The sequence below is a fragment of the Cyanistes caeruleus genome, chromosome 3 (genome assembly GCF_971803275.1).
Source record: "Cyanistes caeruleus chromosome 3, bCyaCae1.hap1.1, whole genome shotgun sequence".
Classification (NCBI taxonomy): Eukaryota; Metazoa; Chordata; class Aves; order Passeriformes; family Paridae; genus Cyanistes; species Cyanistes caeruleus.
The window spans coordinates 98,738,942-98,871,699 of NC_141703.1; the positions used below are offsets into that span (position 1 = coordinate 98,738,942).

General features: G+C 39.6%; 5 protein-coding genes and 2 long non-coding RNA genes across 36 annotated transcripts; 4 read left to right on the top strand and 3 right to left on the bottom strand.

The window, feature by feature from the left end:
• Positions 1-627: 627 nt before the first annotated feature.
• LOC111943427 (OX-2 membrane glycoprotein-like) lies at positions 628-44,729 on the top strand. Of its 14 annotated transcripts, XR_015285124.1 has the most exons (10): positions 658-1,023; positions 2,218-2,299; positions 2,898-3,233; positions 3,881-4,147; positions 5,913-6,029; positions 13,120-13,784; positions 35,219-35,312; positions 40,100-40,277; positions 40,398-43,101; positions 43,712-44,729. XR_015285124.1 is itself a non-coding variant. In XM_086883341.1 (6 exons), exons 2-5 carry the CDS (start codon positions 2,242-2,244, stop codon positions 6,023-6,025), a joined length of 774 nt encoding a protein of 257 aa, XP_086739467.1. In that variant the 5' UTR covers positions 628-1,023; positions 2,218-2,241; the 3' UTR covers positions 6,026-6,029; positions 13,120-15,758. The 14 variants fall into 14 exon arrangements, 3 of the variants coding, with proteins under 3 accessions (XP_086739467.1, XP_086739468.1, XP_086739469.1); XR_015285126.1 differs by lacking the exon at positions 35,219-35,312 and having other exon boundaries at positions 40,100-40,212; XR_015285122.1 differs by lacking the exon at positions 35,219-35,312 and having other exon boundaries at positions 40,100-43,101.
• Positions 44,730-47,389: 2,660 nt separating this feature from the next.
• Positions 47,390-78,005, bottom strand: LTN1 (listerin E3 ubiquitin protein ligase 1). The gene is made up of 30 exons (XM_086883326.1): positions 77,730-78,005; positions 75,903-76,106; positions 75,491-75,589; positions 74,254-74,484; positions 73,222-73,274; positions 72,619-72,799; positions 71,677-71,850; positions 70,383-70,573; positions 69,053-69,197; positions 67,542-68,327; positions 67,007-67,048; positions 65,642-65,834; positions 63,049-63,288; positions 61,896-62,049; positions 61,498-61,648; positions 60,599-60,800; positions 59,509-59,668; positions 59,233-59,337; positions 58,831-58,973; positions 56,887-57,022; positions 55,660-55,804; positions 54,385-54,598; positions 53,874-54,111; positions 52,991-53,065; positions 51,960-52,146; positions 51,365-51,536; positions 49,840-50,060; positions 49,115-49,309; positions 48,309-48,476; positions 47,390-47,532 (listed from the first exon to the last, which is right to left on the bottom strand). The coding sequence occupies exons 1-30, from the start codon at positions 77,769-77,771 to the stop codon at positions 47,470-47,472; spliced, it is 5,310 nt and encodes a 1,769-aa protein (XP_086739452.1). The 5' UTR covers positions 77,772-78,005; the 3' UTR covers positions 47,390-47,469.
• Positions 78,006-78,124: 119 nt separating this feature from the next.
• On the bottom strand, positions 78,125-82,684 carry RWDD2B (RWD domain containing 2B). Of its 5 annotated transcripts, none has more exons than XM_023943463.2 (5): positions 82,130-82,684; positions 81,601-81,818; positions 81,439-81,506; positions 79,963-80,328; positions 78,125-79,252 (listed from the first exon to the last, which is right to left on the bottom strand). In XM_023943463.2, the coding sequence occupies exons 2-5, from the start codon at positions 81,805-81,807 to the stop codon at positions 79,015-79,017; spliced, it is 879 nt and encodes a 292-aa protein (XP_023799231.2). In that variant the 5' UTR covers positions 81,808-81,818; positions 82,130-82,684; the 3' UTR covers positions 78,125-79,014. The 5 variants fall into 5 exon arrangements, with proteins under 5 accessions (XP_023799231.2, XP_023799226.2, XP_023799234.2 ...); XM_023943458.2 differs by having other exon boundaries at positions 81,941-82,680; XM_023943466.2 differs by having other exon boundaries at positions 81,601-81,809; positions 81,941-82,537.
• Positions 82,474-101,330, top strand: USP16 (ubiquitin specific peptidase 16). 12 transcript variants are annotated; one of them, XM_086883327.1, is made up of 18 exons: positions 82,479-82,672; positions 84,507-84,602; positions 86,216-86,397; positions 87,035-87,138; positions 89,366-89,469; positions 91,212-91,387; positions 92,370-92,462; positions 93,114-93,244; positions 93,628-93,715; positions 94,256-94,334; positions 95,207-95,298; positions 96,036-96,092; positions 96,957-97,124; positions 97,697-98,366; positions 98,627-98,721; positions 99,911-99,997; positions 100,250-100,403; positions 101,014-101,330. In XM_086883327.1, exons 2-18 carry the CDS (start codon positions 84,542-84,544, stop codon positions 101,136-101,138), a joined length of 2,466 nt encoding a protein of 821 aa, XP_086739453.1. In that variant the 5' UTR covers positions 82,479-82,672; positions 84,507-84,541; the 3' UTR covers positions 101,139-101,330. The 12 variants fall into 12 exon arrangements, with proteins under 12 accessions (XP_086739455.1, XP_086739453.1, XP_086739457.1 ...); XM_086883328.1 differs by having other exon boundaries at positions 82,504-82,600; XM_023943480.2 differs by lacking the exon at positions 82,479-82,672 and adding an exon at positions 82,863-83,008.
• A 1,921-nt stretch (positions 101,331-103,251) lies between these two features.
• On the bottom strand, positions 103,252-114,166 carry CCT8 (chaperonin containing TCP1 subunit 8). 2 transcript variants are annotated; one of them, XM_086883337.1, is made up of 16 exons: positions 113,985-114,124; positions 112,109-112,199; positions 111,426-111,505; positions 110,096-110,245; positions 109,663-109,843; positions 108,888-108,949; positions 108,077-108,214; positions 107,457-107,635; positions 107,274-107,340; positions 107,106-107,193; positions 106,883-106,998; positions 105,553-105,624; positions 105,216-105,380; positions 104,699-104,818; positions 104,150-104,248; positions 103,252-103,486 (listed from the first exon to the last, which is right to left on the bottom strand). In XM_086883337.1, exons 1-15 carry the CDS (start codon positions 114,042-114,044, stop codon positions 104,156-104,158), a joined length of 1,662 nt encoding a protein of 553 aa, XP_086739463.1. In that variant the 5' UTR covers positions 114,045-114,124; the 3' UTR covers positions 103,252-103,486; positions 104,150-104,155. The 2 variants fall into 2 exon arrangements, with proteins under 2 accessions (XP_086739463.1, XP_086739464.1); XM_086883338.1 differs by lacking the exon at positions 104,150-104,248 and having other exon boundaries at positions 113,985-114,166.
• A 9-nt stretch (positions 114,167-114,175) lies between these two features.
• Positions 114,176-118,865, top strand: LOC111940697 (uncharacterized). Its single transcript, XR_002869623.2, has 4 exons — positions 114,176-115,793; positions 116,364-117,215; positions 117,925-117,977; positions 118,302-118,865. It is a non-coding gene; the product is annotated as an uncharacterized LOC111940697 (long non-coding RNA).
• Positions 118,866-125,842: 6,977 nt separating this feature from the next.
• Positions 125,843-131,218, top strand: LOC147654388 (uncharacterized). Its single transcript, XR_015285132.1, has 4 exons — positions 125,843-127,074; positions 127,182-127,784; positions 127,885-128,010; positions 129,538-131,218. It is a non-coding gene; the product is annotated as an uncharacterized LOC147654388 (long non-coding RNA).
• Positions 131,219-132,758: the final 1,540 nt, after the last annotated feature.

Here is a 132,758-nt window from a genome sequence, read left to right on the forward strand (position 1 = left end):
AAAAAGACATAGGAAAAGCTATTCTAATATTATACATATAACATTCATCTTAATATTTGCAAAAAGCCAATATCACAATATGTATTTATAACAGAGGTTTAAAATTTGATGTAACATGGTACGGGAAAGAATTTGAGGTGGATAATGTTGGGGGTTAGGTGTCCTTCCTTTTGTTCCTTCTCACCTATAGAATTCTCCCTATTAGTTGGGGGAAACCTGACTGCTACTACTTATTGGGTGTTTGAGAACACAAAGTGTTCATGGCTTAAAACAGGAGATCTTCTAGAGCCTGGCAAGATAAATATTGCAGCTGGTATGAACAGTGTATGAACAGGTGCATGTGAATGAAAGCATCTGAAGAAAGAGCAGGCACCGAATGTCCTGTATTGATCATTAAGAATGCTGTTTCTAATTAATCAGACTGGGAAATGGGTTGTTTCTGCCAAGCCTGCAACAAGGTCTAATAAGTTTTCCCTGCTGTAGTCTTATCAGTGAAGACCCTAATTGAAAAACAGAAAAATGGATTTTTTTTGAGATTGAAAAACATCTTTTTGTTTCACTCCTACTGCCCCTTCTCCTCCCCACCCAACAGAAAGGTAGCAGTGAAACAAAGGACCTATCCCAGTTATATAAGAGAGCCCAAAATAATTTATTACTGGGCTGTTATGAATACTCTTGAGGAAAAGGTTAACACTGGGTGTGTAAAGCACTCGCTGGCACCCCCCAGCTTCCCCTGTGGGACACGGACCGTAACGCGGGCGTGAGAACCTCTCTCCCCGCTTCCGTGTCCTTGGCCATGAGCAGCCATCCCTCTCACCGCCTTCCCCGGACACATTCCCAGGTGTGAGGAGGGTTTCGGGGCTGCCCGTGGGTGCCTGACAGCGCTGCCCGGAGCGGGACCCGCCGGGGACGAGAGCTGGAGCCGCCGCCCGCTGCCCCTCCCGTCTTTCCCGGGCGGGAGCGTCCTCCGGGTGCCGGGCTCGGTCGGCAGCTGCCTTCGGAACCCTGAGTGACTCCAGGAGGGTGAGAGTATCTTTGAAATTAAAGAAGATTCTCATAAAATTGGCGGGGGAGCGGTTTGTCTAGGGAGGGACAATCCAATAAAGGATTTGAGCTTTATTTGCCCCAGTCTTTAGCGACTTTTCTTTTTTCCTTTTATTTTGTTTTTTTCCTTCCTCTTCTGTTTGTTTTGGGTTTTGTTTCCCCACCCGCTGCAGCACCCGTGTTTGGGGTTGTGACTTAAAGGGACTTCTTTCTTTCTGTGCCCGTACAGCTACTGTGTTATAGCTACACGGTATAGCTTTGTTTTTCATTGTGTGAATTCTTGTAGCTACCCCGGGTGTGTGTAGTGGGGTATCAGGGGCTTTAAAGGGTACTAAAGCAGTGAAGCAAAGAATTGTTATTGAAAACTCTGCTTGCCTGCTGGCGTGGTACATCGTCCACTACTTTATAAACAATTCTGGGACTCGACAGTTTGTTTGCTATGCTGGCCCTTGATTTCTGCGTGCTTCTAGAAATATTTATCTGAATTTCTTATAGCCATGCTCCTGACTACATAAACTTTTTTCAGCTGGGCTTGTTGCTGATGGGTTCTTGTTTCCTGATTCTACTCATAACAACTTGGTCTCTGTTTGTTCTTGGTAACTGCAGAGTTGTATCAGGAGTTGTTTCAGCACAGGGTGTTTAAAATTTAAAGACAGGCTACTGGCTGTGGGTGTATGCAGCATGTATGCAAGTTTGCTGGCAATTTGTTTTTAAATATTTTTTTCTTCCTCTTATTTATTTATTTATTTAACAGCCCTCCTTTTTTAACCTGTATAATGCTTTTCAGTTGATTGTCTCTTTTAGTTTTTGCATGTTATCAAATCTTTAAAAGGTTGGGCTTTGCTTCCATTCTTGACAAAAGATGGTCCCCAGATGCTTCAGCTAGTTTTGCAGGCATTTGTTTGTTTGGCAAACAAACTCAGCAGTGGGTTCAGTGTGTTACAGAGGTATTTTTGGCAAAATAATGTTTCCACTTGAATATAACACCAACTTCAGTTCCAGGCAGGTGTACAATTCAGTTGTAGGAAACAGGGCAATAAGACTTGTCAAGTCTTGCTGCGTGACCACAGAACTACATTCTTTTTCACATGAGAAATCTACAGGTAATTTTTGCACCCTGAATGTACAATATCACCACAAGATGATCTATCATGTCTCCTTGTTTTTCTTTAGGTGAAGCAGGTTTTCTCTTCCAAAATGACTTTACAAGTTCTGGTTTTGTGTTTGACATATTCTGGGCTTGGAAAAGCAAATGGTAAGTTGAATTTCCTGCAATCTGGTTGAAATAGTTTGGGAAACTGGTTTCAGCTTTGTGAGGCTTCAACAGAGTAAGAGACAAAATTCTCTTTCAATAGGTGAAATACAGATAGCTGGTGCTGTTTGACTCTGAAACTACAGTTCAGGAAGCCTTTTAAAGGCATTTTGCTGTTTACTTCTCTGATAATGGCTTGGTGTGTCCTTCTCTTACGCATTCAATCTTCCTCTAGCTCTAAGGAAACAAAAATTGAGTATTTGCTGAGACTCGGAAGTCATAAGCTGATTTAGTAAAACTTAATATACTAATTAACTGAATTATATAATTTGTATATATGATATGACTACAGAAATAGGTAAGTCTTTTTGTCTTTTAAGAAGTTTAGAAGAAAGCTACAGCCTCAGCCAATGTAAATCAACTTAACTTCATTCATTTCTAGAAGTATGCTGGAGATGGACTTTTTAGTAGGGAAAAGCCAGAGAACAGTATGTAACTGAAGGAGTTGTGTCTGTGGGTAATCCAGGCCTTAGAATCAACATTAGGCTTCTGAATATGTGTGATGTTTGCCCATCTCATTAACTGTTTACTGTCATTGCAGTGCTCCTACAGGAACACACAAAAGTGAGGATGGGCGACAGTGCGACTCTGAGCTGTGCCCTGACAAAACCCATGGATGTTCTGCAAGTGACATGGCAAAAGGACTCAGAAGATTTCCGTGACAACACGCATGACAATATAGCTACATACAGTACAAGTAACGGATTGAAGATTCACAAGCCCTATGAAGACAGAATGAATTTCACAAGTTTGGAACTCAACAAGACAAGCATAACTTTTTGGGTCACTAGAATGGATGATTCGGGATGTTACAAGTGTGTCTTCAATGCTTTCCCTTTGGGCCCCTTCTCAGCAACCACCTGCCTGACTGTTTTTGGTGAGGTTCTCTGCAGGGATATGTCTCTAGTGAAATAAGAGGTGTTTCCTCACCCACAGTATTTCCTTGAGCTGATTCAAGAACTGCAGTGATAGTGGCACCCCTTGGTGGAACATGATGTAGAAACAGAGCACTACTGCTGTGAGCAAAACTCTGGGGGTCTAGGGGTCAAGCCTATTGTGGTTGTTTTGACTTTTATTTGTTACTCCTTGAAGCAGCAGCTGAAAATCAAGGAGTGGAATATTTTTAAGTCATTGATCAGCTGGAGCTTGGGCAAACCAGCACGGCCCATTGCAGTTTCCTTTTGGTGCAAGCATTTGGCAGTGCTGTGAGCTGCTCTGCCAAACCCTACCATTGATAGGGAATTAGCAGATAGGACCAAGAAATTATTTTACTTAACAGATTATTTTAAAATAATCCATGCTTGGATTTCAGATTGAGTGAAATCTTTGGGGTATATAACTTCAGTATGTGGGCATTGAGGCATGGAGGGCACCTGACCTGTGGAACTCTTCTTGCATTCCTTGCCATTGGGCTCAGTGTGAATTGAGTAAGCTTTGCTCTGATTCATAATGGTTAGAGTGCTTCTACTGCTTATGACCAGGTGCTCACTGTGGTGATCACTTTTCTCATCTGTGTGTTTGAAGGTCTTAATGCATCAGTCCATCACAACATTTCTGAAGGTCATTTGATAGCCATCTGCAATGCTGATGGCTTCCCAGAGCCCACAGTCACCTGGAACAACCTGTTCAATTCTACTCCTACACAGAAGATAGTCAAGCACAAAAATGGGATTGTGTCCATCACGAGTAAACTGGAAATCTACAACATTCAGAGCATCAAGGCACAGGATTTGACCTGCAGAGTAAACAACACAGAAGAAACATTTGAATTGCCTGTGAAAATAGGGGAAGGTAGGTGAGCAGTACAAGCAATTTGTTAGCATTCTCTTGGCCTCCATGTTGTGCAGTAGCATATTTGGATAGGAACCTTCTGGGAAGGGGAGGGAATGAGAAATGCGTATGTCAGGAAATCCTGCTTGCGTTCATTGTTTTCTTTCAGGTAATAAATAATATATTGGAGTCATATCCAAGAGAGGAAAAAAGGCAGACTAATCACCTAGAGAGATATGGGGTTTAGAGGCACCGTGCATTTTGCAGTAAGTTGAACTAAGGTTCCCATGTAGACCTTCCTAATTACTCCTAACAGCCTAAAAATAAATATAGATATGTCATCTGATATCTATGAGTAGAAACTCTATGGGTTGCTTCATGAACTCAGAAATTTTGAAATTCAAAACAAACAGTATCTGAATCAGATGTTTCAGTTCAACTTATTCTATGTTTTGTTTTATTTAACCAGTATATTATGATTTAGTTTCTCTGACTTTTTTGCTAAGGCACATGTCCACTGCACTAATGGTCACAGAGGAATAGTACTTTCAGGGTCAGTTGAAGATTCGAACATTTGATTTATACAGAAATTTTAGATACATTACTGTAACTTATCAGTGTCTTGTAGTGTCAATTTATTTCTTCTTCCAACATTCTGTTCTGCTTATAAGATTTTCACGCTGTTTCTGCAGATGAGGAACAGAAACATTAAAAGCTGAACTACCATTCTTAGTTCATGCAGGAACACTGACTTGGGCAATTTAAACTTCACATGGCTCTGTATCCAGAGCCTTAAATTGAAGACCACTTGTAAATTAGCAAGACAGAAAAAGCAGCTTGTAGCTGTGGGTTAATTCTGAAATTACATGCTCAAGAAGTGATTGTTATTGGAATAGTAGTAAAGAGCAGTATCTGATTTTTAATATCTGCTCTCTGAACATCCAAAAGCAATTAAGTTCTTCATTCTCAATTACAATTCTGAAAAAGCATATTACTTTTTTTGTCCTGTCTCAAATATTTGTTTCACACATTTAAAAACAAAATGTATATCTCAGAAAGCAGAAAACTAAGACTGTTGTTATTTCTTGCTAAGTGGATAAAAAATCAGCTAACAACTTGTTGTTTTGACAGTCTTATATTTTAGAGGACATGAAGTTCAAATAACTAGTTCAATGTGTCTTTATTAAAAGACATAGCAGTTTTAGCTTGAGTCAAATAGATTTCAAGTCATTCAGTTTTCCAGCTAATGTCAGTGAAATGAGCCTTTGTATAACATTTTGATTGATAGCAGTCAAATGAAGTGGCTAATGTCTAACCAGGGAGGAACATTTATATTCCGCTGTTGGGTAGAGCTATTTGTAGGCAGCAAAACATAGCCTGTCTTCTTTTCTTAATGTTGCCTTTTCACCAGTGGTAAGTGTTTAAAAGTAAAAATAATAAAATTCCAAGCAAACAAAAAAACTGTTCTGAAAGTGTTAAGACTTGTGTGAAGTTCTGCTTGTGTACATATGCCAACCACTCTATCAGCTATGGGAATGGCAGTGTTCTTTGCCATGAACACATCTTGTCTTCACATTTTCACATGTGGCCAAGCAGTTTATTTTTGAAGATATACAGGTTTATTCTCTCTTTTGAGCAATTGCTGCTTTCACTTATCTTAGCAATACCTTTAGCCATATCAGAGGAACCACTCTCATTAATCAGACATCCTCTTGGCTCATTTTGCTTCTTTTCTCAATAAGCTAGATTAATTTGCTATGGGTGTTTTATTGTTTTGTTTTCACAGAAAAGGGATCATCATTGCTTTGGCTGGTGATTATTGCGGTGCTTCTAGTAGTCATCACAGTTTTGGTTCTGATTACACTGTTCTGGAGGAAGATACTGTGCAGGAGGAGTTGAAGTGGTGAGTCACCAATGAGTGGAAACGTGGTTTTCCTAGAGCCCATAAGAAGGTCTGATCATCTGAAAGAAGAATGAGACTTTGTTAGGATAACACTAGGGGTATAAGAACGTCATATTAGACAACTTAATAATATTAAATAATAATAGTAATATGTTTATGGTTTTTGGAGGTTGCCTCAGTTGCGTTTAAGTTTAAGAGCTGTTTTCCCCTCTGCCAAGGGACAATCCAAGGCTGAAAACTGTGAGGGAAGAATCCAAGCAGAGCAGAACATGCTGCTCTTGGTTTGCTTTGAAGTAGCAGTCTCAGCTGAGGTAATTCATTTATCTTTCACATCTTCTTGGAAGCCCACAAAGTGTAGCATGCTCAGTTAATTTTTGTCAGATGAAGTAAACATTGGAGAGAAACCCACTCATGCACAGCAATGTCCCCTCAGGGGAAGCATTTCTCCACTGGTCACAGCACTATTTTTGTATTTTTTAAGCCAAACTGGGTAATATGATGAAAAAGTGTGCTCAAATTTGGCACATGAGTGTGCTTCCTAATGATGAATTAAGGAGAAGTTGCATTAGTGTAATGTCTCTGTGTAATAACCTGGTCATGGATCAAGTAAATGATCTGGTCTTAATTAGTATTAATAATGAACAGAAAAAGACCAGGGGGGGTGGGTTGCAGCATGGGACAGGACAGGGGGGACACCATAAGCTTCAGAAATCACAGAAATTTGATGGTCATTGGCAGTTTCACTGTTGTTTAACTAAATCCAAACTCCATGACTGGCTTTAAATTCCACTAATATATTTAGAAACACCAGCACATATTCACCTGGCTATTTTGATACCTGCTTCAGGGCAATAATGCAATACAAACTAAAGAAACATTTCAAGGAGTATTATACCTGTCTATTGTGAACTTAGATCTACAGCATCGACTATGAAGAGGGTTTGACCTAATGAATCTGCTACTGCCAGAGACACAAAAGTCTTCACTGGGAAGAAACAGAAGCGAACAGTCCTTACACCCCACAAACAATATCTTAATTGTAAAATGTATGTGAGACTTCCATTAATCCTATAAACAATTCAGAAGATAATTTTCAGAACAACCTGGAAGTTAAAATGCAAGGAGTCTGTTCTTAAATAATGCCTTTTAAAGCATCAGAAGAAAAAGATGAAATGCTCATGAAAGCTGTATGTTTACTCTACAACAACCATTCCAAACACAAAAGAGCTTGTACTAAGCATTACCTTGAAGGAGAGGCCTTGAGGTGGAGGTGATCTGATAGAGCTTTGGGATCACCCCCTAGAGCAGATCTGAGACTGACCAGGAAAAGAGAGTGACAAAGAGCACAGGTGCTGCCTTGCAGTGTTTTGAAGGCCTTTCATTGCATGGCAGATGAGAACCACGCTGGGATGCTGTGTCTGCACTGGGGCCCAAAGCTGGACCAGTGTCACTTAGTGAGACACTGCTTGACAAGACCAGGTTGTTCATGTTTAGAGCAGGCAGAGGATATTTACGTGTCCTAGCGTGATTCTGGCCTTGGATATGAGCGGTTCCTTGGACAATGCCCTTTTGTGGGTTCAGCGATAGTTTGTAACAGGGCCATCCCCAGCAGGCAGCGACAGCAGGTTTCTTACACCCTACACCACAGGCTAGGAATTGGGCTTGGAACCCCCCAGGCTTTTTCTGTATCCTTGTGCCACGACATGGGTCATGTGAGACATGATTTTCTTCTGCGGAGACACCGCTGTGACGCACAGCAACAGAGCCTACATGTTATTTGGGAAACTGAACAGATTTCAGTTCCTGCCTTTTAAGGAAAGTGCAAGACACAGAAAAGCATTAGTTTCAACTGAAAGCACTGGGGCTCTTTTTCCTTAGCTAAAGGCTCAAAGCTTGAAGTCCCTCTGTGTCTCCAAGAGAAGTGGGGTCTCTTGTCCTGCTGCCTGGGAAGACGTCAAGATTCCTGGCCCCACATTTATGCCAACATGTCACCAGGTCAAGACTTAACGTAAATCCCTGCTCAGTGGGGCAGGGGGTGTAAATCAGATGAGCAGTGTGGTAGTGGGTGTTTGTTGAACCAAAGTTTATCAAGAAAAGCAGGATTTGAATGACACCCATTGTTTGTGTTCCTTCCTATTTTTCATGGGTCTTGATTAACTCTGATGCAAGGATGTGACTTCTGCAGCAAGGCTGTAAGGCATTAAGGGTTTTTTGTTAATGTAGTCTAGTTTTTATCAGCCACAGTCTGTATTTTTTCCAGCTGCTCTTTGGTCTTCAGTTTCAAAAATGTAATGCACTGACCTGGATTGGTTTTGAATAAAGGCAGCATTACTTTAGCCAGAGTAATTTTGACCAGCTGATCATATTCCTTCCTACAGTGACCATCTTAGGGAAGTATGTCTGTCTTCCAAATTTACATCTGTTTCCCTGGAGTCATAATTAAAGATTTGCTCTAAAACTTCAGTGGTAGTGCAGTTTGATCACCCGGTCACTGTCTGATTTTTTTTTTAATTTATTTTTTCATCCCAGGATGCTCTTTTCTGCTGGTGGATAAGGGTTCTTACAGTTCATCTTGTATATGGTTCCATGTATGTGTCACTTTCCTGGACATCCATAGAATACTAAGAATATCTGTGGAGCTACAATAATTTTTAACACTATATTTACAGTATGTTATCATTCCACAAGTTCTATGATGAGGAAATCCCCTAAACTTCTTAGCTTTGGATCCTAGTGTGGTTATGTGGTGACTTGTTTTTTCCTTGATCATCTGTAAAATATGTAAAATATACTGTCTAAAGCATTGGTCATAGCTGGTTCACCCAAAAGGCAGTAATATCTTGCAGAGAGCCCTTTTCTGGTTTATCCTCACTTGTCCTCAGACTGGGTGGAATGAGGAGCAGTGCCTACCCACAGACTTTTGGACGTGCTATTGTAACAGCACAATAGAGAGCTAAAAGCACTGCCTAGAGAATATCAGGATCTGTCTGGGGCTTTACTACTTCTTTTCACTCTGCACTGGATAACAAGCACAGCCTTTCCAGGCTTGTCAAATGCTCAGTTTTTAGAGTGAAACAGTAGTTTTTCATCTGGGTGGCTGGGAAGCCTTCTCTGACAAAATTTCTTCAGAGTGTTTTTGCTTCTAAGAGTATACTTTGGTTTTGCTTTGCTTTTCTGTCACTGTTGGACATGAAATGATTCACACAGCCACAGCTCAATGTGTGATAGGAAAAAGAGAGCAATTTATTCCATGGTTCCAGTATTTATAGATTCTCAACAATGACCAGGGACTGGATAATTAAGTTACCACCTTCTCAACCACACTGGTCATGAGAAATGTCCATCAAAAGTCAAGTCTTTAATGGAATGTATAAACATCTATGTTTATAGTTACTTTCCTGGGAAAGTGGCTAGAAACTATGAAAACAAGATCAGAAGGTTTAATTCTCAGGGTGACACTTTTATTTTTGTTGTTCCCTTCTTTTTTATGGTAGATACTTGGGAATCAGGTATCTGGGGCTGAAAGTTGATGGCCCAGCCTTCAGGCATTTTTGCCTTGTATACCAGTTGCAGAGCATACATACATTTTGGTTCTCCCTGAAAATATTCCAGGTGAAGTGTCTTCACAGCATTTATGGGTAAGTGACTTGTTTGGAATCAAACTGAGCAGCATTTGGGGCAAGTGCTGATGCACAAACTGTGGAAAACTCACGTCTCATCCTCTACCAAGTAGGGAGGCAACCCCAGCTGTGCCTATCCCTCAATGTAAATGCAATGAGCAGGCTGTAAAGAATCACCAGGCATAAATTCTCCCATGCCTGAAGCTTCTTGGTACTGCTCATCTGATAAAAAGTTAAATCCTTTCATTCTGTACTCAGCTAATAGAGCTTAACTGTAGAGTACACTGAATTAAAGCAGTCCAGGTAAGAAGCCAAGTGCCTGGGTAGAAGCCAAATAAAGACTATTAGCCTGGATAAATTCCTGTGACTTACCTGCCATTTATGTGTCCTCACTTGAATGCTTTCCATAGCATCACCTGCTTATTTCATGGCTTGCAGGATACTCATATTTCAGCCTGGCCAATTAAAAAGCTTCATAGTTAATTCTCAGGATGTATCAGTCTGCAGGGGGATAAAATTCCACGCGTACGTTTCTTCTGGGGGCTTGTGGTAACCTGTGAGGAAGGACTCCTTCACAAAGGCATATAAAGGACAGAATTGTTCCTTTGTTTTTAAGAACTGGCATGTTGATCTCTCTTGGGTAGCTTATGCGGGTTTTGCCATATGCAAATCTTCAGAAATATTCAAATAGTATGTTTGTGTTTAAAAATACTATAACGAGACGGAAAAAATGGGGCTTGTAATTAAGTAGATATTATATTGAATAGATAAGAAAGCTGAATAGAATAGGTTAACCTGGAAGAAGAAAACTTGAAGAGTCACAGAAGAAAAAACTAGGCCAGACCAAAAATTCCATTCTGCAGAAAGCACCAGCACAGCAATGTGTTTTTCCTGTTTGGAAATCAAACATTTGGGTTCTCCTTCAAGTGGAGATATTATAGAACTCACATGCAAGCAGCATTGACTTTGCCTCTTAGTGCTATGGTTTACCTGTCAAGGTGGAGTTCAGTCAAAGGTTGGACTTGATGATCTTAGATGTCTTTTCCAACCTCACTCTTTCTACAATTCTGTTTTTCTCAACACAACCAGTTATCTGTATTCCAGAGAAATGCTGAACCTCAGTGTGCTCAATATGTTACACAAGTACTCCAAAATAGGTTCAAAATACCTCTGTGACACAAGCTGGAGATCACTTAATACCCTGAATAGGAGTTTAAGATTCCCTGATTGTTACGTTTTGAATTTGATAGTTGCTACAAATAGCAAGAATCGGGTCTGGTAAGTGTAAAATAGCAGCTTGGCTGATCAGCTATAGTATGTGGGTATGAGAAACCCAAATTTTGGTGGCCAAATATGTCCTGTAAGGCTGGGAAATAAGTACTATGCAGGAATTCCAGGTTTTGGGAATCTTTACAAGAACAAGTACTTGGTTACACTTTTCATTGCTTTGTTTGTAGTAAAGATAGTCATTCTGGAAGAGCCATTAGAGCAGTACTCTCTGTTTATATTCAGTCTGGGGAAAGGCTCTGTTTCTAAGCTCTAGCTTAAAAATTACAACAATTCTTATTTTGTCTTATGACTTGGATTTGCTTTGACATCTGGTTTTCTTAGTAGCAACAGACTCAGTAGTTGAGAAAAATACAGTAGCAGCCTGGTTTTAGGAGAATTTTCACAATAATATTTGCAGAGAAGACCACTAAATACCAGACTTTCGGATTATAAACTTGGGACATAACCTCTTTTTTGAGGCAGATGGATATAACACACTTCCTCTGCTTACAGAGACAAATGGGTTTCTGGCAGTCATGTCCCAGCTGGCAAGGCTCATTTTAGAGTAGTCTTGCTTTCCTCTCAAGTGTGGCTTTAATGGGAGTAGGAGATTATATTGCTCCTATTTTGAATTCCTGCAAAATAGCAAAAAAATATGCCGTGAATATTCAACAGCCTCTTTCCTTTACCCTTCTTAATACTAAACCAAAAAAAAACCCCAAACCCAAGCCAACTAACCAAACAAAAATCCCAAAACCTAAAAATGTCACAATGTAAAAAGAAGTATATAGAAACAGATCTAAACAGAGGTACTGAGGGGCAGAATTAAAAAAACAAACAACAACCTCATGACGAAAATGTCAGTGAAGGGGTAATTCTGCTGTCAGGCTGCCCATCAGGTTTCCTTCAGATATAAATGTTTTACAACTCAAGTGAAGATGTTTTCTGGGTTTAATCACACTGTTTGCAGACAGCTCCTGTTCCCTAGTAATTCCACCTAATTATCTGCTCACTGAAATGTGCCTGGCAGTACCTTCTGCTCTCTGTCATAAATAGAGGGAGGATGGGCACACTTTGCAAGCTTTCCACGCTTAAGTGCTACCTGTTTTCATTGTGAAAAATAGGGACAGCTGGTGTTTTGTTTGTTTTTCCTGATATGTTTTGCTAGAAAAAACATGTTTCTTATATTGTTTTCCATTTAGTACCACCAGGAAAAGGGAGTGGAAGAGGAGGGAAGTTGAAGGTCACATATGTCATATGGGTGATTCTTGGTCTCCTAGGACATGGCTGGGGTTTTTGCCTGGAAGGATGAAATAAATCCTGGTTTGCTACTGACAGGATGAAGGTAGTGCTATAGGAAACATCTTGGAGTTTGTCCTGCACATCTAAAGGGAAGGCATTGAAGTCTATGCTACTAAAGCACAAAGCCCTTTCTTTGCCAACAGGAAGGCTTTCAGTATATGTAACTAGTAAAATTTCTGTCCTGTGCATCATATTTGTGCTCATATTTCATCATGAAGTAATTTTCTGGTCCTTCCTTTTCCTTTTCATTCCAACAATGGGGCTTTATATATAACCAGAAAATAAAATGTCTGGCAGCTGAAAGGGAGAACAAATAGCATTCCTGTAATATGTGAACAGTTTCCTCACTGTTTCAATTCCTCATTCACTTCCTTGCTAAGAATTATTTATATTCATAATTACAAAATACTTTGTCAGAATGCAAGGTTATTAGATAAGGAACCTCTTTCATATTCCTCTACATGAAAAGTAAAGATGCCATATATTTTATTATTGTCTTCAAAGCCATGTAAAGGTAGTGTTGTAAGCTGAATCTCAAACAAATTAAAGACATTATGAAATATCAAATTACTTATATATGCAGTATATGTGTATTAATTAATTATTGGTGTGTTATTACCAGTGAAGAAAGTTGGTTTACTTTTCAGTTTAAAAATCCTTTCAGAGCTTTGTATATTCTTTATGTCATATTCTGAATTCCTCAGTGTGTGATTTCCAGAATTAAAAGAGCAGGTAAATTGTTCACCACAGGGTGGGCTTGTCACTGTTGCTCCCCAGTTTCCCCACTGTGCATTTCACTTCCTCCTGTCCAGCAGCAGCTACACTGCTAAGCAAAGCCTGAGACAGAAACACAAGGGCCACAGCTCATCCTTTCCTGGGGCTGTTTTTGTGTTTTCTAGGATCCTTGAGGATTTCTGTCCATCTAACAGCTCATTAGAAGTCAGCAGCCTGAAGTCAGCATTACACATAGTGACTTGACTCACTGGAAAGAAGCAGCAAAAAGAGAAGACATCATGTACACTGCCCTATCTGGAAGCTGAGTTGATCACTGAAACAACTAACACAATGTTTGTTATCTGGTCTAGGTCCTTAATCTTAAAATGTAGGACTGGACCACATGGTCTGCTGCTCCACAGAGAAGGAGATTTTTGTCAAGCAAAACCTTCTGTGCCCATGCCACTCCTGCTACTGCTGCTGGGAAAAATGTGTCTGTCTTCTTCCAGCTGAGTTTTGAAAATGTCCATGGATAGAAGCTCTGCAGGATTCTCTTCCAGTGCTTAATTTCTCTTGCTCTCTTGAATTAGAGAGGGATTTAATTTTTGCCAACACCTGTCTGCAATTTCACTTGCAGCAACTCAGAGTTCACCACCCTCTTCCTGTCATCTGATTTTCCTTCTCTTATCCAGCTGTTCCAACTCCTTTTTCTGTCTGGAAAGACCTGCTGGACTCAAAATCACAGGACTCAAACTACACCAGATTTGTCAAAATTATTGGGGAAGAGCAATAGGTCTCCAACAGATGACTGAATAAAGGCAGTAGCAGCCACAGTTTGGAAAGAAGAATTGTAAGTAATTTGTATAATATATAAGTAATTTACTTTACTTGATTTTTTCCTAATCCCAGAGTGCTTTCTTCTGTGTTATCTGTGGTTTTTAGGGATGTGTGTGGTGGGGTTAAATATTTAAATGAGGAGGAGATGGTAACAAAGGCCAGTGGTGGAAAGCATTGTCTTCTCCATCTTTCTGTTAATACCCTATCCTATTCCTTGCTGAGCTGCCAAAAAGAATGAATTTCATCAATAGTTTTTGTGCTCACCTTATGCACTGTTTAGAATAGTCTTCCCTGTCTTCATCCATTTTTACTGTGTTTTTTTAAACACAGATAAATGGCTTAGCTGGCCAAAAGTCATTATTCCATGGCTGGAGCGCATTGGGTGGGATGTCACATGCTGAGCTCGCTGTCCTGTGTCCCTACTGTGGCTGCAGTGGTATCAGCTGGCAGGCTTACAGAGGCTGAGCTTACTGACTTGTCATGCCTTTGGTAGCAGATAAAGACACTATTGCACTATTCTTAGGAGTTGGACCTAATTCTACTCCTGTCCCAGGCTGGATTGGAGTTCCTCTCCTGACATCCCAAGTTGCTCATCACTGCCAGCCCAAGCCTGCTGATCCGGCCATTTCCAGGCTTAAAGTTCCAGGTGCTTGGCCCCCTCTTGCTGGGCAGCAGCAGGGTGCTCAGGAGGACCATGCACTCCTGGGCATTGCCCTGCAGCTCCTCTTCTTTGTCAGGGGCTGAAGGCCCCAGGTGCCCTCTGCTTCTGTGCTTGTTTTAGTTAGGACAGAGTTATTATCTTGATACATGTTAGAATGAGGCTACCTTTCCAACTCCTCCCTTCCATCCTGGGCACTGTGTGGTTATTAGTTGCTGGCTGGGGTTAAACCATGACAGCCTCTGAGCACCTCCGCAGGGCTCTGCGCCTGCCCCACAGGGCAAAGACTGCTAAAAGCAAGCCTACCTCTGGGTGTTCCTTCCTAGTGGCACATTTTACTGACACGATAGACAGATGGGAGGACTGCTGGCAGTCCTCTGGTGAATTTTTGTTCAGCTGAAGAATGCTGTTCAGGCTGTCTCTCAGTCTCCCTTCTGTCTGGATGTTTGTCGTTGTATCAGGATCACTAACAGTATGCTCTTTTCTTTTGGCTTTGATGAGCATTTGTTTGTGCATCTGAAACAGTCCATCTTACCAGAGTGTGTAGCATTTTGGATTGTGCCTTTTATGTCATATGTTTATTAAGAGTACAAACTGTCAAGCTGAAAAATCAACAACAGAGATGTAAAATTTAGGACAGTGTTCAGAGTTCAAGTATTTTGCTGGTTCTCAAGCAGTGGCCTCTCCAGAGCCTGGTAAAAAAGCTTCATGTGTCTGTCTGCTTGTGTTGTTGAGGATGTGAGCAGGGCTGTTTGCTCTGCTTTTGAACGTACAATATTATTTAATTTAGAATTATTTAATTCTACATTTCACTTTTTCTAATTACAAAAACAACTGAATCTGTTTCAACCAAAACACCAACTGGTTTGTTTTTTGTTTTTTTTTCTTTTCCCCCTACTTGTTTAAGATACCAGAAATGTGTCACTGCAATTTTGGCTTTTTAATAGTTTTGATTTATACTTCACTTCCTTTCTGAACAGAAAATGGGAGTTCATGGGGCTTTTAAGGTGTTTTGGGGTATTTTTTCCTTTTAAAATAAGGTTTTGAGCAAAACTTTTGAGATAAATTTACAGAAATATTTTTGACCAGAGCAGGTGCAGTTGAGTTCAGATTTGAAAATAACTTCAGTCAATCAAAACAGTGCATTCTGTATTTTTGCTATTATTGTCTGTGTCATGCTTGTTGCTTAATTATTTTTTATCTAAAATTACATGCTCTACTGATAGAGCATGTAATTTTACAATAAGTAATTTTACAATACTGATTGTCTGTCTTGTTTTCTGTATTTCCTGGATGAAAAGAAACCAAATAAAGCAAATTTGAACATAAGGCCACATGATTTTTTTCATTTGTAGCACAGTGCATGTGAGCTTTTATAAATCAATGAGAGAAGTATTACACATGCGCTCTAAGTGTATGAATAATTCCTTTGGGGAAAAGCAGTAGTGACCCAGTGTACTCTTTAATACATGCGGCCTTTTGAGTTTAATTGTGAAACCACAATAATTTTTGTTTCTCATGACATCAACTTGCACTTTTCTTCTTAAAAGATGTGATAATGAGAAACTTGAATATAATTAAAAGGACGTGTCAGTGCTACTGTATCCCTTGAGGAGCCAAGTGTCATGGGATTGTGTCCTAGATATGAAAGGCAACAGTTTATTGCTTGTCTGAGCTATATTTGTTGGTGAAATACAATAGTGATTTCCAGAGGTTTTCCAGAGATTGCAACATAAACTTTTTATTTTCTCAAGGATACAAATGGTTGCTGGTGATGCTTTCTCCTGGATGCTGGCCAAAAGTGAAAGTCTTTATTGCTGCAATGCCTCACTCACCCTGAGGGATGGGAGATTCTAGTTTCTTCTCCTGGGAATTTGTTGCTACAGAACAAGGAATAACAGCTTTAAACTCAGAGAGGGTCAATTTAGATTATGTATAAGGAAGAAGTATTTTACAATGAGAGTGGTAAAACACGGGAGCAGGCTGCCAAGAGATGGTGAATGCCCCATCCCTGGAAACTTCCAAGGTCAGGCTGGATGGGGTCTGAGCAACCTGGTCTAGCACAAGATGCCCCTGCTCATTGCAGGGGGATTGAACTAGATGGCCTTCTGAGCTCCCTTCCAATCCAAACTCTTCTACGATTCTAAGAATCTGACACTCTTATGTTGTAGTTTAAGGGCTTGCGATCTGAAGATTTCGGGATGTAACAGAAAGTTAGCAAACCCCCCTCTCTGTTAGGATAGCAATTAGCCAATAGCACCTAAGTGTGATGTAAGCAGGTGGGAGTAACACAGTGACCCCAGGCTATAAAATGCTAAATTCCTCTGCAATAAATCGCCATATTTGCCATCCATCACACTGATGCTGTGAGATGTGGTCCGAGCAGCTGAGGATAGCCGCCTGTGCTGGAGTTGATCAGGGTGCTTGTCTTGCTTGAAACCCAACACTCTTAGATCAGGGAAAGCAGTGAGCCAGAAATGCTGCTGCCCTGAGCACAGAACAAACTCTGGTTTTCCCTGGAGAAAAAGCAACGTTTGCCATGCACAAGAGCAGAAGGGCTGCTTGCTTGGCCTAGGAGCTCCTGGTACAGCTGGCTCAAGTGCGGCTTAAGCCACCAGTTGTGGGGTGGTTTGGCATTTAAGGAAAGAATTGGGAGTTTTTCTGGGAGGAGCTGCTGGGAGCTTCCTCTGTGTCTGAGATTAGGCCAAGAAAAGAGATACAAGAAAAAAGGAAAAAAAACAGTCCAGGGAATTTGTCTGCCTCAGCAAGCTAAAAACTAACAGCAAAGGAGAGCTCTGTCCCGCTGTCTGTCCGTGCTGCAGACAACACAGTCCAGGAACAGGATGTGGGGCAGTGAGGGCTCTTTCTCAACACGAACAATGCGCTTTTCCTTTCCCGCTTTGCTCTCAGAGCCAGCCTTAAAGGTGCAGAACTTAATATGTAACATAAACAAGGGGATTGGGGATACCAGTATCATAAAGTCACCCCAGGACAAGTTGCAAGGTGGGTTGTGCTGACAGAGCAGGGCAAGAACCAAACAGTGCAGGCTGAGGTGGTTCAGGCTGGGGCTGAGGTATGGTGGCAGTGTTAAGTGGCCTTAGAAAGAGTAGATTGGCCACCCTTAACTTCACAAAATGTTCACATCATTCTTCACAAAACATTTGCAGAACAGCATGTTTCCTCAGGGAAACCACAAGGCTGCTGCAAAATCCATAAAAGGTTGATTTTTTGTCTGTCAGCCTCATCATAGGAACCTGTCAAAATGTTTGCTTTAGTTTTCAAGTCACAGTGCATTGTTTAATTGCTACAGCTGTCTCCTGTCTTTGTGTGCTTTTATCCCAGACGTGCTCAAGGATGTCATTTCTCTGAATTGTCTTGAATTGTGCTGACATAAGGGACAGGAAGGTAAAGTGTCTGTGAGAGATAACAACTTCTACACATGCATCAGTGGGATGCACAGAGGGTTTTCAAACCACCAATACGCAGGGCCTATTTCAGAGGAATACAGGGTTCCGGTGAAAGATGGAATTTGAAAAAATAAATAAACAAAATGATCACTTCTGATCACACTGTGAATTATCCTTTTTTGCCTTCCCTCACCTACCACCCAGCCCAAGGCCAGACAGCTGCTCCAGCTGCTCTGAAGCAATGAATGCATGCTTGTGTTTTTTCCTTTATCCTTTTTTCACTCTTCACCAACCCATTAATTTTGCCTCTGCACATTGTTTCCAGTTTCCAAGTCTGAGAAGTAGGCTTGGGATGCTTCTGCGTGACTTTTACAAATCATATCATTCCCATGTGCCTGCCTGCTTCACTTCTGTGTCTCCCAGGTGCTGCTCTGATAACTAAAATGCTGTTTGCTTTGAAATCATAGTGGCAGCTGCTCTCAAAGGCTGCTGCACAACAAGATGTCAGGGAAGGAAGTTAAGCTAGAAGCTAAGAGGATGTGTGGTGGGGGTTTGCCTGGACTTTTTTTCTTTAAAATGTATTGAAGTTAGGGGCAGAATCAGCACATAACAAGAACTTGCATGTTGATGACCAGTATTTATTCATCCAGAAAGGCTTAAAAGTCTTTCAGTTTCAAGTTGAAAGTAATTAAATTGTTTTTTTAAGACCATATTTAGTGAGCATCCTGGGAGATGGTAATAAAGTGAATTTGGTGCTTTGAGTCACTCTGCCTGCAAGAAGGAAGTGTGGCCACCTGGACAGGCAAAACTGGGAAATAAAGAATAGGACTGTAGCTCCAGCCTTACTAATCGGGGTTTCCTAGAGGAAAAGGAGGAGACAAAGGATTAGTATTAGTAATTGCTAATTTCAGTCTAATAAATTATTTTTGGAAAACAATGTAGCTGAGTGTAGTTGCTGACAAAAGAAAGTTTCCTACTTCTCACTTGAAACAGAGGTTAAGCAGGCTGGTTCCTGCTGATAAAGTATGTATAAGCCAGATTGTCTGTTCTGGCAAGAGTTTGTTAATGCAATTTGATAAAGAAACACACAGTGAGAGAATGATTTATATTTTACTTTATCCATTCCTAAAGTGGTCCTGATTTCAACTTCTTTCCTCCTTATTTTGCCCTTCACTGTTCAGGCTTCCCTGATGTATTGTTCCACTTGGTCCTGGACATGTTCCTTCCTGATCACCTTCGTTCTTTGCAAAGGACTTGACCTGAAGCTATTTTTTTGCTTATGTGGACACACTTTCCATCTGATTTCCCTCTTTCCCTCTCTGGTACTCAAGTGTTCACAACAGCCACTCCATCAGTGAAAGGTGTTTCCATCTTCCTGAGTCACAGTAACCACAAAGGGAAAAAAGCTCCTTGAGGAGGCCAGGGAACTGGCCAGTTCAGAAATCTTGGCTCTCCCCTGGAGAGCTTCTCCCTAGGTGAGACACTTTCATGTCATGCAGAGAAAAAGTGTCACTCCCAGAGGCCCTAGAGTTGAACATGTTAATTTGTTACACCCCATTGGTTTCCCTCCCTTTCAATCCACCCCATACATGTATCCAAGTTTCCCCCGCCCCTCTCCTTCTCTAGAAATACCCCGGTTTCTCCCCTGTTTGAGGAGCTGCTGTTAGTGGCTCCCTTCACTGAGGGCCCTGCTACAATAAAGGCTATTTCTCAGTGGAATGCCATACAGCTCTCTAGTCTCTCGGCGTTGCCTGCACGCTGCCGCTGAGCTGAGATCACTCGCCGGGCAAGGGACGTGCCTGTGCCCCTGGGCAGTCCTTTTCAGGACAGCTTCTTCAGGGTAGTTGTGGCACCCCTGTCATCGACACCGCCGCGGCAGCTCCTGTGAAAGTTTGTCCTTGCTTCCAAACCACGAGGCAGCCCCTCAAGGAACGACAACATGGACACCAGTAGACAGACCTAGGGAAAATGTCCCTGCTCCTGTCTGTCTGCAGGAGCTACACAGAGCCCAGATCCTGGCCACACACTGCCTGGAGCTCATGTGGAGCCCACTGACGTGTTCACCTCCCTTGCTGGGCTGCATGATTGTCCTGTCAAAATGTACAGAAAAATAAAACGTGCAGCTGGGGGCCTGAGTAACATGGTCAATGCCTCAACGTGGAGGAAAAGGAAAGTGTACTCTCATCACTGTTATATGCTTTAAGTTTGATTCCTATTAAGCAGTGCTTATTTCAGCTAACAGACCCTATGTAGGGATGATAATTTTTGGCATTCTCTGGCATCCTTTATCATTTCACAGCCTGGGATAAGACAGCTCAGTTGGTCAGAGCATGGTGCTAATAAAACCAAGGTTAAGGGCTCGATACCCATATGGGCAGTTCATTTGAGAGTTGGATTTGATGACCCTTGTGGGGTGCCTTTCCACAACTCAGAATATTGTGTGATTATGTGATAATTTTGAAATTCACTCCGTAAGTCTTGTTTCTTTTCTGGACTAATTAACCAGGGAGTGAGAACTCTGTGATGATGAGAGCAGCACTAGGAAACCTTATTAGGCTTTGATGGAAGCACAAGAGAATACTTTCTTGGACAGCATGGAAGGCATAATGCCAGGAATGAGGTTAGAAAACTTGGGATGAGAGAAAGCTGGCTTGTTTCCCTGACAGCACTCAGTATCCCAGCATAGAGTGGTTGCACTGATGAGATGAGAGAGAGCTGTGTGTCCTGCTCTGCCTCCAAATGATGTGCCTGGCGTCAAGTAGCTACTTGTGCTGTTGTCTTCATGGAAGAACAGGATTGGAGTTGAGTCAAACCAAGGTAAATGTGTTCTGTTTGACCTGAATTGATGGTAAGATCTCAGATGAATTAATTATTCGGCAATGTTTTTGCACTTAGGTACATAGTGCTTCCTGGGATTGATATTTTAATTTTACAATTTTCAGGGAGTTTGACACAATGTTATTGTCAATAGGATAAGAGTCCTGTTGGCCAGGGTTGTTCTGTAGTGAACAGTTCCCCTCTCTCACTGCCCACAATACTCCCATCTCTTCCTAATTTGCAGCTGAGAGTCCTAGCTTCTAAACTGATTTGGGTACCAGAGAAGCTAAATCTTATTGCAGCATGCAGCAGTAATCATGAGCTGAGATCCTTTTCCCGTTTGCTTCACTGGAAAGAGGATTTGTTACTCTGCCTGCACTTCCCAGACATCTGGCTGCCTGTCAGAACTGCAGTGTTTGTACAGTGGCAGACTGGCTACATGAGCAACTGGAAAACTGAAATTGGAGAAACTTCGTTCCTTAAGTAGGTTGGCTGCTTCCTAGACGAAAGCTGAGTGTTCCCTGGAAGAGCAGAAATCCCAGTGCCAAGGAGGAATAAAGACACAAATTAATGAGGTTTACATAGGAGTTATTTAAATGGTGGTCTACCAAGAATGAGAAGCATTGAGGGGGAATCCCTCCAGTGTGGTCCTGTCCCCTACAAATCAGTAAGGGAGCAGAGCTAGCATGAAGCCCTGTGATGGACATACAGCATCAGGTTATAGAGGTTACTCAGCATGGCCTTGTCTAACTATCAAGGCTGAGGTTTTTGCCGCAGTTTCCCAGCTGGATTTCCTATTAAGTGCTTTTTGGGACTGTTCAGGGTCATGGGAAATCTGGACTCTGTGTCCCCAGACACATTTCTCTTTGTGCTGTGCAGACCAAATTTCTCTGAGAAATATTAATCTGATATTAAATTTGGAAAAGATCAAACTCCACTGTGTGTGGAGTTGTGCCTAACAGTCCATATAAAGAGCTTATTATGCCTTTATTTTTTTGTTACGTAAGTAGCACTTCCATCTATGGGAATAATCTCATTTCCAGTAGGAACTGTGTCTCTGCTGGCAACCCAGATATTTTCCCTCTCCCTTCTGACATCTTCCTTTCCATGTTAATCTAGCCAATAGAAAGAACCTAGGAGTAAAATTAACCCTAGAACACTGTCTGGGCACCCTGGAAAATTGTCATGCTAAGAACAGGGAAGACAGAGCCATTGAGAAAGATCAGATGTGGAAATTGTGTCCTGGGGTGACTTTATGATACGAGTATCCCCAGACACCCAGTTTTTGTTATATATTAAGTTCTGTACCTTTAAGATTAGCTCTGAGAGCTGGGGAAGCTGAAACTGCTGGAGGCGGATGGGAGTTTTTTCTCCTGGCCAATAACTAACCATTTCTGAGAACTGACAGTGGTTTTGACCATTGAAAAGAGAGATAAACTTGTCAACACCACCTTAAGATGTAAGCCTTGGAATTTCTGGCTCTCTTTGGTTTCTGAAGAGGTAACAGGGCTCCGGTTCAGCCTCCTCCCCCCACACCAGGCCGGACAAGGCCGCGGAGGGTGGGGTGGGGAGAAAAGCGGAGCCGGCCGGCCTGACTTGGTTTGCAGTTTCTGCTGCTGAACTGAAACCTGACACCATCAACATCTGCAGCTTTTCTAAGACTTTAACTGTTTTACTACCTGGATGAGACTTGCACATTAATCCTTTTTTCCCAGAGAGAGGGGAAGAGAGAGAGAGGGAGTGAGTAACATGTAAGGAGACACTATAAACTATCTAAGACAGTGAAGAAAGGAATTAAGTTTCAGAGGGGGAAGAGGAATAAGGAGATGCTTTAATAAGCTGAAATATTTTTCTGTTAAAGCTATGGAGATGGGCAGTAGTGTTCTGAAAAAAACTCTTATTAATTCATGACAGTATATTGGGAGGAATGGAGTGTTTCAAAGTGTAGATTTTGAGCAAAAGGTAGAGTAATTGTGATCCTGTGAGATGCTGGAACAGGGGGGGAGAAGTAAAAGTTGAAGATTTGTGGCCTTTAAGAGGCAAAGAGAAAACTTCTGTTTCCAGAGATGTACACAAAAACAGATGAAGAGAACTTTTGCCTTTGAATACCTCATCCTTAAAAATGACGTCCCTAGACTCATAGCCCATAACACACCTCAGAGTGATGTGAAATGGGAGGAGAGAACTGATGGCAGAGTTTCCAGGCAGCTGGCATCAGAGAAATAGAAAGCTATGAAGAAAATAGTTTTCTTGTGAAAAACTCCATAGATTAGCAGAAGAAGACTTCTTTTTCTCTACAAAGACTGATGAAAGGACTATAGCAAGAATTGGGACTGTTTTAACCACCAAAGGTTTCTTTTTTGTCTCTATGTTGTCATGTGAACAAGGGAATGGTTGGGTAGTGGGGGGAAGAAAGGGTTTCTGGAGGTTTTATTCTGGTTTCTTATTCTTGTAGTTTTTGTTAATAAACTTTCTTTGTTCCTTTTAAGTTTTAAGCCTGTTTTGCTCTTGTTCTAATCCATATCTCACAGCAAGAAATAAGTAGGTTTTCTAGTGATTTTTTAGTTACTGCTTTAAAACCATGACAAATTGTAAATGGTTTACAGAAGCAGCTAACTAAATCAACTGGAAGACATTTCTGTTTTCCTAGAAACAATAATCAGGATGTTTTCCCCTTGTGTTTAAAATGAGGTTTCTGCAGGAAGGTCTTCCCTTCTCAAATTTTTCTGTATTAATTGAAAAGTTGGTATTTTAATATAAGTTTCAAAAAAAGTAGGGTTTCATTAGTATTTATGCTAGGAGTCTTCACATTCTAGGAAGAGAAAACTGATGTGACAGAAATAAAGGGCCTGTGTGTATCCCGTTCCCACCTTGCTGTGTGCTTGCTGTGTCCTTGGGTCCTGCTCTCTGGGCGCATTGAGTCCAGGTTGTCCAGGTTACCTTGTCCTCCAGAAAGGAAAATGTCTGATTTTGCATTACATAACAGAAATTTTAATCTTTCCTAGTAGGCATTAGAGAAATACTCAGACCACTGTGTCCACTGGGAGGAAAATATATAAAAAAAAACACAGTACAGTTTTTCTCAGGAAAAAAAAATTCAGGAGAAATATCTGGATCAGCAGCCTTTGTCTGTGTGGGAGATTTCAACTTCCCAGACATCATCTGGAAATACCATACTGATGTGACAAGTCTGGGAAATTCCAGTAGTTTGTTGAAGAGAACTGCTTGACTCAGTGAGCCAACTAGGAAAAGATGCCCTCCTAAACTTATTTGGAACTAAAGAAGGACTCAAGGGGAATGTGGCAATAGGTGACTGTCTGGCCACAGTGATCACAGAATGGTTTCAAATTGCTACAGAAAGTGTTTAAAATTGTCACTATAATGAGAAAAAAGAAGGACATCAGAATTTCTACCCTGGACTTCAGGCGAGCAAACTTTAAGCTATTCAGGAGTTATTTAGCAGAGTCCCCTGGGAATCTGCTTTAGGGGACTTGGGGGTCCACAACTGCTGATCAGTTTTCAACAGCTGCCTTTTAGAGGCACAGGACCAGACAAATCCACTGTGCTGTAAGTCAAATAAGCGGGGAAGGAGACCAGCTTGGCTGAACATGGAACTCTGTCGGAAAAAGAAATGGCACAATCTTTGGAAGCAAGGTCAGGCTTCATAGGAAGATTACAGAACTCTAGTTTGCACATGCAGAGAGAAGACATGTAAGGCCAAAGCTGAACTAGAATTGAAACTGGCCAGTGTTAGGTCAGATGACAAAATAGGCTTTTTTAAAGTATGTTAGTAGAACAAGTAAGTCTCAGGAAAACATTGAACCACTACTTGCTGAAGATAAATAGGGATGAAGGAAAAGGGAAGGTGTTCAATGGGGATTTTTGCCTCAGTCCCTTGCATTGCCTGGTCCCCTGAGTCAGAGGACTATGGCTGTAGGAACAATGACTTTTCATTTGTGGACGCTGAAATTGCAAGGAGTCGGTTGCATAAGCTGAATATTCATAAACCCATGGGGCTTGATGGAAGTCATCCCAGAGTTTTGAAGAAGATGAGTATGTTATGACAGGACCCCTCTAGATTATCTCCCAGAGATCTCAGGAGTCTGGGCAGATGGCTTCTGACTGGAAGCTAGACAGTGTTATTCCAATTTAAAAGAAGGATGTGAGGGAAGACTTAGGAAAGTACAGTCCTGTCTGTACCTGGAAAAATGATGGAGAAGACCATACTGCATACTATTGAAAGTCATTTAAAGAACAATGCAATAATCAGGCACAGTCACCATGGGTTCACAAAGGGAAAGTCCTGTTGAACTGATTTGATATCTTTCTGTGAGGTTACATACCTAGTGGATAAAACAAAGGCAATGGAGGTAGTTTTTGTAGATTTTAGGTTTTTGATACTATCCCTCATGGCATCCTTTTGGACAAGCTGTCCAGCTGTAGGATGAGCAGGTGTTGGGTGAAGATCTGGCTCAGCAAGGTTCAAAGGGCTGTAGTGAATGGTACATCTGGCTGGTGACCAGTCACAGCAGTGTTCCTCAAGACTCAGTTCTAGGGCCAATTCTCTTTATTGCATTTATCCGTGATCTGGATTCTTTATTGTACTTATCGATGGTCTGGATGCAGGAGTTGAATGAACCAATAGCGGCTCTGCTGGTGATACAAAACTGCAAAATGCCATTAACTCACTCAAGGAAGAAGAGGCATTACAGAGGATCTAGACAGATTGGAGCATTGGGCAATGATTAATGGGATGAAATTTAACAATTCCAAATACCAGATTCTGCACCTGGAATGGAGTAACACCAGGTGCCAGTGTAAGTGGGGAGAGGGATGGCTGGAGGGCAGCCCTGCAGAAGATCTGGGGTGCTGGTTTGCAGCCAGCTCACTATGAGCCACCATTGTGCCCAGGCAGCCAAGAGAGCAAACCCCACCCTTGGGTGCATCAAACACAATCAGTAAAAAAATGGATTATCCCACTGTATTCACCATTGGTGCAGCCTCACCTGGAGTTCTGTGTGCAGTTCTGGTCCCCACACTTTAAGAAGGGTGTTTGGCTACTTGAATGCATCTAGAGGAGGCAACAAAACTGGTGGAAGGGATGTAAAGTACATCCTATGAGGAGCAGCTAATTTTTGTCTAGCTTGGAGGAAAGGAGGATGAGAGGGGACCTCGTAGCTCTCTCTACACCTCCCAGAGGAGAGGAAGGGGAGAGAGAGGTGCTGATCTCTTCTCCTTTATATCCAGTCAGAGGACAGTGGTTGAAAGCTGCTCCAGAGAAGATGTAGACAGGACATCAGGAAGTATCTCTTTATTGAGGAAGAGGTCAGATTCTGCAACAGGTTCCCTAGACTGGCGATCGATGCCCCAAACCTGGCAGTGTTTGAGGCATTTGGGGAAATGTCCTTAACACCATGCTTTTATTTTCAATGAGCCCTGAATTGGTCGGGCAGTTGGACTAGATGATCATTGTAGATCCTTTCCAGCTGAACTATACTGTTCTACTATTTTCTGTGCAGAAAGTTGTTCTACATCCATATTCCCAATGGACTTCAGCATCTAATTTGGGAAGTTACGTTCAGTTCTCCAGCAAAAGTAAAGGAAAAATGACAGCTTCAATAAATCTGGAGCTGCTATTATTAAACGAATCTTTCAAGAAAGATTGTCAAATTGATAGATTACAGGAAACTCCAAAGAAAGTCTGCATTTAAGTAGGTCCCAAGGAGGAGGCAAATCCGTGAATACCAGTGTTTTGCCAAAGTTAGCTACAAGCGTGTACCTGTCTCTGCAACTAGTAACCATCTTCCCATTACTGTACATTGTCATCAAGTATTTATTTAAACAAAATATAAACAACTTATTTCTATTTACATAGCTGTCAAACCAGCAGCCTTCCATTTCCAGGAATGGAAGAGGGACCAGTCCATGTTTGGAGTCCCTTGTACCCTTCACACAGTCTGCTGGAGGGCTGGTGAAGCAGAATATTAATTGGAGAGAGATCTGACATTGCAAATGTAAACCCTGGTGTCTTTGGCTTGCAGCAGATTAGCAATAGAGTGCCAGGGTCCCCAGACTGACTAGATTTGTTATTGTCCCCTCCTTATCAGCTACAGCATAGAAGAAGAGGCAGAGGGCATTGCTTCTCTTGCTGAAAGATGTTATCTTACCCTCTAGACCACCCATAGCTCCTATAAGAGCACATGCACTACATGTATTGCCTATTAACATCTTAGCTCAAGGGATAAAGGCTTGTGATGAGGATTCAAGCCTCAGCCCTCTTGATAGGGTATTTCATGTAGAGCCTGTGGTTGCAGGGCACAAAGTCTCCTTTTCTTATTCGGTGAGAATTCTGAGACCTTTGATGTGGAGTAAATTTTTCTGCTGTGAATTATGCTCATTAATTACTGGCATGTGAAACAGCTGCATGTATAAAACCACCATTTTGTGGTTTTACCTTACCTGGATCTATTGTTCAGCTCATACAAAGATGGGTGGAAGGCACTGATGGGTGTTACACTGTAGTATTGCAGAATAGGTGTGCAGTATGGTTTGCACCAGGTTTCAAAGGTACTAAGTGGACCCTACATGACTGCATTCATTAATTTTCCCAATATAAATAATTTTTGAAGACTTTGGCTCTTAGCTGTAATCCTGGAGGAACTCCAGCTGAAGATATAATCTCTCACAAGCAAATAAATAATGCAAAACCTTGAACAGCTTGAAGCAAACATTGCAATAGCAGTTCTTCCACCTGAAGGCTGAAATTCCAACATACCATGAAGGTAAGTGAATTAATTTTAAATTACAGGATTTGTATATAGTCTTGGCTTATATAGATAGTATATATTTATACACAGACACACACAAGATAGATATATATATAGTGTATGTATTTGTGTATATAGTCTTGAATTTAAAATTGAGCAGCCAACTAGTTGGAGCCTCAAGCAGTACATAACACTTACAGAGCCTTTACTCACTCTTTTAGCAAACTGGAAATTCTTAAGAAGCTTGCATGGAAAAAAATGTGCATGTGCTAGCTGAGACAGAGCAATAGCTCCTTCTAAATGAAAAGATGTAGGTAAGACAGAACTATGTGGCTCTGCCATCCAGAGGGGACTGGACAAGCTTGAGAAGTTGCCCATGAGAACCTCATAAGGTTTAACAAGAGCAAGTGCAAGGTGCTACACCTGTGTTGGGGCAACCCCTGGTATTGAAACAGGGCATAAACAGATGGAGAGCAACTCTGCCAAGAAGGACTTGGGGATGTTGGTGGATGAGAGGTTGGATATGAGCTGGCAATGAGCACTTGGCAGCCCAGAAAGCCAGACATGTCCTGAGCTGCATCCAAAGCAGCATGGCCAGCAGGGTGAGGGAGGTGATTCTGCCCCTCTGCCTCGCTCTGCTCAGACCCCACCTGCAATGCATCCAGCCCTGGGGTCCCAGCACAGGAACATGTGCAACATGAGCAAGTCCAGAGAAGGGACACAAATATGATTAAAGGGATGGAGTACCTCTCCTATGAGGAAAGGCTGAGAGAATTTGGCTTGTTCAGCCTGGAGAAGAGGTGGCTCTAGGAAAATCTTACTGTGGCCTTTCAATACCTGCATGTGAACCCTCAAGAAAGATGGAGAGGGCCCTTTTACAAGGGCAGGTAGTGATAACACAAGGGATATAGGCTCCAAACTGTAAGAGGGTAGGTTTAGATTAGATATTAGGAAGAAATTCTTTACTGTGAGGGCAATAGTTGTGGATGCCCCATCCCAGGAAGTGTTCAAGGCCAGATTGGATAGGGCCCTGGGCAACCTGGTCTCTGGTGGAAGGTGTCCCTGCCCATGGCAGAGGGGTTGGAACAATATTATCTATAAGGCCCCTTCCAACTCAAGCTGTTCTATGATTTCTTTGCCCTTGCTTCAACTCAGCTACCCAGGAGAATTTTCTCACCTATTAGCTAGAAATATGTTGACCTGAGAGATTTAAGTTATTGAAATATTTTGTGATGTTAGGATAAGATTGGTGATATGTTCCATCTTGAAGAGCCACAAACAATGTCTTTCTTTTTATGAGAATGCATACTTGGGCTGCCAAATGTGTAACCTGCCATTCTGACATGATAAGAGGACATCCAATCTTACAGATGTCAGGGCCAGTAAAAATAACCAACAAAGTATGTGGAACTGAAATATAATGCTCTTCATGAAAATAGAAAAGCTTCACTAAAACAAAACAAAATTTATGTATCAAAACTTTCTGAAATGTTCTGCAAGCCTTTATATCCTTTTCCTTGCTGAATTAGTAAAGTCCAGGATAAATTCTTCATTTCTATTTACATTAACATGTTTAGCAAAACCTCTGCTAGCTCTCCCCAGCTCCTCCTAGTTTGCTAGCTGGCATCTATTTAAGGCCAAAAATAATTCATTATATGGGTAGCATTTCTGGACTGACCCAGTCTGAAGCTGAGTGAAATCAGCAAAGAGATACCCACTTCTATACCCTATTTAAAGCAGTCAGTGTTTTAAAGACAAAACTCCCCTGTATTCCCAAAAATGTGTAAGTAGCTTAATTGTCTGGGAACTGGGGACTTCCTCAAAATCGTGCTCAGAATATCCAAGTCTGGGTGTTAGGTAGCAAGCAAATGCATTTACTTTCGGCTGCAACTTCCTTAGTTTCCTGGACTTGCTCGGACCAGAATTTGTCCAGTGATGCCACAAAATACTCTGTGAGGCCGAAAATATGATTTGGGGAGCTGAAGTGGAAGTCTGCTGTCCTCATGGTGCTGTTACAAAGTAGTTCATGGAGGGCAACAGGAAAGGCAATGTTTTTTCTAAGTGGATGAACCATAATTTTGGTTTCTTTATTGGTAAGCCTAACGGGAATAGGCAACAAGGAACGGACAGCAAGCAAAACACAGGAAAAGAGTGTGGGAATTCCTCTTCTACACTGACTGTTTGAAGCATGAAGAATGGAAAAGACACATACCCTTGAATCAAGAAGAGGAAAGAAGATCCTAAAAGAAATGTGTTGCCCAGATAACAGGATAAGTAACAGGGACACCAGCATTATCCCCTTGTTTAAATGGAAAGTATGAAATTGTAAAATGAAAAGTTTATGCACGTAATTTGAATTTGGCCTTCTTGGGTGGACTGAATGAGCATAGCCTCAACCTACATTTTTCCATGGGGCTCTCCCACATCTGATGACTGGACAGCACTCATTTCAGTGGCTTTCACTGCTCTAAGTGTTCTATGTCAGTAGTTCAGTGGTCCATCACTTCCTGTGACCTTCTCCTCTCTCCTGAAGAAGAGGAGGGCATGGATATGCAGAGTCCTCAGGAGTTTCATGGGAGCCTGGGGGTGGTGGGCATTGGGCCTTGGCAGAGGGTCAGGAAATGAATAACCTGCAAGTGGGTTGTAAGAGCTTCCCACCTTTGTCTTCTCTTTCTTTAAGGAATATGAATCATCATGGAGTCAGACAATGATTTTACAGTGATGGCAGAATAATGATGGCAGATATCTTTGCCTATCAGAAAAGGCCCATTTGACTCATCGTGTCATTTCTTAACCAAGGCAACCACTTCTGAAGCAACTTCTGGTATGGTAAGGGGCTAGCTGATTTCTAGTATGTGTCAAGGCAAGCCACACATTAATTAAACCTGCCTTTTCAAATGAAGAGAATAAACCACCTATTCAGACATGGAGGAAATTAAATTTTACAGTCTTGCAGAAATGTGTTTTATTCTTTTTAAATAAAAAAAAAAACCTATCTGAAAAAGAGGTATTTTTTCATGGGGTCATTTTTTCCTGAACATTTCCATCAACATTTTAGGAGAATTTAGGAGGAGACAAACTCTGTAAAGCTTTCCTATGGAAAAAAAGTAAAGGAATCATTTAAGATGACTGCAATAAACATTACAGGTATGTACCACTGACCTGAGCCACAGTGTAAACTACTGAACAAAGTTGTCAAATACCTTCTGTGTTTCCTTAGATAAAATAGCTGTTTTCATACACCTGATAAATTTATTTTCTCCCCTTTCTAAAGTGGTTGGAGCCAGTTTGGCACATTGCAAGTCCAAACAGAATTCCAGAGGTTGGCGTGTGGTTGTGGCCTGGCTATGCCCATGTTGACCCCTTCCTGCCTTGCTGGGGACACTTGCCCTTCTGCACTTCCCTTCTCTTTCTGTGGCTGTTGACAGAGACTGAGCCTGTGGCCTAGACATAGCAAAGAAATTATGAAATGACACAGACACTTACGTGTCTTTGAAAATTATATGTTGCTCTCTGTGTCTCAAACCCTGACAATAGTCCTTCATCCACTACAAATATAGCCTTCTGCCAGGAACAAAACTTCATTTGCAATAAATTCAGGGAAAACAAGATGACGTGGTAGGAGAAATTTTTTATTTTTTTTTTCAGGAAGGACATTAAACCCTCTGTTTTCTCTCTGAAGAGCTGTGTTGTGCCTGCTCATTATTCCAAAAAATCTTGCAAGCTCTGGACAGTCTCAAAAGGAACTAAGATTGTTTATTTCTCCTTATCATAGACTTTCCACTCTGGACAGGACCACAACACAGTCATCATTTTTAAGAAGAAAACCAGAACTTTGTCACTTAGATCTGGGGTTTTTTTTGAAGACTTGCCAGGGGCCAATTGCTCCCTTCTGCTCTAAGGCTGCCCATTCTGTATTGTCAATGTAGGCTGCTTCACTTGTTTCTGTGGGTTTTGTGACCCCCGAGTGGGTTTGGAACAAATGAAAACTTGCATTAGAGCTGTGTGCCAGATCAGATAACCTAATGAGAGCTCCCAAGTCTTCCTGTGAGCTTTACCTTTCTTTAACCTCAGGCACACTGCCTGAGATGGACCCATAAAGCACTGCTGCTTTTGCTTTCTAACAACAAGCAGGCATAAGCTCAGGGGGGAAAAATGCAATGTGCGGATGGGGGATGAATATTTTAGCTTGGCTGATTGCAAAGGTCATCTCTAAATGAATGTTTCTGACTGTCTGCTGCACTTTGTCTTTGGAAATGTGGATGTCCCAATCCGTCACCAATGACTGAAGCTCTGTAAGAAAGAAAAATACTCAAAGGTCAAGATGGCTTCTCAGTATGTGCAATTTTCTTCATGGTAACTATAATGGAATGGTTGGTGTAGTAATGGCATTCAAGTGATGCTGGGAGTATGTATGTTAATATACAATTTTTAAAACAAGTCTATCTGTATTTAAGTAACAGACTAATCTACTAGAGAGTATATCTACTATTTCAGAATGCCAAAATAAAACAAAAATGATTAACACCTAAAAAAAATCTAACCCCATGCAACTAGTAAACAAAGGTACAGCTTTTTACAAAAAAACAGCAGCTAGCAAAAAAATATAAAATTATTTATAAAAATAAATGTGAGAATTCTAGGGAAATTTGTTTTAGATAACTTGTTAAAAAAAATCAGGATGTATTTTGAATAGTCTCCCTTTCCCTTGATGTAGGTATTTCAGTTCTCTGGAAGCCTGTAATAGGTCATGCTTGTTTTCTGTTCTTTGGGACAAAAGTAATATTTAAGTGCAATAACTGTTTTTTCTGGCTCTGGAAAGCTATACTTGCTAGGGTAAGGCATTTTATAAGGATTAAAATAGTAAATGCAGTGATGAAATTTCCACACTGCAGTCCTCCTCAGTTCAGATCCCAGGTGCACACTGCCAAATACAGGGTTGGCTGCTGTGGGGGTTTGATACTGGCTAGATGCTAGGCACCCACGAAAAACCATTCACTCATTCTCTTCTGCTGTTGCTGAGTGGAGGAGAGGGAAAGAAAAAATCTGAAACACTCATGGGGTGAGATAAGGTTTAGGAGAATACACTTTAAGGGCAAAACAGGCTCAAAACTTAAAAGGTATAAAGAAAAATTTATTAATAGAATTAGAAGAGAATAATAAGAACTGACATAAACCTTTAGAACACCTTTCCCCCCACCCTCCAGCCTTTCTTTCCTACCAACAGCGCAGGGAAACAAAACATTACGTTTTTAGTCAGTTTGTCACTTCGGAAAATCTTTCTTCAGCTCGCTTAGGGAGAGGACTCTCTTCTGCTATGCCATGGGGTATTTCCCTCAGGAGATAGTTCTCTGTAAACTTCTCCAGCCTGGTTCTGATTTTCATAAGTCACAGTCCTGCCTGACCTGCTGTAGTGTGAGTCCCTCCCATGGGCAAAGCAGTCTTCCCACACCTGTTTGCGTGGGTCATTTAGTTCATGGGGTGTATTCTTTAAAGGATAGTGTGGAAGCAAGGGTCCTTTTCCTCTATCCTTGGAAGCAAGGGTCTTCTCTCTCTGTTCAAGCATCTCACCAGGTCACAGCTTCTCAATATCCACCCACTCCTGTGAAAGCGCCTTTTTCTCACAGGCTGCAGGTAGGCCTCTACATCCCCCCCGGTGCACTTCATGAATTACAGTGAAACAGTTTGTTGCATTACAGTTCTCACCACAGCTTGCAGAAGCATCTCAGTTCCAACAACCAGAGCACCTCCCCCCCACTCCCTCCTTCTCACTTCCCTTAGTGTCACCATGTTGTTCCCTTCAAGTGTCTTTTCCTTTTCTCTGACTGGGGAGAAAGTGGTGTCCATAGATTCATTTGTTCTCAAGTTCTATCAGTTGAAAAGTTTTCACTGAGTTCACAGTGCTGAAAGGTGGATCCTGCCTGGGCTCTGCACTGGGGAATTGCTCGCCATGCCCCTCGCTGCTGGCCATGTGGTCTCTCTGGCACCGCGCAGGCCACACCGCAGCCCTTGCCTTTCTGTCTGCAGCACGGCTGGCTAAAAGCAGCTAAATAATTAAAGATCATTGCAAGGCATGCCGAGATGGCAGCAGCTGCGCAATCTCGGCTGCGCCACCCCAGACGTGCAGTCCTGGCCTCACCACCTTGGCCTGGCCGCCACTCCCAGCGCTGCCATGGCCCCTCAGCCACACCTCGGAGGAGGAAAGAGGGCTTGCACGCTTTTTTGCCTTCTTGAACATGTCATCACAGAGGCGTTGCTAACTTCTCTGATTGAGCCAGCCAATATGTCCATCGTCAGAGCCTTCAGGGATTGGCTGTGCTGGACAGAGTAGAAGTTTTGAGGAGCTTCTCTCTCAGAAGCTGCCTCTGGCTTCCCCAGCCCCACTGAAAAGCAGGTTGTGCTGTAACACAGCTACTCTTTCCATGCTTGCACTGATCTGCTGGGTGTAGTAAAATTCCCTTCCTCCCTTGTCTACCCTCCTTCATTTCTGCAATTCATGCAAGAGAGATGGCTGACCTGGTGTTCTCCTGACTTCATGGACATCACTCTTTGATAGTTCTTCCAGCAGCCCTGTCTTAGCTAAGGAAGAAGGCGAAAAGTAGAAGTTCAGGATTTAGTCTTCAATTTTCCTTTGCTCTCTGTAGTGATGGATGAGGGTTTCTAATGGTTGCCTTTCAGTGATTTTAACAGAGCTGGTCTCACAGTAAATCATGCCATGGAATTTAACATTCTTGCCCCCACATATTTTAAGGAAGTTGTCCTCTTCCATGATGGAAAGAGGTTAGTTCTAGACACAACAGCTTGTGTTATATGTCTGCTACCCTCAAATGCTCTCTGCTTTAGACCAATATGAAAGTATAAAAATACTCTTTTTCTTCCTTCTTCTTTCTGGTTCATTTACCAAGACCCCTCAGAAGGTCCCAGAAAATGGTCAGGCTAAGCAGAATCAATTTTTTTCTGTGTAGCAGAAGAGAAAATTTGGACTCAACCTCTTGCCACCACTAACTGTTATACTCATTTCATTTGATATGAAAACTAATGTCAGACCCTGAAGGGGAAGGTAGCGCCCTACTTTTCCTGTTTACCCAGAAATCTGGTAGCTTGCTTCAGATGCCACAGGGATCAGAGGGCACCTATGGTCTGGCCTGAAATTTTTTATGCACAGAAATGTTGAATTCCCTTTTGCTGACACCTTGATGTTAGGAACAAAGGTGTCGTTCCGATTGGGAACGGCTATAAAGAACGACATAAACTCTCAAGGGAGTTTCAACACGAGAATTCTCCGGTTTATTGCTTCAGGCTGTTTTATAGACTGGTACATGGAAAGTACAGAAAAGAAACTCTTATTGGTTAACAAAGTGCTACATCACCATCATTGGTCAGGGGCACTCTGCCCCCCTGACTTTCTCCTGCAAGGGAAACAAGAGGACAGACAAACAGCACCTGGCAGTTGTTTTCTGTCTCTGAGGATTGTTTTGAAATCCTCCTATGAAATTCTCAGGCTAGCTTCTCAGGCAGGATTGAGAGGCCATGGGCTTGCAGCCTGCTCCAAAGCTAGCATCCATACAAAGGCAGCAGCTCTGTTCACCTGCACTGCAGTATGGTGGGTGCCAGATCTTGCACTGGGACCTTTCTTGTGTTACCTGCTCACTGCTCTGAGCTCTTGACATCAGCCCTGTAGCTTCAGTTGCTTCCAATCCTCTGTGTTTGAAGGGCTGAGACAAAGGATCTTTGCTCAAAAGGTACCTTCTGCTGTGGTTCATGGTGGCTTTGTTTCCTGCTTGGTTTTTTTCCATAGCTGTAGCAGGACACCGCGCACACATTAACACAGGTTGAGGATCTTCAGTCCTGGATCTAGACCCAAAGGATGTCAGACACAGCATACAGATCAGGTGAGCAGATCTCAGACCTGCCTTAATTGATCTAGGTGGATGTTTTTTACAGCAGTTGGAAAGGAAGCTTGCAGAAGAAGGAAAATAAGTGCATGACAGCAGATGAAAATAACTTGTGTTCTTGGTACAGCTCATAGCAAGGTCACTGCGTCCCTACTCTGTGGTGGGAAGGCTTCCTTCACAATCAAGGAGTGAATCAGCCAATGATGATGATGTTGTGGTTCATCCAATGCCCACATAACTATGATACACACAAATTCTGAGATACGATTCATCATTTTCCCTTGGGTCTTGGTGGAGCTCTTGGTGCCTGGCTCAGAGAAAATATTCCACTGTAATTGTCTGCAATAGGTGGAATGAATCCCACACCAGAGCTGGGCTCCAGGGAGAAGATGACAAAGTCACATTTAAGACACTTGGTTACATCCCATGTGACAAACAACACTTTATTTTATGTTGGATTAGTTGCCCCTGGAGGAGGAACAAACTCTGGGGAGAGACAAGAGTGTTTTGAAATACTGTATCTATTAGAAACAAATCTGGCTGGGAGTAGAAAATGTGGAGAGAATAAATTCAAAGGAAACATGTTATTTTGAGAAAGTCTAAAGAAGTCAATTAGTTTGACAGCTGGTTTGGGACAGCCAAGAAGAAGCAAGCCTTGCAGATAAGACAACCTAATTAGCAGATTGCAAGGAGGGATTGGGGCCTGTGGCAATTGGAGAGTCACCAAAACAAAAGATGTTCTGCTCCCTGCCTTGGCTTCATGTGGCCAGGCACATCCAGGGTCCAGGCAGGGATGGGGCAGGGGACAACTTTCATCCTTGTAGGGAATTCCTCTGGGTCCATAAAGGCAGGAGATAACAGAGATAGTACTAATAAGAATCTTGTTCTGTTTCTGTTTGGAATATAATTTTTGGATTATAAGGCTTCTGACTGTCACCAAAATGATGAAAAAGCAGAAGCTTAGAGAAAATATTTGAAAATGGATAAATATAGTAAAATGTTTTTGATGTTTCTTAGTTAAGCAAAGGAGAGTTTTTCTGGCTAAAAATGCAAATAAAAAATATACCTCAGCTGGTAATGCTGTAAACTGATCAGAGTAAAGATGTTTAGCCCTAAAATTTTCACAGTTTTGTGGAATTTTCTCTCTGGACACATAGCACTGCAGCAAAAAGAGCAAAAGGTTGAGCAATTAAGGATATAATATAAGTCCCTGTGAGGGCTTTGTCTTATTTTTAATCAGTGAAAATCACTTTCAGCTGGTGGCATGTCAACCTGTCTTACAGAGAAGCACCTGCTCTTCCCTAAGGTGAGCTGGCTCTGTTCAGACATCACCACCATGCCACAGTTCAGTGGCATCTCAAAACAGGAGCTATGATTTCTTCTAGCAGAGCAAGACAACTAAGCAATACCAAAGAACACCCAAAATATCACCTTCAAGTAAAAAAGAGGAAATAAATTCGAGGGCTGTTGAGTGTAGAGGGTTGTGCCTATGCTTTAATGAGCTCAAATGAAGTTAGGAGCACAGTTCTGCAGGCTCGGCTCCAGCCGGGGCCTGAGGGGAGCATGAGGGGTCCCTCTCGCATGGAAGAATGCCACAATGCTGCTCAATCCTTGCCGCTTCTTGCCATCTAGTGGCTTGACAAAGCGCCAGTCCTAGGCCTCCCAGCTCATGTCTTTAAAACTCTCATCAGAAGAGAGGTGGGGTGCTGCATGCCCAGGGGAAAGGAACACTGAGAAGCGGGTTCTGCACCTACACAGCCAAGTCACCTCCATCCTCCCCGCCCGCTCTCCTCTGCCCGTTCTTCTTTCTGCCCTCCAGAAGATGGCCAGGTGGCAGAGGGTTTATCCACTCACTATGACCTGGTCTAGGCTGGAGAGGGCTTTAAAGTTTTACCTTTGGTGTTTCCTGAATAGCTGAGTTGGGGTTTGGCCAGCACTGAAGTGGAGGATGGTGGAAACACAGCACGGGTTTTTTTTGGTCATTGGTGCTACTGGGCTGGGTGGAATAACACCCTCCAGGCTTGAACACCTTGATGTAGTCAGCCTGGCTATGGGTGTGCTACCAGCCATTCCCCCATAGCAGATGAAACTCTGGCATACATTGGGCAAAAATTTCCTGGTGCAGGCAACCCCCAGCTGTGTGGCCTTCCTCGGTACATGACATCTGTTCTGTAGCATCCACACTTTTCATGGCATTTTATCATTGCTTAACCATTTGGGAATAACCATTACATTAGAATGGTTAACTCGGATGTTGACATCTGTTACAAGAGCAAATGCAGGTGAGTGCATTGCTCTCTCAGTTCACTGAATCCCCCATCTGTGGGAACTGCACAAGTTGTTTTATCTGTAAACTTTTGGTATGTGGAAAATATTTCAAGTGTAAACTTCAGATTCAGGTTATCAGGATTTTTTTGGTAAAACATTTCCCAGAGGAAGTAGGATGCTTTGACACATGTGTCAAAAAATTCCCTGCACGTAGAAAATGAAAGGCAATAGTATGCTTTGAAAGTCTGGTACTTTCCACCATACCTTCCACAGTAATGAGATAAAGTAAAAACAGGAGATTACTTTATCTTTTTTATTTACATCCTTTCCCATCCCCACACAGAGAAACTGAAGTATATCTAACAGAAGTGGAGTGGAATTACAGGTGATTTCTCTGCCTGTGCCAGAGTGCAGTAGGCCAGGGTTGGCCTGGAGCAGCAGAGTGAGTCTGGCAGCTGGGACTTGTCCTAGCTCTCAGCCAGGGGCAAGGCAGGCAGCAGGCACTGGGGGCACCTCTCTGGGGATGGGGACAAAACATCAGCCCTCAAGTGGGGTCTGCTATCAGTCTGGTCAAGCCACAGATGATTGATACCCTCTTGGGGACATGGAGAGGATGCTCATTATTACGGACAGAATGAGGGCTTATTGGCTATGATCCTAGCAGCAGGCAGTCATGATGGGTTAGGTGCTATGTTCCTCACCCATTTTTTGCAAAGAAGTGCTCTGTCTGCTGACTATGGTTGTTTTGGACCAAGGGGACAAGACAAGTGCCAAGGTGGCTGTGGCTGCTGTAGTGTGCAGCCAGGAAGTGTAGACTCCCCAGCATTTATGAGCCTCTCCTATGTTTCTGCACCCTGTATATCCAGGAGCATGTTTACAGATATCTTTTACAGATTTTAGATAAATTTTCAAAATTCTAAGCTATATTTCTCTGTGGTCTGTCTTCAGGATCCATGTCAAAGCATGTGACTCAATCACCTTTGTTGGGATGGGTTTGCAAAGAATTCTTGTGGTCCCAAACCATAGAGCTTGTAGCAGAAGTGTTTGTGAGCCAAGTCACCACTGAAAGAGCTCAGTTACATATTTGGTCTAATCAGTATGCATTTATCTGGCTTTCAGGGTATATTATGTCATCTCTGTAAGGGAAAGTAGACAGGCAGGAAGGAAGGAAGGAAGGAAGTTAGAGGCTCCTCCTTCCACAGTCTTTGAAGTAGGTGTTGGCAGATGTGTCCAGATGTGTTGGCAGTTGTGGGTAGAACTGTCACAACTCCTAGCAAAATAAATGCATACGTTTTGAAAATTGATTTCTAGCTGTATAAAGAATTTTCACAATCCATGTTTTCCTTGACATTATGGCCTTAAAATTGCTTTTCTAGTATTAGGGTGAACACCTATTACATAGCACCTGCACATTTTCTGGAACCATCATGGTGTTTCTAGAATTATGACTACACAATCTTTTGCCTAGCACAGGGCACCGCTAGATTTTCTTGTTCCCTGTAAAGAAACTAAGGAATTATTTGAGAATTTTATTTGCTGACTCAGAGAAATAGGATCTTAGAAGGTAGCACGTCCAATTTTTCAGGCATTGTGCTTCAAGAAAAGATGTCAACCAATCTGGAAGAGCAGAGTGAACAGCAAGTAAGACTGCTAGTCTGAGGAAGGACTGAAAGACTTGAGATCATGAGGATATTATGAGATGTGAGGTCTTCAAATATAAATGCAAATCTGTAAAGAGGATGAGAATAAACATTCTCTGTGTCTACTTCAAACAGAGTAAGAAGTAATTGTTTAAAGTCTGAAAAGGTTTTCAGGATAAACATGTAGGAGAAGTCTCTGTTGGTAGTGATTGTAAGATTCTGGCATATATAGTTTTGAATGACCAAAACCATCACTAAAGATCTTTAGAAATAAGTTAGTGAAAGACCAAAGGTGGCTTCAGTCTTGTCCAGAATGATCTTGGATCATTTTCCTGGATCATTTTGTCCTTCACAGTGTTCATTCTCTTGTCTTTTACTCTGCAGTCATTATGTCACTCAATTCATTGTGCAGACAGGAAAGCTGGAATGGTAAAAACTATCCACACCTGAGCAAGCCAGTGTACCTTCAAAGCTGACCCTAGTTAAAGTGCCAGCTGGACTTAGGGGTCACCAGACTGTTCCATCCACTCCTCCACATCCATATCTCCTATGATGTTAAACATAACCCTAGGTGGGCTGCTCTTTACAAGAGCAAATGCATATGTAGTCAAAAATGTGTGCATATGGCTTTTGGGAAGGCAGTACCCATTCATTATTGGAACTGTTAGCCAGGAGTTGTCTGATTTCCAAGCAGTTAGCATTTCCTGGTTGCAAAATGGGTACTTTTTTTGCAAAACATGCTGAGAAATATCTTGCAAAGATTACTTCAGAGATGCCTTACGTTTCTTTATGTTTTTGCTAGGGAAAGAAATTTCCAGGGCTTGCTCTGCTGGTAACAGATGTTAATTCTGATACCAGATATCCTTTTGGCAACAGGCAGGTGCTGCAAACCTTCAGAGGAAAGGAAGCCTTGCACATCCACCTGGCCCAATCAACATCTCTCTCTGAGACTGGTCAACTTGCACTCATCAGTGGAAATCTGAACTTCAGTGAGTGCTACAGCCTTGGAAGACAGTTGCAAAAAAGCATGAAGTTCTTCAGAATCTTGGGGGGAGTTTTTCTCTTGTTTTGTTCAATTACATTCTGTGCTTGCTTCCTGGCAGCATTTCTGTAATTTGAGGTCAGCCAGAGTACCTGATTTATCTCTGTTTTTTGTTTCATTTCTCTTTTGTAGGCTTAGAGCTCTGTAGCCCCTCTAAGAAAGAAAAGAAACCACACTGGAGGAGCAGAGCCTTGCATGGGTGTTGGAAGCCATTTCTGCTCAAACTTTGTTTCACCATGAAAAGTCAGTGTCCAAAATCAAAGCATGCTTATTACTTCCCATCACTTACATAAAATGCAGGACCACTGTTTTATTTAATATGTTTTATTAAAGTTTGTTCTCAGACTGCAGAGAAGAGGAAGCTGGTAGGTCACAGGGGTTTTCAGCCTCTGACCAAGGTAGATGGCCATCTTGTGCATGTGTGAGGTCCCCAGCTGGGGAGCTGCTAGTCATATGTTAACCACAAATTATATTGAGTTTTTGTGCCTTGATTTCCTGTCATGAAGACAGCTTTTTAAATGTGACTTTCTTGAGAAAATGGAGGGTCTACTGAAGCTATCACTTCTCCAGAAAACTAAGACTGTCAATGAATAAAGTATGAACAAAGGAAGCTGAAAGCTACTAATTATTTTTTTACGTTATTTAATGCATTTGAAATAGCATTTCTCAAAAGTTCTCAGCCTCTGTAGAATTTGTAAAAATGAAGTCTAAATTCCTGATGTAAAATTTACATAATAGACTTCTGTGTGTTAACAACTTAAATAGTTTTACTATCCTTCCTGTAATCCAGAAACACTAGAGAGTAGGCAAGTTTCTTATTGCATACCAAAATTCAGTAATCCTATCTCTTTTACTGAGAGAGGAATTGTTTTGGAGAAGATTGCATAAGAGAAAATTATTGTAGCCTCTCAGACTTCAACCAGAAATCTATTATGTGTTTGACTGTCTAGGGCTCTCCCATTTCATCTGATCTTTTAAAAGGCTTGTATACTGTGTGGGTTGCTTTGGTGGGAGTGACCCATCATGCCTCTCCCTTGCAAGAAGAGATTGCAGTGAGGAGCAGTAATGTGCTTTGCTGGCATTAACAGACCTTTAGTTCCACAGTTTTCACTATATTCCTTCTATGTTGGTTATTGGGTTTGAGAGCTATAGAGCTTTGTTTCTGTTCTTTGGGCTTCCTGTGTGACTATACCTGTACAGAGTATTTGATGCAAAAATAGGAAAAGAAAGACAAGTCATAGGAAATTATGTAGTATAAATTGGAGGATAAATTGGACCATGTCTTAGGAAGGCTGTGCAAGTGCTGTACATCTCCCACCGAAGGGGTCCTGAGCCTATTTGTTTCCTTTTGTGCACTGTTGTGATTATGTGGTTTCACTGTGTGATTTAACCTAGTAGTGGCACTTTTCAGTCATATATTGAGTGCACAAGGTGAATCAGGAGGCTTCTCTCCTCCAGCTGGTATCCTGCTCCTTAGTAGTATGCTGCAATGTGAATATATAAAATTTGGAGACCACCCACTGAGCCTTAATGGAACTGTTGTTGGGTGTAATGTCAAATCTGACAGCTTTATCAGGAGGTACACAAGATGATGGGGATGAATGTGTTGCACCTAAAGTGACACAGTACAGTCCTTCCATTCACTGGCCAGTTTTAAAGCCAGTGGGTGGTTGTGCAAGACTGCAAAGATTAATGTCTTGAGACATTTTGGGATGCCTGTGTGGGGAAAAGGGCAGCTCAGGCCTTGCTCTGTCCACACCTCCCACCCCTAGAGCCTGTGTCCCATCCTGCAGTGGTTCCAGTCAGGGGCACAGCACAGGTGATGCTCCCCACCTGCCTCTGGAGCCCCTAGCCCAGCTCCTGAGTGGCCAAATGACCACAAGTCCCACCTGGTAGAAGGGCCTAGGAAAGCCAAGGGGTATTGAAGGCTGAACATGAGGTAATCAAAGTAATCACATTGTCTGGACCCTTACCTCTCCTTTCTATCATCATTGGAACCCAGGAACTGGTAGCTATATGTGTGCTTTTCTGTATCTTTTCTGTCTTTCTCTCTCCTTCTAATTCCCTCTTCTAGGAATTTTGAGTAACTTGAAATCAAACGCACTTATGAGTGGGCCAAGCTAATGCTTTGAGAAGTGTTTCATGTTGATTTGATGTTGCACTAAATTTATTTGCCAAAGTTCCTTGATTTTTTTAAAGTTGCCAGTGAAGTCTTGAGTTGTTTTGACCTTTTGAGAGTATCTTGTTGGTATTTCTCCTGTGCATCTAACTCAGAGTATATGAACCCGTTTAAAACTCTCATTGAGTGAGTTTCTTGGGGCCTTGCAGTGGTGGAAATAACATTTAAATTTCTTAAAAAAAGTTGTGAAAACTGAGCAATGCTGATCTTCATGTGAAGAAATTACCTGCACCTTAAAAGGCACATGCTTTCAGTCACCACCTTTTGTTTCCCTGTTTCAAAAGGCACAGTTTTTGTTTGCTTACCAAAATGAAGCTACCACAGGCTCCTGTGCTTTGCTTCTCTAGGCTCACATGTTGGTAAGGTGCTGAGGGACTTCCTGTTTATCTACAAAAATCTCATCTTCCAAATCAAACTTGGTTCTCTGGGGATCTGATTAAGTCAAGGCTCAGCCTTCCTGTACAGGTGAAACAAGCCATGTTTAGATTTCACTAGCTGTCACACCTCTTGATGGTGAGACACTGCTCAGTCTCATTCTAGGCCCCAGATGTCAGCTGTGGCTCTGGGGCTGCTCTGAACACACCTGGCAGTGCTTCTCACCTGCCTGACACAGTGAAAGCTCTACAGGCCCAGACAAACACACCCACTTTGGAAACTGTACTAGTTTGAAATCAAACCAGTGAGAGATCGCAAGTCAGAATTATAATTTAATAGGAAAATGATAAAAAGAATAAATGCAATAATATCAAAAACACTGACAGAGTCAGAATACAGCCTGGAACCCTGTTAGGGTGATGGTAGTCGTCCAGATGAGGTGGTCTTGTTGAAGCGTGATCCTCTGGAAGAAAGGGGGTCTGGTCTTCAGTTGAAAGTCCAGCAGTAGCTCCTGTCCTCTGGAAGTCCCGTAGGTAAGGGCTGCTGTGGTGTTCGAATTCTCAGCTTATATCCAGTATGGAATGCTTGGCTCCTCCCTCGGGGAGGAGCATCTCACAATGGGATGGTGAGTCATGAGATAAGGCCTTGATGAGCCATTAACAGAAAACAGTCCAGGAGGAAGTTATCTCTGAGTCATGCAGCAAGGCAGTGGTGGGCCCATTAACAGGGGACAATACAGGGGGAAGTTATCTATGAGTCATGGGGCAGGGCATTGATGGGCCCATTAACAGAAGGTAGCCCGGGGGGGGGGGGGGGGAGGCAGGGAGCACTGCCTCACCTGGTTTCAACAGTACATGAGGATGGTGATAGAATATACTGCAACCCAGGACAGAAACTCAAACAAGTAACCAGAAACCATCCTCAGCCTCCTGAATGTCTTCAGACTCCTCCATACATGTATTATGACATGGGCAGAGCACTGCAAAGTATCTTCAAGAATAATATTGTTTCATGTCTGTGTATTCTCTGTAAGGATGGCCCTTCCCTCTTTCCTGCAAAGCCTGTACCCAGGTCATGTGAAGCCTGAAAAGGTTAATGCTTTTTCTTCTAACACATTTAGGCTTTTCATTGAATGGCTGCTCTTGTTGTTCAGTTTAAGACCAATGAAGTGCAATCTTGATCAGAGAAGGAAAGTGAAGTGAAAAGAAGGAAAACAGTAAAAGTAAGAAGACTTTCAGAAGCTGTGAAAATAGGCCTCAGAAAAGGAAAAGCAGAGAACTTAGAGCTAGCTGCAGCTGCAAAGCCTGAAAGTAAAGAAGATACAATAATACAATATGCAAGGATATGAAACAATTGTTGAGTTTTTAGGCTTGGCTAAGACAGACCTTAAGGCTGCACAAAAATATGCTTACCAAGATAGCAGAAGGTTTTAAGCTTAATATTGGAGTATTGTGTATTGTTAATAGAAAGCAAACAAGCAAGCATTGTTTGAAGCAGGTGTACGTGTGCTTTTACTGATTGGCTAGAACAATTGTCTGTAAGCTTTAGCAATATGCTACTGGCTGAAAAATTTATAAAATTATGTTCTGTAACAAAGAGGTCTTTGGCTGCTCGAGGCAGATGTGAGCTTGTGCCACCTCCTGTAGCTGTAGCTGAGACTGGTACCTGAATAAAGCTTGTGATGCATCAGCCAGCAGTCCCATCCTGTTTGTGAAAAAACACCAACAAAAAATAAATATAATGAAGTGGAAATGAAGGAAAATTAAGTTGAACATAATGAAATTAAATTAAATTATATTACTTGAAAATTAGAAATTTTTACTTTCATAAAATAAAGAAGTTACATTTCATGAAAGGAAATCAAATGAGAAATCAATGAATGAAATAAAAGGAAATTTAGTTGTTTATAATGCTGTCTTGACTAATTCTGTGTCTTTTGTGGTGCTCTTATATGTTATAAACAAAAATCTTCCAGAGCTTTCTCTCTTTAGTGCTTCCATCCTTGGATCCAGTGCACTGTACATGTAAGTATAACAGCACTTGCCTATACAGATGCAAGTATAACTGTTGCATGCAGTAATAAATAATGCTTAGCCCTCAGATATATTTCTCATTTTCATGTTTTAAAAATTACTGTTTTCACAAAGAAATATGAGGTCAATTCTATAGATACAGAAATCAAAGCACAGAGAGCCTGTTGAGCATTTCTGAGATTATAGTGCAGCCTGAGAGGGAAGAGGATGCACCACCACAGAGCCTGAACTATTTACTTCACTTTCTGTAACAAATAAGTAGTGCTGTGACTAGAAATTAATTTTCCCATTTCTCAGACAAATTGCTAAGCTTACACTTGTGTTTCCTGGGTTGAATCCTAAATTTCAGCCACTGACCAGTCTTATTGTGGTCTGATAAGATTAGTGTGCCAAGTGGTGGCAGGAATTTTATTAGAGACTAATAATCTAATTTTATTAGAGGCTTGTATAAATATATATACAAGATGTACTATGCAGAACTAGCACTGAAGTGGAAATCCTGTACTTCAGCTTTCAGACAACCTTTAAAACTTCCAGTGTATAATTCCTGCCTTCTGTAGCTATGCTGGGTTTAAATGAATTCTCTGAACCAGTGGTGCTTTTTTTGATGTAGTTATCAGTCACTTTTACAGGTCCACTAAGAGGACATTGAGGTGCTGGAGCACATCCAGAGAAGGGAACAGAGCTGGGGAAGGGTCTGCAGCATCAGAAGCAGCTGAGGGCGTGGGGAGCTCAACCTGGAGAAACAGAGGCTCAGGGGGACTTTCTCCACAACTCCCTGACAGGAGGGTGGAGCCAGGTGGGAATCAGGCTCTGCTCACAGGGAACAAGGGACAGGACAAAATAAAACAGCCTCAAGTTTCCAAGGGCACCAGGGGAAGGTTTAGATTAGGAATTATGGAAAAAGGATTGTCAGGTTTTGGAATAGACTTCTCAGGGAAGTGGCCAAGTCACTATACCTGTAAGTGTTCAAAACCCATGTGGATACAACACCTGAGGACACTGTTCAATAGTGAACAGGGAGGTGGTGCTGGGTTGATGGTTGGACTTGAGGATCTTAAACATCTTTTCCAACCTTAACAATTCCATGATTCAAGGCATGCTATTACTGCCCTGAAATCTTGTGGGCAGTAGTGTGGTGATTACACTCCCTTTTATTCCATTTTACAAGGAGGATACTACTGTGGAGTAATCTAGCTGAAAAGTACTCATCCATGAAAAGGTATTAAGGTTATCTGCCTTCAGTTCAGTCACTGACCTTTCAGAGAAGCAATTTAGAATAATCAAAGTGATGAAACAGAGGCAATGCTGGAGTTTTAGCAACAGTAACTATGAAACAATACAGCTCATTCCCTACTCTGTCTTTTCAGTTAGACCTTCTCAATGCCAGCTTTAAATCCTTTCCATTCTCAACTACTCAACAAAAGGTCTAGGAATTTCTCCTCTGGAACCCCATCATTACCTGTTAAAAAATGGACTTCAGTGATCAACAGCTAAAAATCTAAAATAATAGCTGTTGAGGTACAGCTGTATGTCATGTAATTGACCATGCTACAAACTCAGCATCTGAAAATTTATACTATTAATTTCTAAGAGTTTATCACACACAGGAAGAGACAGCAATCCAGAGACTACAGAGATTGACAAAATTTATTTATTTATTCCCCATTTTTTTGACTTTTCAAAGAAACCCACTACAAATACCATCCAAGTTGGAATATACTAGTATGCTACCACTGTTAAAAAAAAAAGGCATGAAAAAAAAGTATAGTTGAAGGCTAATAAGTTCTGATACATCTGCATGTTCACTTAGGAGTCCTTATTATTCTAGGACAGTGGAAGTACAGTAGACATGCAGTGACAGCTAATTTGCCAGCTCATGAAGACAAACAAGGACTAATCACTGTGTCTGCCTTCTCTTTAAAAGCCAATCAGCAATAAATAGTGTCATTCATTGTCATGCAGGAATGATTGTGGTCTCTCTACTTAGCTGGGCTCCTGGATTTTCATGATTTTAGGCTACTGGGTGGTTGAGGAGTTTGGGGAAAAAGAAACTTTGAAAGGTGGAAGTTCAGTTTATTAGAAGAGGCTATGTTTAAATTTTACGCTTTAACATATTATCAATGTAGTTTCATGCCTTAATGTCTAACAGCAACAACATTCTTTTTTCCCCCATAGAAGGGAATATTGTGAACGCATTATAATCAAAAAACAAATTTTTACATCACCTATGTTATATTCAGCTATTAAGAGGTATCACCTGGGTTAATTACATAACACCATGTTAGAATATGCCTAAAGTAAGACATTTTAATCAACTATGCTGTGGCTTAAACACCACTTTTCAGACATAACTCTGCGTTATTTCTGAATTTTTTAATATATCTTAAAAATATACCAATTAAAATAAATTATTGTTATATATTTCTTTATATCAAAGAAGAATCTTCAAATTTACAAAAAGCCAGTCCAGAGGTAAATATGTGTCATATTCCACTAGTGAAGAATTTAAAGTAAATGACATTATTTCCAAATAGTTAAGTTCTTTCAACATACAGTTTATTGCCTGCTCTTTATTTGTTATTTAGCTCACAGAAAGAAGAAAGAACATTTTGTTTCACAAGAATGTCTCTCGACAGAGTGGACATGTGGATTTGTTGCTGGATGAGAACCATTTGTACTGAAAAAGAGAAATACATCTGTTTAATATACAAAGGCAAGCTGAGTATCAGAAACACTAATACATAATCAATAATAACCATTGTTGCTAGGGATCTGTGTTGCTAAGCTGCACCAGGACAGGTTTAGACTGGACAATAGGAAGTAGTTCTTCACAGAAGTGATTGGGCATTAGATTGGGCTGCCCAGGGACATGGTGAAGTCATGCTCCCTAAAGGTATTTAAGAAAAGACTGGATGTGGCACTTAGTGTCATGGTCCAGCTGACAAGGTGGTGTTAGGTCATAGGTTGGACTCAATCTCAAATGTCTTTTCTAACCTAGTTAATTCTGTGATTCTGTGAATGTAAATTAAAACATTAACTATACTTTTTTAAAAAACAACAAGAAACAGCAAAAAAACCCTTTTCCCTCATGCATATATGCATGTGTATATGTACATATGTATTTGTATATACACATATTAAACAAACACTGTGTAGCTGCTCTGCTCTTATTACCTGCACTTATATCTTAGTACAAAATCCACAGAAATAATTCATGAGTGCAGGTAATCCCAGATACTCCAATAACAAAGTGGAAAATTGTTGGTAATACAGAAGTTTCTGGTTTAAACTATATGGGTAGCCAGGCTGGATGAGGCTTGGAACAACCTGGTCTAGTGGAAGGCATCCCTGCTCATGGCAAGGGGTTGGAACTAATGAGCTTTAAGGTCCCTTACAACCCAAACTGCTCTATGATTTTTTGCCTGTTTAAAAATATTTACTCCAGGTACTTACCAAGCAAGCTGAATGAAACTTCTTCTTGCATGTTCTGCAAGCTTTTTTGGGAAGAGAGTAGTTTGAACCATGAATGACTGAAAAACAAATCATGCAATCTTCAACGCCCTCAAAACGTTTATCCACATTATTTTTCCACAGAGATAAGCCTTCCATAATACTTCCATTCTAACAGAGAGAAAAGAGCTGTTAATACTGTAGAACTCCTTTGGACTATTCCTGTTGTGGTCATAAAAACATGAAGGAAACAAAGCCTGAAGCATTTATAATCTGAAATGACATGCAATACATGCAGTGCATAATTTATAATACTCTGCTTACAGAAAAGTGAGTATTCATCAGAGCAGGAAGAGTATATTCAGGAGCATTTAAAAAGGGATTTTGAAATTTTCAATCACTGCTTTGTTTTGTTTTAACCACAGATGATGCAATTTCAGCAACCATCAGTCTTTTAGAAAATTCCGTGGATGGGGTTTTTGGTTTTGATTTTTGTTGTTGTTTGTGGGTTTTTTCCAAATAGTTGAGATGGTACTGCCACACAGGACAAACACTGGCCCACATCCTAAGAGCTCTAAATTTTCAACTTGGTCTCTGGATTTAACAGGACCTAGTAGGCTGATCATTTTACCTCTGTGCATGTATCTGGAGAAAAGCAGATGGTAAGAGTGACCCAATTCTATGAAGGCCTTTGCAATCTACTGATGAGATCTGTTACACAGATCTATACAATACTGCATTACTTGGAATATTTTTCTGCTATAAGGACATTTTAAGTTTTCAAAACTAGGAGCTTTATTTCAATTCACCTGATGTGTAAGATATGTGCTTAACTGTAGCATCCAATTGCGCCACTGCTGCACAGCCACACCAACCCTCTTTCCACTCTCAACTGTTATGGATCCCAGTGGATAATTTGATGGAAGCTGTATTATTAGTTCAATAAAGATATCATCAACAGAATAGGTTGCAATGACTTCTCGTGCTGCAGACCGAGCTTTTACCTTCAAAAAAAATATAGGTATTAAAAAATGCCACAGAGACATACTCAGCATCTCTAGTCTTTGTGTATGTGTATATATATATATATATATATATATATATATGTGTGTACTAAATACATTACAATACACATTAAATTATTTTCTTAGATCAGGTAAACACTTTTTTTCAAAGAAAACAAAAATCTACTCATATCTTGGTAAACTAAAAAGAAATTACCAGCCATTTTTCAATCTACTGATTGATTACACCTTTTAATAAACAAAAAAGTAGTATATTGATAGCAGTACCTTCCACTGACGCCCTCAACTTCTTCAACATCCTAAAAGCCATTCTTTCATGTCTTTCCAAGCAGAACATTAATAAACATCCATTTAATTTATTTTCCAAGAAAAAATATGTTTAATCAGTCATTTAGAACAAAATTGCAATAATATAAAACAGAACTGACAGTCTGGTTCCGAGAAGTAAAATTTCTTGAAATATTTGTAGAAAACTCAAGCGAATAAAAAGAAAGGACAAAAAGTCTTACTGTCATGCCGTTAAATAACTGTGTGCTAGTCTGAACAGAGGATATTTCCTGGGAGGAGAGCACACTGCTGACATATTTGCTTGTGAATTTATCCACAACATTGAAGACACGCTTCTCACAGCTATTCCACCACAGCCTCACCATTGCTGGCAGATCTTTCAGTGTTATATGGTACACAGAGCAGGCCAAGTGTGGGATCTGGGATGACAGCACCCCTGTCCCTGGGAGGGAAAGAAAAGGTGTTGAAATACTCTTAATACGTTAGTCACAGATGTAGGTGCCTCCACACCACATACAAAAATTCTGTATAATAATTCCAATATAACTGTGGTAACTGGAATTTCATGTACATGTTCCTATTATTGCTCTTCTAAGGGTTTGTTTGATTCAGGCCTTCTTCACCAGGCTGGTATCTTTGTTCCTTAGCCTGACCCTCCACACCTCAGAATTCACCTTCTAATTTAGAGACTGAACTCCAAGTGAACACCAGGAATCAACAATAATTTAATACTGCAGAAATCACAAAACACTCACTTTGGAGTGAACAAACAATAAGGTGTTTGGTGGACAGCTGAGCATTGCAGGCATGTATTGAAATGGCCTCAAGTTCCACCAACAGAGGTTCAGGTTGGATATTAGGAAAAAATTCTTTGCTGAAGGAGTGGATAAGCAATGAACAGGCTGCCCAGGGAAGTGGTGGTCACCATCCCTGGAGGTGTTCAAAAAACATGCAAAAAGGGAACTTTGTGATATGGTTTAGGGGGCACGGTGGTGTTCAAAGGGTGAACTTGGATGATCCCAGAGATCTTAATGATTCTATGATGAGTTAAGGGAAGACTTTTCCTTGGGATGTCATGTTAGTGATTCTTTCTTACTGTCATACACATAAATTGTTCTGCATTATACAGTGATGTCCAATCAAAAACTTAAGAAATGGAAACTCTATTTCCTTGCTTATACCTGCATAGGTACATAAAAAATAATTCAATGAAGGGACTCAAAAATCTAATTCTTTCATGTTTTTCAGCTAAAAAAAGCAGCATATCTTCTGTCATCATCACTGATTAACCAGGTCTTCTGAACAGCATGACAAAAACAACACACAATTTAACATCTCAAACATTAAAAAATATATATTAAAATATTTTTAATATTTTGAATTGATATGTTAAAATACAATAAAATATAGAAATTTTATTTAATATTAAAAAAATATATCCAGAAGCAATGGTTCCAGAATAGATCACACATTTCTAGTGTTTTGGAATCATTAGGATTCAATAGTAGCAATGTATTATTACTGGGTTTTGTTTTTCTTGGTTTCTCTGATAAACATGTCAACTTTGGTTAAGCTTCAAATGGGGAGTGTTAGCCAAAGATTATTAAACATATGTATGTTTAATAATCTGTGTATTTGTTTTATAGGTAAGATTTTCTAAATTATTTTTAAGAGAAAAAGCTTATTTAAATATAACAACTCTCTCAAATGCACAAAAAATATGCAAAAAATACAAGTTTTACTAACCTTTGACATCTAAACAAAGCTCTTCAGTAAAGAAGGTTTTTGTGTCCTTATTTGGAACTTCTGAAGTTGGCCCAGAAAAGACAGGGTTTTCAGGCATAAGCCTGAACAAGTGATAAAGCAGTTTATTCAAGCTTTTAGTTCTTCTAAGGTATTGTGAGTAGAGAACTCGCAGCTGGTAGCATTAAAAAAAAAAAATCACAAAAAAACCAAAACACAGTAAATACAGCTTACTCTATAAAAAATACAACTATGTCCTTGCAGGGAGGAAGAGCAACACTGTGATTCAGAACTAGTGTTTAGAAAAGAAGTTTAGCTCTCTGTACCATTTTGAATGATTAGATTATAATATGTACTAAGCTGATTTGAAAATGCAAGAAAGAGTCTTAGTTGTTCATTGCTCTTATCTTACCATGCTCAAATACAACAGTGTAGAAATCTAAGTCTCCTGGTGCTTTCAGAATTTTCACATATTTCACAAAAACAAGGGATAAGAAGTTACATAATTAAAAGAAAAAGGCTGGACGAAACTTCGAGACTGAAACTAAATAAGTAGGATAAGAAATTCAGTTAAAAAGAAAAGACTCTGAAAATGTACCTGAGAAGAAGCTGCTTTAAAGAAAGCTAATGTTAACTTCCAAGTGAGAAGATATCCTAGAACAAGGCAGAACTCATCGCTCAGGGGTTGAATAACTGCGAATTCTCCAACCGGAATGCATTCCAGGATGTTTTCTAGCAGGAGTTCTTGAGTGGCCAAGATAGACATAAGAGCTGCTGGAGGTGATCTGTGGAAAAACGTTATCTGGAACAGTGAACTCAAATCTTGAGCACAGCATGAAATGAATTTAAGTTCATAGCCCTCCTAGAAAGTCATGAAAGTAAAGCCATGCACAGAACATAAATTGAGCCTTTTATTACAGGAAAATTTACTCTTTTTAAAATTTCTTCTTTTTCTTTGAATGGGATAGTTGGTATTTTTACTTTCTTAGAAGACAAATTTAAACTGAATGCTGATCACTTCATCTGGGACTGGTCTATGGCTGAGCTGATTTAACCTACATCATTGATAGCTGTTTTGCTTGCTTTCTCTGGAGTCACACCAACAAAGGAGCAACTGAACAATGATCTCCTAATCACTGTTGGCTGTGGGCTGAAAAGCCTTTTGCAGCTCTGCAGTTAGGAAAGGTATTAATCATTGGGCTGAGGTTAAAAAGGAATTTTAACCAGTTACCACATTCCCTCTTCAAACCAGAGACCTCACTAGATTCAAGCTGCATAAAACACACAGGTTAATTTTGTTCCATTTCAAGTAATTGAAATTACCTGTGCAGATGGACACATTCTGAATACAAGTAAAAATTCGCTAAGATTTTCTATTATAAAGCATATATGGCACTTACTCCAGTAACTGCACCTAAAAACAATCACAAATATTGACTCCAGTTTTAATGCAAAGGCAGATAGGATCAAAATATTTAATATTTTAAATATTTATAACCTTATTGTCATAGCTATGCAATTTTTTAACATCTTCTGGCTGACTGCTGCTCTGCTGCAAATTTCAATCTTTTAACACATTTTGAAAATATGGAAGACAGTCATATAAAAAGTGAGGGAAAAGATACACACAATGCCAATTCCTCCTCTTCGTCACCATAGGACTTGAGATCTTCATCATCAAATTTAGGCAATTCAGGCATTAATCTATAGAAATATGGAAAGGAAATCAAGTTTAATTTTTAAATAATTTTTAATAAATTATTTTAATATATGTGATGCATGCTTCTTTGTTGATCAACATCAACACTACTGACAGACAATAAAATAATGGCAGTTATTCTTTAACAACAACACAGAATCTTTTAGAGACACGTCACCATTGCAAAGATGGTTCATGAGTGACAGCCAATGAGCATGCATCCTTGCTCACTTCTCTTTCCAGGCCTCTTACTTTTCCTGAGTCATGCCAAAATAAAATTCTCTATCAGAATAAAGATATTGCAACTTTATGCCTCAGTATAAGTGAAAGATAATGGTGGCTGGCTTAAGCAATCTGCCTTGCAATCTGCATTTTGGGGAGCCAAATGTACATATTTTTCAAAATCTGTATTGCCTCTCTAGGTACTGGAAATATCCAAGAAGTTCACAAGAATACTACCCATCTATATTAATTTTCTTACCTAAATTAGTGAAAATAAAAATACTGTACTATTTAATGGTAGTGTCAGGCCCAGATCAAACCTGAAATATTTCAGTTTACATTTTAGGATTCTATGAGTACTAAAATATGGGCTAAAAACAAATACCTTTATTAAGTCTGCTAATACAATTAACCTTAGCATTCATAGTTTTATATAGTGTCCTCCAAATAAGAACACAAATTGCCCAGATAGAGATTTTCTCCCATAACACAACATGATTTTGCTACAAGTGCATATTCTATAGCCCATATTTTTAAAAAAAGGGGCAGGAGGGCTGAGAGGTGGTGAGTGAAAAATTTGTAGCCTCTTACTTATGCATCATATGGTAGACAGAAACCTGTACAGGTCGAGCCCGGAAAAGCAACAATGGAGAGAGTGTGTTCAGTAGAGTCTGGAGTTTATCTGGAAGATTTGTCTTCTGGCCTGCAACAAACTTCGGTGGCAGCTTATGGTTTAACAACTGGTCCTTTGAGATGTAAGTTAGAGCTTCACCCAAAGATGTTAACACAGAATTCTGAAAAGAGCCTTCTGATGCATTTTTGGTTTCTCCTGTTTAAAAGAAGACAAGCTGTGATGAAGAATGTATGGATGATACCATAAACAAGCTGTGCTGAAACAACTCAAGACTGCACTTGGCAGGTTCCATCCAATCTTAAAAATCTCTATGCTACATGCAATCACTTTATTAATTAGCATGTAAGTGTTAGAAAAACTGAGTTGTTATAAACTCTATTTACATTATATTCCTGTAAATTCAAAAATGTGGCCTGATCAGTTCTATTTCAGAACACCCTGGCTGTTATCCCCTTGTCATATACTTGCCTGTGATTTTCACCAACAAAGGTAACAGCAAATTGTGAATTCCCTCAGAAAAGAATTCTTTCCATTCACTGACCAAGTTCTTAGGAAGATTTGCAGTAGTGTCAGGAGCTGCAGTCTCAAAGTAAGCGCTAAGGGCAGATGCCAAGTCACAACTGACACAAGCAAAAATCTGCACAAGCGGGACATGGTAAAGTGAACGGCTCTCACTTGTTGTCTAGGAGGAAATAAACAGAGAGTAAGATTCCTCAACCATAAATTTGCTTTAAAATATGTTTCACATCTCCTGTCTACACCAGAAAGTGTCATTTCAAAGACAATTCAATTGCAAGAACCATTTGAAAATTAGTTGGGGTAGGGAGGTTTGTTTAAAAATAGAATTTGTACTTTAATACAACTTCCTGAAATGAATTTTCAAGTCTCACCAACATTTAGAACCATGGATTGTTTCCACTGTATAACCTTCCTTATAATGACAAGAAGAAAATTCAATGGACAACATGCTACTAAAATCTGGAAATTATTCAAGTGGCTATTTCCCCTACTCCAACACAGCTGCTTTCTTTTAGTTCTGTCAGAAAGGAGTATCATTATCAATTAAAAAATATTCCCTACTTAGTCTACACAACAAGATTCTCTTGAAAGTTTTTTGTTTGTTTTTAAACAAAACACATAGCTCTGAGGCACATACCATTAGGTAAGATTAATCCTGAGACCAAGAAAGGTCGCATCAAGTTTCCAGCCTGCCCTTCTAAATATTTAGATGATAGGGAGTGAGAGATTCTGTATCTTTATTTAATTAATCAGGAAGGAATCAGCTGACTACTGGCACTACTGACCTCTTTCCTAACAGCATAATATAACTTCCATATTTCATGTGATCAGTTAGATACTGAAATGTAAACACTGCTTTTTATTCAGTTAATTTTGATGTATCATGTTAGACAGTATCTTAAAGGAATATTGTTTTTCAAGACAGAGACCTACAGCAGACATATTTCAAGAATATTGCCAATTACCAAAGCCATTATTAAATACCATATTACTTGAAGAGTGAGCTGATTTTATCTCCATACACAAAAAGAAACAGGACTGTATAATCGCTTGTGCTTTTAAACCACGTAAACCTTTGTCCAAAGTCCAACATAAACAGGATTTTGTGCAATTTTTTTAACACTGTGTCAAATATTTGGTACACTGAGATTACCATGTCCATGCCATATGCAGGGAATAATCAAAAAGGTAAGTACATTAGAAGTGAAGATGCTTCCAGATTACCTCTAACCAAGCCAGCATGGAGCACATCAAAAAGTCCCACTCATTATCGGCCAAAGGAGCTGTGGAATATTTCAGCAACAAGGGAAGGTAACGCATCATCTCAATGTTGAAACCAAGCAATTGAGCACTTGCTTCTTTCAGATTGCTGTAATAAAAACACAACCAAAGCTTACATAGCTTCGTGTTGTAGACATGAGTATTTATATTCTCACCTTCACTCCTCCTCACAGGACATATTTGTCTGGCTCCACCACACTCTGCCCTATGTGCTTTTGATATTCTGTCTTTCAAAGGCAGAGTGCTACATTAGCTACCAAGTCTAAATGACATTCCTAAATTACAGATTCATATATTTCTACAATTCATACATTTGCTTGAGCAATACAGTTACATAAACTATGAATTTTAGAAATTTTTATTAAATCAATGCAAGAAAAAGAATAATTTTAAGTTACTGATTTAAGAAAAAATATTACCCTCAAGTGTCCAAATATTATACATTACAGATTTAGATTATTAGGAGGAAATTCTTCCCTGGGAGGAAGGTGAGGCCTTGGCACAGGTTGCCAGAGGAGCTGTAGCTGCCCCATTCCTGGAAGTGTTGAAGGCCAAGTTGAATGGATCTTGGGGCAACTTGGTCTTACAGAAGGTGTACCTGCCCATGGCAGGGGATGGAACTGGAGAAGCTTTAAGGTCCCTTCCAACCCAGACCACTCTATGGTTTTATGATTATTTTGAAACTTTGTTACCTGAATTTTTCTCATGATAGTCAAAAAAATAAATCTGTATATTTTTATTCCTTGCTGGAAGCTTTTCAACTTACATCTTTGGGGCCAGAATTTTTAAAAACAGACACATAAGTTTGCTGTGAAAGTTTTATTCCTGCTACCAAAATAAGCAATCAGAACTTGGAACTGAATATCCAGCAACACCTACAGAAGTTGGTCGGCTCTGAATGCATTTGAAAACACTTGACATCTTTCAAAAGCATTTACAAAGCTCCTTAGTTTTCTCAGCCTTCAACCATCCAGGTAATTTTCTGCAGTATGAGTTAGTGTATACTTAAAACAGATATATTAAACCAAGGTTTCTACAAAAGCTTAAATATGTAATATTAGAGCAGTAGATGGCAGCTGTACAAATTGATTTTGTTAACTAGTCTGTATTTTTAAACTCTTGTCTTATAAATAAGAAAAGAAAGTCAAATTATCTCAAAGTTGTGCCCACCAGCTGAAGAGAAAGCTGTCCTCATTATCATTTTTCCAAGATATTATGATTTTCAGTATTGCAGGTAGTAGATGATCACAATCAATACTTCTATCCTTCAGGCAGGAGTTCAAAATAGAAAGGCACCCAAATGCTCCTATAATAATAAAAATGTAAACTCAGTAGTCATAATTATCAAGACAAAACAAATATTAGAATGCATGTCAACGGAACTTAACTTTAATATCATAAGACAGTTTGGACAATTCCTAAGCTTTCTTCCTTGAACACTTAATCCACAGATGTCATTGTTAAATCAAAATACAATATCCAATCCAAACTTTTTTAAAAAAAAACTCCTATAAAATTAAGTGATAAGTTTATAAAATTTTTAAAAAGGAAAGATACCTTCTAAGATTGAAATTTCTTTGTGCTACTAAAAATACAGTATGCTAAGCGACAATTTGGACAAATAATTAAGACAGTGCAACTGAAAGCTGTGAATTATAATGTTATTGGAATGTTAATTGGAGTTCTAGTCCAAATGGTAGTTTTTACTTTTAGAGTGAAGTACAACTGTTGCATTAGTACTGTTTTCTATTTTTAAGAAGAACTGTATTTATCTAGATTTCTTGGAGAAAATGAACATTTCCAACAAGCACGATGACAAAAAAATAAGGTAAAGTATCACTTATGCATAGCAAAACCAACCAACCAAACCCCTGCTTCACTTAAACAAGTTCAGCAGTGTTTTCTTACAGCTGACCTGAAAAGAAAGACGCCATTGGAATGGTAACCCCACAACCTACATATCACTTAACATGAATTTGGACATATATGTTGTGCTCAGAAATCCCTAGAAAACTGAGAAGTAGTAGAAGGGAAATGCCAATTACAAATAAAAGGCCTTCACGACAGAGGAGTGAGGATTCTTCCATTTTTTTCTGTTCAAAGTTTCATAGACACATTTCTTTGCCTCAGTGGTTCACTTAGAAAGCCAGGAAGCCTCAACTAAGTTGAAAGAGTAGGAAACTACCACAGTTGAGACTTCTAAGATTCCTCTCAATTTCTGCATGACACTAACACTGACAATTTTCACACCTGAAGAACATCCATTTGAAGAAGTCATCTAAAATCCTGAGAACGCTGCCATGGGACAGATGTCCACAGTTTAAAGTAACAAAAGATAGTGGTTTTTTCAATTTAAGTAAGCACAGTTCTGTTACAAAATAAAAAACCTACACTTCAATTTTCATATAGACTGATCAATAAGAGTATGTGAAAGAACACGCAAAAGCAGTAAGGGACAAAAACAGAAAGGACATTCTTCTTAAATGACATCTAATTCATACAGATAGAAGGACTTTGTGTGAACATTTCCAAATAATTTTCTTGGAAAGCAGCAAGTTTGTGAAAACATAGACCCAAATTAAGTGGCTATATTCAAAGCAATATCATAATACACCTCAACCACCCCTTAAGTAATTTTCCACAGCTGCAGACAGTTAATGTAGTGCAGTTTTCAGCTAGAGGAGCTACTCAAAAATTATATGTAAACTCTGAAAGAGCTCTTGGCAAAGCATCTGAAGACAATCATGACCAGCTGACAATAGTAATATTTTTGCACATTGTTTAAAGCCTGAATGGTTCACTGAAAACGTTGATATTTATAGACATGCTTATATAAGATAGATCAAACTAGAAGACAGCAACATCACAATGCTTTTAATAATATTGGCCCAAATCTTTTCATTTTAACTTTATATCTGGCAGTAGAGCTTGTATTTTCTGAATGAGACAGAAAATTTCTATGCCAAACAGTTTAAAAGAAAGAGGCAAACTGAAAAGCATTTCTTTCTAGGAAAAGCAATATTATAGCAAATATGTTTTATCTGAAAGCAAACATTACTACAAAAGAATGTTCTTAAATTCTAATGAACTAGATTGAGGTAAGAACATACTCACCATCAGTGCTGGAAAGCTCTGTCTGTGTACATGTCATAAGCTTGGCCACACAATGGAAGACAAGTTCCCTCTTTTCTTCCTCAATTAAGAAAGGTGATAAACACTGAAGTGTATGCAATCTGCCCTCTGTCAATGGAAGGAACCTATTCATACAAGTAGAACACCAACAATGAAATGAACCCAAAAACTGAACTAGGAAACAAAGTATCAGTTAGTTCATAATGACATAATAGCCTCTGACATAACTAATCCCACATGCTAAACCAAATCTGACTTTCACATATTGTACACATGTATCACTTCATTTTCAGTCTTTGGTTGTCAAAGGTCAGTGTCAGGATCGTTTCATACTAGCAACATTCACAACAAACTGCAAGTTTGTAGGCAGCAGTATTAAGATACCCTTCTGTTGTCTTGAAAAGTTCTTTCCTCTCCCAGGATACAGGGCTCTCGGCATGGATCACTTTGGCCATGGTTAAGGACCAGAGTCTTCCATGTTCCCCTGATCTTCAAAGAAAAAGAAAGACCCCGGTTAATACATGCAGATGCTCAGGGTTCTTCACCACAAAAGCATCTGGATGCATTTTGAATCAACACATAGATGGAAATATAGTGGTACTCCATACAATACAAACCATGAAGACAGAACTAAAAGTTGTTTCACTTGTTCTCACATACCTGTCAAACAGAGTTTGTTGCAGGCTAGCTGTACTACTCAGAGCACTGAACTCCTCATATGTGATGTGCATCTCTTCTAACATATGAAGATATTCCAGAAGCAGACAAGGAGGATTCTCCAATTCTTTAATCCATTGTAATGAGTACAACAGTTCTGCAACTAATTAAATAACAGCTGATGTTTATAAATGACTACTGATGCATACAAGAAAGAAGTTTGCAGTTCAAGTTTTTGTTGGTTTTTTTGAATATGCTTTTAATGCATTAAAGATATTTTTACATGCAATCTCAGGTGCTTCAGAGTATGAATTGGATATTTGCCATTGTATCATAACAAAGAAAAAAAAGGCTACAGTAATCTATTCTAGATATTCAAGAAATTTTAAAGCAAACTAATCATGGCATGACTCCTCTGTTCTCCCCCTTTTCTTTAATATATATTTCTTGCAGACAAGGCAATCAATATCTATGTCCAGAAGAAAACCAAGCAAATTTCATAAGAGTTAGCATGAGGTTCCTTCATTAGCTTACAAAGATCAACACTAAACAATTTCACTTCTCATCATAGTGAGATTTTTGGAGATGGAATTGTTAATTTGATAATGCTGCATTTAATTTGAGCATTCTTGAAAATAAAAGGAAACTAGATTCCACCTCATGGAATTAAGAAAAGTTGTTGTCTCAAGCTACTTTTAAATTATGCTTAAACCCTCAAGGGAGAGATTCAGTTCTTATTGCCCAGTCATGCCAATGCATGGTGTGTTTGAGCAATGAACAAATCTGAAGTTCATTGAAAATTCATACTTCTCCTAATTCAAAGTTCTGTTGAGATAGGATGTATATAACCAAAAGAGGTTCCAGAAATATAAAAAAATACTCTTCAAGGAGATCTGAACAAAAAAACACCAAACAAAAACAAAAACAAAAAAACCACCCAACCAAAAAAAAAAAAACCCCACAAACCAGCAACCAAAGGTAAAAGGATAATTTCTCTTATCTGTATGCCAAACTTTACCTATGCATTTCTAAATTTCAGTTGAGATTACAACTACTATAAAATATTCCTTAAAGTTTTACCATTGTAACTTACTTATATTATCAATTTTCTTTCTTTCAGCATCATCATTTCCATGGACTACACTATTTTTCAGTTGAAGTAGTACCATTTTACTTAACAAGGCTGAAGTACACAGATGGCCTGGAAGTTTAGTTGTGCCACACAGCTTGACACTTGATCCCAGAGGGTCACAATTCATACTAAGCCTTCCTTCCAAAAGAGGCTTATGCATCCACTGTAATATGTGCATAAAAAGAGTATGAAAAAATACTTTGATCTGTTTAACCTTGAAAATTCAGAATTATTGAGAAATAACCATGAAACATACACATTCATATCAAAAGCACAATGGTGACAATGACACACTCCAGTGTATTAAAAACCTAATTGCCCAGAAGTAATTTGGAACTGCACTGCTGCTAAGAAACAAATACATTTCTTTAGAGCTCTATGTATTTCACAAGAAATTGTAGGGTTACTGAAGACTGTTGGCTGCACAGGAAATTGCTGTCCTTCCCAACCCTCTACTCTATGTATGTCAGCATTTTGTTGATGGATAGCACACCACACTCCTCTGCAGATATTGGTGTCTTTCACAAAACTGATCTTTATGAAGAATTAACTTAGAGATAAAAACATCTTCATAACGGTTACTCTGTCAGATAAAATTCCAGAACTGTAAAGCAAGTTGCTGGTGTTTTGTGCAGAAAAGGGTAATTTCATGGATTTTGATTTTTCTCCAGTAGTACTGGATGGGTCCATAAATAGAGATTTTGTCCTCTTTATGGACAGAGGCTGAAAAGAACCTCTGCACAAACATATGGCATTCATAAGTGCACTGCTATGTCAAAAGAAAGAATGCTTACCACCCTAGGGGACAGAGGCTTGAGGAAAGATTGACCACCCTGTGCAATCCATTATCATTTCCATACCTCAGAGCACAGAGACTCGTGCAATTTCCCCCACTCCGTTCTGTTTGGTGTGACATGCTCAACATAAGCTCTCACAAGATATCCAGACTGTCCAGCAGCTTCCATGAGCTTCAACAACAAATCACTGACTGCAGAGATCAAAACCTGAAGACTGAAAAAAGGAGAAAACGCTGCAAACAAGTTGGGCAATATTCATTAAGAGCCACCTGCATATTTTCCATGGATACAATGCTCCATACATGCAGTACCAGGGGTGGTTAAGTTCTGCTCTACCCATTGCCTCCAAGAGGCTGAAAAGTCTTTCAGTATTACAGGTGTTAATTAAACAAAGGCTATTATAGCACTGATCCTGGTTTGTTTTGGAGAATGATACATTATGGAACAGGCATCCCAATTACCTTTTAACATCTAAAGAGGATGACTGAACTTGGTTCTTGACCCACAGTGCAGCTTTAAGCAAAAAGGTGCTCTGTTTCTGAGTGCTCTGAAGCTGATGCACAAGTGAATTTACACCAGACATCCAAGTGTGCTTTAATTTGCATACAAGTACATCTATTGTAGGGAAAAGAAAAAAGAAAACAAAACAACAAAAAATGGACAAGCAAAACCACCACAAACAGGTAAACTGTAATTACAACCTACAGCATACAGCAACAATCAAATGTCTAAAGATCCTACAGTAGGAAAACAATCCTCTTTTCTGTGGTTACATGCAAAAACTATCAAAGGCACACACAGCTTTCTTGTTGCACAGCAATTTTAAATTAACTGTGACTCACAAGTAAGATTCAATTTAATTAAGAGTGATGCTCCTGCTGTCTGCTACCATATGGCCATACAATCTTCAAAACCACAGATCTTTCTACCAAAATATGGAACATTCACAACATCAATAGTCATTTATAAAGCAGTAGTGGTTTCCAAGCTAGTACTGACCTACTTCACTTCTACGACAATACTGAAACATTGTATTTACTCGTATTAATGTCAGTATATGCATGTAACAATTTAGCACTCTCAAATTCTGCATTCAAAGAATATAAATCAGGATCTCAGTCTGAACATGAGACACTGGTAGAGAGAGATATGGATCACAATTTGTCTGGGCAACTTGGCCAATATAAATGGTTTCAGAATAAATACATGTTATCTGTAAAGAAGTGATTGTACACAGGTTTTCAGAGACTCCCCAGATTGCTAACAAAACTAACTAACAAAACTAACAAAAAAATATTCATTTGTTATATTTCATAGACTTTTAACAACTTCTGTAACAGTCCAAATAGTGTGCAATATCACAGCCTCCAAGTTAGCTGATACTAACATTAAAAAAGCATCAAAATCCTTGTAAAGATGTTCAGGACTTGATGCTTAGTAGTACCTATGAGCACAGTAAATTAAAGCAGATTTTCATGAGTTACAGCTGCAAATGCTCAGTGTATGTGAACTCAGTATTCTATCACATACTTGACTGTGTTTCGTGAATAGGAAGAACTTAGATGTAATCATCACCTATGAAAAGGCTCAGTTGAAGTTCTTTTTCCAGATTACCTGTCAAGTGTGTTGCATCCTGCCTCTGAGCACACAGCTGGAAGATGGTAAGGAGCAAGTCTTCTGAGGATGGCATCAGCAAACACCCTTTCACTGAGCTGAAAAAGCTCGAGGCCACATCACAGATGAAAGATACTGAAGGTTCAGTATTTCCAGCTTCAGAAAGATCCTTCGCTTTACACAGAGCTGCTTGAAGTTTATCAATAATCCTTTCAACAAAAGTTTCACCAATCAATGATTCTGTTGGGCAGAGGAAAAAGACAGTATGTTTTAATTGCTTGATAAACACGACCGTGCAAAGATGACATATTAATATGGACCAATTTGATTTCTATTCACTAATTCTGAATGCAAAATAAAGTGCAAAGCAGTTTAAGTCTAATGGATAACTACACTCTCTTATTTCATAGACACCAGCCAACATTTCACACTGCCAAGTATTTTTCTCTAAACCAACTGAAGCAGCTTTGGAAAAGGCATTTAAAATAGAGCAAGTGCAAAGTGATCCCTCCCCTTTTTATGTCTTCCTAGCTTCTGGCAGCCAACTGTGAGCCCCAGATCTCACTGGACTATTGCATATAGCCACAAACATGCTTAGATCCTTTTTCATAGGATAGAAAGCAAGCCAATAACATCTATCCTTAAACTCTGCAGTATCCTGAGGCAATTAGTTCCATTATTTAATTATAAACTGTATGAAGAAGTGTACTTTTCTTTCCCCTCAAGACTGCTATCTAAGCATGTGTTAGAAACTCACGTTCTTCCACTGAAAGAAATAATGATAAATTTCTCATATTTGTATTTCCTATATAAATTGTGATTTTGTGGCTCTTAAGCACGACCCCATCCCTAACCAATTCCACCAGAAGCTGACAAATTCTAGCCTTTTTTCTGCATCTACAAGCAGTAGATCCACTGCTTGTCTAACCATCCCTAGCAGATTTCTTTGGGCATATTCTATTACACATTTTTCAAAAGCATATAGATGAACAAGAATATTGCAATAACCAAAACTACATGCAGTATTCTAGATATTGACAATATATTCAGTATATTGACTAGATACTATAAAAAATTTCATTTGTCCTCTGTTCTTTTCACAGCAGCTTCTAATAACCTGTACTCCTGTTTTACTATCTGTCACTTACAGGGAAACACCACAATGACTGAAGATTTCTTTTTGAGTTTTAACAGATCAGAATCTATCATTAAATTGACAGTTACAATTGTGTTCTTCCCATGTATACTTGTAATATTTACTGGCTTTGGATTTATTTTGTAATCTTTTGTATCATTTAAGCACTAAGTATGACAACACATTGCTATGGGTCTGTGATGTTTCAGTAACAATTAACTTCCTTTCACTATTTATCCTTTTTCCCCTTGAATTCCTTTCATCATAGGCTACTGATCCATGAAAGGCTCTTCTATTTCCTCCGTAACAATTTGCCATAACTTAGATAAGAGATCTCATTAGAAGATTCTTTTTGAAAGTCCAAATACTCTACTTTGGCTTGAAAGACTAACTCAAGAACCACTATAGCTCCTCAAAATCTCCTAGGCTTCATCCAGTATGATTTAAAAACAAGTCACCCAGCACGCAGCAGAAAATGAGCTCAGAGTGTCTCTGGCTCTAGAGTCAAAAAGAAAAGTCACTGGACAATCAGCCCTAGAACATCACAGACTCACAAGCACATTTGCTGAACTCTCTGTGGAGAGAGGAAACGGGTTTTCCTGATGGTCCTTTATATTAGAAGTTCCAGTAACAGAAAAAACAATCTTAGGACACCCTCAGGATAACTTGTCTAAGTACATCCACTACAGTGAGCTGCCTGTGTGCACCTTTGAAACTTGAAAGCACCATCAATGTGCACAGCATCCACTGACACTGAAATATGTCACCTCAGGGATCAAAGCAAATGCTGACTTTACATGGAAAACATGAAGAAAATTGAACTACCCTGGAAGTCTATATTAGATACTAAAAATGCAGGAAATAAATTATATAGGCTGCTATTAATAAAAAAAAATCAGATTACATATACAGCATAAGAACACACACAGACTTTTTAAAAGACATGAAAATAAATGGAAATGGCCCAAAACAATTTAAAGATCCTGTAACAAGGCATTACTAAAATGCACATAGGTCTGAAACAATTGAGTTGGTATTCTAGTTTTGAAGGTAAATTTCACATGCTACGGTTTAAAAATTCATATTATTTTACAGTACATCAGCTGATAGATCAAGCTTACTTAAATTTTCCTCAAGTTCTCAGAACTTGCAAAACTGAATTTTCTCTTTAAACACTGCCCTTGTTTAGCAATGTGGACCAAAAAAATGGCAGCTACTGCTGCAAGTTAGTGTTTACAAAATTAAACTGGATGTAGTGAACTGGCTTAGGTATAAAAAAAGCCCAAAACTAAGAAACTAAAACCCCAACAAAAACCAACCAATCAACAAAAAACTACCAGAAAAAAACTTAAATGTTCTACATGAAGTATTCTGAAGATCGCAAATTCCTTTCAACCTCATGCAGAGGCTAAGTGCAGCATTTACACTTCATGAACTCCAAGGATTATATATGCTCACCATTTTTAACATGCTGTGACAACACCAAGCTCAGGAGGGTCCACCTTTCTGAAGAGGCTGATCCTGATGAGGCTGCTCTAGGTTTTAAACCCAGGTGACACAGATCATCTGCCAGCATTACCAGTTTTTCTCCAAGCGTGTCCCCTTTGAGCCAGTCAGAGACTAAGGAAAGTTTTGATGTGCTTGAGCATGCCTGGATCACAAGAAAAACATTCCAAGAATCTTTTGAGGGTATAGAATAATAGAATGGTTTGGACTGGAAGGGACTGTACAGATCATCTTCCAAGTTCCAATTTAAGTACCAACACCCTGCCATGGGCAGGGACACCTCCCACTAGACCATTGCTCCAAGCCCTGTCCAGCCTGGCCTTGAACACTTCCAGGGATGGGACAGCCACAGCTTCTCTGGGCAGCTCCCTGTTATGAACAATTAACTTTTATTCCTAAGCATATGATTAGTATGTCAAACTTGCATACACAGAGCGAGAATGATATAATCTGCCACAAACAGCCTTTTGATTTTACATCTGTAACAACACCCCCCAACTTTCTCTTTGCCAGAGACAGCAACTTATGGCTGGGTCAGATCTCTACTGCAGAGTGAAACAAGTCATGCTTCCTTTACCTTTCTCCTCAAACTGTAGAGCCCAGGAAACTCCTATACTAGAATTAGAAAAATAACTTCTGGATGAGCAAGTTGGCTGAAATAATATCTATTTAAAACATAAAAACTGTTTACAGCACCTGAATTTCTTTAAGAAGAAATAGAAGGTCACAAATTAAAAACATTATTTTGCTGATGAACCACTGTAAGCTACAAAATCATAAAACCTGAATAAAATTTCTAAAATACACAGCATATGTGAGGGAAGATCATATGGTCTATGCACTGGACTGTAGGTCAAGTGCAATGAGTTCTTGTCCAAGAATTCATCATACACTTCCTATTTCATCCCATCCAATTACTTAAATGTCAATTTGTCAGTACTCAGTGTGAAAAAATGGAATACTACCTTTTCCTTGTAAGGATGATGACATAAATAATCATTTAAATTATAGGTCTAATCCCCAGCTCCATTCTCTCTAGCTTGGAAGAGATGGTCAACAAATGAGGAATTCCTCTGGCTCAAAAACCAAACTGACCATTTTCAGAAGGAGCAAAGATTCTTTTGTTTTGGCATCATCCCTTCATTTTTAAGACAGTCTCCAGATTTAAATGCATTTAAAACAAACAGTACTCTGAAACTAATGTTTTCAAACTATGGAAATTACAACTACAAACTCATGTGAGTCTCAAAGTTAACATTAAATTAGACTTATTAAAAACTATGCATAACAAGAACAAAAAGAAATCTTAAGAGGTACCTTTTGAATTATCTGGAGGAAAATAACCCATTTCAAATCCATCTGGAAGAGAAAAACAAAATTCCCCAATATTTAATAAAAATCTTTGCTGAATAGGAAGCAATAATGCCATTTTAACTGTTCTGTAGGCATAAGGAGAAGCTGCTAAAATTCAGTAACAAAGTTATTGATTATATTATTTTTGTCTTCCAAACCTTTCTCTCCCACAAAATACAGTAAGGGATTGTATTTATACAAAAGGCTACCAATGGCTACTATTAAAGTACACTGTATAAAGAAACAAGAGAAACAAGAAATAAAAATTCTGATACTTTTTTTTTAATGATTTATACTATATAGAAAGGGACAGAACCTTACACCCATCACTATCATGTCCAACTTTCCTAAAAGTACCTTCCTAATGCTGAATTTAACCCAAATTAATCTAGAATTATCTTCCATGCGACAGTGCCAAAGTAAGATTATTAATGAACCACAGCCCACAATAACAGTAATGACTTTGATAAAAATTAATAACATCATGTCCAAGTCATACCTTTGCTAAATCATCAAGAATGACTTTCCTTTCATCATTATTGTTGCAACAATGAAGTACACTGTATAAAATATCAACCAGGAAATGCGTGTCTTTTCTCCAGTCTTCTTTCAGCCAAGTTATTAAATTCATATACAGAAATTGTACAGATGGATTTTGGATATGGGCTTTCACTTCGTTTTGGGATTCAGCTTGAGCAGGGCTTACATCATTTCCCTGCTCTAAAAGTACTTGGAAAACTCTGTTTGAAGAAAAGGAGTTGAGCAGGGCAGAGAGAAATTTCAAATGCTGTTCTGACTTCTGTTCATTGATATACACAATGCTCAGCTCAGCCAGGTTGCAGACTAAGTTCTCTAGAGGTTCTTTCCTTAGACGTGAAGTTTGCTGAAAGTCAGCCTGAATTTCAGAATCACTATTTCTCACTTCTGTGAGCTTTCGACTCTCTGTGTTCCTTTCAGATTCATCCTCATCTGTAAATCTGATTTTTAGAGATTTTCTATTGCTTGGTTTCGTAGCGCTCTTTGGATTCTGAAGAATTTCTAGCATACCAGATATGGCAAACAGTAATTTCTCATCAGCATCCAACCTATCAACATGAAGTATACACATTTTTAAAAGATGGTCCCAAAAATCTGACAACAGTTTCTGGAAAACTTCATCTGTGCTATCATCATTGGAGAGTTCTGCTTTAGCTTCCCAGGAACTCAGCATTTCTGCTATTTGATAAAATAATGGTCCACTCTGTAACTTGGGCTCCTTAAGTACAGCATTGGTAAACGGAATTAGCTATAAAGACAAAAAAATATATTAAAGAACAGTGATCCAAACTAGAAAATCATTTTATTTTTTATAATACCAAGAAATTATATAATTCTGAAAAACATTCTGGAAGCAATTCTGCAAATATGATGATTATTTATGTTTGAATACTTTATAAAAATATACAGGATGGGAGGCACTTTTTTCCCCTTAAATATAACTTCAATTGCACAGCAAAAAGGATTATTTCACCAGAAGAAAAAAACCCTAAATTCAGTACCTTTAATTTTGTTACACATTGCTCTCTACAACTCCCTGAAAGGAGGTGGGGGTGGGTCTCTTCTGCCATGTCTCAAGTGAAAGGATGAGAAGGAATGGCCCTTAATTGCAGCAGGGGAAATTCAGACCAGGTATTAGAAAAAAAAACTAAAAATCACTGTAAGTGTTGGTCAGGCATTGGAATAAGTTGCCCAGGAAGGTGGTGGAGACACCACCTCTGGAAGTGCTTAAGAAACACCTGGATGAGGCACTTGGGGACATGGTCTGGGGGGCGATTTTGGTGGTGCTGGGCTGACAGTGAAAATGGATGATCTTGAAGGTCTTTTTCAGCCTTGCAATTCTGTGTGGTTTTTCATCATAAAATCTAGGGAAACTCAACAGATAAGTAAATAATCACCTAAAACTCAAGTTTTTTCTTTAAGTTTGACTTATTAAATGTACACACAACAATATCCAGTATTTCTGATAAATACCTGGTCACATATAAGCATTTGATGAATTTGGCTTTGGTCTTCTCCTTCTCTTTTCTGTAGTACAGCAAAGCACAGACACTCCATAAATGCAGTTATAATTGCTGAACTTTCTGAAGGGCTGGCTATTGTCCTCTCATGTGACAACCTGTGAGAGGACACACAGTCAGTTGTGCTTCCAAGAAACCCAGTATGAATGTCAATGTGCCCTCAATTATGTTCTGATCCAAACACCAGTATGAGAATACAGGATCATAGAATCATTTACAGGAGTCAGATCAAAATACAGTCAATTTAAAAGGTTGCTAAACCCAGGCAATTAATAGAACTTATATTAAAATAACTTCTTCATCTGGTCTTAGCATTCAGAAAAAAAAACACCTATGAAACACAGAAACCATATATAGCACATTGTCTCATGTTTCAGACAGCGGGCGAAACTCTTTTGCAATTTTCCATACACACCATAGAGGTTCAGAAAGCATCACTTTTTGTCATTACAGAAGAAAAAAAAAAAAAAAAAAGATGAAAAATAGGAAAACATAGAGAAAAAAAAGAAAGCAACCTAAGGACAGTCTCACCAGTTTTGAGTCTGAAAACCTGTAATTTCTCTGGTTTTTAATAATTACATCGCACAAATGATCACAGAAATATTACAATCATTGTCCTACATGTAATAAAATTCTATACACTTTTCAAACAAACTCCTACATAACTCTCTTCCCCAAAAGCTCTGGTAATTGCCACACCAACGTCATTTGAGACTTGTTTTTTTTTTAAATAAATGAAATTTCAGTATTTCATAAAATAATTTCTATATGCTTTTCAGTACATAATGTACAGGTGCACATTTAAATTACATTTGACAGAAAGGTGATTTTGATGTATTTTAAAGGCACAAAGTAAAAGCAGCTTCATCCTTTAAAAATAAATGAGTATCATGAGAATTACAGTTCCTGCATAAAGGAAATGTCACTATCACAAAGCTAATCCCCTCTGTAAGAATTACACACTGGTGAGAAGTAATTAATCACTCTTAAGAATCACCCTTAATTATAATTAATGTTCCATATTCAAATTTGTCATGGAATAAACACAAAGCTTTGACAAGGAAAGATAAGAATGCTTCATGTAAGGAAGATGTAGTAAAATCAGAAGGAAAGCTGAAGGTTTAAGACAACAGGAACAGCCACAAAGGACTGACTCCAGTTTTGGATATTAAAAAGAATTTTAAAAATATTATCTTATTCATCTTTAAATACTTAAAGGTTAGTTTCTTTATTTCCAAATGTAAAAGAGACTGTTTCTAAATAAATACATTTGTGGTCCATACCCTTGAATTATAGAGCTGAAAAAGACTCTGAAGTACTCCAGCTTTGGCTCCACAACATCAGGAGGCACCTTGCTAATGAAGGGCAGGAGGTTTGGGTAGATAACAGTCGCTAATCCTCGCCCACCTTCTCGAAGCACTGCCCAGAGCTTCGGCAGAACTCCTTTTCTGGCATTTACATGACTCCAACAGTCCTACAGAAAGAAATTCACTTACTATAAATTAAATAACAGCATGTTCCTTCAAGAGAACTCCCAAGGTAGCCATTTAACCTACCTCCCTGTATTATAGCTGAAACAAGTTATTGTGAAAATTAAATTCTGTTAAGTTGCTCACTTGCCACTATTCTTTAAAATTACTTTCTCCCTGTTTTGGCTTGTGAAGTTAACATGATAAAACTATTTCTGCAATGTTTAAAATCCATTGACCTTCCTTGTTAGCCAACTGCAATTAAAGGTTTCTCTTCAATAATATTTTCATGATGCTTCATAGAAATCACTATTGTAATTAGTCCTGTATTTAATTTTAAGTTCTCATTATCAAGGCCAACCAATGACTGAATTTAGAAGTATCACTAATTTCACAACTCTCTTCAAAAACTTTCTGACAATTAGAAAATGTTTTGGCACTTCCCCTCCCTAATTTTTTTGTCATCTGATCTATTTTATTTATCATCACATTTATGATCATTCAAGGTACCTATATTTATAACTAGTTGAATAAAATCTGTTTAGGGGTTTTTCTTCATGAAAACTCATTACAGTTCATTACAGCAGTTGCAAAAGGGATCTGCAGCGTTAAACCCTCAAAGCATCCTCATCCTCCTAATAAATTCAAAGCCGCTGTTTCACTTAAAATTAAGGGGGAAAAAAAAAAAGAAAAAGAAAAAGCTATAGAACCCTTACATTTGAAGGGAAACAAACTAACCAAAATGCACTGCAGATCGTTTTTGTAACAAACTAACCAAAATTGCACTGCAGGTCGTTTTTGTAACTGTCTTTAACAAACAAAAAGGTTTTAAGCATTATTTGACTTGCTAGTAACTACATTTAATGAAAATGTTTCAGGGAAATTAAATTAAATTCATAAAACAACTCTAATTTTCAGATATGCTGGACATGATCTATGAAAGTTGAAAGTTACAGTGAAAGAAGGAGGATGTAGCCTTAAGGAGTTCTTGTTATTAATTATAAAGAAAACCCAGTCAAGTCTGTCTTCCTAATTCTACATGGAAAACAACACTTGGTGAAAAGTTAACTTTAATGAAAAAATCTTCCCCTTACACTTCCCACATTACCTCAATAGTGGTGATAGTGTAAAGCACTGCTTCCCAAAGAGCAGGACACACCACTGCATCACTGTCATCAATGCTGAAAAGAACAGCAGGACAAACTCTTGGTGCTTCAGCTTTCATCACCTCAGGCAAGTGCTGGCAAAAAGCAGAAATCAGCTCAAAGAAAGCTGAGCGAACCTGACAGAGGCCACAGAAGGAAAAATAGAATTTGTCACTACATGTAGTTTATAAGATTACTTTTAAAGTCAACAAAACCTTACAACACATCATCTCCATATTTTAACATATTAACGAAAGTCAAAATACTATTAAAAACAAAGCAAAACAAAGCAGTTATCAAGCAGTCTTATCAAATATTTAATGTAATTTTTTTAGTGATAAAATGTTTATCAAAAGTTGTATTTTCATATACTTCTCAAAAGGCTTTTTTTCCCAAAAGCAACTTAAAGCTTTTAAGCAAAATGCTACTGCAAGAATTCATCACCCTATGCACGGCTGGTCTTGGCAGACTAAAGACCAGTAAAATGGTTTAAAAAATGAAAATCCCAAAGTATTAAGAACACATGCTGTAAGTTGACCAAGGATGTATCTTCTACATGAATTTTAAATAACAGCAGATTGCCAAGAAGTAGATCGTGATGATATGGAAATAAAAATTTAGCCTACTAGATAAATTTTCAAGCAATATTATCTATATCGAGTCTGAGGGCTTTTTAACATTAAGTCTGGTCAGATATTAGTCCCATATTGAAAAGATTCATAATTATGTTAACTGAACAGTCTCTTTAGCCTTTCTAAAATCTACCTAGAAACCTAAAGGCTGTTTCAAATCTAAGCAAAGTATCAAGTTCACCCTTGTAGAATACAAGTATTAATACTTCCTAAGGTTAAGGGTATGACTTTTAACAAAAACCAAGCAAAATAAAAGAGAAATTAAAAAGTCACCTGTGATACGCTGTTTTTGCTATATTTCCAAAATTTGTTTTGGGACAGAAGTGACATTAACTTTTCCTCCAATGAATGCATCTCTTTCTTTGGCAACATGCTGAGCAACTTTTTTAAAGCTAACAATGAACAGGTCAGAATCCGGAAAAATTTGGCTTCCCTTTCTTCTGCTGGTACAGTTCTCAGAAAACAAAACAAACAAAGAAGTCAAAAGTGGACCACAAATAGAACAGTAGGCATCCCAAGTCTGTCTAAACTAAACTGCCTTCATTTTGTTGTGTTCTTTTATCGATTCCAGATGCCAGCAATGTAAATAGGTTCTATATTACACTATAAAGTGTGAGAAAAAAAAAGAGTTTCAAGTCCTCTCATCTTCCAGCTACTCACAAATGCTATTCTAAAAGAGCTGAAACAAGAATTAGATAACTGGTAACACTTTCAAAACCATTTTTACTGAAGTCCCAAACAAGGGTTCTGGGATCTGGACTCAAGTAATTACTCTGTGTCCTCAAACAAAACTAAATTCACTACTTCCAGGGACAGAGAACCCAATAAAGACCAAGACTTAAAGTCTTAAATATACATTTAAGCAGGCAAACATACTGAGGGTCACTGAGCGTATCAGCTGTTTCCTTCAGAAGGTGATCTTGAAGTACCTACGGGGAAAAACAACACACATAAACACAAAGAAATCTAATATTTATATGTGAACAATATAGTCCACACATTATCCAGAAACAGCCCTACAATAAAATTTCACAACCTCTGAGTTGTATTTCTAATATTTTTAGACATGCTAGTAAACACACTAGAAAAGAATTTGACTCATCCTAAACATACTAGCTGTGGTACTGTCTGAATTAATTCTTCATAATACTTAGTAAATTGCAGCCCTATTGCCAATGTGCTCCTGCTAAAAAGAAGCCAAACTGAGGCAAATCGAAACAGTTAGGTTTGCACATGATGGGCTGGCAATGCAATCTTTTACCTTTTTTTAATTCAGTCAATTGAGTATCATATCTGACTGGCAGAAGACCATAAACCTTGGCCAGAATTAAACCTGTAGATGCTGAAACACTGTTCAACATTCCTCATTCCTTCTTCACTGTAGCTAAACTGCTCCAGCATCATTTCATCTGTCAGCAACATTATGTGTTGACTAAGCATCATTACATAGGAATGCACACAAGGAAATTGATATTCATTCCTTTGGTTCATCATTCTCAAGTCCAAAAAACAGATGTATTTTTTCTTTGCATTCTTTAGTCTTCTTTTTTTTTTATATTTTCTTACAGAAGAAATTCTTCCTTGTGAGAGTGGTGAGGCACTGGCACAAGTTGCCCAGAGAAGCTGTGACTGCCCCATCCCTGGAAGTGTTAAAGGCCAGGTTGAACAGGGCTTGGAAAAACCTGGTCTAGTAGAAGTTGTCCCTGTCCATGGCAGGGGGTGGAACATGAAGACCTTTTAAAAGTCCCTTCCGACCCAAACCATTCTATGGTTCTCTTCACAGGGACAAAGTTTTAGGTGAGAAAGAAATTTAACTGTGAAGAATAGATGGGGGAAGGATGACTTTTAAACTTATAATAGTAGTTGATACACACAAAGCCTTAAAGAAATACTAAAGTATAAACTCACATTAAGAATTTCATCCTTACAGAATACTAAGGCTTCAGGTTGTTTGCTTGAAGGAAAAGCTTTTTCAAAAGCTACTTTTGCAGCAGAAGCAGCAGGGGGGTAAGTGTCACACTGAGCAATCAGCCAGTAACCCATGATACTTTTTAAGTAAGGAGCTAAGTGTTTTTTTACTTTAAGAATCAGCTGCTCAAAAGATTGCTGAGTTGCTTCTCGAACACGGCGATCGTGATCCTATTAAACAAAGAAAATAAGGAAAAAAGGAGAAAGGTTTATTGGTTTAAGAAATGTACCTTTGATTTCAGGTACTTCAAAGCAAAAGTGGTGATTAAAAAGCTGGGTTTGCAATTAACTGGATTTGAAACATAGATTTAAAAATACACACCAATGACAAACACTTTTTGGTAACCCAAGGTTACCAAGGTAACCCAAGGTATGAGAAGAGTCCCAGTTTAGTAGCATCATATTCCTAAAGTGCTGTATACTCAGAATTGTAACCTTTCCCTGATATCCTTAACAACAGTTTTTGTTTCCAATTTATGCAAACATTTTACAGACAGACAAGAGGCAGGAGAAACAGGAAGCCTTGAAGATGTCTTTTGAATTAGAACGACCATAAAGCTGTGCACTGTTATCTTTTATTTGCATATGAATTTAAAACATTATGATTTTCTACACTCTTGACTCCAGAGAGAAACAGTAGGAATTACTCTAATGGATAAGAATAATGATTAATTTTGTCCCATATGATGCTTTCAACAGTAGCCATTCTAGACAGCTTGGAAATCAGTACATATATCAAGATACTTATTCCTAATCTGGCTACACATTGTCTTTTCATATTTGGGTTTGGGCTTTTTTTTTTTTTTTAGTGTTAATTCTGGTCAGATATTACTCCTAGGTTAATTTATAATTTATGTTAACTGAACAGATGCTCTAGCCCTTCTGGAATCCACATGAAAGAACTTTTCCTAAGAAATATAGTACCATCTTTTAAACATAAAGGTCTAACAGACCTATCAAGGAAGTACAGCACAGACATCAACAGTTTAAGATTCCACAGACTGCCAATACTGAAATAAGTCCACCAAAAAAAGAACAGTATTTTCCTTCAACTTTATCTTTCTCCTAGAACAAATCAGTAATTCCAACAAAGGTAAATAGGTCAACAAAGACCACCTTAAAGGTAGTCACAGGAAGTATATAGGTAAGTCTTTAATTTAAATACTTCAATACTTACTAGTGAAATTTTACAATAAATTCTTGGCCAGTAAGGAAGAACACCTTTAACAACTTCTGCTTCTCTTTCCTTGCACATCGTCCCAAACTCTTGCATAGCCTAAAATCAAAATATCAAGAGCATGACTTAAGAAGTCAGGTACATATGTTCTGTAATTTACCAGTTTGCATCTGAAACTGCGACTCCCTTTTCCAAAAAACAATTCATTTCTTGCAAAAGAGCATCTATAGAGATAACTGCATAATGGACCTTGCTATAGGTTATCCAAGATATCTTCTGGATTGCAGTTCTAGCAAATCCACCAAAGTGAAATTACTGTTAGTTACTTCCCCTTGCTCTTCCACCCTCAAGAAAAATGTATTATTCTCTAACTAAAAAGAAATAAATTATGGGGGGAAAAGGATACACCTACTTTTAACTTGGTTGTGATATCCCTTTTAGAAAGCTTTCGCAACACCATTCGGAAATCAGCATCCACAAGGCTGTCTATCTCCTCTGCTCCTTGAATTGCAGGAACATATCCTAAATCACTCTGAGATGTTCCAAAGCCAATAAACCCAGGCACTGTTCCACGCTCTTTGGCAAGGAGCTCTGCAGCTCGACCACTGCTAGAAGGCTGAAAAAAAGCAGGGACAGGAGTCAATTAACAATTGAATTTTATTTTCCGCACATCATGCATTTGAAAATATGACCCTATTTATATTGTATAATTAACCTGCTAATTAAAATAGAAGTCTCTCAAAGAAGAGTCCACCTGTGCTTTAAACATAGACATTTGACCTAGAAAATGATTCTTCTCTTTAGGATCAGGCTGAGAAAGTTGGGGCTGTTCAGTCTGAAATAGAAAAGGGAGCCTTCATAACATCCTTCCAGTATCAGCAGGGAGCCTACAAGGAAGCTGGAGAGAAGCCTTCATCAGGAACTGTAGTGATAGGACAAGGAGGAATGACTTCAAACTGAAATGAAATAGGTTTAGATTACATATGAAATTCTTGCCTGTAAGGGTGGTGAAGCCCTGACACTCAGGCCTGCCCAGAAAAGTAGGGGCTGCCCCATCCCTGAAAGTGTTCAAGGCCAGGCTGGATGGGGCTTGGAGCAACCTGGACTAGTGGAAGGTGTCCCTGCCCATGGCAAGGGGTGGGACTGAATGAGCTCTAAAGTCCCTTACAACTCAAACAATTCTGTGAGTCTATTTCATTTCTGTGATTCTGTGAATCAGAAGTCTCTTTTCTCATAATGCATGGATACTTATGGAAAATTTCGTTGCTTTTATTGCTTTATATTGCTTTTTTGCTACAAAAAGAAAGCCTAACAGAAAATTCCTCCTGCAAGGAAACAATTTATTAAGAAACTATTTATTCTCCTTCACTGTTTCTGGTTTTCCTACTTCTTATCATGGGCCAATACAGCTCCCAGGGAATGCTCCTTTTTTCTCTGAAGAAATAAAAACACATAGACAAAATAAAGGACTCTCCCAGCAACCAAGTGGCCGAAAATTATTTAGAGGAATGGAACAAAAACATGCATATGTAACAAGTATAATAAATACCATCACACAGTGTGTGTTTTAGAGCTCAACACCTCTCCCAGTTTACTCCATTTGCTCCCTGTACTATTAGCTCAGGTTTGTTTCAACCTCACTCTCTTGGAAAGACTGTCCCAAAACTGACTGATGCTTTAATGTCCTCTGGGACACCTCATGATGCAAATACCTTTTATTTCCTAATGACAGCAGTAGTTTTGTGAGTTTGTGGGGTATAAATCACCTTTTCTGCATGTGAGCTGTTAAGGACATGCTGCTTTGCATTCCCTAGTCTTCCCTAAATCCAGGGAGGAATTAGGGAACCTGAACTCCAGACTTCTCCCACAATCCTGAGTGATAGGACAGATGTCACATCATCTCTGGCCTTTTGGCAAGTGTATTCTAAGACTCCGCATAGAAAAACACACCGAATGTACTACCGGCACCTTGCTGAATCTACACCCGCGGTGATTTTGCTGCCCTTCTCTGTACAAATACCACAGCAGCAGTCACACTCCCCTCAAACACGACCCAGGCCAAGGGCCGGGCCCGGGCCCGGCCCCAGCTACCACAGCCGGGCCCGGAGACCGCGCTGTCCCGCCGTGGGAGCCGGGCTCCGGCGGCCCGCGGAGGCCGCCCAGGGCACCCGGAGTGCCGGAGCCCCCCAGGCCTGGGCCCGGCCCCGCCACCCTCCTCGGCCCCGCGGGCCGCGCTCACCCGCAGGTTGCCCTTGGTTCGCTGCTTGTTCTTGCCCCCCATGGCGGCGGCGGCGGCGGCACCGGGACCGGGGCCCGGCCGGAGCCACCGCGGGCACCGCGACACTTCCGGGGCGGGGCCGCGCGGCGCGGGAGGGGGGGACTGCAGCGAGAGGCCTTCAACTCACCGACATCCTTTAAAGAGAAAATAAAATCCATCCATCCTAAACTTCGAGCGGCCCGTGGGGGCCTCTACGGAGCCGCGGCGTTCTCGTACACTTACAGGAACTTTGGAGTTGAGAAAGTTTCACCCACGCTTGCTAAATGGCATCGCTGTGAAGCATCCCTACAAAAGGTGTTCCAAGTCCACACCAGAGGGCCGAATGTTAGCGATTTTACTAGACGTGTACAGAAATATTTAATCACTATTTAATAAAAATATTTAATCCAAATAAACCAATGTCTGGTTTTTCTACCATGGCATTTAGATACAGTATCTACAAAATCGGCATTCATTGATACAGCTTTGTTGAAATCCCACTCAAAAATACATGCAACATGCACTTCATATTACAGGAGTGAAAATTTGCGAACTCAGAAGGCTGAGGAGTGTTTCAGAGTTTTGGAGCACGCTGTAAGAGAGCCCAATCCTTGGTACACTGCTGCTTTTACACAAACCAAACCAAGAAATGTAGTGGGGCCACCATGGTATCTACCTTATCTGCACAAACACTTTTACCTACAGAAAATTCTTATGCCTTAGAGCAGGCAACCTAGCTCACCGTGGTAGCATGAGTAAGACTCTTGTAAACTTGTTCCCTCCCTTTGTTCTTTTTTAAATAAAATATTGATCTCTTGGCTTACTATAGTTCCAGGTAGAAAGTAGAAGACTGTTTAAAAAAGTTTTCATAAAGTGAATGTAGATAGTAACAATTAATGTAAACATCATGTTTTTGTTCCTGAGATACCCACACTGTATTTGTGTCTCTTCTTATTTGTATATTCATTCACCATATTCCATCTGTTCATCCATCTATAGTTCTGTAACTGTCCAGTAGGTTATCAAGCACATTTTCTTTCATTTTAAGTAGGTATGTACCCTACATCTCCTTAACACCTGAAAGTGTCATTCATATAGTCATTTTCATTATTCTGGATATTTGTTTTCATTGAAAATTGGATTCATCACATAAATCATGAATTATTAATTCCCTCTGTGATCAACTGTTGCAGAAAAGCTAAGGAATCTGTTACAAGGATTAAATTAGAAATGTAGGTGCTGGGGCCTGTACTGATCTTCAACCCCTTCAATGCCCTTCAACCCCAAAGTACATTTGAAATATGTCAGCACATCCTTTTTCTTCTAAAAAATGATACAGCTGCCCCAAGTCCATATGATTTCCCCTGGCACCATGTGCATCAAAACATTTTTCTTCCAAAGTGGGGAACTTCCGTTGCTTCTGTATCTCAGCATGTCCTCCACCTTCCAAAGAAACATCTTCTCTGTGCCGAATAAGAATTCTTTTCCATGTTAATCTTCTTACCCTGAAAGCAATTGGGGAAATATTAATCTAACTACAGAATAAAGACCATTTTAGGAAATACTATGGAATAACTACTATCACAAAAGTCAATAAATTCTAATTGTATATATATATTGACAGAGATAATGGTATATGAGCTGGTAATAGAAATACTACTCACATGCAAACACTCCCATAAGCAGAAACTTGGGTTTTTTTATAACTCCTCAGGATTTTAATTAAACTTTAATGCTATTTCTCACAAAATAATCAATGAGGATGTAGTTGCCATTTCAGGGCTCACTTCTGCCTTCCCTGTGCTAAGAATTCTCAGACAGTCTTAGCTGATACAATCAAATTACAATGCTTATTTAGTCTGCAGCACCCAGAAGGATAAATGATGGGAGCAGAATAAACACGAATGTGAAGTGATAGAACAGCACACATTATCTAACACAACTGGGGTACTGTGGTCCATCTCTATAAAATGAAACACAGAGAAAAATAAAACAGAAATAAATATGTACCATGCAGTACTGATTGCTTTGACTGTTGCAACCAACAGTACAGTGGATATTCAGAGTTGTACATGCATTATTATAAACACAAATACTTTGCAGATCTTCACATCCTAGCAGGTGGTTGGGTTTCCCACCTTCTGGCTACATGTACAACATGATAAAATGCAATATTCTAACTACTAATGGCATTTAAGTACAAAGAAGAACTAACCTTGACCAGAACTCTTCACAACTACTTTGTAAACCTTCTACACAAACAACACCTGGTTTCCCTGGCATGCAAAACCCTGACAGAGAGAGCTCCTTGGCCCAGTCAATGATATTCTTTCTTTTTTGTTTGCTGTAAATGTGATGACTATAGATCCACAATCGAGTGAACATGATGACTTCTGACTGTGTGGCTTCTGAGGCTGTCACTGAGGAGGATGAAAGATCTTTGTCAATGTAAGCAGCTGCGTGATCTTTAACCCATTCCCTCGCACTCAACATGCAGGGCTCGCCACTGAAGTTTTGCATCAAATACGTTCTTAGATCAGAGTTAAGGAGAATCTGCTGAGAGCGGCTTAATAATGATGACCTAACAAAAAAGAAAAAATATAAATGCATATAAATATATATGTGTTTACAATTTAGCATGTTTTTAAAAACACAGAATAACAGAATCCTTAGGTTTGGAAAAGACACCCAATATGAAGACCAATCTTTGATCAATGATCACCTTGTCAACCAAACCAGTGCATGGAGTGCCACATCCAGCCATGCACTGAGCATCTCCAGGGAGGTGACTCCAGCACCTTCCAGTGCCTGACCACCCTTTCCATGAAGAAATTCTTTCTAATGACAACCTGAACTTCCCTGAGGCCATTTCCTCTCATCCTGTTGTGTGTTCCCTGGGAGAAAAGACCAATCTCCACCTGGCAACAGCCTCCTTTCAGGTAGCTGTAGAGAGTGATAAGGTCTTCCCCGAGTCTCCTTTTCTCCAGGCTAAACAACCCCAGCTCCCTCAGTTGCTTCTCATAGGACTTGTTTTCCAGCCCCTTCCCCAGCTTCATACCTTTTCAAAAGTTTTGCTTCAAGCTGCCAAGAAAATCAGGCATAGTCAGATAATATGTTTGCTATTCATATTTAACTCATATTAGCTATGAAAACATCTTCATTAGTATTTAATTGGTGTGCTAACTCTTGAATTCACACACAGCACTACCAATCTGTAAAACAAAGTCAAGAAAAAGGTACTTCAAAAGTAAATATGGTGGCTGAACTAATTTCCTGTAATACACAAGTCTACTTCTTTAAACAGAAATAACAAAATCAGAAGGATGGAAGAAACAGTATTGTGACAAGAGAAGAATAAGACCTTTAACTATCTTTTCACCCCTTCAGTTTGTCTTAAGCTTTATCAAGACACATCTTTCTTCTTGAGCATCAGACCTATGAACAGTATCTACATGTAACCCTTCTGTACAGGTGATGGCTCCTTCATGCCTTTTCCCTTTTCCTCACTTTTTGCTGAGCACACCAGAGAAATCATAAACTCGTTTGTTTTTTCTTCAGCATTGTTGTCAACCTTGCTTAATTTGGCAGTAAACCATAAAAAAATAAAAAAAAAAAAACCATGTGTTCTCTGATCATAACCATATTTATGCAACACACTTTAACTTATAAATGTTTTTATTAGCAGTCATACCTCACAGTAATTTCTGGGAGAACAGTCGGATATTTAAATGGTAAAGCACAGCCCATAGAGAATTCCACCTAAAAACAAATGAGCAAATATTTACTTCATGTAAACCATAAAATTCTACAAAATAATAAAATATTTTTTTTAAAAAAAAGCTGTTTACAATACCGTAGAGGCATTAGGCACCTCTGCCTTTACGTTCAGTATAAATTGAAGTTTTGAAGATGGCACCTCTGCAGATTCATTTTCAACATAGTGTTTCAGTTCAGCTAGAGCCACTTGGTCTGTCACAGCAAACTCTTCCTCATAAGGAAACATGCTAGACAGTAAATCTAACTCTGAAATTTGTATTTCTGCTTCTTCTTGGCTGGCCATTTCTGTTGTTCCTTGAGCAAAGAAAAAATCAGGGAATAAAGACATAGCTTGAATATGGGACAAAGTTCATTAACTACTCCTATGCAGATCATGTTACAGAATCACAGAATATGCTGAGTTAGAAGGAACTCACAAAGATCATCGAGTCTGACTTCTGGCCCTTTAGAGGAAAATCACAAGAGTCACACCCTGTGTCTGGAAAGCTTTGTCCAAACGCTTCTTGAGCTCTGGAAGCCGGTGCAGTGACCACTTTCCCGGGAGGCTGTTCCAGATCCCAACCACCCTCTGGGGAAAAGAACCTTTTTTTTTTTTAATATCCAACCTTAAACCTCCCCTGGCACAGCTTCATGTCCTGCCCTCGGGTCTTGTCACTCGTCGCCAGGGAGTGCCTGCCCCTCCGCTTCCCCTCACGAGGAAGCTGCAGACTTAACACATATTAATAGTTATTAAAAAGCCCATCATAAGCGGCTTGTCTCTGCCGGGCACTCCGAGTCACGCAGACACACTGACAGCCCGCGCGGTTTCCACTGCCCTGAAGTGGGACAGGACGCGCTGCTGTGTCACCAAACCAATGTTTTCCAGTCAGGGCTGTTGCTCAGGTGTTCTAAGCGCTGGGGAGCCTCCCCTGCCCCTCGAACACACCCACACCGCTCCCCCGCGGCCCTCAGACTACTGAGGGGAGGCACCCGGGGTGCCGCCCGCGCATGCGCACACGTGACCCGCGCCCCACAATGCAGCGCGCCGGAAGCGCGCATGGCAGCCGGTGACCGCCGCCCCGCCACCGGTGATTGAGGTGAGAGGGTGCCGCCTGCTCCGTCTGTTGAAGTCATGCGACACCAAGTTGCTCGCACAGCCGCAGCGGCAGGTGAGGGACGGGAGTCCTCGGGGGCCGCCGCCGCAGTCCTGCTGCCGTGGCCACTCTCCTCCCGGTTCGGGACTCGCTCCGCCGGCGCGCTGTAGCCTTCGCTCTGGCCGGGACGCGCGGCTATTCCGATTGGCTGCGATAGCTGTCAGTCATGGCGCAAGCCAATCGGAAGCAGGCGGTGGCGGGTCACGGGGGCGGGCCGGGCTCGGGGCTCACCTGCTGCCGCGGGACGGGAAGTGCTGGCTGGCGAGCGGGTCCGGCCTGCTGCCCGCCCCACACCGAGGTTCCACAAGCCAGGCTCGGAGGGCTTTTTTCCATTATGTCTGTCAAACGCAGGTGCGCGTTTGGTCGCTTACAGATCGCTCTGTCTTATTTTAAAAAGTAGAAAACGCTTCAGTCGTTCAGGCTGTGCATTTCCTCCTGAGGGCTGTGCCGTGGAAAAGCTGGTGCAGAGCCTGTCGGACAAGTCTGTCCAGGCACAGCGTGGGTTAAATTAACAGCCTCACGTGTGGACGCTGTCCTGCCTTCCCGGCAGGAGCAAGAACAATTTAGAAAGGATTTTTATTAATTAAAATTTGTTTTTACAAGATGAAGTGTTGTAGCTTTTTGCAGAAAAAATGTGCTGTAGAGGAAATTTGTCGAATGAACAGTTACTTCTTTTCTGAACAAGTTGAATGCTAAGTTGCAGAAGTTCATAATTCTGCTCTTGATGAAGTGGCTGCCAAGCAGCCATCAAAAATTGGGTCACCTGCCCTAAGAGTATACTTATGCAAACATGCTCATGTTTGTAAATGGCTTTTCATACAAAACGTCCTCTGTGAGTATCATGCCTCAGCTCTCACCAGCTTAATTTTTCTCTCTGATTCTCTTGGTCTGGCCTAATTTTTTGGCTGTGACAGCTCTGAGCAGACAGTTGTGCTCTGGGGCTGGTGGGCTGCCAAGTACAAGCAAAGAAATGGATTTGGAAAGGTGGATTGATACAGGTTTAGTGCTGGTTGTGTTTACATGAAGGGTGGACAGCAGAATTAAGCTAGCCCACAAAGATTGCAGAGAATTGATTTTGAACCCTTTTAGCTTCCTTGTTTTCATTGTACAACATATGTTGAGTTTTAAGTATACCTGAGATTTTTGAATGATCTTTTGTAAGGTAAGTTACAAGGGCTACAGACTAGAAACTAAAAATGTCCTACCACATGTGCAGTAGCCACCGATCTGAAGCCAAGCTCTTGGCTTAGGACTCTGTAGTGGTAGATCAGTCTTGAGAAGGGTCCATAGGTATAGTAGATAACAGACCCCATCTGAATTATTTGCTTGATATGTGGGGAAGGTGATGATAAATCTTCTCCCGTAAAGAAATTGAAAAATTTGAATTCCCATTGTCTGTGTATTTTCAAATATGTTAATAGTCTTTTGCTTGTGTCAGACTTCATCAAAGACACAGGGAATTTGCAGTAAACAAAATGAAAAGGTTGCAAATGCTTCAGGATTTAATTGGGACAAAACCAATTCCTTTTCATAAAATCCCTGTGGTGTTTAAGTCCTTAAGGTTTATAGGATTTTTGATACTGAAGTTTCCAGTCTTATTATTTTCTGCAATGATTTTGATTTAGCATTTTAAATAATTTGAGTTTTTCAATTCACACTGTGACCTTTTCTATACAACAGTTACAATTGTTTGAATGTTAAAATATAGTTAATTTTTTTTGTTTTGAAAATGTCAAATTAAAACAAGTTAATTCACCTCAAGGGACAGCTTGGCCGTAGAAATAACTTGTGTAGCAATGAACAAGGAAAACTAAAACTACTTTCTAATCTTACTGTTTTTCTTTGTTAGGTCCTTCCTTTTAGGAACAATTACAGACAAAAAATATGAGAAAGAAACGCATCAAAGGCAAAACTGCACAGTCTGATGAGTCTCCAGATATGCTGGGTATGTTTCCTTGGAGAGGTCTGTGGACCTAATGTTTCTTTTAACCTCAAAGAAAGCTTGAAAGCTGATTAACATTAGAAGGCCTTCATACTAGGCACTTGCTTTGAAGTCTCATTTACAAAATCTGGATTTTTAATTGAAACTCAAGTCTAAGCAAGAAATACTGTTGTCGTGACTTTTCTAAGTATGCTAGAAAATAATAATCCTGTCTTGAAAACTGAGATTAGTTTCTGTTTTTTAAGGAAACTCAAACACACAGTTCTTTACTGATACAGATTGTGTAAAATTACTCAGAATATAAAGGGTTTGTGGAGTCAGCCTCCAAGCTCAGGTTGCATTTTCCTAGTGAAAATTTGTTGCAGAAAATTCTTGCTTTAGTAGGAAAACTTGTGACTAAAATACTTTTTGTGAAGAAATTTCTCTTTATTCTTGCAGCTAATTTGGTACTAACTCTAGACACTTCAGCTCCCATAGTGTATTTTGGTTAAAACCTCTTAACCTCTTCTTTCTGTTCTTTTGCTCCTAATCAGAGATACTAAATTCTATTCTTTGGCTCCACTGGATCCCACCTGTGCTGATTTTTTTTGGTCTTGTTTATCCTGGTTATGGTAGCTTTTGTTTTTACTTGTGTTGTGTAGCATTCTCTTCTACCACCTTATCTGCCAAGTCACTGATTGTGTCTTTCTCATCTTTTTTGTTGATTCTAGCTGGAGGAGTGAGTTAAACCAGGCTAATTTAGCTGAGAGAGAGCACTTAGAGTTTGAGGAAGCTTGGTGGGATGGCCTGTTTAAGTCCACTCTGCTTTGGTTTCCTGATTGTCCTGATCTTCTTGTGCTAGCTTCTGTCTCTAAAGAATGCCTTTTTTAGCTGCTTTTGTCTGGTTTGGTTCTTGGGGGTGTTGGGGCCTTTTTTGTTTCCTGGTGTCAATGTCTACTGTAACTGTTTTTCTTTTTCTCCTGCAAAGAGATCAGTTATGTTCTAAATGCTGCTGTCATCTCAATTTTTTGCCTGTAAATAGGTTATCTTAAGATGACAGAGACCTGTAAAGCCACATATGAAACTAAGACTGATCATGAATGTTCCACTGTAACATGAATAATTCCACTGTAACAGTAGTTGCCAGTATAAATTTTTTTTGTTTGTTTTTTAAATGATGACTTTGAGGTTGTAGATGAAGCTTATGTTTTTCAGAAAGGCTAAGGTAATGCTGAATATCTATGTTTGCCTCTTGTTGGCCAGCATTTGTGCTTTGATAAAATCCTGTGATTTTGGACAGGAACAGAACTGTAGGTACAAAAATTTGCACCAGTTTCACCTTATGCTAATAGAAGTTTGCAATCTTAAGGCTGTAATCTTGCCTCAACAAAGATGGATTCAGAGCTGTTGCACTATCTGAGCAATAAAAACACCTGAAAGTAAAGGTTTATGATACAGCAACAGTATACCCAGATTGTGCATGGTGGTAACAAAAGGTTTCTTTCTGATACTATGATAAATTGTCAGTGTTTCTTTGGCTCTAGAAAGACTGCTTCAGCTTCTGGGTTGCTGCCTGTGTCTTCAGTGTTTGTATTTGTTATGCTATCTACATCCTTCTTGTGCTTTTTAATTTGTAGAACCTGTGTGCAAGCATATTCATAAAGGACTGGACCAAGGGCGAGTGAGAAGGGCTCTGCACAATGTGGAGTGGCATGTTTGTCAGGACTGCAAGGCAGACAGTAAGACACAAGAGAAGGCTGAGGACGAGGAGACTGATGAAGGCACCTCGATATGGTTATGCCTAAAATGTGGCCATAGGGTATCTCTTTTGTTGTTAATTTGTCTCAATATCTTTCAGTGTCTTGTAATACAGTGGAACAAGAGAGTTTCTAATTAAACCCTTATATTCTTTTTTTTATTGTAAAGATGGTGCTACCTAGATGACTTTATATGCTCTAGAGTGTGATTTAAAAATATCTGCTCTGAATGTCAAATGAAGTACCTGGAAGATGGCCCAAAGTCATTTAGCAGGCTTAAGGCTAAAACACCATCTTGAGGATTGGTTTTCCTAGAAAGTTTGATTTTTTATTTTTCTTTCTGAGAAAATGAAAATGCTCCTAATCTGTCAATTTTTAAAAGATTTTAATGCTCACTTTAGTTCATGAAACTTACCACTCTGCATGCTGAAGTGGTTTTGGTTCTGTTTTATTCTTTCAGGGATTCAGACTGAAATTCATTCATTAAATGTTCAGTCTCATAGCAGCTTTATTCTGCACCCAGTAAATTATCCATCTGCAGAAATAAGTATTTTGAAGTAGATAGCCATCTGTTGATCCCTATTAGTTGAACATAATTGAACAGTTTTCATTGTAACACTTTGTTTTCATTCTGACTTTATGTATGTTTCATTGACAGTCAAACGGATTTTGTGACACTTGTGGTTATCAATATTGTAGGGCTGTGACAGAAATTCTCCAGACCAGCATGCTTTAAAGCATTATGAAAGACCAAGATCAGATCCCCACTGTTTGGTTCTCAGTTTGGACAACTGGAGTGTGTGGTGAGTTTATCAGGCAGCACAAGACAGAGCTGGAGGGCAACAGAGGCTAGAATATAATTTGTCCTTTCTTTGTGAATTCTGAGATTTATCTCTAGATATATATTCAAGTGTTTCCAGACATGTAATTTCCAGCAGTCTTTGCTGAGACTTGTGCAGTAAGTGTTATTTTCTTGTAAAATTTATGATTAGAAAATTTTCATAATTAAGGTTGAACTTGACCAACTAGTAAAAATGGTTGACTTCATATTTTACTGCTTTTACTTGATCAGAATACTGACACATGAAAACAAATGTTGATCTGTAGCTCTAAATCTTAAGATTCAACCCTGGGAGAAGGCTCTTTCTGATATGCACTTAGTGACAACCTTACTTTTATCTCCTCAGTAAATACAATTTTTTTAATACCACATATAGACAGGAAGTGCCACTAGAATTACAAGGTGCTACTGGATCAAGCAATACGAAATCCATGTCCCTGGTAGATTTTGCTTCTCTCAAAAGCAATTACACACTTGTATATATAAGGGGAACCCTAATTTTCTAAACTGTGCTATATAGAAATACTGTACTTGACATAAAGAGTTTTTCTTTTGCTTAGTGATGTGGTTTTGCCACTTAGTATCTGTCATTATATTAATTTTACATAACATTATCTATTTACTTGATCACACTTAGCACTTACCTGTAATGATCACTACTTTTAATGAACTCTAGAATGGAAATGGACTTTATTAGTAACATTATTACTAATGAACTAGTGAACTTCTCTTTTTGAATTTAAATTAGTGTTAAAATTGTGGGTTTGAAGTGCTCTATTTTCCCTGCTTTTTAATAGAAATATTTGCAAATGAGAGTAAGTTCGCGAAGTAAGATGTTTTGGCTTCCTTCTAGAGTTTCTTGGTTGTACAAACTTGAGCAAGAAGTGATTCAAAGATGAATATATTTGCTATAAATTAGATATAAATCAAACCCACAGTCAAGAATTGTATTTCACAGTGGGCCTAGTACAAAAAGTCTGATCAAAACTGCTTTTGCTTTTATTAATGATATGGATGTGTGACCAAATTTCTCTGTAGTGTCCATGCACATGTGGTTCAAATTGGATATAAATAATTACTGTTAAGAGTTTAAAGACATGTTTTGGGGAAGAAAGAGAGAATTCTAGGAATTCACTAAGTTCTGCTCTTTTGGGTTTACAAGTGCTGTTGTATTGATTTTCAGTGCTGGTCAAATGGCCATCACTAACAAAACCTTTTCCAATCCCTCCATTCTTTTAAGGTTGTCTGCAATTTTTTTGACAGATAGAAGGTTATGGTGTTAAAACACACCATAGAAGTAACTATCCTTTGTTATTCCAGGAGTGAGCATGTCCATTTTTATGATTAACCAGATACACAATAGGTAAACAATCAGGGATCTAAAAGTTGAGCCAATTTTTTTAATGAGATATGAGGAAATGTGATGACTATAGCTAATGCTAGCTCAATCTTACAGCTAGAGATTTGGGGAAACACTTTGCTGCAGAGTTCTTCTGCTTTTAATGTAATAAAATTGAGTGACTTATGGTAATCCTGAAGTCTGCCTAAGAACTGTAATTTGTGTTCTCCAAAATGCAGAAGGATCAGTACCTTTTGCCACTTCTTCAAAGAGTTGATTGGGTAGAATTACAAAATTGGTACATTTGAAACTCCTTCAGCTGTTTGTATTCTGTCAGGGTTTTACTCTTCTCGAGCCTTTATGACCACAGCTTCTCCCACAACTGTCTCTAAAGCAGATTACTGGCATAACCATACACTTCTTGGTTCATAAACAGACAAATAGGGTTTGTGTCAGCAGTAGAAGAGCAAATACAAGATTTAAGGGTGGGCCCTTGAATTAATTCTTATCTGACTTAAATACAGTTAAGTATTTGCTTGACTAGAATATTCAAAATATTTCCCATGCTATAATATTTATAAGTCATTTCCTTTAGGGCCTGATATCTTATTTTCTTGTTTTTAGGCAAAATTTTCCAAGCTTCTTTTTCTTGCAGCAAAGTTTCTAAGCACATCTTTTAGAAATTTAATTTATACTTGTAAATTGCAACCACCAGTCACCTTACACTAAACCTTGTAATTTTTTAACTTTGTGTAATAAATTGTGTCAAACAAGTAAATAGTTTAGGATTTTTAAATACTAGAAAGAAAAAATAGGATTAATTGTTTTCTTTTGGGGGCGGCGGAGACAGGTGCTACCAATGTGATAATGAAGTTCCATATAAAACTTCAACCCTTTTGGGCCAGACTGTGGATTTGGTTAGAAAACAAGTTGCTATTGACTCATCACATGCAGGTAAGTAATTATAGTATAGATGCAGTCAATCAGAAGGTCTCCTAAGTGTTGGAGACAGTATTATAAATTCAGAATTTACACTAAATCAGATTTAGCATCTTATGGTAAACAGAAAAACTAATTTCTCCCCTTTTTTATCTTCTTTGTCACAATTCTGATAGCATAAGTAACATCCTAGCCCACAGGCCTAATTAGGTCAGGATTTTGCTCAGCATCCCCTAAACTTTTACAGACAAGACATCCAAGACTAGGAGGAAAATAAGTTTTACTGTGACTTTTTTTAAGGTGTGACATTCAGTTTTTCTGTGAATAGGCATTTGAGTTTCAGTACTTAGGGTGCTGTGTTTATTCATCAGTGTTGCTCAGTCTGTCTTAAGATCTAAAGAAAAATTGGCCTTTCTTAAGGATAATTTGATTTGATTTTATTTAAAGTTTTTTTGTGGGTATTTGTGAATGTATCAGAGTGACTAAGTTTCCTGCTGTTAGAGCACATTTCCTAATGGAAGGAGTTGTATACAGAGGCTTTGTCACTGGGTCTGTACGTTTATGATAGGCAGCTGCAGTGCTTTTAGAACTCTAAAATATAGTGTTCAGCCTGCAGTCTATCTGTAAAGTATGATTGTTTAAAAGAAAACAAACACAGCAAAAACCTCCTAGTTTCCATAATGGCAAAACTGGTTTTGTACAAGGCATTTCCACTAGAAAAATTGGAAGAATTTGCATAAGAAAATAAATGCTATAACAAATGACTGTCAGAAATTCCAACGCTTGAGTGCAATCACAGACCCTGTAGGAAATGGAATACAAACACCCAGCAATGCCACGTGGCTGTCTCTGAATTCAATTTTTTGAGAAAGCAGCTGAGGTTTTCCCACAGGGAGCAGAGTTTTTTGAGTGGTTAGTCTTTCTGAGACACAGAGTTGAACTTCATATCAGTTGCCAAAATTTTCTTCTTGTGTTTTAACTGGAAAATCAATGAATACCTGGGTGCAGTTGTTGCCTGTTTCATGTGTTCCGTGTGTTGTCCATCTATCTGTTTCTTGTCCTAAGATTGTATTGTCTGTTTTCCTTGCTTTCTCTGAACTTGTGTTACTTGATTTTAAAGATAGTATTAGCTCTCAGCTGTATTTACTAGAAACCTAATCAATAGCTGACTGCCAAACTGGCAGAACCAGTGTTGATGTTATTTTGAAAACTGACTGGAACTCCCTTAGAACATTATTAAACAGGCTGTTGAAATTTTCAGCAATACACCAAAATAATTTGGGGGAAAATATTTTTAACTCATCTTGAAGACTATAAACCTTTCAGTATCATCTGTTTAGGAACATGAAACGAATATGAGAATGTTTTGACAGTGGGAGCCTGTTTAATTTTGTGGAAAGCCCTCACATAGGTGATTTTCACAGGAATAAAGTTTAAGATAACACTTGAAGAATTTAGTAGGATGTTTGCATGAATGGCTTGTGGGCCAAGACATGTTTAATTTGCTTGCTAATTTGAAATGGGATTTGGGGGGTTCTTGATTTTTGTTTTTGTTCTTTTGTCATGTTTATTTTTTAACTTCTACTACCTAGACAATTTAAGAACCTAAACCAGTAGTTTTATATTAAAAAAATGAAGAATTAATTATCATGTGTATAAGCTCTAAACATCATAAATTGCTGCTGGCTGTAATAATCTTTTCTAGCCTATACCCTGTAACTATCTTAATATGTGCTATGTTTTTATTATTTCAATAGAAAAACAAGAGAACAAAGAAGTTGAAAATAAAAAAGTAGAAAAAGACAGCAAAAATGAGCAAGAAAAAGAAGTTTCACTTAAAGAAGAAAATTCTCATTCAACTGCCAATGGAGAAGTCACTGTGAAAGGACTTAGTAATTTGGGGAATACATGTTTCTTTAATGCAGTGATGCAGGTACAGGACTTGCTGTTGTTTTTAGAAAAACTTTGAATAGGAAGAAAGCCACAATCAAAATGAAAAACATCCCACAACAACCCTGCCCCCAGCATTTTACAGTGACACAATTAGAATGTGTTTTTTTTATCTGCCAGCAATGATGGCATCTATCTAAAAATAGTGTGTTGGCCCAGAGAAATACAAAGAAATAGAGCTGCAGGTTCAGACTTGCTCTGAGAGGAAATACAAGAAACTGCCTTGTCCTTGAGGGACAGCATTTTTTACTGATATAAATTAAGCGTGCCAACTTCTAGTTATTTTTTTAAAATATGAAATAGTCTGACACATCACCCTTGTGACCTCTTAGACTATAAGAGATTAGTACTCAAAGGCCATGTCTCTCTCAGGAACAGGAAATCAAAAGGAAAGATTGGATGAAAAAAACAAGATGAGCATGTTGCAGGCATTGCCATCTTGCATGACTTGTTCAGCTAAGAAGTGTAGAATAAACTTGTTATTCCATGTTTATTGAAACTGATGTGATCTTGTGCTCTTTGGCTCTTTATATTGAAGCTTTACTCAAACAAAATTCCCACTGTACTTGCAGATTTTAGTAAACTGCTTTTGATTTACTTTTAAACACTTTTTAAACCCAAGTAAATACATACACAACATATTATCCTTTGATTTTTTAGAAACAGACACTGGTAAATACACTTGTCAAAAGATCAGTCTGTAGAATAAAAATGCATTTAGGGTTTCTGCAATATAAAGTAGGGTTTATAGAGGACACTGGAAGTCCCATTAGCTATCTGGAATGTACCTTTAAGTCTTAAACACAGATGGAAATTCTGAAGTGATAGTTAACTACCTTTGTTCTGTGTTTGGGAAAATAAATTGCTACTAAACTGGTTGCTACAAATTCCATGACTAGCAGAGTTCAGCTGCCCTTCCTGTTGTCCCTGTTTTCCAATCTCTTTCTGTCTTTTATGTTCTACAGAATTTATCACAAACTCCAGTCCTGAGGGAGCTGCTTAAAGAAGCTAAAGTGCCTGGCACAACAGTTAAAATTGAGTCACCTGAGCTATGCATGGTAATATGCTTTGACCTCTGTAGTGTTTTAAGGAAACAAGCAGTTAAGGAAACAGTCTGTTAAGGAAACAAGCAATACTTATCTGTCAATTTTAAAGCTGTTCCACGTAAATACTAACAAGATTAAGATGTAAAATCAGCAGGAGCTTCACCACTGATTTCCATAAAGCGCTTCTGAAGTCAGCAGAGGTATTTTGTTCAGACTGTAAGAGCAGTGATTCAATACTCTGTTGTAGGAATGCTTGCATTATGATGATATTTAAAGGGTGAAAATGTGTAACTCTTGCTATAATGCCACTTGTCTAAATGCAGAATAAGAAATTAGAGGCTGTCTGTAGCATTAACTTAAATAACATGCCTGTCACTACAGTTAGATTTGGATGACAAAGAAAATACACAACCTTTTTTAAGAAATTGTGTTTTTTTCCTAGTAAAGGCAAGAAATCCAGACTTTGAACTAAACAATAAATAACTGAGTTTTGCTATTTCGTGATAAACCACACATTTTTGTCAGGTTAACTCATTGCCATTTTGGAATTTTGTGTATTCTATTTGACAATAATATTTTCAGGAACTGAAAAGGAAAAATTACTTCAAAAGAATCTGCCACTGAATTAAGGCAAAACAACTCTTATGCTTTTCTTTCAAACAGGAACCTCAGCTAATAAAACTAGATCAGCCAGGTCCTTTAACACTAGCCATGCATCAGTTTGTGACAGAAATGCAAGAGACAAAAAAAGGTGTAGTGACTCCTAAGGAACTTTTTGCTCAGGTTTGTAAAAAGTGAGTATCTGTACAAATTGCATGTTATAGTGACTATGAAAAAGTTTGTTGTCTAAGACTGTCAGTTTTTCCTCTTTTTTTATGTCTAGCTTAAAACACACCATATAAAATTTGTAAAGTACTTAACAATTTTTGAAAGAAGAAAAAAATATAAATAAATAGCAGTAAAATGAAAGATACTCAGTAACACACCATACTGAGTAGCTGGCATCATATTTTTAGAAAATACGATGTATAGACGCTTGTTGCTTTTATATCCAATTATATTATCCAATTATTTATTTTATCCAATACATTCTGGAGACTTTGTCTATGCATGTTTGGAATGATTTGTTTTTGCTTTATCTCTGAGTTCAGTTATACTTTACAATTTTGTTTAACAGAGCAATACGATTCAAAGGTTATCAGCAGCAAGACAGTCATGAATTGCTTCGTTACTTACTTGATGGAATGAGAGCAGAAGAAATCCAAGTGAGTGCTAGAGTCATAGTTGTGCATACCTTTCTTCTTCATGTCCCAGACCCAGACTCTTTCCTCTGCTGAGGGGAGAAAGAACTCAGAAATACTTTCTGAGATACGTCAGCCTCTGTAGCATGGTTGTGCTATCCGTAGCACTCACTTGAAGCATATTAGCAAAGGTAACTCAGAAAAAGTGGGTTTGGAACATGTGTAGTCTCTCTAAAGAATGTCTTCATTTCTGAAACAGACTGGTAGAAATTCCATAGGGGTTTCTTGCCATTTTTAATTTGGGCAAGTATTTCATCCTTAGACTGATTTTCTTACATACTAATTGCAACATGATGGTTGCAACTTCTCAGTTGATCTATTTTTTTCTTTTAATATCTACAGGAACTGTTGTGTGGTTCTACAGGTACTTGTGTTGTTTGTATTGCTTCTCTTAATTGATGAAGATTATACTTTTTCTTCTATCTGAAACACATCATAAAATGAAGTAGTTAACTGAATTAGTTTAGGAAATTTTACACAGTATATTTGTTTTGAAAATTTCAGCAAATAAGCGTTGGAATACTAAAGGCGCTGAGTGACTCTAACAAACAAAATGAAGAAGAACTTAAAAAGAAAATTAAAGGTAAAATAAATTATCACAGCATCAGTAATTTGTAAAATCTCTTTTTTGAAGTATATAAAGTAACATTAATAGTATCAACTAAAAGATACATGTTTACTTGTTAAACTTTATGCCATCTCCTGAGTATGCATGTGTTAACTAGAATAACAGGGTCAGTAGTTTTAATCTATATTTAAATGTTTTGCTGAAATGTCTTGGTGGCATTTCCTTCTTAATAGGATAAGAGAGACTTGATTCTGTAGACATCATACATTAAAATGTGTTTGGGCCATGATTAATCATTCAAACATGTAAGAAATAAAAATACTAGTATGTGAATATAACTTATGCAGCTGCTAATAGTCCATTGTTACTTAACAGTAATATAAAAAAAATCCAAACAGTGAACAGAAAAATTTTAAACTTTTCAACATGACTTAGGAGATGAGCTACCAATTTAAATTCAAACTGTTACTCTGAAATTACAACTTGAAGAAAATGGTTTTGTTTGTCAGACAAAAGTTGGTGCTTGTTTTTTAAGTTCAGATAGTTGTTTCAGTCTTGAGAGAAAACAGGAATTGTTAGTGAAATGCAGTACTTCTGAGAAAAGAGGGAAATGCGTTTGAGCAGAGAAAGTGGTAGAGGTATGGTTCAACCAGCTGTGTTCTGCAAATGTGTTTTCACCCCCATTCTTTCGATACGCAAAAGATTCTTAATTTAAGAATCTTGCTGTACTTGTTATCCTGAGGAAACCTGAACAGGTCAACATGCTCCATCATATATACCTTGCATGTTATATTCTCCATTTTCATTTGGTATGTTGTAATGAAATTGGTTGCCAGTGTATTGTATATAATATTTTTAACTTTACTATATACTTTTTGAATTCTCAGAATACGAAAAGAAAAAGGGAATACAAAGTTTTGTAGATCGAATCTTTGGTGGAGAATTAACCAGCACAATTATGTGTGAGGAATGCAGAACTGTAAGTAAAGTGCCTGCTCTGAATGACCTAGAGTATGTATGACCTACAGTTATGTCCTGTAATCTGCAGGAGAAGCCCAGAGTGACTGTCTGTAGAAATAAGACTTGACTAGCTGCATGCTTTTCAAAAAGGAGTGTGATTTGTCTGGAATTTTTTCTTGCCTTGTGTTTTTAAAGATAATCTTCCAGTTCCTTTCAAAAGCCTTCCAGAAAAAGAGGTCAGCAACAGCAAGCTGCCTCTGCCATAATTCCCTCCTAGATTCCCAGTGAACACCTTCCAATGGTACAGATCATAGAGTAAATTAGTTGTTATGGGGCCCTACCCTTTTTTATTCGGGGGATTACGTTTTCCCCTCTCCCAGAATGAAGACCGTGGGAGTGCCAAGAGGACAGCTAAGAAGGCATTACTGGGATAATACATCCCAAGAATGAAGTAATTGAGTGCATTAGCATATGGGCTTGTTGAACATCATGATAGATTACAAATGTGAGTCACTTAGGCCCTAAGGTGCAGTCTCACTAGATAACTGAAATTCATCAAAATATTCCCTGCTCATTTCTGTGGTAATGTGACTGCTGGATTTTTGGTCATTGAAAGCTATTTGTGGACATAAATGAGCTGTGTTTTACAGTTGTGTGCACAAGTGAAAGCAGGCCTTGAATGCAAATACACCTATTGACAGCAAGCCATCTGCTTCCAAACAAAATTAAATTGGGCTCTTGATTATTCATTTAAAGGTGTCCTTGGTCCATGAGTCTTTCCTTGATTTGTCGCTTCCTGTACTAGATGTTCAGGTAAGAAACAGTACATAGGTGCTTTTCAGCTTATATGTATTTTTTGTTTATGTGAAAACACTTATTATTCAGTCATTAGGAAGAGCATTTAAACTTCTACTTTTTTGCAAAAGTATCTTTTGCAAGTCAAAATTGCACAGAAATGTAGAGAAAAAGATTTTTCATGAGAGCCATTCCTGTAAATTGTGGCTCATAAATTTTCTCTGGGAAATCATACAGGTTGTTTGAGTTCTTTGGGGGTTTGTTTTCACTTTTTTTCATCCATTTTTCTGCACCAAGTACCAGAATACTTCTCCTAATATTCAGGTTATGGAATAAAGTTAAGAAATGCTGATAGGATAGTATGTGAATACTTACTTGATCAATCTCCACTCACTCAAAGTATTTGATTTGCTTTGTGTTTTGTATTGATAACCTGTATATGTATTATTTCAGATTTTTTGTGTAGCACTGCTTACTCATAAATATTGGAATGGAACTCCCAGAGCCAAAGGGGTCATGACTTCTGCCACAAACCAGTTTTTCACTTTAGCAGAAGCAAACAAGTTCTGTGGCAGGCAGTTCAACTGAAAATGTCTCAGCTTGTGTAAAACATTACTCTTCAATGCATTTAATGAAATCTGTTAGAGGCAAAGGTGATGTTGCCCCTTTACAGGTTCAGAATTGGGCCCTCAAAAGCCTTACTTTTCATACTGTTTCATTCATGCTAGTCCTTGTTTCATGTGAATTCTTGAGTGAGACACTCCTTCCATTAATATCAGGGTGTGAGTTGTATGTTGTATCATTAAAATGCTACATTTGAGCTGAAAACTCAGATAACATCTCTGTTTCTGTGGTTGTTCTGTGGCTTTTTGGGTTTTGTAGAAAGTGAAAATTACAAAGAGAGAAAATATTAAGAAAAAAAAAGAAAAGGAGTCCGAAGATGAAGAGAATAAAATCAATGACCATTACCTTAAGCAGAAAGATGAGCCCCCTCGTACAAGTAAGCACCTAGAGAAAAAAGAGAAGAAACAGGCCAGAAAACGAGCCAAGGTTGGTTTGGATAGGTATTTCAGTTCTGCTTGCTATTTCTAATGAAAGAAATTCCTTTTGTTTCCTAAGTTTACATGAAGGAGGAGAGAACTTAGAATTTCTCCTATTTCAAATGCACAACTGAAAAGACCAATTATTCCCATGTGTTTGCTGTTAAGATGTTCTGCTGAGTGTTGCTGTGCAGGAATAATATAATAATATCCGGCAGAATTTGTTGCCTGTCTGAAGTAGCTGTAATTTGTATCAGACTGTTTTCCTGTCACTGATTGCAAGAATATTCACAAAACTTTAGAATACAGACACGAGAAAGATCAGGAAAATAGCAAGGGCATCGTTAGCTGTATTTTGATGATGTAACAAGGAGCAGTGGGAATTATGTCTGAGTGAGGATAAATTCAGTGTTAGTGGAACTGATCATCTCTGATCATTAAATCATAGATTATTCTTCCCCCTCCTGCCTTCTGCATCTATGGCATGCAACATTCTGATAAAGAACTGGTAAGAATTGCTAAATATAATTTGTACTTACCTTGTTTTTTGTACTCTTGTTTATTTTGTATTCAAATGTGCAGAGCCAACGCCGGCAGCAAAAACTTCAAGGAAAGGTGTTTCAGTTGACAGATCTCTGCGCAACTGAACAGCCAGAGGTAGATGTAGAGTACAACCAAGAATCAGAGACTGAAATAAGCTCTGAAACTCTTGAAAAGAAACAAGAAGAGGAATCATCACATGATTGCAAAGATCACTGCTTAACTCAGAAAGACTTGAGTATACAGGGAAATAGTACAGAGATTCAGAGCAGGCATGAAAATACAGGAAAGCCAGAACAAGAGTGTGAGGAAAATGAGTCTTTCACAGATCTCTCTATGGAAGGCTTAGATTCTACTATGAAGTTTGTCAATGGCCTTGACAACCTGTCTTTGAAAGAGGAGGATGATGAAAATGAAGATGAGGAAGAGCTTGCTACGGACTTTTCAAAACTCCACCTGAGTGCCAGTGAATCTGACGCAAGTACCTTGGATGGCCTACAGCCCGTTCCTAACAAAACATGTGAAGTATCTACAGATGACCCCGAAACAGCATTCTGTACTCTGGCAAACAGGGAAGAGTTGAACCCTGAGGAAGATTCAATCCATCACTGTTTGTATCAATTTACCCGTAATGAAACACTTACCGAAACCAATAAACTACTGTGTGATGTGTGTACACAAAGGCATTGTGGACCAAAGAACAACATAAAAAGTATGACACACTTTTTTAGAAGAAAACTTTATATATATCCCTGTCTGCTTCTTGAGTGGGTAAAGGGTGGGGGGATTATCCCTAAAGTAGTATTTGTATAACTTTGTCTACTTTCATTCATTATATTAAAGGGGAATGCTCAGCTTCTCAGTTCTTGTGGTAGATGACATTGTAACAGTTTAGTGAAAATAAATTCCTGCTGTAACATTTGTTTTGATACAAAACTTGTTTTAATCTTTGGTGATTTTTCTTTTCTGCAGGTGAAAAGAAGTATGTTTATACTAATGCCAAAAAGCAGATGCTCATCTCTCTAGCTCCTCCAATTTTAACCCTTCACTTAAAAAGGTTTCAGCAGGTAAGTAGCAGGCTGATACATTTATATAGCCTCAGGTTGATACGTAAATACATGTACATATGCATGTAGTCCTAGCTTAACTTGAAAACATGCTAGCATTACTTTTATTTTGTATACATCTAGTTTGGGTTTTTTTCCCAAAGTTTGGAAGGCATTAGTGTGCAGCATTGTGTTTTGTGGTATTTGAGGCATTGAAGTGTGTTTTCCTGAAAGAATATTCCTTGATTAAATGGAAAACACTGTTTTGTGAGCATATTCATAACATATTCCCTCTTTATTCTTACTGTTTACTGTATTAAGCAGAATTTTAGCATTAATGGTTTCCTGCTATTACTGCTGGTCATGGGCTCATATATTCCAGTAGGTATAGGTAAATAGGATCCCTTACTAGTAACAAATAAGTAATAAGTTGGCAGAAGTGGAAAAGAGAGGATTCTGAGCCTTGTGGGGGACAAGGAAGGATAAAAGGAAAGCAAAGTAACTTAAGTTTTATTTACAGACACTGAAGTAAAGTCACTTACCTCTTTATTCTAAAGTTGTAGAAAAATTTTTAACTTGGGGCTTTAGCTTTTCAAGAGAGAAAGAGGAAAGGGAGACAGTATTGCCTCTTGTAAATTTAAACCTGTTTGGTGTTTTGGTCAATATACTTGAAAAATAAGGGAGGCAACTTTGATTAGATGAAAACCAATTTCATATAGAAAATAGAAATGTGTAGCCTGTTCCAAGAGACTGTAATATGAAGAAAATAACATTTATCATCATCTTTTGTTTTTCCAGTTTGATACTGGATGATTATTTGATTAAGTGGGAGCACAGTTTGCATCAGTTCGGATGCTCTAAGATCAGATCCTCAGGCATGTTACAGTATCTGAGAAGCAAGAGTTGTCCTCATAGTTACTGAAGAACATTAGAGCTGATTCTTTTTCCACTTCTGCTACCATTACATTAATGTATGAGTGAACTGAAGAGCCATCTTAATTTGTGCTCCAGTGCAGCATGTGGGGGCAAGGAAATAATGCTGGAATACTGGAAATCAGAAATAAAAAAATTCACTTTTCCCCAGTTTTGTATAGTGTAAAACTAATTTGTATTGATGAAACTTTAACCTGGAACATTTAGTAACTAAGAATGGTTTTAATATGCTCCATTTTAACATTATGGGGTTTTCCCTCTACTTTGATTGTTTAAGGCTGGATTTAATCTGCAGAAGGTTAACAGGCATATCAAGTTCCCAGAAGTGATAGACTTGGCTCCTTTCTGTACAGCTAAATGTAAAGTAAGTGGGAAAACAATCAGATTCTCCTATGCCATGTTCTAATGTGCTTTAACAACAAAGCTGCATAGCAAAATCTTTGTAGAATGCTTGTCAAGCCTGCTACTTTGTGTGTTAACTTGTACTTTACTGCTTGCAACTGTAGTGCTTGCATGAATCTCTTGTGATCAGTTTCCATTTCATCAGCAAAAAAATCAAAGTTTACATTCTTCAAAACCCAGCACTTGGCTGACAGCTACACTTGTCGTTTTCTAGAATGTGGCTGAAGGGAATACAAAGGTCTTGTACTCTCTCTACGGAGTTGTTGAACACAGCGGAACAATGAGGTCTGGGCACTACACTGCCTATGTTAAAATGAGAGCTATGAACAACCACCTCTCTGATCTTGTCCTTCGAGGACAATCTCAAGGTAAATCATTAGAAATATTTTACAAATTATTTCTTACAGAATCACAAAATGGTTTGGGTTGGAAGGGGCCTTAAAGATCATGTAGTTCCAACCTCCTGCCATGGCCAAAAAGTTCTCTGAGATGGGCAATGAAGCTGGTGAAATCCTGTAAGAAGCAGCACAGGGAGTTGGAAGGGCTTAGCCTGGAGAAAAGGAGGCTCAGGGGAGATCTTACTTTCCAGAACTGCCTGAAAGGAGGGTGTAGTGAGGTGGGGGTCCAGCTCTGCTCCCAGGCAAACAGTGACAGGAAGAGGAAATGGCCTCAGACTGTGCCAGGGGAGGTTCAGGTTGGACATTAGGAAGCAATGAAGACAAAATGGTGGTTAAGCATTGGAACAGGCTGCCCAAGGATGTGGTGACATCCCCATCCCCGGAGGTGTTCAGGGAACAGCCAGATGTAGCAGTGCTCTGGTCCAGTTGACAAGGCAGTGATCAGTCACAGGTTGGATCTTGAAGGTCTTTTCCAACTCAATGATTCTATGATTGTAGTCTGTGATTCTTAAAGGACAGTAATAGAAATGATTGCTTCTTCTTTGTAGTAACTTTTACTCCTACATTTTTCCTTTCACAGCTTCAGAAACTGAGCCAGTGAAAGGTCAGTGGTTCCACATCAGCGATACCCATGTACAACCTGTCTCTGTGTCCAAAGTGCTGAGCTCCCAAGCCTATCTTCTGTTCTATGAGAGGCTGCTGTAACTCATCAGAAGAGTCTTGTGTGTTGCAGCCACCTTCTTTGGAGGTCTGAGAGAAGACTTGCAAATCATGTTAACATGTTGGAGCTATACAGCAGGAATTCACTTTCTGCATTTTAGACACACTGACAAGTGGTTAACTTATACTTTTTCCAGTGTTTCCACTACTTTTCAATAAAAGTTTTTTCCAAAATTACAGCTTTGTGTTTTTGTTGAGTAATTTGGATGTTGATATAAATCTTGATCAGCAGCTCTTTCACTTTAAAGCAACCAGCTCTACTTTTGAACTGTACTTCACTAGCTTTCATGTGTTCCCATGCGTTTTTTAGACCTGGGTTCCAAGCATAGGAAGCTGTTTCTTCCTACAGCTCTTAAGAGCCAAAACAATTGCAGCCTCAGCTCTCTTTTCACTATCAGTTTATGTCCAATAGAGGAGCTCTCAAGTTTGCAAATGCTCCAGGCATTCTCTTGCTGGTGCTTTGGCAAGGCTGAGTGCTCAGCTCACTCTCACTACAGGCTGTCCTGTGTAGCCTTTCTGCACAGCAAGCTTAAGACCAGTAGTCCTGCACTGACGTGACTTTCAAGTTCTCCACAAGCTTCATGTTGGCTTTCATGTGAATGAAATCTTGGCTCTGCCAAGCTAGAGCAGCAGCTGCTTACATTCAGTGCATTTTTTCACAACAGCTTTACTAAGAAAATGGGCATCTTGTTCTTGCAACCCTTAGAGCCAGCAGCAGTGGCCCTCATGCAGCTGACTATAGCAGTATGCCAATCCTTCTGAAAACTTGCTGAGTTCATTTTTCAGCCTCACCACCAACTGACTATAAAGCCATCATTAGTAGAGCTGTTGTATGGCAGCCTTATTTGGGTATAAGATAGTTCCAGACTTGATTTAGCCTTCCACTCCCTTCTGGTTGTGAGATAGAGTAGCACTGGCAAGAGTAGTAAAAGGATTAATTATTGAAGTGGCTTGGATTTCAAGTGCAGTTATCCTTTCAAGCTACTGGGAGACACATAAGCTGTTTACTTCCTAAGATTAATCTTAACAGGGGGCTTCAGTTGAAAGATTCCAGCACTCTGCATCATGCTGGCTAGTGCTACTCAGCATTTATTTTTAAGGTCATTAGAATGTGATGCAGTTCACTGCTGTCAGGATGCCCTTTTGAGAGCATGGGGACTTAAAAGGGTGAGGTGAGAGATGCATGCATGTAAAAAAATAAGAATCATAGAATCAAATTGATTTGTGTGGGTAAGGACCTTAAAGATCGTCCAACTCCAAGCCCCTGCCATGGGCAGGAACACCTCCCACTACACCAGGCTGCGCCAAGTCCTATTCAACCTGGCCTTGAGCAATTCCAGGCATGGGGCAGCCAGTTTCTCTGAGCAACCTGTGCCAGGGCCTCACCACCCTCACAGGGGAAAATTTCTTCTGTGTGTCAACCTTAAATTTCCCATATTTCAGTTTGAAGGCATTCCCCCTTGTCCTATTACTATATTCTCTGATGCAGAGTTCCTCTCCAGCTTCCCCGTAGCCTCTTCAGATAATAGGAAGTGCTGTGAGGTCTCCACACAACCATCTCTTCTCCAGGCTGAACAGCCCTAACTTTTTGTGCCCCTCTCCATAGTGCTCAGTCCCCTTATCCACTTTGTGAATTCTCCTCTGGACTCACTCTAACAGTTCTCCATCTTTCTTATGTTTGGGGCACACCTGTACACAGTGCTCCTAGTGGGGTCTCAGGAGAGGGGCTACTGTATGCAGGAGACCTGCTGCCAACAATTATTTCAACATTTATTTGACTGTTTACACTCAAGTACTGGCCAAGGAGCACAAATAAGAGCACCAAGAGCCACAACAATCGTGGATCATGAGCTCTCTGCAGCAGGCTCACAGTCGGCCTCCCTGCAGATTGAGTCTCTTGTGCCCACAACAGAAAGTGGTATGTGATTTCCTCCTTTTAACTCGGCCCCTGAGAAGTTCTGGCTCCTTCCTCACCAGAAGAGAGCGTAAGGCAGCCAGCCACGGGTCAGCCATCACACCCACAGTGTCATTCATCCCCTGCACATTCACACACTGGGAACAACCATGTCATGCTAGCTCCAAACGAAGTAAGTCAACATTTTAACAGTGAGTACATTTATTGAGGTGTTTAAAGTTCTGCACTCCATTGAACACTGTTCATAATTTAAAGCAAATTCAAAACATTGTGACAGGCTCCAACTGGGATATTAAAAAACTCACAAAGTCATGTCACTTAAGAAATACAGTTAAATTGTTCAATCATTTTGGTCTTCATCCCAGTCTTTCTTTCCTGATGGAGGTTTTGGGCCACCAGCTGGTTTTGCCATAATGATCTTGAAAAGAATAGAGAAGTAGAAAAAACTAATGTTAAAATCGGGCTCATACCCTTCTCTACAGCCACGTGATGCTGACTGCTAGCATTCACTACATTCATGCAGTTTCCCTACTCTGAACCCAAGCCAGTGAATATCCATCTCATTGAGATATTAACTTAGTTATTTTTGTTCAGAATGGTAGAGGCTGAGCCCTGATACAGTAAAAAAAAGGTATTTTATGCCATTTTTGCATGCAAAGTAAGACTTCAGTTAGTCTAAAGAAAGTGAGTACTCAAATAGGCCAACAGCAGACTAATTTACAGGGTGCACACTGCATAAAGGAAGATTATCAAAGCTATTTTTCTCATTTATTGTCTCTAAGTATCACACTTTAAAACCATCAAGTCCATTAGTCCTACCATATTAAAGCTCATTCTCTGCACTGGCTACATAGACAACTAAGGTAAGTCTGAACCTGCACTTATCATCCCTTCCATGAAAATTTGGTTTTAGGAGCAGAATGCATTTTCAAAGGCACAAATATAGGATGTAGCAATCAGCACACAGCAGAAGACAGCAGTGTTATGTGTTCTCAAGGAGCATACAGTCTGCCATGTGCTTGTCAATGAACTCAAGCATGCACTCACAGAGATACCTCTCTGCTAGAGAAACAGAGCTTACTGCACACTAGTTTTCAGGCTCATCTTTCCAGTCATCCTTATCCCAATGTCCTTGTTGCTTAGGGGCTTTTGGACCGCCTGCTGTTTTTGCCATAATAATCTACAGAAATTTTACATGCAAATTCATTTTTACGAAGTTTCACAAAATAATCAAAAGATTTTTATCATCAAGACTGTAACCTCTATTTTTCCTAAAAATTGGATTTTCATGTAAAAATATATGAAAGAAGGGGTTTTTTTCCTATTAAAGCTTGTTCCTACAGAAGTTAGGGTAACTCTCAGGATACAAACATCAACTGTCTTCAAAATATCAACAAAATGAAAAAAAAAAAAAATCCCAAACCCAACAAACATTAATAGTACTGCTAGAGAAGCAGCCACATTCCAGATTACAAGCTCTTGAACAAATGACTTCCTGGCTTCCAGAAACAAACAAACCACATTCTCAAGTAGCATTATGTTTATGCCTTGCATTTCCATGAGATTCCACCTATTTCCGTGAGGGTTCTGTCAGGTTTTAATTCAGCACCCAAATGACACATAAGCTTACCTGATCAACCCTTAGAACAGTTACTGCTGCATTTGTAGCTAGCTTGATACCCCAGAATTTTCCAAGATAGGTGTCTAACACACCAGCTTCAAACATGTCCTTCACTGCAGCAGCTTCAGCCTGTCAGATGGGGAAAAAACATTATTCAACACTTTCTCAGGCTTTCACCCAGCAAGGTGGTATCACTTTTCTAATCACATCTCCCTTCAGAAAATCTGCATTCCTAATCCATTAGCAGGAAGACAAAGTTGGTAATTAGTCAAGACCTACTCCCTGTCACATTAGCTCAGTATCCCACTCCACCTCTGACACAAAGCCATTATACTGTACCAAATTGAACTGCTTGATGATAAGAAGAACATTTAAGGATTTCAATTCCAAAAAGTTATTATTCTAGACCATGCCTGACAGAGCTTCCAACAATTTAAAATAATCTATAAATACTTCATACTGATAGAAGTACTGTTAAGTATAACCCTGCACTGCAAGGCAACAAGTAACATGAGAGACTATTTACCTCAATATCAAATCCAACATTTTTCTTCCCCTCCTGATGCACGGCATACAGTTTGGAGATAACCTCATTAGCCTTTACTCCAGAGTTTTCTGCCAGTGCTCGAGGAATGGCTTCAAATGCCTCAGCAAACTTCTTGATGGCATATTGGTCAAGCCCAGGACAAGTCTAAAATGAAATTGAAAACCATGTCAGCACTTCAAAAACTGTAAGATAGGAAGGCATTTCCTCCCACACTTGTTATTACACACATATATATATGTTGGTATGAAATAATATTTGTACTTTTTTGTAAGACGTGTGTATGAAGATGAAAAGCCAAGAAGCCTGTTTGCTGTACCTCTCCATAGGATGTGATTTGCTTGGCTAATTCAATCTCTGTTGCACCACCTCCAGGAACAAGACGTTTATCCTGTGGAAAGACCACACCAAAACACAATGTTTTGCTCAAAGCATCCATTATTTCTTATTTTTTTAAGGATTTTTCTTGTCTATCAAGAATGCAACAGAATTTTGTTCCACACAGACTTATTAAGAATCCACTTCAGAACAAATATGCATTATAAGGGAAATCTACCAGAATTTCCTCATTCATTCCAATGTCTTTGAAGAAAAACAGCTTCTTTTGTAAAAATCAAAACAATAATGCAATGGGTTTTGTGTGGGGGATTTTTTGGCTTTTTTTAAAAAATTGCAACTCTTGGCTAACTGCAACAGCATTCCTAGATTTTCTCATGTTTTCTACTATTTTGGTGGGAAATATCGTACAGAAAACCAATCTACTGTACACTTAAGTTTAAGTCAACAGGTATTACAAGGTGTTGGTAGTTTCAGTTTTGTTTTCTTTCACTTCATTCTTTCATTTTAAATTAAGCACTTTGTACATCATTTGGCAAACCAGAATTTAGTTATTAACTCTGGTCTCTTAACACACAAAGTAATCATCATAAATCTTAAAACAGGACAGCTCCTGGAGACAATCAAAAATGCACAGCAGTTCTGTACTCAAATCAATGTCCATGTCTTGGTATGTAGAGGAGATTAAGATTCTAACAGTTTTAACAATTTTTGCATACTGTTTTCCAGTTAAATACAGGAACATTTTCTTTTGTATAAAAAGAATAAAAATTAAATGATATTTAAGACCACATAAACTGCTCACAAAAAAAAAATCCTCTGTAAAACTGAGTTTTTCTATCCATAAAAACCTACCTGTATTTTGTAGAGAAAGCATGAATTATCAGCAGTGAACTAGAAATTGAGTCTGCAACAAATCAGTTTCTCCTGATCCCAAAGCTATCTAGCTTTTCTTCTGTGCCTTGTTTCCAAGGAATATTACAAAACATTTAGGGAGTAAGTCAAGAAAGAGCTAACTATCTTTAAAAAGTGGTAAAGGTAATCCCCCTTCAAGAACTCACTCATTACTGGAAAACTGAATGCAATCCATGTTGAGCACCACCTTTTATGTACCCTGTGTTCACAACAACAGCTGTCTTCCCTACACAGCCCTCCACACCTCAATACTACACAGTTATCTCTCCAGCTCCAGAAGGCACCTAAGCAGATTAATATCTACAGCCTTTGTAGCAAATGGGCACAGAGCAGGCTCAAGCCATGCCTCAAATGATCTACTTCTCACTTCTGGTAACTCAAGTGTTCTCATTACTTACCCTTGTGAGTACTTTGAAAGTATTGACACCATCATCCACTGCTCTCTCTATGTCATCCATCAGATTGTCTGTAGATCCACGAATGAGGATAGTAGAAATGGCACCATCCTCCTTTTCTGTTCAGAGACATGCATTACTGAACTAATTCTTTAATCTTATGTCCAAAACACATACAAACACACCTCAGAACAGCAGTGTCAGCAGTTCTACAGAACATACATACCATGCTTAAACACCACAACCTGTGTATCCCCAACTTCTGATAAATACACACTATTGCAGTGACCCATTTCTTCAAGAGTAGGGGGAGTCTAGAAAGAAAAACATGAGTTAAGAACTGAACCTGCTCATCAGTTCTCACCCTCCTGCACCTCATTTGGGAAGTACATACCAGTCTGGGTAGGGCTGTTGCACCAACAGTTTTGCAGAGTCTTCTCAGGTCCCACTTGGAATTCAACCTTTAAAAACAAGTTTCCATAACAACATTAACACATACAAGAGTATTCTCTTATCTTGCCAAGTACATTTCATATATCTGGTAGTCCAAATGTTTTCATGCTCTCCTAGTACTTACCTGACTAACATAAGATTGTACTTGTTGGCATAATGAAGAGCCATATCTGCCACTTTGCCACCTGTTACTACTACATTTGCACCACTATCAGCAATAGCTTTGACTTGCAAATCCATTAGATTTTCTTCTCCTTTACTGAAATTCATCAGCTCTTCAGCATTCTTTATTAGGACGGTGCCCTAATAAAACACATACACTGTTACAGTTTAGCATTAAGCCACATGCCTACAAGTTTCTGACAAACCATTTTGTCTCCCAATCTATCTATAAACTTCAAGTCATCCTATTTTGTAAGAGTGACACCTTCTCAGGCAACAGGGTAAAACAGGAGGGAAAAAAAAACGGAAATCACCAGGCCATTCTAGACAACCTTGAGGTTCAGAAATTCAAGCAGTAGTTTGGCTCAAATAACCCAACAAAACCAACATCATTTCCCCTATCTCAAAACCCTGTGAAGCAATCAAGGTTCAGAACTTTTCTACTAACTTTTTTAAACTAATAAAATCAATATTCACCGAAATATCTCAATCACCAAGTGTTGAGAATATTCATAGCTAAGTCTAAAAATAAGAGTACATATGAATAAATAGAGATGCAACTTATTTTGAGCTTTAACATACCTTAGTTTCAGTTACCATACCATCAAAAGGGCAGGAATACACAGCTATTTTTGCATCTTTGACAGAAGTAACATCTCCTTCAGTTTCTTTTTTAAAAACCATGCCATGCAGTACTGAGGAAGCAGAAATACCAGCACCCTGAAAGGAAATAAATGGAATCTGAGACTTTTTACAAGGACAAATAGCGATGGGACAAGAGAGACTGGTTTCCTACTGAAAGAAAGTAGGTTTAGATTAAATATCAGGAAGAAATTCTTCCCTGTGAGGGTGGTGAGGCCCTGGCTGCCCAAAGAAACTGTGGCTGCCCCATCCCTGGAAGTGTTCAAGGCCAGGTTGCACAGAGCTTGGAACAACCTGATCTAGTGGAAGGTCCCTGCCCATGTGAAAGGTCCCTGCCCATGGCAGGGGCCTAGAACTGGGTGATCTTTAAGACACATTGCAACCCAACCCAAACTGCTCTATCGGGGAACATTGTATTACTGACCTTTTATTTATCAGAAAGCTACACTACTCTGCCTGAAAAGCAGACCTTACAATCATTTGGATGTAACACCCTAATATAAGACTTCAGCTTATTCAGCAACAACAACCATTGTCTAAGAGGTTCCCATTTTAGATTACTTTCAATATGGATGATTTTTGTTTCTGAATGCTGCTACTGGGCACAAAAAAGAGCAGCAAAGACTGATTTCCAAAATTTAATACAAATGCCAGAACAAAATTAGAAGAGACTCTCCTGAAGTTCAAAAATTAACCTTCATTACACTGTTTACCTTAATAATTACAGTAAAGCCTGCTGCTTCAAACTTACCACAATTTTGCACACTCTGATATTATCAACGTTGAAATGACCAGAATCAGGAAGAATAGAAACTGGAGGGAAAAAAAAAAAAAAAAAGTAAATGTCTTGCCTAATGAATCCAATGAATAAAGTAGAACAGTGACACCAAAAATAATGCCTGGAATTTTTCTGAACCTCTTAATTTCAGTGATATGAGATATCTGTCTAAATTCAAGACAGTTATAACCTTCTAAAAACTAGCATAAAGAGAAACAGAAATTTTGTTTTTACAAAGTAATAATCAGAAACATTTATTCAGGCTGCTCAGTTAATTAAGTCCAAATATGCATGCATAGTGTCAAGAGATAAGTCTGACCTACAGCACTTAGAGAAATCACTGCAACTAAAAATGAAGGTTTTGTCCCAGAAATCTAAAGGGAGAACAATTCAACACAACTAGTCTTATTTCCATTGTTCTGTGGCTTCAACTAGCAACAGCTTATGTGATGCGCAATACGTTCACCTAATGATATAAAAAAGAGGGAGAAAGATAGGTTTCTGCACTAAAAGGACTTGAAAGCTATTTCTAGAAATGCCTAGTAGGAAAGGCAAACCTTTTCTGAGCTACAATGCCAATGTAGAGTTCAACATGAGGAAGATTACCCTCATTTCAGAGGTAAAGTGTTCCATCCAACCCAACCTGCTAAACTAACCATACTTTCTATCTTACACGAAGATGTAAGGACCATAAGCAAAGCTACTCAGTTTTTTAGCTTCGTGCCCACATTTACTCCTGCCCACTTACCACAGGCCTGAGCAATAAGCTTTGCCAAGAACCGTTCATTGCCGTATTGTTTGCTCATGACTGATGTGTGCAACAAAGATGCCACTTCTTCAATATCTCGAAGGTTCTTTGCAGAACAGCACACCAAGTCAGGAAGAATTTCTAGGGCTTTCTTGCAAGCCTTTTCATATCCTTCAATCACCTGTGCAGCAAACAGTAAATATTCACAACAACGCTTCTGCTTTTCAATAGCCATAAACCATTAACAGATGCAGAAGTTTACAAGGCAAGTAAGCAGTCATAAGCAACATAACACATGGTTCCCCTTCAAACACCTTTATCTAAAAAATTAGGTGAGAAGAAAGCAGATGATTCACAGTATTATGACCCAACAAAACTGATCAGTGGCAATCTGGATTCAAGCTGTGTGAAGTTTAATAAGAATATAACTTGCCTCTGAGACAGATAACCCCATCCTCAGAAGGTCTTCTGCTAACTCCAGAAGAACTCCAGCAAAAACAAGGACAAAGTTTGTTCCATCTCCAACTTCTTGTTCTTGCATGTGTGAAGCCATCACAAGCATTTTCGCAGCAGGATGCTGGACCTTTGAAAGAAGTTACACATCTTGGTGACTAACACCCCACCTATGATTGCAGCTTCAGGCTTTTCTACACATCTCTCTAAACTCTCTTATCTCGAATTGCACCTAGAGATACTAAGAACACACAAAATTGGAAAAGAAAGCAGCACAGATAATCTTAATTGGCTAACTACCCTAGTAAGACAAAGCACAAACATACATTCAAAGAAAAAAAAAATCAGAGAACTGAACATTGCCACTACAACATGCATTAGACACGCCTGACATTGGTTCTGAGCTACTTTTACAGGATGCAGTGGCTTCACAACTGAGTTCTACCCAGGAAAACAGTCCGGAGTTTAGATCTCCAAATTGAATTCATGTGCAACACACAAAGTACATGTCTAAGTAACAGTTTCATTTTAAGGGGGGGAGATGTGGGAGAGCTCTGCTTAAAGATTGCACTGCTTCACTTTTCTTTTAAGTAAATGCAGTAAAACACAGTATTCCTGAATATTTATACTTGATATTTTGTACTAGAAAGTAACATGCAAAACATATCAGATTAGGTCACTATTACGCAGATAATATTTTTTACAAACAGAACTGAGACTTCCACAGTTATTCTACTCATACTGAACACCAACACAATGAATTCAGTAAGGAAATACTTTATATTTACATTATTTCTATCACTAAGTATAAAATTCAGGAAAATATTATTCACATTGTGTCACAAATACCAATTTGAAGTAGGAAGAAGAATTAGGAGAGGACAGCCTTTTCATGCCTTTACAGTATTTACAGAAGGATGCTAATATAGCCTTAGACTCTTAAATTCCATTGATGGATTCTAAGCCATAGGGAGAACATGGCAGGCAACAACACTGGGAGATTAACTCAACAGCTATGTCATGCAGACTTTTGCAAATCAGTGCATTTCTAAATACTTTCTCTTTGAAACCTACTGGTTTTGGGGGGAAGTATGGTATTAAGTATCTCCTACAACTATTAATGCTGCTTCACAAAAGAATTATATTCTTCACTGTGGACCTCAAATTCAGTGAAAAAAGTAAATTACTTCCAAAGTGACACATGTAAACCATCTGGTAGTGCCACTTCCTCACTGACAGTCAGAACCCTAACAGCCCATGAGCAGAATCACCAGATGACAGCTGACATCATCTCAAGAAAGAAAACTTACCTCTAGCTCTCTCAGGATAGTAGCAGCATCATTTGTAACAAAAAGCTTCTCCAGATGATTGATAACCATTTTGTTCATTCCTAAATGGGAAAACAATTTATAAAAAATCATTCATTATGCAAACAATATTTTGCACATGGACACTGCTTCCTTTCAGGTGTACCTTGCATATTAAAATGTTAGCTCTGTTTATCATTTAAGAACTTTAAAACATTTTTGTGAAATAACACTTGATGTGTGGGACATTATGGAGAAATTGGTAATTTCTGAGTAAAAAGTTTTCTGTTCAGAAATACCAGCACATTATTTAATTAAATTATACAGGAGAACCTTTTGTTTCCATATATCTGGCTGAACAAGACTGTGTTTGCTATGACTATCTGCCGTGTTATTCTGTTTCCTTTAATTTTTATGCTTTTTCATGTATTTTATACCACTTTTCAAAGAGAATACAGTAACTGCTACAAAACCTGGCAAAAGCAGACACTGAGAGTAACTCAAGAACTGTCAAAACAGAACCTGATTTCCACAGTCACAAAGAAATAGTCACGTATTTGCAGTTTTAGAGCAAGTCCAATGTGTTTCCCCCAGCAATAAACAGCTGCTTCTTTGTCAAGGTATGTTTAGCCTCCAAACATAGCATTTGTCTCAAAAATGCAGCAATAATTTTAGGATTTATTTACCATTTGGTCCATATGCTGTACGAGTGGTTTGAGCAAGTTCTTTGCATGCCTGGATGTTTCTGTAGACAGCTTCTTCTAGCCCTGAATAATGCTAAAGAGAAAATTGACTGATCAGAATTAGGCTAAGAAAAAAAAAAAGCCATGAGCTAGAAATTTCTTATCAAAGCAGTGTTGATCTACTTAGTCCCTCAAAGTTTTTTATTGATATGCATTTGGTATTTCACTTACAGTTTAAACAGACACCAAACCTTACCCAAAGACAGTGAGAACTACCGTGTACACCTCAACTAGGCAGCTCAGCAAGCATTAAAAACTTCTAAACAGAAAATCTGAACAGTGACTTCACTTGCAATACAGTTTGCATCCCTTCAATCTTCTAAAAAAAGTTTTGTGACATGCCAAAGAGAAAGAGAAAACAAGCAAGACCCACTTGGCGAAGGGCAAGGGTTTCTGTACGTGTTTCTTTACTCACACCTTTGTACACTACAAAAATCATGTAACTCACTTCTACGTTCAAAATATGTGCAGTTTAGAAATTCAAAGTAGAATCATTAAGTAAAATGCCTGTGCTTGAGAAGGTGATCAGCCTGGCTTTGGTTTGGAAACCTTAAGACAAGATGGGATCCCCAGAAAGGACGTTAAGAAAGAAAAAGCAGGATAAAAAGTACTGTGCAGTCCATAAGAGAAGGGAGAAAAGTAGTAATAATGTTTACTCTCTAAATACAAACCAAACGTTTTAGATTGCCAGCTGAATCCTTGTTCTGCATAAGAAAACTCTTGCTGTTTTGGCCTTGAATTTTCCAACACTGAGGCCACTCTGGTTCCCTGTTCTGCCCCTACCCTGAACATATGCCATTCTTTGGATTCAAGAAGGATTCAAAAAAGAAACACAAAGGGGTTTCAGATCTGCTATCTTCACTTTTCCTTCAATTAAGTAGCAGCAAACAGAAATTCTTCCTATCTTCCCTCTTTCTTGAGGGAGAGAGGGACTTTGGGCAAGGATCTGGAGAGAAAGGACAAGAGGGAATGGCTTCACATTGAAAAAGAGTAGGTTTAGATTAAGTGTTAGGAAGAATTTCTTCCATGTGAGGGTGGTGAGGCTCTGGCACAGATTTCCCAGAAAAACTGTGGATGCACAACCCTGGAAGCATCCAAGACCAGGTGGATAGGGCCTGGAGCTAAATGATCTTTAAGGTCCCTTCCAATCCAAACTTTTCTGTTGGTTCTATGAATAAAAAAGAAAAAAATCCCACACCTGCTTGCTTTCTGTCCACTTTTCAAAGAAAGCTTCTCCTTTATTAAGGCACAGGCCTTCAACTTTACCAAATTATTAAGTTAACGCTAAATACAATGAAATAGAAATGAAATGAAAGGAAATATATAGAAAACACTACATGGTTCAGAATCACTGACAAAGGTATTACAAAAAGTCGAGCAGGACGACCCAGACACTTCCGAATAGCTTCAAGTACAGGGCCCGGCTGAATGTTGCTGTCCAGCCCCGCGGAGATCTCTCGGAAGGGCGCGGGCACGAGTCGGGCCCCGGCGCATCCCCGGGGCCGCAGGATGAAGCGGCAGGGCCCGGCCCGGGGGAAGGCCGGGAAGCGGGATCCCGGCCCCACAGAGCTTTCTGGAAGGCCGCGTGCGCCGGGCACCGCCCTGCAGGGCCGGGCAGGCACCGATCCCCGCAGCGCAAAGGCCGCGGAGGGGCCCCGAGCCAGGAGTGGAGCAGTGCCCGAACCCCCCGGGCCCGGCCTGCGGGACACGGGGCGCCGTCGGGCCCTGCCGGCCTTCCGGGGCTTACCCCGCACCGCCACCCTGAGACTCGTCCCGCACCCATCCATCCATCCGCGCATCCATCCAAAAGCGGTCTCACCTTCGCCCCCTCCTTGAGCATCTGGGCGAAGCCCGGGGCCTTGGGGACGTGCAGCGCCATCTCCGCTCCACTGCGTGCCGGGGCTGCGGCGGCGGGAGCGCGCGGGGCAGGGCGGGAGCGCGCGGGGCACGGCGGGAGCGCGGGGCGGGCCGGAGCCGCGCCGGGGCTGGGCCGCCCCTCAGGCCGCGCAGGGCCCGGGGCTCGCCCCGCTGAGGCCGGGCCGCGTTCGCAGCCGGTGGAGCGTCGGGCGAGCGGGTTGGCTCCCTCACAGCCTTTCTTTCTCTGTCCGGTTCGGCAGACCGTGCCGTAGGCGTTCCTCGGGTGCCCTTTGCGATGGGAGTTCCAGCAATAATGCAGGCTTCTCATATGGCCGCCGATGATAAACGCTCGTCGTAAAACTGAGCAGACTCCAGTCAAGCGTTTTGCTTAGTACATACTTGTCCAAATGGAAGCGCAGTGCATACATAGGAAAACTAAGCATCACAGAACCACAGATCTGTTTGAGTCGAAAGGCACCTTCAAGCTCACCCAGTTTCAGCCCCTGCCGTGGGCAGGGGCCCCTTGCACTGGACCGGATTGTTCCAAACCCCTTCCAGCCTGGCCTTTAAACACTGATGGGGATGGGGCAGCCACAGCTTCCGTGGATAGCCTGTGCCAGGGGTCACCACCCTCAAGGGAAGAATTTCTTCCTAATATCCAATCTAAACCTGCTTGCTTTCAGTTTGAAGCCATTTCCCCTTGTCCTGTTATTGTCCACAAAAATCAGATGAGCAACCTGATGTGCAACTTGCCAATAATAAACACTCAAGAGAGTCATTGGCAATTTATTTCATACTTGCACGAGCCTAGGTGCTCAGTGGTCTTCCACAAATAACACATGCTATCTATGAAAACTTTTTACTATTAATATGTTTTATCAAAAGAGTTAATGTTCATTCATTGCAAGTTACATAGTTCTCTTATTAATTAGTATTCTATCTGCTGGTTTTTAGTGATTCTTGCTTCTCGTGCCAATTAGTCTTTTGAGTCAGTGAGTTTCTTGAGTTGGTGGTCTGTGAGTCAGTGGTAACAATCTCCCCCTGCCAGATTTACCCTTCATCCAGTTCAAGCTGACCTCAGCACAATTGCTGAGTTGGCTTTATTATAGTTCTTTTGGCCAGATATCCTTGTGGCACATAAATTCTGCACTCTTTTTGCCCACTATCACTGGGTATCCTTCTTCCCTTTGTTTTCCTTGCCCGACATCTGAGATCATTAAAGCATGTCAAGCCCTAAACCTTAACAAGGCAATTCTACCAACAAGTAATTTGCTTTTCTGACACCTGGACATCACCTAGAACTTGCTTGTTAGCTGCTATCTGTTTCAGGGATTACCTCTCCCTTCTTATTGATTTGGCTTGAATGTATACAAAGACCAAACATTAAGGAATATAACTTCTTATGAGAATTTTATATATTCCACATTTTGCAAAACTGTCACTGCGTGCCCTTGTAAGTAGTCTCTTTCCCATCTTCCTTGTAGGCTCCCTTCAAGTGCTGGAAGGCTGCAATTAGGTCATCCAAAAGCCTTTTCTTTTCCAGACTGAATTCTCTCAAACTTTCCTCACAGCAGAGCTGCTCCATCCCTCTAATCATCCTGGTGGCCTCCTCTGGACTCGCTCCAACAGGTCCCGGTCCTTCCTGTGCTGGGGACCCCAGAGCTGGATGCATTACAGTCAAGTTCTTGTTTTCCAGGGTAATGCCAAGTAATATGCTCACTACAGAACATGGTGAAGAGCAGTTTGGAGGCCCACCTGGACACCTCAACAGGTAATTGAGGTCCTGCCAGGAAGCAGTGGATGTGCTTTAAGTTTGACAGGTTTTATTAACTTTGCTTCTGTGTCACACAAAATCAAATACACTGTTTAAAGAAAAGAAGTTCAAAGCCTTAGAAATAATACTGCAGTACCTGAGCCTGTAAGCCAGCAGATTGTTACTCCACCTCTATAGCAGGCTGCCTGCAAGGTTCATTAAATCACTTGATATATGTTGCTTAAGTAACCCCAGAAGAACACAGTTTAAATTTAGTGTCTGTAATTCTTAAAATTAAATCACTTCACCCTGTAAAACAGGGTAACAGGGTAACACTTTTGTACGCTGCCCCTATACAAAAAAGTAATGATAGAGGAAAACTACGTGATTTGCCCCACAAATTAACTTCAAAAAATTTTGTATGCAGTTTTGCCAGAAGTATTCGGAGGTAGATACCACTTGAAGCAGAAGAGGGAACTTACTCAGCCATGTCTATCGTGACCAAGAAGTGTGAGCTTTTCCAAAAGGAATTGCTGGAGGTTGGCACAAGTGACATAACCCTATTTATCCCTCTCTTCTTTTTTCCAGTGTATCTTGCACTACACTGAAGCAAGGGAAGAAGGAAATATCCATCCTGTTCTAGAGTCAAGATACTTTATAAAGCAACTTCCATAATCTAATGTTAGCCACGGAGCACAGAGGAGGTAGTTACTCCTAAGTCAGCACACAAAAGTTTAGATTCCATGAACTGATGAACGTCTGCTAGTGATACAGCTTGAATGACTCTTTGTAGTTTGCCCTAATTCTACAAGTCTATGTATAAATTTTTCTCATTATAATCTACATTCTCTCTGTACCATTGCTGTCTTCTGCTGTCTCCAGGTATTTGTAAGGATTTTAACAAGGACAAATGTCAGATTCCGCACCTGGGATTGGGCAGCCCCACATGTATGGACAAACTGGGGAACAGGACACTGGAGAGCACCACTGGGGAAAGGAACCTGGGGATCCTGGTCTACAGAAAGTTGGATATGAGTCACAAGAGGGCCAGCTGTGTCCTAGGGGTCATCAGGCCCAGCATCACCAGCTGGGCCAAGGCAGGAATTGTCCTGCTCTGCTCTGCTCTGCACTGGGGTAGCCTCACCTTGAGTGCTGGAGGCAATTCTGGGCGCCCCAATATCAAAAGGGTATAAAGCTATTAGAGGACATCCAAAGGAGAGCAGCAAATATGGTGAAGGGTCTTGAGAAGATGCCCTGCAAGGAGTGGCTGAGGTCACTTGGCTTGCCCAGCCTGGAGGAGAGGGTGACTGATAGGTGTAGTCATTTAGGAATGGTACTCTCCAATTTATTGCTTCCACTGAAACCGTGCACTCACTGTCCTTCCTTCCCACCCTACCCTACCACGTGGTGGGCTAGAGAGGAGAACAGGCAGCACAAAAGGTAAAGATCACAGGTTGAGGTAAGAACAATTTATTGGAAACTCCAATGAGTTCAGAAAACAAACACTAACAGCAACAATACTTCTGACAGGGGAAATCAGCAATCCACACAGAAACTCCCCAATAGTAGACAATACCTGGCTGTTCCTTCCACTGCACTTACTCAACTGATCCTCAGTGATCCTTGTGGGTCCCTTCCAGCTCAGGATACTCTACTATTCTATGATTTCTGAACTGCCCTCTTCGTACAGTGCTTTTATCAAAGCTTGTGCTACCTACATTTTCTAAAGCCAGAATACCACTAAAATCATAATAGATACATATGCTTGTGACTATGAATATAGAAAATAAATATGTATTAAGCTGTATCAAATTAACACTAAAACATCTCTTTGTGTTACAAACAGGATTTATTTGGGACTCACTGTCTAATCACGACTTTGACTTGGCCTTGATCTTTTTTTAGCTATGCATCTACACCATTTATTTTCTGCACAGACACTGCCATGCTAAAGGAGCATGAAAAGGTCAGAGGGTTGGCTATTGGCCGTTGGCTGCACTCTCACCACCCAAAACCTATAACTGTGCACATGGAAATCCCCAGCTTATATGTAGGCACTTGTTTGTCAAATTCTAGGATGGTAAAATTTTAACAAGATCTTGGGAAGTTCATAAAAATGACAGAATGTTAATTTTTGTTTGCTTATTAGCTGTGGGAACCTGAGCAGTGGAAAAGAAGGGTTTGAAAAGCATCTGCTGAAGTGTGAGTAGAACAATTGTATTTCACCAATAATACTGGCCAGTGAAAAAAATGCGAGTGGCATCTTGAGGGAAGGCTAAGGTCCATGCTGAGTTTGCAGAGAATCATGCTTAAACCAGAAACAGAAAATCATGAACCACATAGTGCTGAACATTCAGAATAATTCTCTTAGTAACAGTAGCAGCAGTTACTTTAGCTTTCCCCCAGACTGTATTTATGTGACTTGTAATATAATGGGAAGGAACTAATCAACTAGACTAATCAACTAGACTAATCAACTAGAGTACATCCAATCAGCTAAGTACTACTTTGTTCATTGTTCTACAGGTCCTGGGTTAAACACTACCCTCATCCTGGGCTTCTCTCACTTGTGCAGAGGATTTCAAGCTAAACAGGAAAGCAAGATTTCCTTACCATTTGGTGTTTTTACCTCAGTGTATGCTCTCTCTGCTACAGCTCAATCCAGTTAGCTTGAGTCACAGGAAAGCATTTCTGGAGATTTTAGAGGAGTACTGCCTTAGCATGGAAGTGTTCAAAAGACTTTTAGATGAGGCACTGAGAGATGTGGTTTAGTGGTGGGTTTGGCACTGTGGGGGCAACAGCTGGACACAATGGTATTAGAGGTCTTTTGAAACCTAAATGATTCTGTGATTCTACCTGCACAAGTGACAAGAATTCAGAAGTTCCTCAAAACAAGCAAATTGGAAAGGGTCATAGTCTCAGAAAGGAATCAATGCTGTTTATATTGAGACTGTATTGCAGGTACAATCAAGACACGTGTTGTGACACTGATACAGTACTCAACAAAATGTACTCCAAGAGTTTATCTCATGAGAAAGCAAAATTGTTGAGATCCTTCTTGTTTTGCTGTCATAAGAAAAAAGAAAAAAAGCATAATTGGGTAAAAATGACATGTCCTCTAGATGGTGAGTTCTGTTTTGATTGAGGAAATTAAATGCGGGATCAGATAAGGGCTAGTGAAACACCTCTCTTCAATTTTCAGCTTGGTCATATGGGAACTCTTGTCCAGTGGAGTGCACAAAAGCCTGGAAATACCTGGAAATACATACCTGCTGCTACTGAAAGTTCAACTGTTCTTGTCAGGTGGGAAGGACTTACCAGGACCTATGTGGTGATGGAAACTTGGAGAACACCAAACCAAGGAGTGAGGGAAACAGGAGTTTTAAGCTGTAATTGGAAAAGATAGGAAATAGCGGAAGAGAGGGGAAAACTTGGCATTGAATGAATGAAGACTTCGGCAGAAATAACACCCAAATAAAGTAATGAAGGGTAGAATAACTAACATCTATCTGCAGCCTCCTGGAAACAAGCTGTTAACACACCTGATTTGCACAACTTTCTGCTCTGAAAACACTAAGCAAAAAAATATGTGGCTAAAAAGGCAGGATTCTGAGATCAAGACAACAACTTAAGCTGTCTAGTGCCTGAGCCACAATTATTTATTGTGGTCTTCTTTCTTCACTTTGTCATATCGTGACTTTGATGCCCAATTTGGAATTTTCTAAGGATGGTCTGAACCAGTACTAGATCTTCAGCACAGAGACAGAGGCTTTTCCAATCTTTAATACTTTGTTTCTCTGCCTAAATAATTTTAAAGACCTTCCCCAAGTAACTAAAAATTTCATTTCTCATACTGTCCCATATTATCCCTCATATTATCATTTGAGGATTAATATTAGGATTGTTCGTCATGTGTCATCTGAATATACCTGTTGAGAAGTTCATTCTCCAGAGCTCAGATCAGTCTTCTGGCCCAGGGTCTGCATGCACACTGTCCTTCTTGCTGCCAGCATGGAGTGTGACCTACCAGCATGACCTGGGGAACTTTAGCATGTCCCATTATTTCCTGGCTACTCTGTCAGCCCCATGTATCCACCAGCAGCTCAGAAATTGGCCTGAATCAAAAAATTGGTTGTGAATCAAAATAACACTAAAGACATGCCTGCAGCCCTCATTTCTGCTCTGCAAAGCCTGCCCAGCTGTAACTAAGAACCATAGCTCACACTATGGAAAATGCATAGTCTTTCCTGCCTAGTTCTTGGGGTGTTTAAAGAAATGTTAATGAATAAGTGCTGTGCACTTATGCAAAGCAGGAGATTACCACACCACGCTGCATGAATAAGGGAATCATGCCATGATGTAGTATGGGCCAAGAGCCACGGAGTGGATTCATTAGTACCACTAAGTGGAGACTATCACATGGGTCTTGTTCTCAGTCTTGCACACTAAATCCCCAAAGCGTGATCTTCTGTTTGAACAGTAGATACACACTGCCCAAAAAAACCTGTTACGTTGAAGACTATTTATTTTATTTTTAAAAATTTATTTATTTATTTAAAAATTTATTCTTAAAAATGAAGTTATATATATATATATATATATATATACACGTAAATAAGTAAAATCATTACAGTTAACCAAGGTATAATTTAAGTAGTGCAATAAAGTTTACATATAAGGAATGAGCAGAGAACATTTTCTAATAAACCTTCAAGACAAGTCATTGTTAATGTACCAGTGCTGTAAGATGTACAAGAATACGAATAAGAATAAAAAAAGTAACATCCTGATGTTAAGCCCCAAGCTCACTGATATTAGCTAACAGATGTTGAAGTTCCAAGGTGAAGGTGTCATGATGGTGTTCAGTCAAATGTTGGACTCAATGATCTTGTAGGTCTTTTCCAGACGTAATGATTCCATGACTCAGTAGTATCAGGCAGGTTTCATTTCAAAACTGTATTTGGGTTAAGATTCTTTAAACAGTAATCAAGCCATAAAGAAATCTCTGCCTTTTTTCTTTTTGAAGGATAATTGTCCAAATACTTCTGCATCATCAGTATTGCCTATCTTAGTAACTCTACAGGCTAGGTGTTCATTGCTTATCAAAAATAGATTTTATCTGTGGTGGACTTGAGCATCCTTTTTATTTATTTTTTTTTTTAACATTGTCTAGTAAAGTGAATGTCTGAATGTTTATCGTGCATCCTTATGGCCCAGGTTCTGAGTACTATCTACTAAAATGTGGACATCAAAGAGAAGACTGAGAAGAGAACTCATTGCAGTCTACAACTTCCTCAAATCAAGGGGAAGTGGAGGGAAAGCACCAATCTCTTGACTCTGGTGATTGGTGAGAGGACCTGAGGGAACAGAATGAAGCTGTGTCAGGGAAGGTTTAGGCTGGATATTAGAAAGTTGTCTTTTCCCTGAAGCTGTGCTTCCATGATTCTAATCCTTTACAATACAGTGTAACCAGCAATTTGAATTGAATTTTTGTTACTGTACAATGTATGTACAATGCATGTACAAAAAAAACTACAAAGGAAAATGTTCTGTTCTGATGAGACAAAGGATTATGAATTTGAGAACTAATAATTGATATTACATATTAGAATCCAAGCTGAAATGGTGAAAGAGTGGCATGTACAATATTTTTACTGTTGAAGTTTTTTTAATGATTTTACCCACTGATGATGTAGGTTAAGTTACTAATAACAGTGTGGCTTATTCAGTTAATCTATTGTCAGATTTAGGAGTTACAATAAGGTATACCAGACTGTCAGTAGTGTGAAAACAAGAGAAATCTTAGAACAAGTGGGATTACAAATTGTATCACACCATTGTATGATGTATGGTTCCAAAAGGTTGAAAATGTCTTGCAAACTTCTCTAAAAAATCTAGCTCTAAAGAATAGATTGTTTTCCATTGGTCATGTATCTCTACTTGTCTGTGTTAGAGGATTCCAGACACATGCTTTTCAATGTTTCTTCCTGAAATCTAGGATAAAACAATGAGTCCTTTGCACAGCATCTAACAGTCTCACAGATACCTGCTGCTGTAAATTTTGTGTCTATTTCTTAGTTTAAGGAAGCTTAAGTGAGATTATGGGGAAATTTGTAAATGGTGGTGTGAAGAGGAATAGCAAAACCTTCTAATATGTGGGTATACAGGACTTAAAAGAAAAGGGGTTATTTCTCTTTTAGTTTGTTCAGTAGTAATTTTCTAATTTTCCGTTGTGTTTGAAGGATTGAAATTCTCAAGTAATTCCCTTCCAACCCAGGCCATTCTGTGATATTGTGAATTTCTAGAATGTGCCCTCTGAGGGGCAGCATTGAAAAGCAAGTTTCACTAGTCCTGATGCCGATGTAGATCCAGCAGAGGGGATGCTGATCCTGGTTTCAGTGGTGTTCCAGCTGTGTCGATCTGGCCCATGAGATGTCCAGGGTCCTGGGGCAGGCACCAACTGGGCTTGAGTGGATATCTTTCTTTGAAAATGTTTCTCCACCTTGAAGACAGCTTTCTCACTTTCTATGTAATAATGTGAATAGAGAGCTCAAGGGGTCTCACTTTGGACTCCAGTTTATAGACTGTGTTGGTTTGAAAGACAGGTGCCTGCCAAGGATGGCGGAATCTCCCTTGGAATGGAGAATATGACCCCCTGCCCTCCAAACCACTATAACTTCAAAATTATGGGGCTTTCAGGTAAAGAAATGGGAAAAGGAGTAACAGTTTTTTGCTGGAATATATACATATATATACATATACATATATATAATATAAATATATTTGAATTTTAAATATATGTATATACACATATGTAATATGCATACAATATAAATATATGCTTATAAATAATAATATATAATGTATATGATACAATATAATTTGTGTTATTATATATATCATATATAATATATACATGTTTATATATTATATATGTGTATATATTATATATATATTACTTTATATATATATACTATATAATTATTATTTTTTTTTAATAAATAACAAGGCAAACAAACAGCAACAACAGCAGTAACAACAAACAGGAAAACAACCAGAGACCCAGTCAGTAGAAGCCTTCTCTGGGCTGTCAGGCCCTCTCCCGTGGGTGCAGTTCCAGGCAGGGCCGGCAGGGGCGCTGGTGGCTCTGGGCCGGGCGGGTGCGGTGATTCCCCCACGCCGGCAGGGGGCGCTGTGGCGCGGGCTCAGCCGCCTCTCTCCACACGCTCAGTGGCGCCTCAGCCGGTGTGAGGGGGAGATGCGGCTCCCTCTGCAAACCCACAGTGGGCAGCCAGTCTCAGGGGCACTCCGGATGGCAAAACAGACCGGAGCAGGAACCTCAGAGAGCAGGCTGGAACAGCAGCGGTGAGCACCCCCAGGGTGGCAAAACAAATGCTCTGGGGATGTGCCAGGAACCACAGGGTATCCACAGAGCGGTCATATGATACCAGGTTAAAGTGTAGCAAAAAGGCCAAAGCAGAAAACAGCGGGGCTGGGCAGCAGCAATTCGGAGATGCTCCCTCAGAGGCGGGTGGGGGAAGGTGTCTCGGGTTTTCCCCTGGGGCACTCCATTGGATGGTGAGGGTCCTTCCCAGTGAGCTCAGGGGTTGAAAAAGTCCCAGTTCAATGGCCAGTCTTAGGAGCAAAGGCTCACCCACGGTAGGAGAAGCAGTAAAGGGCTGACCTCCATGGTGGCTGTAAATTCTCCCCTACAGTGGCACCATTCACCTCCAAGCCTGAGAGTGAGAGGGAGCAAGGAGCTGAGCACAGCCCCTGTGGCATGCCCCCCCCTCCACCGCCAAAATCTTCAGGGTGTCTCTGCACTTTCCAAGAAAAATCTCCCCAGCCAAGAGACAGCAACAAACCGCACCCTTCCCCTTCCTCCTCCTCCCGACCACATCTTTTGTCTCCCAAGTAGCCATCTTCCAAGTTACCATCTCTTAGGCAACAAATATGAGAAAATTCCCTGAGAGAAAGTAAAAAATAGAAGGAAAAATCCTAACCTTCAATAGAGTCAATAGAGTGGACTTCAGTATGCATTAGCCCCTTATAATTGAGAGCTCTAAGCAACTCATTTTGAACTACTGTTTATAGAGTTGAAAGAGAATGGGCTTTAGTTATTAGCAATTTTTCATCCTGGCTTCAATTCAGGTCAAGGAGTTTCTTTCAGGATTCAGTAACAAAAATATTATTCCACTTGGACTATGATTCAGGCAAGAAAAATAAATTTCCAAGGCTGTGCGTTGAAAAAATTGGTGCTTGCTAGACACCACCATTTGCTGGGAACAATATTTCTGATAAGCTCAAGAGGGGGTTAGCCCAGGTGCAGTTCATCAAGGCTGATGTCTAATGAGCGTCAGATCATAGTGTGACCTGGGCAGGAGGACACACCAGCATAATCCATCCCACAACTAAAGTCAGCTTCTCTGGGCATCTGCAGTGGGTCACTTAATACTGGAATATTCTGGAGTCTTAATATGACTGACTGGCTTAGTCCTGTACATTAGATCACAAGAATATCTGCTTCTTCCCTAATAAATTCCTGTAACAAGAGGAAAAATGTGGTATTACTCATGAAAGAGCAGTACTGCTTAGTCCTCCACTTGCAATCAGCTTCAGGGTGATCATTTATGAAAAGCAAAGTTCAAGGGCTATTTTAACCCCCTCTGAAAAAGCAGCACTTCACTGTCCTTACCCAACCTTTTCTTGTTAATGTCCTAGTAGAAAATTGGCAGAGTTGTCTTTTATTCTGCAGAGGAGCTGTCCCTAGGTACAATAGTCTTTGAAGTTGTCTTGTCTGATTTATCTTAGCAGATAAATCTTGGCAAAGTATTTGTTTGGTTTTTTGTTTTTTTTTCTCCTGATGTGCCTCTAGGTTTATAAAAAATAGAATGCCTTTCACTGGAATAAGCAATTTTGGCTGAATTTGGATTCATAGGAGAAGGTCGTGTGAGCATCTATCATTGCAGATCGTATCAGAGAAGTACAAATGTTCCACATTGACTATAAATGAGGAGGCGGGTCTTAGGTCTGACAGATTTTGACTGTAACCATTTGATTTCTTGTTTAATATAGTTCATTCTATGGAACAACATAAATTCACATACACATATCCTGTCATTATATGATAGTCACATGTCTGATGCATCTATACTGCTCTTTCTGGTTATAATATTGTAACTTTCAGGGAGACATCATAGAGTCATGGTAGGGTAGGGTAGGGTAGGGTAGGGTAGGGTAGGGTAGGGTAGGGTAGGGAAGGGAAGGGAAGGGAAGGGAAGGGAAGGGAAGGGAAGGGAAGGGAAGGGAAGGGAAGGGAAGGGAAGGGAAGGGAAGGGAAGGGAAGGGAAGGGAAGGGAAGGGAAGGGAAGGGAAGGGAAGGGAAGGGAAGGGAAGGGATGTTAAACCTCATCCTGTTCCAACACACCTGCCATGGGCAGAGACACCTTCTACTAGGCCAGGTTTCTCCAAGCCCTGTCCAACCTGGCTTTTCTGTGAGAAGCTGCTAGAAGCTTCTACCATGTCTGACAGAGCCAGTCTCTGATGGACATGCTGCTGGCCAAATTAAAGAGGTTGGTAATGCCTCTGTGATTATATATTTAAGAAGAAAATAAAAACAGCACAAGGGAAGTTTCTTTTCCAAGGGTGGCAAAGCACTGCTGCTGGGGCCATCCTGGCAGAACATGGCAATGTGCCAATGTGGCCACTGCCATCTTGGCATGGCCCACAGCAAGCCTTGCCTGCCTGGCTGTCCCTGGCCAGCTGTGCTGCAGGCAGAAGGGCAGGGGCAGCAGCAGCAGCTTCTCCTTCCCAGCACCCTGCATGAGGAGAGGCGTTAAACAGCGTCAATGCCGTGGTGACTGCCACTGCCCAAGCGGTGGAGGTGGGACCGCATGGCCGGCAGTGAAAATGTGGCGAGTGACTCTCCAGCACAGAGAGTTAGAGGGAGAGATTAACTCTCAGTGCTGAGGGATCCCGTAGGAATCTTTGAATTGGGGGAACTTGTTGACAATGGTACCTGTGAGCAGCAGTTTTTCTTCTAGTCAGAGCAGAGGAGGAAGTGAGGACATGTAAGAGTAAACATCATGATAGCACTAAGGTCAGTGGGAAAAAGGTGCTCCAAGCATAGGAACTAAGATTCCTCTTCAAGCCATAGTGAGGACCATGCTAAAACAAACTTTCCTCCTGTAATCCATGAAGTCCATGGGGGATGCCATGGGAAAAGTGCTCACACTGGAGGGTGAATGCCAGAGAAAGCTGTGATCCAGTGGGAGACACAAGCAGAGACAGAGGGCTTTTACTTCAAGAGATAAAGAGGGCCCTTGCTTCCAAACTAGAGCAGCCTGTCCTTAAATGTCTGCACCCCATGGACAAGTGACCCATGCCACAGCAGTTTTGGGAGGATTGTTTGCCCATGGGAGGGACCCCACGGCATAGCAGAGAAAAGACTGCTCTCCCTGAGCAAACAGAAAATCTTAGGTGATGAACTGACCAAAACCCCCATGCCCTGTCTCCCTGCACTGTCAGTGAAAAAGAGAGAGGGGAAAAAAAGCGGTGTTTCAAAGGCTTATTTTACTTCTCATTATTCTCCTTTGACTCTTAATAAAAAAATTACCTTATACCTTTCAGTTTGAACCTGTTTTGCCCTTGGAGTGTTTTTCTCCCAATCCTTATCTCAACTCATGAGCCCTCGGTTAATTTTTTGCCCTCTTCTCTGCCCAACTATAACAGAAGTGGGTGAGCAAATGACTTTTGTGGGTGCCTGACGTTTGGTCAATATTAAACCACAACAGGCAGCCACAGCTTCTCTGGGCAACCTGTGCCACGGCCTCACCACCCTCACAGGTGAGAATTTCTTCCTAATATCCAATCTAAACCTTCTCTCTATCAGTGGGAAGCCGTTCTCCCTTGTCCTGTCACTCTAAGATCTTGTCCAAAATCAGCTCTCCAGCTCTTTTAGCACTCTTAGAGCTCTTTTAGAGTCCCTTTAGGCACTGGAAACTTTAAGGTCTCCTCAGAGCCTTTTCTTGTCCAGGCAGAATACCACCAGCTCTCCCAGCCTGTCTCCAGAACAGAGGGGCTGCAACCCTTAGAGCCTCTGTGTGGCTTCCTCTGGACTCCCTCCTCCGTGTCCTGATTCTGGGGGTCCCAGAGCTGGACACAGCATTCCAGGTAGAGCTTCACAAGAGCAGAGCAAGTGGAGAGAATCTCCTCCTTTGACCTATTGATCATACCTCTTTTGATGTAGACCAGGATACAGTTGGCTGACTGGACTGCAAGTGCAGATAAATATCTAGAGGTGTGAGGACTTCCCGGACTATTATGAGCTGCATTTGCTGATGAGTTCTTTTTGCTAATAAATATTCTAGATTTTGTTGTTTCTAAACTTCTCCTCTGTGTCTGCAGCTGGCAGTATTACCAAAGGCAGTTTCAGTGCTGAATCCAGTGAGGGTTCAAGTATTGCCAGAATACCAGCTGTTGTTTGGGATTTTGCCACATTCTTCTGCATGCTGATTTCTTCCTCAGAGCAGCAAAGCTTCATGAAAGAGTGTGCTGCCTTGACTATCTTGTGCATTTACCCATAATAGTATGATGACCTCAGCCATCATCAAGAGGTGAGGCTGTAATATCTTGCAGTGCCGTCTTCAGGTAAACTCTTAAATAAGGTAAGCTAAGTATGTCCTTCAGGAACAGCAAGTCCAGTTGCAATGGAGTGATTACTCCATTTTACATGGATATGAGTGGACTATCTTTCTCATCTAGGACCAAGCTGAATGTAATTTATCTGCACAATTGATGAGCAAAATCGATGCATTTTTGTTTAAATGCTGGTGTTTCCAGTTAGTCAGTACTAGCCAATGCTGGCTTTGAACATTCAGCTGTTGACTTTACAGAGAATTGCTGCACACTGTCAAACTGAATCCTTCAAACAGCATTCCCTGCTGAGATGACCAACCATCATTCATCCCATAATTAGCTTCTAGAGGTTATTTTCATCTCTATGCTGATGTGAGTAAAGTGTGTAAATTTGCACCTGTTGATTTCTGACAATAGTGAAGCTTTTCCAGTAATATTTCTAACTTCAGCTTTCATCTTGTTTTCCACACAGTTACACAAGGGTCTTTGGCAGCATCATATCTCAAAGGCTTCAGCTTTCTTTTTCTCAGCAGAATTAGCTTTTCACAGTTTCTGCCTGGAGTTTGCTGTGGAAGTGATGGAGTTTTTCACTAGTCAGGTTTGCAAATAATTCACAATGTAGTTATTTGAAAATTATCTTAATGCAGGTGTAAAAATTTCTGGGTCAGCTCCTGTAAATCTACATTACCTTGATTAAGCCAATCTTTAATTTTTCAGGAATGATCTTCTTTATTAAACCTGTGTGATCCCATGTAAGTGAATTCAGCTATTGCATATCAATTTGCCATTAATTCTAAATTTTCTTATGTCTTCTTTTGTAAGTCAGTGCACAATGTATTTTTCCTGCTGGTGTTAATGATTTAATTAATCTGATGGAATTCAGCCATTCATGAGACTAGAGCTTTTTCTGAGTTAAAATACTACCTAGGCAAGGAGACCAGAGGTAATACCTAAGAACAGTAAGAAAATGCTCTCTTGGTTGCTCCAGTTGTCTGTTAGATGTTAGATTGTGAGTGATTTTTCCTCTGTGTGCAATTTCAGGCAATACTTTTTTTTTTTTTTAATTTCTTCTTGGAACATCTTCCATATGCTAGAATATTTAAAGTGTATTTTTAAATAGTGACTGGCAATCTGCAAAACACCATTTTAGTATGAATGAGGTCATATGGTACTAAAATACTACTTATACTGGGACACTGAGATGAATTGAAAGTAGCACAGCTAAAAAGTGAAAGCAACAGGTGTTTTATTAGATTGCAGATATTGGTTTTTTTTAACATCTGTAGAATAACTGATACTTCATCCTAAAACTTCTTGAAAATTTGCATGTTTCTACTACTGAATATCAGTAAGTCCCAGTCTTCCTAATTTAGAGTATATTCCTTTAAGGAATATACTGTTTTTGACTAATAAAACATGATATCCTAGCACATCACCAGTTTGATAATGTGATGCAGGACTGAAAGAATTTTGGTTGGATACCAGGCACCTGATGACTAAGAGTATTCTGGAAAAGGAACAGGGCAGACCGTGCTCCTACACACCCCAAAAGACCCAAAACCTTGGAGTTATCAGCATTCTGTAATTTTCAGAGAGATGACTGTAAGGTGTATGTGCAGTCTGTCAGGGAGAAGTATTTTTTTTGTGTTGCAAGAAATTGGAGAGTCATTTGTTTTGGTTAATCACCTGTTTAGTTAATTGAGAATTGTAGGATTTATCTCTACCCAAATGCTTTAGGCTAGTAATTTGAGCAAGTTGATGAAGTGAAGCAACCTAGACTTCAATTTCCCCATTGTTTAAAATTGAGATCTTCCCTAGTTTACTCCTATAAAGATTTTTTTTTTTTTTTAAATTTAAAGAATGTTTTAAAATATGCTGTTTGAGTCCCTGTTGTTGAGAGTTTTAGCACAATCATCTCAAGAACAGATAGATGACAAAGCAATTACAGTCAAATCATTCATCCAGATGCTTCTAATCTGATCTTCTGTGTGCAGAATGCTATAGTAGTCTCACATTTTAAAAATATATCAGCTCCCATAAAGTAGTAGTTTCAGGTGACTAATAAATTATGTAAAGCACAGAGCTGATACTTACATGCAAATTTGGGACCTTTTGGTTTGTGCAGTTTTGGACCTTAGCCCAGAGTTCAAAAGCAGTACACTTCACAGAAAAGTGTGACTGTGTCCAGTTCTGGGCTCCTCAGGACAAGACATGGAGATACTGGAGAGGGTCCAACAGAGGTCACAAAGATGATGAGGGTTCTAGAGCATCTCTTATGAGGAGTGACTGTGGTAGCTGGGTCTGTTTAGTCTGGAGAAGACTGAGATGAGGTCTCAATAATCCATACAAATATTTCCATGGAGGGTGCCAAGAGGATGGTGCCAGACTCTTGTCAGTGGTGCCCAGTGACAGGACAAGGAGCAATGGCCATAAACTGAAACACAAGAAGTTTCGCCCAGGAACTGAGGAAGAACTTCTTTCCATGGAGCAGGGCAAAGCACTGGAACAGGCAGCTCAGGGTCTTGTGAAATCTCCCTCTCTGGAGACATTCAAACCCACCTGGATGCATTTCCTATGTCACCTGCTCCAGATGACCCTGCCTTGGCAGGAGAGGTTGGACGAGTTGATCTCCAGAGGTCCCTTCCAAGCCTAAAAACTCTGTGATTCCATGAGTCCATGAATAATACAGATGTAACTAGAAACAGTGAAATTTAAAAAACACGGATACAGTGGCTACAAGACATAGAATGATGTATTTAATTTGCAAATGCACATGCTATTTAAACTGAGAACAACAGAAGTGTCAGTCTGGAAATGTGCAGTGTTTGAGCCATCTGGAAAAAACCACTCTGCACTATTCAGACTTAATTTCTGTCCAAGATCCTTACTATCATGGCTACTGGAAATTTTACCTGTCTTAATGTTTTATGTAGAGAGCCTTACTTAGGCTTTACTGTAATGACATGTAACAAAGGTACAAATACCATCTGAATACCCTCTGTCCATACAAAGCAATATCTTATGATTTGGGGAAAACCCTGTCTCCCTGAAAACTGATGCAGAATGTTTTTTGTGACTCCGTTGGAGCCAGGATTTTCTGTATCTTCTGGCAAATACTTTCACACTAATTGGATGTGGAGGTGGAGATCAATACCAGATGCTGATGATATTGAGCTGTAGAATGTTGTTTGCATTGATGGTTGTGATCAGAGGCAAGTCCATCTTCTGCCCCTTCCAAAGGAGACATTTAGGGAGGAACCCTCAATCTTTTCAGAGGCACATCAAGAGAAGAGAAAATGGTCAGTGTAGTCATAGGTGCAGTCCAGCTTTCCACTAGCTGTTTGGGCCAGAGCTCTGAAATCCTACTGCATTTAGAGACAGCATCAAGAAATACCTAACTAATGCTGTATCTGTCTGATGCCTTCCCAAGTCATTGGTGGGGTAAAGGTAGTATGGGTAGGATATTTTTGCAGTTTAGTAATTTTGAAGTATAAAAAAGGTCTTTTGAGGCCACAAGGGCAACTGCTAGCTTCCAGAGTTTTGCCCTAATGAGATCAGTCTTGGACTAGGGCCAGAAGGTGAGAGACTGAGGAAGGATGAAAATTTAACTTCAGACCTTTATGTCTTTATTTGTCCTGCAGCTTCTCTATATCTCAGCTGAGCCAAGGGAATCTAGGAATGTGTTTATACAGATCTGGGTTAGATAAACTCTTTCCATTTGGAATTTAAAGATGAAATATACCTTCACATACATTTTGAAGGAGACCTCCTTTTCAAGCACAAAACAATAAAGATATTCTGTAAAACAATTTTGTCATTTTCCTCCATTTTTCTCCATTTGTTCTAATGACAGTGATAGCACTCAATCAAAGAAGTCATGTAGATAGTACATGTGCGTGATAGGGATTAAACTTTTATTTTCATGCAACAGAAAGGAAATCTTCAGGTTGAAAAAATTAATTTCTTGTAATATTTCAAGATGTATCTATTAAATTGCTCGTCAGTAGTTTGAAAATAAAAAGCTATCTGAAATCACACTGGGAAATCCTCTGAGTTCTCTGAAATCTCTGATTGAATCAGCTTCATTTATCACTGCCATCACTGGCTGATCTATAAATACATCTGCTTTTACAGCCTACACATTCTGAAATTTACTTGTTATCTCCTCAGAAGAGAAGGGCTAGTGGCTGCTCTTAAACAATCCTGGTTTAGCCAAAGCCAACACGAAGGTAAGACTGAAAGACCAAGCCCATCAGTTGTTGTTAGCTTTGATAGTCACTGCTATCATTTGCGAGTGTGCCTGTAGCCAGTCCAAGTTGGCAGCGTCAGCCCAAGCTGATTGGAGCTGCAGACATTTTTGCTGACTGGAGTCATGCTATCTTTGCCAGTTTGCTGGAATAGACACAGACACTGATTGGGTCATGCTGAAAACATTCCTGTCCTATGAAGCAAGTCTGTTTGTATTTCAGGTTTGCCAGGACTAATGAATTAAAAATCTTGGGCTCACAACATTTTGCTGCTTAATAATGCCTGTGACAGAAGGATTTTTTACACTCCCTGAAGTGTGACAGCATCATAATCCCTCATCCTGGGCAAGGCAAGGAAGGAAAAGCAGAATTGTTGAGAAACGTGGAAAAGGGTTATCTTTTGAGACAGCAAAGCCTATGGGAAGTGCAGGTAGCAGCTTGTTGCCCTGACAGCTGTCTCAGCTTCTCAGACCTTGTCAGTTTGTTGCTATGCAGCAGGTGCAGCCTTTTCTTTTATTGAAGCTTTACTCCATAAAGGCAACGACAAGCCAAGGCAGTGGCTGGCCCTGGATTATACAAGTGCAGACACTCCGCTAAGTGAGGTAAGGCAACAGGTGTGAAAAAATCCATAGAGCTGTAACAGCATTTAATCTGAGTTCTGCTGCAGGTTTTTTACAGAGGAACAGCAGCCAGACAGTTCTATAGGCAATTGTTGGGAAGATGAGAGCTGCAAATTAAATCTCATTCAGTTCCAGGTTGCCCACTCACTCTTATCTCTGTCTGAAGAGATACTGTTCTTCATCCATGGAGAAAGCATGTGGGAAATTGGGAGCAGTTGGTCTGCATGTTTCCTAATACCACCTTGTTTGTACACAGGCTTCTTCCATCACTCTCTGTTCTCTATGATTGCTTTTTGTCATGAAGAGCTTGAGGATTTTGCAAAAAAAAGAGCAAAGGGATAAATGCAATATCAAAAAAAAAAAAAATCATAACAGGGTAAATGCTGTGTATAAAGATGAATTTATTTTTTTTTCTGAATTAAAATAAAATGAAAACTTTCTTTTGTGTTTCGATAGAATTCACCATTTCTTACTGAAAA

Excerpts from the sequence above, each read along its gene's own strand:
- CCT8 (XM_086883337.1), bottom strand. The coding sequence starts at position 114,044 with ATGGCGCTGCACGTCCCCAAGGCCCCGGGCTTCGCCCAGATGCTCAAG. Across the intron at positions 109,844-110,095 it reads TGGGGTTATCTGTCTCAGAG|GTGATTGAAGGATATGAAAA; the intron begins GCAAGTTATATT and ends TTTGCTGCACAG. Across the intron at positions 106,999-107,105 it reads GGTTGTGGTGTTTAAGCATG|AAAAGGAGGATGGTGCCATT; the intron begins GTATGTATGTTC and ends GTCTCTGAACAG.
- LTN1 (XM_086883326.1), bottom strand. The coding sequence starts at position 77,771 with ATGGGGGGCAAGAACAAGCAGCGAACCAAGGGCAACCTGCGG. Across the intron at positions 60,801-61,497 it reads ACGAGTCTCTGTGCTCTGAG|TGGATGCATAAGCCTCTTTT; the intron begins GTATGGAAATGA and ends CACATATTACAG. Across the intron at positions 54,599-55,659 it reads CCATGCTGGCTTGGTTAGAG|ACAACAAGTGAGAGCCGTTC; the intron begins GTAATCTGGAAG and ends ATTTCCTCCTAG.
- USP16 (XM_086883327.1), top strand. The coding sequence starts at position 84,542 with ATGAGAAAGAAACGCATCAAAGGCAAAACTGCACAGTCTGATGAGTCT. Across the intron at positions 86,398-87,034 it reads GCCTAAAATGTGGCCATAGG|GGCTGTGACAGAAATTCTCC; the intron begins GTATCTCTTTTG and ends TCAATATTGTAG. Across the intron at positions 96,093-96,956 it reads TTCCTGTACTAGATGTTCAG|AAAGTGAAAATTACAAAGAG; the intron begins GTAAGAAACAGT and ends TGGGTTTTGTAG.
- RWDD2B (XM_023943452.2), bottom strand. The coding sequence starts at position 81,852 with ATGTCTTTATTCCCTGATTTTTTCTTTGCTCAAGGAACAACAGAAATG. Across the intron at positions 81,507-81,600 it reads AGGTGCCTAATGCCTCTACG|GTGGAATTCTCTATGGGCTG; the intron begins GTATTGTAAACA and ends ATTTGTTTTTAG. Across the intron at positions 79,253-79,962 it reads TGTGAAGAGTTCTGGTCAAG|GGTAAGAAGATTAACATGGA; the intron begins GTTAGTTCTTCT and ends AATTGCTTTCAG.
- LOC111943427 (XM_086883341.1), top strand. The coding sequence starts at position 2,242 with ATGACTTTACAAGTTCTGGTTTTGTGTTTGACATATTCTGGGCTTGGA. Across the intron at positions 2,300-2,897 it reads TGGGCTTGGAAAAGCAAATG|TGCTCCTACAGGAACACACA; the intron begins GTAAGTTGAATT and ends CTGTCATTGCAG. Across the intron at positions 4,148-5,912 it reads GCCTGTGAAAATAGGGGAAG|AAAAGGGATCATCATTGCTT; the intron begins GTAGGTGAGCAG and ends TTGTTTTCACAG.